Below are 144,179 nucleotides of genomic sequence, written 5' to 3'. Positions count from 1 at the left end.
TACAAAAAAGGAGTTAAAAGGTAAAACAACGATGTCGGACGATTTTGAACTTGGAGAAGATGCGATTCATTTGTTCGCCCTGCCCTACCAACGTCAAGCATCACCTTCACAAACACGTATTACATTAGCATTTGTGTTTATAAAGCATATACATTTTTAAAAAAAATAATGACTGACACTTTTTCTAGATAAGACACGTATTCATCGTCTGGTATTGTTTGAAGCTTTTGAAGCTGCACGGACACTGTAATTTGGACCTTCAACCGTTTGGAGTCCATTGAAGTCCACTACATGGAGAATAATCCTGGAATCTTTTCATCAAAAGCCTTAATTTCTTCTCGCCTCAAAAAAAATCCATAAACATCTTGCATGACAACAGGGGTGAGTAAATTATCATGAAAATGTATGTTGAATGCGAAAAATTCCTTTAAAAAGCGCTTTGACAAAGTTTTGGAAGATATTTCGATTTTCATGTGCGGTGTGAAACGAGTGTAACAAAACAAAACATGATTTTTTTTTAAATTAGAAAAACCGAATAATCAGTATTTAAACATAAACTCTCTTTTTAAGTATTAACTCTCACAAGAAAACATGAATTAAACATCACCTGTGGACACCATGAAACATTTCACACATGCAAAAACACATGAACACATGTGAAACATGGTCTTGGAACAATTAAGCTTTATTCCCATGCCAAAACCCAGGAGGTCACACATGAAACCCCTGGGCAACATGTGGTGATGTGTTATTCATATGTGATGACATGTTTTTCATCTCACCACATGTTACACATGTGATCACCTGAATTTTTACATGAGAAAATGTCATGGGATTCTAAGTGTTCCAAAACCACACGTATTACATGGGATCATGTGTTTTTAGATGTGAAAATCATATTGGGGAAATGTTAATTTCACAATCGTACAAACAACAGAAAAATGATATTAGGTGAAACAAATGCTAAATATTGTCAAAGTATTAGTCAAATTCTAACATAACACACAATCGGACACAAAGCGTTTAAAATCAATAAAATAACATTTTATTCTTTGAATTTTTTATGTCCTTTTCTATAACATGCAGAATTTGTCATGAGCTGTCTCTCTGCCTGGTAACACATGCTGATTGAAGTCTGATGACCTCCACCTGTTCCTGCTCTGCTCTGCCTCACCCTCGTTTACCTACCAGCTGCACTGCATTCACCACTCATCATGCCCTGTATTTAAAGCCTTGCTTTTCAGTCCACATTTGTCAGATCGTCTGCAACCAGCACCCGTTACCTGCCTGCTTTGGAAAACGCCTCTGACTCTTTGCCTGTGATCCCGGACCCGCTCAACTACTTCTGTGTTCTCCAGCCCCGGTAATCTTGACCTGCCTTCCATCCCTCTTCTACGAATACCGCCTAGTCCTTGACTGTACTGCTGCTTCGTTTCAATTGCTGTTGTGTGTGTGTTTCCCCCAGGACTTCCCGGATCATCCAGCTCCTGCCATCGCTGTTCGGCTACTGGGGGAACACACACACGCAGACTCTTGGAACTCCTGTACCCCCCCCGGAACCCCTGAAACCCCCTTAACCCCCAACCCTTAAATAAACGTTTGAACGTGACGCTTTTGTGGTCCTCGTCCTGTTTGGTGTCTGACAGTACGATCTGACCAAACATGGACCCAGCGCACGGTCGAACCAGCATGGAAACCAACGAACCAGAACCACCCACCGCCATGCAACGCCTGGAAGAGACAGAGAGAGAGGTAAACCGCAACACTACTGACATTGCCTCCCTACTTCAAGCCGGCTACCAACAGCGTCAGCAGTTCCAGCAGCAACAGCAACAACTTGCAATGATCATTCAACTTCTCACCAACCTTTCTCCTCTGCCTGGTCCCACCGGCCCAGTCCCAGCCAGCCTGCTCACTGGCCCAGCACCCGAGTCTCCTGCCCAGTCCACTGCTGCCGTGGCTGCCGGAGCCCCAGAACCCAGGATCGGCAATCCAGAGCGGTTCAGCGGCGACCCAACCCAGGTACGGGCGTTCCTGACGAGCTGCCGTGTCCAGTTTACCCTGCAACCCAGGACTTTTGCCACTGAAGGGGCGAGGGTCGGTTACGTGATCACTCACCTGACGGGCCGAGCTCGACTCTGGGGAACGGCGGAGTTCGAGCGCCAGACCCCAGCATGTGCAACCTTCAACCTATTCGCAGAGGAGATGCTCAAGGTATTCGATTTGGAATCCACAACAGCAGAGGCATCTCGGACCCTGATGAGTATTCGCCAAGGCAGAAGGACTGTTGCGGATTACTCCATTGACTTTCGAACTGTGGCAAGTCGGAGCTCCTGGAACATGGAAGCATTGGTGGATGCCTTCCTCCACAGCCTGGCGGACTACATAAAGGACGAGCTGGTTTCCCATGATCAACCCCCCACTCTTGATGAAGCCATTGCTCTGGCTGTCCGCATCGACCGCAGGATCCAGGCCCGCCGCCGTGAGAGAGGGCGCCAGAGTCCATCCACCAGCACACGGAGTGTCCCAACTGCTCTTCTGTCCGCACCTGCCACACCGTCTAGCCAGCCGGATCAGTCTGAACCGATGGAGATCGGCCGCGCCTCCCTAACCCCTGCAGAGCGCCAGCGACGCATCACCTCCAACTTGTGCCTGTACTGTGGTGGTGATGGTCATCGAGTCGCCACCTGTCCAGCAAAAGCCAGAGCTCACCAGATGTAGGAGGAATCCGGATGAGCTCAATGAACATTCAGCCCTCCATCAGCCGTAAACCCCTCATCCAAGTCTGTCTTCACCTGTCTGATTCCACCCACACCCTGGCAGCCCTGGTGGACTCTGGCGCAGAAGCAAACATTATTGACACAGGACTTGCTCGTCAGCTGGGCTTGGAAAGCCATCGCTTGTCCACTCCTGTTCCAGCCCGGGCCCTGGACGGTCACGTAATTGGCACAGTTACCAGCATCACAGCCCCCATCTCAATGATGGTGTCAGGAAACCACAGAGAGATCATCCGCTTCCACCTGCTCAGCTCTCCAGGCCAACCCCTAATCCTGGGCTACCCTTGGCTCCGTCTTCACAATCCTCACCTCGATTGGGCCTCCGGAACTGTGAAAGAGTGGGGAAATGCCTGCCACCTGACCTGTTTGCGTGCTGCCTCGCTGCCCCCCGGCTCAGTACCCCCCAGCACTGCCCCCGACATTTCTAATGTCCCTGAATGTTACCATGGCCTCCGAGAGGTGTTCAACAAGACCAAAGCCACATCTCTGCCCCCACACCGTCCGTACGACTGTGCCATTGATCTCCTCCCTGGGACTGCTCCACCCAAAGGTCACCTCTACTCACTATCCCCTCCTGAAAGAAAAACTATGGAGGATTACATCAGGGACTCCCTGGCAGCTGGACTCATCCGCCCGTCTTCCTCTCCTGCTGGTGCCGGGTTCTTCTTTGTGGGAAAGAAAGATGGGTCTCTTCGCCCCTGCATTGATTATCGAGGTCTGAATGATGTCACAGTGAAGAACAGGTACCCTCTGCCTTTACTCACCTCTGCTTTTGAGTTGCTCCAGGGATCCACTATTTTCACCAAACTGGACCTTAGAAATGCTTACCACCTAGTCCGAGTAAGGGAGGGTGACGAGTGGAAGACTGCATTCAACACCCACACCGGCCATTATGAGTACCTGGTAATGCCATTTGGCCTCACCAACGCCCCAGCGGTATTCCAGGCGCTGGTGAATGATGTGCTGCGGGACATGCTGAATAAATTCGTCTTCGTGTACCTGGACGACATCTTAATTTTCTCCAGAACTCTGTCCGAACACACCTGTCATGTCCAGCTGGTTCTTCGACGGCTCCTGGAGAATTCTCTTTATGTCAAAGCGGAGAAATGCGAGTTCCATGCTCAGACTGTGTCATTCCTGGGATACATCGTCGCTGAAGGCAATATCCAGATGGACCCTGCAAAGGTCTCGGCAGTTACCTCCTGGCCAGTTCCGGGGAATAGGAAGAAGTTGCAGCAATTCCTCGGTTTTGCCAATTTCTACCGGAAATTCATCCGGAACTACAGCTCCGTCGCCGCTCCCCTCACAGCTCTGACCAGCATCAAACACCCCTTTTTCTGGACCCCAGAGGCCAACACAGCCTTTCATACCCTCAAGGCCCGGTTCACCACTGCCCCCATCCTCCAGATGCCGGATTCAGACCGGCAGTTCGTTGTCGAGGTGGATGCCTCGGACGTGGGAGTCGGGGCCATACTCTCTCAACGGGCAGAGGAGGACAACAAGTTGCACCCCTGTGCATTTTTCTCTCGCCGGCTTTCAACTGCAGAGCGCAATTATGATGTTGGAAACCGTGAGCTGTTGGCTGTCAAGCTTGCCCTGGAGGAGTGGCGTCACTGGCTGGAGGGGTCCACCGTTCCGTTCCTGGTCTGGACCGATCACAAAAACCTTGAATACATCCGCAATGCCAAACGTCTTAACCCCAGACAGTCCCGCTGGGCCTTGTTTTTCACCAGATTCAACTTCACCCTGTCTTACCGCCCAGGTTCTCGGAACACCAAGCCGGACGCTCTCTCCCGTCAGTTTCATAAGGATGACGCCCCTTCCCAGGAACCTGCATCAATTCTGCCCGATCCCTGCGTTGTAGCTGCCCTGACCTGGGATATCGAGGAGGAAATTCAAGAGGCCCTCCGTGACCATCCCAGTCCTAGTGCATGCCCAGACGGTCGTCTCTTCGTCCCAGAGAATTTGAGGTCCCGGGTCATACAGTGGGGACACAACTCCCGCCTTGCCTGCCACCCGGGCTCCGCCCGCACCTGCCATCTCCTTGCCCAGCGCTTCTGGTGGTCTTCTTTGAGAAGGGATGTCCGAGAATTCGTCCGTGCCTGCCCCACCTGCAATCAGAACAAGTCCTCCACTCGGCCCCCTGCTGGTTTACTCCAGCCCTTGCCTGTGCCCACACGACCCTGGTCCCACGTCTCCTTGGACTTTGTAACTGGCCTCCCACCATCAGGTGGGATGACGGTCATTCTCACTGTGGTTGACCGGTTCAGCAAGATGGCACACTTCATTCCCCTCCCTAAACTGCCATCTGCCAGAGAGACTGCCCAGGCTGTTCTTGATCATGTCTTTCGTCTACACGGGCTGCCCAGGGATGTTGTCTCTGACCGAGGTCCGCAATTCACCTCTACATTCTGGAAGGAGTTCTGCCGTCTTCTAGGGGCCACAGTGAGTCTCACCTCTGGGTTCCACCCCCAGTCCAATGGTCAATCCGAGCGGGCAAACCAAGAGCTGGAGAAGGCGCTGCGGTGCATGGTTTCTCGCAAACCCCAGGCTTGGGCACAACAACTGATGTGGATAGAGTATGCTCACAACTCCCTCACCTGCTCTGCCACTGGTATGTCACCTTTCCAGTGTGTGTATGGCTACCAGCCCCCCCTGTTCCCCAGCCAGGAAGGAGATGTGTCCTGCCCGTCTGCCCTCGCCTATGCCCGCCGTTGCCGTCGTACCTGGTCACAAGCTCGTGCCACGCTACTCAAGTCAGCTGTCAGCTATGCCACTGGGGCTAACCGCCGAAGATCGCCGGCACCCGCCTACCGTGTTGGCCAGAAGGTGTGGCTGTCAGCCAAGGATCTCCCACTGCGGGTGGAGTCGCGTAAACTGGCACCTCGATTCCTCGGCCCGTTCCCTATCCAGAGGGTCATCAGCCCAACCGCAGTCCGGCTCCAGTTGCCAACCTCCATGAGAGTGCACCCTACTTTCCATGTTTCGAAAGTCAAGCCGACGCATGAAAGCCCGCTGGTCCCCGTGTCGCTTCCTCCTCCTCCTCCTCGCCTCGTTGACGGTGGGCTGGTGTACACCGTTCGACGCCTGCTTCGGTCCAGACGGCGGGGTAGGGGTCTCCAGTATCTCGTCGACTGGGAGGGCTATGGACCTGAGGAGAGAACCTGGGTGCCAGCCAGTCGGATTGTGGACCGGACACTCATCGCCGACTTCCACCGTCTGCATCCTGATCAACCTGCAATCCGTAGGGGCCGCCCCAGAGGGGTCCCTAACCGTCCTGCCCGCCCGGCTTCCTGTCCTGTGCCTGGCCCTGTCTCGGTACCTGTCCCGTCTTCTGTCCACGACCCTCCAGCTCCCTCCGAGATGAGGAGGTTCACTCGGACCGCTCGGAGGAATTCTAGCCCTCCACCGGCTCCCCTCCGCCCTCCCGACATGGTGTCACTCTTGGGGACTTCTGGGGCCGTCCCTTAGGGGGGGGGTTCTGTCATGAGCTGTCTCTCTGCCTGGTAACACATGCTGATTGAAGTCTGATGACCTCCACCTGTTCCTGCTCTGCTCTGCCTCACCCTCGTTTACCTACCAGCTGCACTGCATTCACCACTCATCATGCCCTGTATTTAAAGCCTTGCTTTTCAGTCCACATTTGTCAGATCGTCTGCAACCAGCACCCGTTACCTGCCTGCTTTGGAAAACGCCTCTGACTCTTTGCCTGTGATCCCGGACCCGCTCAACTACTTCTGTGTTCTCCAGCCCCGGTAATCTTGACCTGCCTTCCATCCCTCTTCTACGAATACCGCCTAGTCCTTGACTGTACTGCTGCTTCGTTTCAATTGCTGTTGTGTGTGTGTTTCCCCCAGGACTTCCCGGATCATCCAGCTCCTGCCATCGCTGTTCGGCTACTGGGGGAACACACACACGCAGACTCTTGGAACTCCTGTACCCCCCCCGGAACCCCTGAAACCCCCTTAACCCCCAACCCTTAAATAAACGTTTGAACGTGACGCTTTTGTGGTCCTCGTCCTGTTTGGTGTCTGACAGAATTACTTTGTTTGTCATCAGCACAGATCTGAAATTAGCTGATCTTGATGTTGACCACTGATGTAGTTCAGTAGGCTAGAAGTAATTGATGTTTGTGAACTCCTTTGTGGTTGTGTGCAAACAGAATGAGACACTTTTGAGCTTTGAGCATGATCCTAATCGAGTCCTGCTGGTCTGACTGTTTCTGAGGGCAGAGTATGTAAGACAGGAGGTGTGATGAACATTTCTGACCTTCACAAAAGTCCACACGTGTTATGCTTTTTCAGTCTAAGGTCAACATTGCTGAGACCGAACAACATTCAACTCATCAGTGTCTAGATTAAGCTTATCATTGATGATTCGTGCTCTTTATCATGCAAGACAGAAATCTACCTGTAGATCATTTGTCGGTGTAAAACTTCAGACAAAGAACCGTATAACATTTCTGTCACTGCATGATGGTGTCAGGAAAACAGACGTTCATACACACACACACACACGCACACGCACAACCAGAGCAACGGGGACAAAAAAACAGCTCTGCACTTCTGTATAATTGTGGCAATACATTAATACATTATGTTTTTTATATTATAAAATTAAGTTGAATTAAAAATGTATTATACGCTTAAAAGTTTTGGTAATCAAAGGCGTTTTGAATTTGACGACTCGTTTAAAAGGCATCTTAAGTCGATGCCACTTGATAAAATGCCAAGAAAACAACTCTGAGGCTACTTCGGAGTTGATAAAACGTTTTCCACCTAATTCCCATGGTGTGTCTTATCAAATTATAAAATAAGTAAAAAATATTTAACCTTTGACCCAATCAAAACCTTTGACCAGTACAGTACAACCCAATCAAATGGGAACTGTCATTTTTTATTCATATGAATTTGCACAATGTGAATTGTACAAATACCAACACTTTTAAGAAGAAAGCAATACTTAAGCATTTGTGTAAAGTATTGGAGGGAATTAAAGTAGTTACCGCACTTAAGTATACAGTATTTTTGGCTTCTGTAGTTGTACGGAGTATTAAAGGTGCCATAGAATTGAAACAGTATTTACCAAGCCATAGACGAATAATAAGAGGGCTGTACATGAAAATATGGTAAGCCTCAAACATTATTGTTTCCTCCTTGTGTAAATTTTGTCCATGAAAAGACCAATGAAAAAGAGGCCAATCCCAACATATCACCGACTGTGACGTTACAGTCGGGATGTACGCCCCCAACGTTGCATATACCCGCCCATGTTCTAGGCCAGCCAGACACGCACAGCCGAATCATCTGAAGTTCTACAGGTATTGTGAATTGGGTTGGCCGATGTCTACCAAATTGGCGCGTGTCATCTGTACAGTGCAAGCTTCTCGGTTATAAACTCATTCGCGTCTTTATACAACGAAAGCTGCTCCAACACACATTTTCTTTATACAGTTATAAAGTCAGACGGGTCTGCGCAAGCTGAGCGTCGTCTTAAAACAGCGCTAGCTTCACTGTTATAAAGTCTGACGCGTCTGATCTGTATCATGCACGTTTATATGCCCCTTTAGCCTTGATTATATTCATTTACAATGCAATTTGAAGCACAGAGCAGCGAGTCACGTGAGGAAAGTGAAAGGGACAGTTTTTGGTACCTGGGACAATATCAAGCCGACTTCGCTCAGCGTAATGAAGCAATGCCTTGATAGATATTGGTTTACTTATGAGCACTTGAGCTTAACTGAGAGTGGGGGTTTGTAAAAGACGTTGCAATTTTGAGGTGTACAGTTTGATGCAATTGCTCTCCGCACGAATCCCCTGTTTCTTGTTTTTCACTGACATGTCTCTTAAGTGTTGAGGACTAGTGCTGCTTTGGGCCTACGTTCAGTATGAGTAAAATACACAAGTATTGTTAAAGTCAGATACTCGAAGACTTTTACCAAAGTCATTTTGGAATTTGTGACTTGTAACTTGTAATAGAGTAATTTACACTGCAAGGTATCTGTACTTTTACTCAAGAATGGTTTTCGTGTACTCTTTACACCTCTGTACAGACCCTCCCATATCCCCAGCCTTAACCTAACCGTCACTGGTGCAAAAGCAAATTGTAAAATGTACAAATAAGATTGAACGAGTTCATACAAATGAACCCCCTCGTAATGTCGTTACAAATTCTCGTGAGATTGTATTTTTACAAATGTAATCAAATAAAGTTCCTGGGAGAAATTTGCATTGACAATCCAAACACAATGTGGTTACATTCACTACACAGCTACCACTAAGTGTGGTTTGACTGGTTTGACTCATAAAGCCTTGTGATTTGTATGTTAAACAGAGAATAAATAAGGGTTATACTCTTGGTTTATTAGCAAAAGGGAAATGTGTCGCATTTTAAAGTAGAAAACTGCTAGAATTTTCATAGTACCTGTCTAGGCCATGAGCAGAGGGCCGGTTCACCTGCAAACTTCATTAACTGCTTTGTGCACATGCTTGTGTGTGTGCAAGCTGTGTTTGTGTACTTCCGAGCGTATTGATTATTTTTCTTGTCGGTTGAAGTGAGTTTACCTTTTTGCACCGCCAATTTGGTCGACTGTACATGGGCTGTGTGTGTTTGTTTGTCAATTACATTGCGGTATGGGAAGATGGATGTTCTCGGTGTGCTTGGAAAGCACCTCACTTTTCTTCCTCTGGCATTTACAGGTAATCTGACAGTTCGGGTAATCTCCAGCAAATTCACTTGCTTCTAACTGCTCCTTAGGGAGCAATGTGGCCGTGGGTGAGGAAAGGAAATGTCGTCTGGAACGACAGACCTGGGCGGGGCTAATTTACAACAAAGGTGACCTGGAGAGGGAGACCCGTAGCTGAGGAGGCCAGAAGGTCCAGGGTGGTGCGGTCTGTTATTACCACAGCATCAAGGGGCAGTTTTAGAGCAATTACACCACAAGCCCATAACTCTCCTCCTGACCCCCCCCCCTCACTACCCCCCCCCCCCCACCAAAAGCTGTAATGGAGGACCTTTCAACCTACACAAAATGGCCTTCTAGCCGTTTCCATGAAAACAGAAATAAATCAGATGAAGGCATACTACTCCAATGCTAGCATGAGGCGTGTGCATGTGTGTATTTGTGATTGCAGTGGGGTAAGTGGACTATGTTGGATGAATTGATAGATTTGACTGGCCACATATTGATTAAGGTGGAGAAAACCATTGGCGCAGGGGGGTATTGCGATTCATTTTACTTGCAGTGTTGCCTGTTGAGTGTGTGATTTGGGATGTATTGGTCCTAAGCTGCAAAGAGAACTAAATCAAAGCCATGAAACATGTTGCGATTACAAGTTGACAGGCTGAAAGATTGCTTGCCTTAGCTGACACTCAAGCTAAAATCTGGACTCTGATAAAGGCAATTACTGGAGAATTGTACTCCATTTCAAGCAGCAATTTCCAAAGGTGTTTCAAACACTTAAGTGGGCATTTAAAAATGGTTCACGACTCCTGAAAAAGAATGCGCATTTGAGAAACACTCAAAAACGTTTATCAAAAGAGCTTCTGTGCTTTCTTACACAATCCCTGTGCAATTCGTAACTATTATATGACTCTGCTAATTCGCTCAAATTCCTTTGATCTCACTTGTACGTTTTGCACCAGTGATGGTTGGGTGTGGGGCTTTAATACCTTCATTTTAGCCGGACAGTAGAGAGATTTTGATAGAAAAGCACAGAGAGGGCTGCATGATCGGCACAGGACCTTGAGCTTGGATTCAAACTTGGCAGTCTTTGCACATGTCGGCACGCTGCCCACGAGGCTATGAACCTTACTTTTTCTAATAATTTAACATTAATGTACGATTCACTTCATACTAATTCGTAGGTCATAGCCAGATCAGTCGTGACAATCTCTTGCTCATTTTGTGTTTATGTTTCATTTTATATTTCAGTGTATGATCTACTTCCACCCCAGCGATATTGGGTTCTGGAGTGAAACTTTTCATGTTTTCGTACAATTCGCATCTTCCTGTGATATCAGGTTGATGCCTTCTGAAGATCTACATGAGGTTCAAGAACTACTACAAAAAATGCGTGCTGGGAATCTCACTGCAAAAGCATGAAACAAAAAGTCAAAAAGTAATATTCTGACAGAAAATAGGTAAAATAATTTTTTTTTAAGTTTAATAATTTTTTCATGTTATTTACATTCACATTTACATTTAGCAGACGCTTTCATGCAAAGCGACTTACGTGTGTTTATTTTACACACAACTTGTAAACATACAGTGTTTTTCTGTAATTTCACGTTTTTTATATGATCAAAAAGTAAAAATGATGTAAAATAAAAGTGTAAAATTACAGTTTTCCTGTGTATGAAAGGTTGTGAGGTAGAAACTGTTCCTGTTTTTTTAGGTGACAAAAGACCTTAAGCTGCAGGACCTCTGCTCTCCAAACAGGTACATTTTCCACCCATTTTTACCCCTTGTCTCATGTACTAAATCTATGATCCCATGATTTTGAGGGGGTGAGGAATGAAGGTTTTAGCGAGGTTTATGCAGTATAGGAATATATAGCGGTTAGGTATAGGGGAAAGGGTAACCACAGGTCAGTGTGGTATTAGTGGTGGGTTTAACGGTTCCCTGTCTGTACAACGATGACCACACCCAGCTCGCTTTCTGCCTGGGTTTCTAATGGTGGCCTTGAGTGATTTTATTGATTTTCCTCTTCAGGATTTCCTGTTTGTTCAAATCCCTCAAACTCCCCCCATCACCCGTTATGTTTTTCACCCTGTCACAAATGTGCCGTCCATCAAATGCAGCATTCCCTTCATACGGAATGACAATTTTTACCAGGAGTGTGTGGGAGGGACTCATTAAAAACATTACCTGCTTATACATATTAATTAGGTAAGATACTTTTCTGCTAAAAATACACGGCTTTGCATCATTCTTGAACCGTCACTACTCGGTTAAACAACATGCGGCAGCTACACAGGAGCAGCGTGTGATTTCTTTAGTGTCCTGGCAGGAACCTATTCATGCAAGAGTGAATGAGATGCAAGGTCAAACATTATAGAATGTTCTAATGCAAATACTGTGAATAAAGCTATTCAAGTGCTTTATTTTATGCCTTCAATTTTAGTGTCCCTTGATCCAACATTTCTTAATTTCTAAAATAAAACTGTAATAGTTTTTTACTGTACTTATGAAGATGGCATTATGTGGCTTACTTGTATAATGTCTTATCGTATAAAATGCAAATGTGATGTAAATTGCCTCGTATTAGTCTTTGGAGTTGAATATTCAAATAAGGAGATCAATGTCCAATAGCCAATGTCCAAATGTTTCTACCTACCAGCTGAACTCTCAAAAGGTCTGCAGCTGAGACCGGCATGAAAAGAATAGGTACATAATACACCATCAAGCACATAATGTGTTAAAAAACTAAACGCAGAAAGAAGCCAATAAATTGCATTACGCTACATGGGTTAAGAATGCAAAATACAAAATTAAACTGGTATTCGATAGCATTCTTATGTCTAACCCAAACCAGAATCACAAGTAAACATTTTAGGAGCCAAACTGATTCGCCCAAAGCAAACCCAACAGAATGTGTTGTCATGTGTTTGCTATGGTTACATATCCTATAAAATAATATATCCTAAACGCAATACACTGGAAAAACTCCACAAATCGACAGATCATGGGATCTTTTATATGGCCGGTATGAGGTTGTTTCGGGCTATGCCATTTAAGGTAGCCTGTATAGAGGGTCTGGCAATCCCCCAGAGGAAATCCAGAGACACTTGTAAATAGATGAGGCCACACAGCAGCTGGGATCCCTAATTGCTGCTGTGACTCGGGAGACTTTGGACCAGCAGGAAGATGTTTAGATAAGAAATAAAAATTGCCAGAACAGGTGAATGGAGCACATGCTCGGGCCCCTGTTATCTCTTTTATACTGCCGGCAGTCGGTCGCACATGCATGCACGCGCACATACACACAGTGTTGTGTACAAAGAGAATGGATTAAGTGTAAGAGCACAGTGGCGTGGCTTCGGTACTGCTAGTATTGTGGAGTATACGAACACTTTCTGTGAACCAGATGTCTGTCTGGGGCTAGAAAACAAGCAACAAACAGAATGGAGAATGCACTCTCCCTGCATTTACAGAGTCTGTCTTGCATTCTCATTCAAATATTTTATTGCCTTGGTTTAAATAGGACAATGCCAATAAGTTCCAAGACATCGTAAATGGTTCCAAGTTGTTTGCCATGTGGTTGCTGAATGATGCTTGCTGCTCGACTCAATAACGCTATGCAGGACAAAAATCCTCAGCAAGTCACTCAACAAACCACACAATATGAGCCATCATCCATTTCTATAACGCAAACGTTGGAACACAAAAGACAAATTATGCTTTATAGAGGTTTGCTCACTTTTTTCCACGATATCTTAAAATCTTTACAAAGAATTCTTCACAAAGTACTTTACAGTCATAACTGTTTTTGGTTTCCCATGACATCATCGTGTTCCCGAGAGTCAAGCGTAATCTTCTCATCGAAGAAACTCGCTTGTTAACATTGTTCGTGAGCTTTACATTTAGCTAGTTAAAACGCAAATCATCCCAGCGCTTTGTTCCTGTGAATTACGTGGAAACCCAAGAACAGCTTTCTGAGCTGTGGAAAGAACAAGGAAATACCTGTGAGAGCAAGATCAAAGGTGTGAACCTGTCAGACCCAACACCTCACGCGCTGTGGAAATTAAACTGGCAAAGATAAGGATGACATCACGCTGCTGAGGGACAGTTTTTTGTGGAGAGAGACATGGGATTGTTTGCTTTAGCGTGTCATGTGGTCTCTCAGGTGTGGTCTTGACCCCTCCCCCTCGTTTCCTCATTTGCTTCCCCCTCAGTGTTTGATATCCCCGTCACCTGCCCTATGTAATTTGCCCTTGGTAGTGTTCCCTTCATATGCCCCTTGTAGTCATGGGCTGGTTCGTCACACGTACTACTACTCATTTGAGTACCCTACTGTCGTGTCTTGGATTATTCCCTTCTCTGGATTCCCTTGTTCCTGTTTCACTGTGCCCCGTCTTTTATGTGTGGTCTATTTGTCATATTTCCTGGAACTCGTTTGTTTTGCCCCCTTGCAGGAAGTTAAGTTTGAAGTCTTATTTTGTTTATCGCGTTTCCCCATCGTGGGTTTTTGTTTATTAAGTTTCACTGCCTGCACTTGGGTTCGGTCCACTTATCCCGACAGAAAAATGAAAATTCTGTCATTGTTCACTTTCCCTCTTGTCATTTCAAAGATTGTATTTTCCTACCCGGAACACAAAATAAAATATTTTCAAGGATGTTGGTACCCATTAACTTTTATTGGTTTTGTGTCCGTAGAAGTGAATAGGTACCATCGATGTATTTTATTGCGTACTGCAGAAGCAAGAAAGTCATACAGGTTTGAAACAAGAGGATGAGTAAATTATGACATCATTTAAATTTTTTGGTGAACTGCAGTATATCTAATATATTTGACCTTTTTTGCCTTTTTCTAAATCGTTTTTCGGTTCAGTGTCTTTTTAAGTCTCTAGCGTTAACAATGGGTTCATATTGCTAAGAAGTCTATAAGGTCAACTTCCCCAAAATACTGTAGTAGTAGTAGAAGAAATACTACAGCTCTTACAAAAATGGATCATTACTACAGTAGCCATATTTAAACAACGTATTAAATATAGTAAAACCATAGTAGCCACATGTATTTTCTGGTAAAAATGGTGATAAATATACAAATGGTAATCAATCTGTAAAAATGTGAATAAATAATAAACCTCTATAAAAAATTATAGTAAACAATATATCATGCTTAAAGGAACAGTTCACCCCAAATTGGAAATTCTGTCATGAATTACTTAAGTTGTTCCAAATGAATTTGTTCTGATGAACACAAAGAATTTGTTTCAACGAATGCTTGTAACCAAACAGTTCTTTGCCGTTATTGACTACCATAGTAGGAAAATTTGCTTTATAAACAAAGACCAAAAACGCTGTTTTACACGGAAAGGATATTATCACACGGTTAGGACACTATGTGATCCGTGCGAATCACAAATAAACACTTGATTCGACTTGCTTAAATGGGTCAGTCTGTTCATTTGAATGATAGATTGTTACTTTGTAAGGTAAAGCTTTGCAGCTGTTCCTTTATCACCAAAATGAACAGGTCGAATAAAAGGGTGTGGAGTTGTTTTACAGCAGTGTTGCCTGAAGTAATGACTTTCACTTTCATTCTTTCAGTTATAACAAACAAAGGGAAAAGCACCTAAGACATAACAGAACTTTTAGTCAAATTTCACTCACGGCCATGGAAATCTCCCACAATTCCTTTAGATGTACAACAACAAAATGCTTTCCACAAGTTATCGCTTGCAGCTTGCTTTGCATCCACTTCATTGTCAGACGTTAAATGTCACCTTGTCCACTGCTGGGGTCCTCACAGTAAGTCACATGCTCTACCTAATGCCCTTTAACGGCATTCAAAGGTCACAGCACCATCTTCAGAGATAATGTACAGCAGATAATGTCCGTGTGTGTTGTGCTAAAGCGTGTTAAGAAAACAATATGAAAATACAAGCATTTAGTCATATCTGACCGGCCCATCTTGTACATGCTGCAGTTTGCCACAAGAAATGTAGATTTTAATCTGAGCTCCAATTGAAATATGACATAATTAAACATTAAAACAGCAGCTTCAAAAGGTTATTCGATGCCATATAAGAACCCTTTGGTTCCATAAAGAACCTTTAACATCTGAAGAACCTTTCTGTTTGACAAAAGGTTCTTTGAAGGACCTTTGACTGAATGTTTCTTTGTGGAACCAAAAATGGTTCTTCTATGGCATCGCTGTGAATAACCTTCAAAGCACCATTATTTTTAAGAGTGTACTGTTAACTAATAATAACTTTTATGATCACGTAATCTTATTCTTTCAGTGGGCACACAAGCCAACCAAACCTGTATTGACCAAGGTTTTATCCAAGAATAAACCTAAAAGAGGTTGTTTGTTGCTTTGTATTTTGCAGTGACAGCCGTCCGGTTTATCTCAAGGAAACATGCAGCTTATTATACAACCCTGTAAATAAATTTAATGAGAAAAACAAGGAATCAAAAGTCGCATGGCATCACGGTTTCTTTTTTTTGTTGCCTTCAGTTTTGGCAGCCACCAATTCCTCAACGTCTTATGATGATCAGCTGTTCCCTTGTTCTTGAAGGTGTTTTAAGTGCTAATCCAATTTGTAAAAGCGTATTCTGTATCTTGATATCTAACTAATCCAACTGCGAAGATAAAACAGAATGGAAAAAATGCGTTAGATGGATTGAAACAAGAAAATCAAAGGATAAGCATCTGAGGCTAAGTACGGTTATCACAAAACAGAGCTGAAGCTTCACGGTATGCTGGTTAGTGATGCTTGAAAGTAATAACTTTCAGTCAGCATTGTCGTCGACTGTTAACCCACGCAATAACAAATACAAGGTGGTTTAATGAAATTCTAAATCTGGACATTTATTGAAACTGGTGGCGTTGTGTTTTCATGCATGAGACGGACATTTATTGAACTAATGGCAATATAAATGCCTCAACTTGACAGAGGGTATACATGACATGATACAGAAGATTGTATGCTGCTTTTTTTTTGCGTATTTTTTTTAGGTTTGCGTATACATGATCCTTCACGGGCCTCCGAACAGCCAAATGTGAAGTACAATGAAAAGAGGCGCGTTAAGAATGCTCACTGCTGTGTGTGTTAGTGGTCATAAATGTTCTATATTTAGACAAATCAACTTCACATGACTTTAAACTGGACCATGTGTTTATTGTTCAGTTCATTCAAACATTTTCCTATATCATAAGGTAGCATTTGTAAACTCAAAGCAAGCAAGCGCCATGAGTGCGGATGATGCGTTTCGGCCGCGTTTCCGGAGTCACGGCTCTCTGTCGCGTCCTGCATTTTGCACAAGTTTTAAATGTTAAACACCTCCCGCAACCGGAGAAGTTTAGATGAAGATTTGCAGTTATCAGTGAGGTAAATACAGTGGTTTTAGCAGAAAAAGATCAAATGTGTGGGATACAAAGTGCAGATCATCTATAGGGTATAAGATGTTGAACAAAAAAGGCTAAATAAACATAACCTTGTACAAAACGATTACGCTCTTTACAATCCTGTAGGCCTACAGTATGAATAATAATGGGAGTTTACATTTTTTTACAGCAAATATTGGGAAATTTAGTGTTAAGGAAGTGACATTTATTACGCAAGATGTGGCCAGAGAAAATAAAAAATGATGGCTATATGTATTTTAGACAATAAATTAATGCATCAATTAATTCATTCGTTTTGTCCATCTCTATAACCCCATCTTTCTGCTTTACCTTACAAAGGCAAAAATCACATCCAGCTGTTCCTCGCCGGAATGACAATGTTTCTTATAATTAGCATTACAAACCTTATCTAATGGGCTCTTAGACAGGGATCCCTGAAGGTGGAAGTTGAATGTTTTTTGCATAATGTCAAACGCATTCATTTTGCATAATCATACACAAAATACAGACAAATCTTATTTCTTGCTTTATCTTGTTAAAAATGACATTTCATAACCTTCTAACTAAACCACAGGGCTTGCTTTTATAACATCCGAGTCCATCCCATCTCAAGAGGGTTCGTCCACAAAGGCCATGCATTGTCCAAGCAATCAGCATTTGTGATTGAGATCTAAAAGCTCTGGACTGGAATGTGTGACCGAAGCCTCGGTGTAAATCTGGTTGTCCTTGATATATAAACAAAATCCATAAAATAAACACCAGGCTATTCTCTCTTGATCTCTCAGAAGCACAGAGCTTGAAGAATATGGGTCCTGTAACAAACACCACCCCAACACGTACGCATCTACACATTGATCTATTTACACCACCACAACCGAATTGAAAAACAACAACCGTAACACAGAAGAAAAATTCGTCCAATTTCTCCATACATGTAGTAATCTCACCCTTCAAGCATTTGTAACCTCTGTTTTTTCTTAACGCCTGAATACTTAGAAGTCAATACATGAGGATGGGTTTTCACCCATGTTGCCCGGAGTCTGAGCTGCAGAGCATATTTCTGGGAACATGTTATCACTGTTGTCTGGGGAATGAATGTTTTTTCCGATCTGATGTAGTCTTGCATCAGCACCGAGCTGCTTCTCTTCTCATGAGTTTTGTTGCTCTTTAGAGCTTTATATCCCGACGAAATGTTTATTGCAGTATTGCCTTTGTGGCCACGGCCATTAGAGACCAAGCACCCGAATGATGAAAACGTTTGTGTTCTCCAGGGTATTTTTAGCCATTCTGTTTTTTATGCTGCAATTAACATTTCACCGTTCCTGCCTGTGATTTGATTTATGCTCGCGTACATTTTTGTATTGATCACGAGAGCAGTTTCTTCAAATCGTGATCGAATGAGAAAGAGATACGTCATTCAGGTGTCTAAACGGAGCCGTGCTGTACAGCATGCTGTTCTCTAACTGAACTGGTCTCCAAAAGAAACAATTGCAATGTGCACATTGTGTTCAGTAGTAATTTTAGGGAATATCTAGACTGTCTAAATCTAGATCTGATGTGTTTCTAAGTGGGTCATTCTCATGAAACCACTGAAACACGGTAAATATTTTAAATGATAAAACATATAATTTGGTCAAACAAATTCATCATAGTACACATAACGGTGTTCTCTTTCTTGGACAAATCATAATTTAACTGACTTATCAACATGTTCTACTAGATGTTTCCAAATGACAAAAAAATCATTGACAGAATATTCATGTATTATAAAGAATTTGTAGTGGAAAAAGTGTCCATGAGTGATATTTTCATCCTCCATAACATTTTAAATGATTGTTTACACACACAAATATATTTGTATTTAATACAATTTTATTTAAAGAAACGTATCGGCCAGTACTTTATATTTTTCTACTTAAAAGTTTCTTATTCTCATTAGCAATACAGGTAGTTTTCCACATAAAAAAAAATGTCGCTTCTGTTTTTTATTAAAATACATTGTTCATAAATGTCTTATATGATTAATAAAACGTTGGTTAGGCATTGTGGTTTAGCTTTTTTATAGCAAAACATGCTATGGGATTGACAGTTATAAATGGTTACGGTAATGAGAATTTTTAATGCCTTTTTAAAAATGTTCAAATTTGTATTCAAATATCAGTAAAAGTTTAAAAAAAATGCATTTAAACATGGCATACCTGTAACGAATAAAAGGAAAATTGGTCGGCGCATGTATTTTCTGGATTTCGTGAGAATTACGAAGTATCGTACAGAACATCTTAAAGCGCATTTCGAGTGCATGTAAAAATAAACATATCATCATAGGCGATTCATTCCCTCTTTGTGGTTAAATATTTACTACGCATCATATAATCACATAACATTTGACTCTTGACATGGCGAGCTAAATCGACTCACTCGGTTCGAAATTAAATCAAACCGAAGCAACAAAGATCAAGCAAAGACAACAAAGAACAGACACAGCTTGGCAGACGCAGAATGAAAGCTTTATCACTGAAAGAGTGTTCAGAAACCTTCCAGACGAAACCCCCCTCGCACAACCGTATAAATTGATCTGGCATTCATTGAAGCCTAGCTGGCATGAAACAAAAGGAGCGCAACACAACGACAGTCTGCTTCGCCAAAACAACGCCGTCTGCCCAACAAACGCCTCTGATTCCATTAGGATTAAATGAATCCACTGCGCCGTCTTTACAGTGAACTGATTGAATTTCAAACTCTAAACATTGAAAGCGTCACTTCCTGTACAGTAATTTAATCGTCTGATGAATGCGTCCTATAAAATCAGATTTTATGGCAGATGGGGGAAGATTGCGTCCTTTTCCACATGAAAAGGTCAAGCATGATAAAGACATTTAGATGCTGCTTTAGAAACGCCTAATGTAATGTTGAAAAGTACGCACAGGCCCGTGATTAACAAAGAACATTTCAGCACGTATTCGACGGGAGACGAAACGTTCTTCACGTCTTCACATTCCCTAATGGCACTGAAAATAGTAGTGACTGTTTATTTCCATGTACGTGAGGTATGTACCGAAGTACAGTTTATGCTGTCTGCCTGAGGTCTTGGCTTGGCAGCACGAGTTGTGGTTGCTTACGGTCACGTCATTATTTACTCGCCCTTTAGTTTCAAACTAGTGTTTTGAAACATGTTTTTATGAAACAAAATCTAATTTACATCATTTAAAATGACAGTATTGTGATTCTGTTCCAGGTTCGACGTAATTGAAACGTGTTCGTCGTAAACGAATACGGGAAAGCAAACCTAAATATGCGAAACGGAAAATTGGGAACGTTCTGGTAGGGCGTTAATGTTGAGCGAATGATTTATGTATTATGTTCCAAACACAAAGAAAACAAAACTTTGGTGATTTTACATTTTTTCGAGCTAGACAGACAAGCGTTTGTATGCGAAAGAACAGCATTAAGAATATAAAAACATTTTGTAATGGCATGATATTCAGTACGTAATGACAAAATGTGCTTTTTTTGGTGAATTGTGGCTTCAAGAGCTAGAGTTGACAGATTTTGCATCAGTCATTTCATCCAATTTAAGATCGAGTTGTTCTCGGCACATTCCCATTCTCTCCTGCTTTATTCATGGTCTCAATTTCATTCATTCAGTCCATTTGCCTCTTAAGCTCGTCTCTTTTCTGCTCCGAGAGGATAAAAATCCATTGAAGGGTTGCCTAATGTCTCCTAGTGAAACCAATTCAGAATCCGCAGAGTTTAGGTGTCAGACAATGGTATTCAGAATCATTACAGGAATACTATTAAGACGTTGTAATTTTACTGTATGTTAACCAATTATAATGACTTAACCGAATTAGGACGTTAGTGAATTTTTTGGCAACAATACAGTAAATATGTTTAACCTCTTTTGCTTGTGACTTAAAGACTCTCACGTAAGTGCTATCTTTGCATGTGAAATGAGAAACTGTCAATAGGTTTCGGTACACTGGAAATGTGTCATTGATGTGTAAATGTTGGCTATCATATGTTATATTTGGGTTTTCTAAAACATTTTGAGTTTAAGTAACAGTATACTTGTACAGTACAATCTTGAATATTTAAAAAAACTGTACAATTCACTTTAGAAAAATCTGTAAAATGGGGCACAATAAACTGTATTAATATGAAGGAATTTTCCATATTCACCTGTATTTTATAGCCTTTATTAAATTACATTTTAGCATAAACAGAAATGTCTGTAAAATAAAGGGAAAAATGTACTGGCAATTTTTTGGAGGATGTTTTTTTACAGTGTTGAATTATCATATGAAGCATTTAATATAATTTGTTTATGTTAACTTTATGATTATTTTAACATAAAACTGGGTGTTGGCTCACAAGTTTAATATAGTCAGGTACATAAGCCAAAAGAATTTCGGAGATACAAAGTATTCCTGATCATATTTTAAAGTAAACCCGTGACAGTGAAGTATTTAATCTCAAACACAAAACCACATGAATGGCCCGGTAAATCAATAACATGCTGAACTACAATATTCTAGATATTTTAAGCTACAACCTCTTTACCAAGCTGTAGTAGACTAGACCTTTAAGGACACAATGGTAGTCAATAATGCCCCTGTTTAAATTTTCAGACATTCTTTGAAATATCTTCTTTTCCCACCGTAGACAACTTGAGTGAGTAAATGCAGACGGATTCTTTATTTTTGGGTGAACAGTTCTTTTGACATGTTTGTTTTAAAAGAAGTAGGTCTTCGTTTCATATTGAAGATATGCCAAACAACATCTTTCAGCCTAAGAGTAGAGCGGTCACAATATTCATTTGGAAAAAAGTGTTTTTGCAGGGATGTCATCTTTTAGTTCCCCCAAAATCTTTAAGTCACAGGTTATTGCCATTAAACACTCTGTAAAACCCTTTTCTTCTACAAAGCACCTAATACGCAACACAAACGTTCGGTGGACATCAAAGGTTCTTTAATAAACAATAGTCGGACATAGAACATTTCCGAAACCCTTATTTTTAAGAGCGTATGCTCATTTGATCCACTCTTTCCGTAGGCTGTAACATTACACAAATGTTTTGAACGACATTATACCCACACTGCTGGACCAAAGGACAATACGTTTCACACTTCATGCATGCTGTCTTTCTAATGAGGCTTTCTGTACTTCCTGTGCCCTCCGTCCTTTTTTTAACTGTCTCGCGGCCTGTAACTGTTACGGTCATTAAACAGCACAGACACACCGCTCATTAACACCACAGAAAAACACTGTCAAGACACAGGGTGAAATCACCAGCATGCTTTATTTCTGCCTTTATCTCTGATGACCCTTGACCTGTGGACCGCATGCCTCTTAGAGAAGCCCACTGGCACATGGATAATGACTGGATGTAAGGACGGGTGAGGGGTTAACTGTCTTCATCCAGCTGTTACCTAAATCTAAGGACTAAAACACATTAAGAACAGCTAAGCCCGCATCTAAAGCCACCCACAATACGTCAGTTTTAGTGGATTTAAGCAAGCAAAAGATATTCGCTTTGTTCCTGCATGTCAGTTTTGTCAGCATCTTGACCAATGTATGCTTTCTGCTGTGAAAGATGATCAGTTCATGTTATGTGTCATAATTTACTTACTCTCATGCCATCCCTGATGCTTGAGACTTCTTTCCTTCGGTCAAACCCACATGAAGATTTTTGTTGTCATCGTGTTGTCACTTTATATCCATATTTAGGTTCCAACTTGGTGAAACATGCGCAAACAAGTGCTAAATTCAAACATGGAAACAGATCAAATCTCATTGGCTCGAATGTGTATTGTGACTTTATATCACATGACAAATAGTCACAAGACACACAAGAACCAATGAGATTTTAAATGTATAACGCGTTTCCATATTTTATTTCAACTCACAAGTAAAAATAGTAGCAGTTTTTAGCTCAAGCTATTACTCACACACATTGTTTCGATTTGGCATACATTTAATGTAACCAAGTTTAACGGTGGCTTTTATGATGGATGTAAGAGCTTTTGGAGATTCAACAAGTTGAAATGTATATGAATATGTTGTTATGACCATCTATGTTTATTTTTTGGTCTTATTATTATGATCCAAACAGCAACTAGAAGAATATGTTCTCACAAGGAATCATAGCTCAATTTTAATAAATCATTTTAATGGATTGATCGTATTTTCTGATTGTTTTCTACGTGGTCTCTATATGATCATTCTACCATTGCACAGTACTGTATAAATATAATAAAGTGTTTTTTAATATAAAAGATCAACATTTGCGTTCATCTGATGAAAGGAAGTCATCTGTGATGGCATGACGGTGAGTAAATAATGAGGGAATTCTTATGTTTGGAGAAATGATTCTTTTAAGCAATTTTGAAATTCAGCATAACAACACTTTTGTTGTGAAACATTGTTTTATCCAACAGTTCTATAAACAAGACATTATTAAAGAGTAAATTCTTAATAGTAATAAAACCCTGTAAAACCGTCCAACCGACCAACCAGTGTAGATCCGAATGAACGGTTTTAGACATGCATGCGCAAACATGCATTCTTTGAGTTTGAGATTGTTATACTATAACAATATGTGTCTACTGGTGAGTGTTCTTGTATCACCCCAAGCACACATCTGACGGAGAAATATTCATGGTTACAAAGTAATCTCTAGCGCGCAGTATTTTTTCATTTAAACCATTTTCCAATGGGAACTAGCTGGACAGCTCCTAGTCATCACGCAGACTTTCCTGCCCAGTTGGATAGAGCCCATTCTCCTCATATGTTCTACAAAACACCCCTTCTAATTGACTTAAGTGCTTTCTTACTCTAATGTGGGCATGTTACAATACGAAATGCATTTCTGAGGCCACTTTATAGAAATGTTAAACGAATAATGTTGCAGAAGACAAAAGAGATCAGTTTTAATGGATTGTTGTGCTGGTTAACGGAAGTTAGAGTCCTATAGCTGTGGCAATATCCTTACTATAAATTTGAATATATTGTACGTCTTTCTACATACATGTTACTAATAACCAATCCTAACTGATCGTTTTAAGACTTAATAGGCGGAGGAGGCTTTTCCTGAAGTTTGAATGAAACGGTCACTTGTAGTGAGGGTCATCAACACCCATGATAGCTCTTACCATCTGCCTTGTTCTTTTCAGCCCTGAGCTCCAACTGATTGGAGGAAAATCCTAGGAAATCCAGCTCTTAGAATGAAAGAGACGTTCCTCCTAAACCTGCTAAATGTGTCAACACGGGCAGATGGCTGGATAAGATGAGAGGAAGTCATCTTCTTACCCTCATAATAGGTGCTTTGCTATCGAGGAGCACTGTGTGAAGCCCAAACAAACATATATCAGTGGCTGATAAAGATGATCACATTGTAATCTAAAGTCATGGTTTCATTACAGATCCAACTACGCCGATCTACCGCTGGGCTGCATGGCAGGAATAATCCTGTGTCTGAATGTGTAATCAATACAGTCGGATTTCCATTTAAATGAAGAGCCTATAGAGATCTTCTAACCCCGCCCTCCATTATTGGCAAAACGCAGATGAACAGCATTGATATGTATCGATGTATTTGATGTAACCAAATGACTGCAAACACACGCTGTGTCATAGTCAAAGGCCTTCGTACCTGGAGTTTTCAGATGTGGTGCATGTGCGAATTTGTCTGTGTATTGATTGTAACTCGTGTTGTTTCGAAGACGTACTGTACATCGCAAGGGTGTCTTCGTCGTAGCAGATTCTGTTTACAGTTGGAGAGCATGCTGCGTTGTTTTGAGCATGCGACTCGGCTGGCGTGTGCGTGCGCTCTACTGTGTGGTCTGATTTACGACTCTTTGCTTGTCTTTATGGCGCAGTGAGCGATAAGAGTGTAATCATCTTACACAAGCGCTATACCCGGCCAAGCACCATCTAACAGTAAACACACACACACAGCCACCTCCCATTCAAATCTCTTATGCAATATTTTACACAACACACACACACAAGTGCTTACTCTGTGTGCCGGGTAACCGCTCCGGATGCTTGATGTTTTAGTCAGAAGGAAAAGCCTCTATTATGGCCTGTCTGTGAGATTTTAATTTACCGTTTGTTGCTCAAGATGCAGAACCTCGTGATGTTGAAATATACAATAACAGGTTAAAGGTCATTGCAAAACTCACATTTTTAGATATACATGTTTATGTTTTTGAACGGCTTCGAAGGTTGATTTCAACTACAGTATATAGCCACTGCCAAATAAAGGTAACATGCACATCTAACATGTGCACAGTTTTTTACTAAATAATTACAAGCAAGAGCGAATCATTTCATTCATCAATTTAATGGCCCAGAAAACCCCATTAAAATGCCATAATCTATTAATTTTATGTCGCCAGCAAGATTATGGTAAATATATATTGTAAATATTCCTAGTGTCCTTCTGAAACCTTGTATATTCATTCATTTTTCACTGGGTTTTGCAAATATCGAGCCAATAAAATGCAGTTAAAAGTGCATGTTAACATTTTCAGTTTTAAATAGTTTTTAATTAAATCAAGGTTATTTTAGTTTACTATAATTAAAACATTAAACACATTCCCGTCATATATTGGCCTTAAATGATTGGAAAAACAAACTAATGAATCTAAATGCAACATAAAAAACAAATAAATAATAAAATGTCAAGAGCATAAAACAAAACTGCTTAAACATGTAAGAAAGATTAACATAAATAAAAAATAACAAAAATATGTATCTGACTAAGAAACGATGATTTCTTTTACTTCAGTAGACCGACACTGTTGTGCTTTATTGCTGTACAGGAATTTTATAAAACATTTCGAAACAAAATATGTACCAAGACATACATTTTTTTTCTTTGCCCACAAACACATGTATTGAAGTAAAAGGCATATTTATAATTTACAATATGATCAGAAAAAAATGTAACAAAAACAAACACATTGACTACAAAAGACAGCAACAGCAAAGTTAATTTAACATTTTGTCAAGCTCCATGTATCTGGGCAAGCGCATGATGAGTTCATTTTCATTTCTTAGATAAATGTTCTCTGCAATCTCTATAAATTGTGCTCGGCGGAACCGTTTCGGTTCTTTCTGTTTTGCCACCAAAACAAGAAAAATAAAACAGCCTATTAATATGGGACTGAGCTGGGGCTTGGGAGGAAGTTCACGTCACTTGAACATAAATTGTTTAGCGAGGGAGCTCGGATGGTTCCGAGGTATGACTGAACGATGTCTATATCTCCACAACAAAGCAGACTAAGCACAAAAACCCGACAGACGCCACGGGCGTGGAGCTAAGAGAGTTCTCATGCGTTAACATACGTTCCCTTTTTTCAATAATAAGGTAAAAAAGTGAGCTCATACTATACAATCTTTTCAGTCTCTTTCTGCTTATAGTATTGACGGCGAGCCAATACTAAACATTACAAAATAATGTTTTTTCTTTAAATAAACAAACATGATAGATACTAGCATTGTTAACCCTGTTAAGCAATGGTGATATCAAGCAGACTGAAATACCTAAAACTGTGAATTGAACCTAAAAACTGTTTCCCGGTGTCCATCAGCACTGGCCTGAATGAGATAAAACAGCACAGTGATTTTGAGTCTCTGATCTGCAGGACTACACAGCAGTAAATGATACATCCAATGGAATGGCTGAAGAGAAAATATTCACATTACCAGGGCAACATAGTAGTAGTAGTAATGTTAAATGACAGCTTGGAAGCATAAGCCATAAAAGCCTAAATACTACTACAGTGATTTGGAAATTGTGTGAAATGGTTTATAACGGCAAAATTAACTCCGGGGTTGAATGATGGATTCTGTGCCAGTGACGTTAGGATTTCAGGATTTTTTTTCTGGTAATCGCACATTTTTCTACAATTCACAATGTATGAATTCATACGAATAAGCCACCTGGTAAAACAGTTATTAATTCTCATGAGATGAGGTTGGAATATCCCAACTAGCCAATAGCGTTGAGTTTGGGTCGGGACTACCTGTTCAACCAATAAACGACAGTGAAAAACCTGAAGGAAATGCTTGACCTTTTTTTAACTTTTGACATTTCTTTTGATAAGGCTAGAGGTGCAATATATTACACACTTCAGCTTTAAACATGATATGTCCTACATTTGAATGACACACTGTTTCACATTGAAAACAAATGACTTGGATGAGTAAACTGCATCAATACAATCAATAAACAAACCTGGCATTATTCGTTGTCAATGTTTTTCCAAATTTGAAGAAGTAATATCTATATATCAGGTACGTATGTACATTCAAATTTTGAAAGAAACATGACATGGATTGGGAGTCTCGGAACGTGTATTGGGTCGGTCATTATATCAGAATGGGCTCTTTTAAGAAGCTGTAACACTTCTATAAAATTTAAGATCATATGTTTTTCTAGACAGGACCCAACCTTCAGAATGGGCACAGGCTCAGCTTCATGAAGCTAAAACAAAAGACACAAAAGTGCAACTCAAACATACTTGCACAAACACAAACATTCTGTACATTTTAGATCTTTGAACATATTGAATGTTGACCACAGTCTAGTGGGGATGGAGAATGGGTATAGAGTTCATCATGAAAAGAAAACAATCAACCGGTACTAAAGTTATTTTCATACTATAAAACTAACCCTCTTAGTATTTCTGTCACTGCAGTCATCCTCGAGCATCTCTTTCCATAATATAGACAATAATATGTCAATTCACTCAACCTGTATATTACCAGGTCAATCATACTTAAGATAACCTGTAAATGTGAAGCACCAAGCACTGTTCATTCTCAAAGAAAAAGATGCATATCAGGTGCGATGCTTTATGTTGGTTCGTCAAAATAAGTCCAAAAATATTTATTCTCCAGTCATTTCAGGTAATAAATCTGCACGTGCCCACTGTATGTATAAACCAAATCTCCCAGGACTCTCGAGAATTCGGTTTGGAGGCGTCTGTGTACTTTCACATATGGGAAAAATTGAGAAAGATGGATTGTCTGAATCTTCTATGAGGTGTGTGTTCATGTTACCCATATATGCCAGCATTCTTACACGAGCACCTTTGAAGAAAAGTCCCAAAATCCCTAATGCGGGAGATGCTGTAGAGTTTTCTGTATCAAATTGGCAGTAACACCCATGAGTAAGGACTGTTCGGTTTCCCGGTGTATTTGGAGAATTGTGCTCCTTAACCATTAGCTAAATTCAGCGGTCTTCATTCCAAGGTTGTCAACAGAACGAGAAGTTGAACATGTTGTAGTCCCGTGTCTGTATTGGCCTACAGTGTGCAAAGTTTACCACGCATGGATGTATTCCAGAAGCTGGTGGAAATGCCATGAACCTGGGATGTTACTGGTTATTTCCCTGAACCCTGACCTCTTCTTAAGGTCATAACCTGTGTTAATGGTTGCCATCTCTGATGGAGGATAACCAAAGCACCTGAAAAAGCATGAGGTGTAGCTGCTTCTCTGAACCTGAAGCACACAAAGCTAGACCTCTGAGGTCAACACACAAAGTCTTGTAAACTTTAAGGCTGTCTGTCACAACCATGTGCCTTGCAGTGCATGAGTTGAGAGGTCACTGGCACTTTTTTCCCAACCCAGGCTACGGCAATCACAACTTAAATATGGCCAATGATGTAGACTTAGACTAGCACACGGTAGCACAGTACAGGAAATAGATGTCCGGACAGCCCTAAGATTAGCATCGATAAAAGCTACGAGATCAGATCTTACAAACATAGCAACATTTAGGACATTGTAACTGCCCATTGATGATCTTGGTTATAGACTTAGGGCCTCTTGGTTTTGTTCCAGTTGGCCATTAGTTTGAGCGGAAAGTGTGTAGCAATTGTGTTTCCATGGATCTCTTCATTCTCTCAAAAGAATTGAAGAGAGGACAATGGGTAGAGGAAAAGTCCTTCTCATTAGGATGCCCTTCTTACCTGAGTTCAGAATCTGGCCCTTCATACACAAGGACAAGTGTTTAACGTAAAAAGGGCCATCGGGCCAGAAGGAGTTGGGTCAAGATACTTGATGTTTGACTCAGGAACACCACATCTTTAGGATGATGCTTTCTTGGTCATGGACGTCTTGTTCTTCAACGTTAGGGAGGGTGAGGTGTTTGTTTGGATCCAAGCGTTCTGCCAGTCTGGTCGGCCATCACAAACACTTCTCCGCCAACGTAATAAATCCTGCAGAGTGGCCCGATGATCCCCACCCGCGCGTGTCCGCTGAATCACCTGGAAAACACAGTAAGGGTGTTTAGAATAGTGCAGAGATGGATGCATCTACATTACTTACCATTTTAGGACATGCACATAATACCAATGACTCAAATTATCATTCCAAAATAATTTGGATCTCAAAAACAGCTAAATGATACAAACGGACATGGCAAAAAGCATCAAAGCAGGGAATGAAATGTATCCAGCATTGAGTGGAAAGGTGAATGAGCAACAAAACTGGTGCTCATTTGGAAATTTAAACTATGAACATCTGTCCAATCCACAACTTACAAATGTTACTCATAGTACCCAAGAGAACTGAATGTGACTATCTGGACGAGCAGAACCTAACCCTCTCGTGACAGCTGCTGCCTAATGGAACACAACCCACAGCTCCAGCGCATGCACATACACCAAACCCACCCGCGAGCCTCGCATCCATCACACAAAAGCAATCAATACCCAGATTCCAATCAATCCGTCCCAATCATCTGCAGCTGGTAAATGCCACCAATTGATCAGGACCTCCGGCTGTGCCTCTGATTCATTCATGACGGATATTGAGGTTGAGAGGAAGTCACATGGCTTTGGTGTGGTCAATGAGAAAACCCCCTATCTATTTGTTCTCTTTGTTTAAAACATGGGTCTCAAACTCAGTTCCTGGAGGGCCACAGCTCTGCACAGTTTAGCTCCAACCAGCTCTAAACCACACCTGCTTGGAAGTTTCTTGTAATCCTGAAGATGTTGATTAGCTGAATCAGGTGTGTTTGATTAGGGTTGGAGCTAAACTGTGCAGAGCTGTGGCCCTCCAGGAACTGAGTTTGAGACCCATGGTTTAAAAGGACTCCTAACTGAGTCTGACAGCACAGAGTGAGTATATTCAGAATTGTGGCGCTTAAGTTAAAAATTATTCGTATTATAGACGGTTACAAAGCAACAACATGTTACTGCGTATACGCTTTTGTGTCCCAAATTTTACTTTCCGGTACACATCCGCAAAGAATAGAGTCCCTGGAGATTATTTCTGAAAACAAGCAAAAGAAATAACAAGTAAATTACATTAGCTAGCAAGTTAAAAGTATGTCCCCACCAAACTTAAATGCGTGTACATGACATATAAATGTATTAGGTCTTGGCGGAATAGATCTGCTACGCTGCTGCGGTGGAGCAAGTGTGGAGACTTGCTACTGCCAACACATCCACAGCATGCTGCTGTGTGCATATAAGGAATGCTGCTGCTGCACATATAACAAATGATTAAACCCCCATAGCTTACGTGATCACCTTGTAGCAGATCTATACAGGTGGAGCTGGGGAAGGAGGAGGGTTTCTGAAACGCAGAGTTGATACAACAAACACTGGCAACAATAAAGTTATTATCCAATCAGCTTTTTATGTAATCTAATATTAATATAAATCGCTTAAAATATAAATAGCTATATTATAAGCCACTAGCCAGACCGATCAAAAAACACAGACCGGCACTTAACTTTCGGTCAGGCGTGTGTATCCGATGAAACCATCTATAATAAGCGTATAGCATCAGTTCTGCTAGCATAAATTCGGCTTCGATGTCAACAGATATGGATACGACACATAGGCTACTATTGTCTATTTAAAGGGATAGTTCACCCAAACATGACATCTGTCATCGTTTACTAACCCTTGTGTCATTTTAAACCTGTATGTCTTTCTTCTGCAGAACACAAAAGAAGATATTTTGAAGAATGCTGGTAACTTTCAGTGCTTTATAATGGTTACTTACTGGACCGGGTCTAAAGAGACGATTAAAATGATAATCCAAAGCAATGGCTTGATTTCTTTATGCCCAATCAATATGACCTTTTCTTTTATTGTCTTACAAACTATAACTATGCTAGCTTGGAAAAGTACACGTGCAGTTTAATATTACGGCTTTAATGGTCTATTCAAAGAAACAAAAGGGGAAGTCCAAATCCTAGTCTCTGATGACACTTCTCCAAACCCCTCATGTCATGAAATCTATGCAATGGCTTTAGGATCTCTACAGTAGCTAATCGTAAAACAACTGCTTTAACCTTGAGGATTAAGTCTGATTAAAGCTGCTTATCTTCCTGTTCTCTTCATGACAACGATTTAGAAAGCTACGGTTGGGGCATCACACAGCAGAAACTGCTCTGGGATCATCACATGATGTAATGGGATGCCCCTGATCTGTTTTACCGCTTTTTGCTCGCAGTGAGAAGGAACTCATGCATAAACTTTTCAGGGATGTTACAGTACAGCAGACGCGCATGGAATTCAGGCCATTTAGAAAGAGAACCAGGAAGACACACGGCCCTTGAAAGCCTAATCCATAATTAACACCTCCTGTGTCTATTGGTCTCTCCAACAACTTGGCTCTAAGCACAAACCCTAAAACGGCACAGTGTGTACGGAACAGCACTGATCAGACAGACAGTCACTCGCATGGACACTCCAATCACATGCGCTCTTTGAGACCATGCATGATGTTCGAATTAATCAGTGCATTCACACCCGTAACGCTATCCGGACGTTACACAAAGAGACACACAAAGCATCTGGATCACATGCAGCTAGTCATTTTCAGAGGAAAGGCCATTATGTTTAACCTTGCATTATTTATGGACATCATCAAGGGGGACACGCATGCACGCTTAGAGCTGTGGATACAGACGGCCTGACTGAACACTTAGTGTCTAAATTTAGACCACCCTTCATCGGGGACATCCAGAGGAGATTCACAGCGAAAGAACTGCGCCTGCTGATAGCATTGTTTATTTGCACGTGCTGCCTTAATCACGTATCTTGCAGGCCGGTTATGAGTGAAAGGCTTTGGTTCTTTAAAATGCAGAACGCTTGCTTGACTTACGTGTGTCTGAACGTATGCCCAATTATATTGATGTTTCATCACTTGATTATCCTTTCATAAACAGCCGGTTTGAATAATAAAAGTGTAAATAAACATCTCTTAAATAACATTTATTATATCGTTTCTGTCCAAATTCGCTTTTTTCAGGAAATGGAAAAAACGGTTTACTTTTTAAATTAGTAAACACTGTATTATCGAAGTTGACATGCACTTCTTTCTATGTTTTATTGGTTAGATATTTGAAAATCAAGAGACAAACATAAAGGGTGACAAGTAACAACGGTTTATGACAAAAATAAAAATCTTTGATTTAAAATTGGAGATGCAGGGTTTCAGAAAAACAGCAGCGATATGCTTTTTGTAATTGGGCAAATTTCGTGAATTAGCTGCTATCGCAAAAAAAATTCCATAAAATTGGTGTGTTTGCGTTAAGAAATGACTATTTATGGGGCTGCATAACGATTAATTGCGACTAATCGTTTGCAGAATAACCGTTTCTGTTTACATAATATATGTTGCGGGTACTGTCTATAATAATTATGTATATATAAACACACACACATAAATAATTTATATTATATATTATAAATATTTGATATATATAAATATACTTTTTTCTTAAAATTATGCATGCATGTGTATTTATATATACTTAACTATCATACACAGTACACCAATTTTTTATTTATTTATAAGACTGTAATCTTCTCCGCAGGTGAACTTTGCTCGCATGCTTGAAATTTCAAACACTATTTATACTACAAATTGGCATAGAATAGTGCATATGTGTGCGATTTCGGACACACCTTCAGTGATCGCGCCCTTAATGAGGGTTCTTAATGCATTGAGAAAATAAGATTAGATAAGAACCACATCTCTGTTTTCAAGTCCATGTAAAACACCTTACCTCATCTCAGAGCAAAATGAAACCGTTAGCTCTGCAGACCAGTTAAAAAACGAATAACAACACACTAACAGCGTTCACAGAACAAAAGGGATGTCACCACTAAACCTAAAGGGGTCCTATTTTGAAAGCATGCATGCAAATAAGATCATCTGGTCAGCAGGATCAGAGGAGGTCCCTGGGGAAAGGGTCGGCCCGTGGCCTGACATTCAGCCCGGCTCATCCCATCACGGATATGTTGGTCTGGAACTCAATACAGGTCATGCCTGAATGTCACCTCAGCACGGGGTCACTGGGGACATCAGGCTCATCGCTGTCTTATCAAGCATTAGGCTTCTACAGAGAAGACTAGACTGCATTAACCCCCAGAACCAACTCAAGCAATCTTGATAGAAAGGGCAAAGGGCGAGCGAATCCTTATTAACAGGCGTTTTATGAGATAGCAAGTCACATTTTCACTCCGCTGGGGCAATTGGCGCAATCTCTCCCTGTAATGTTCTCTCCTTTAGTTGTCGGAGAATAAGTTCTCTCACTTATCTATGCTTTTTACAGCACTGTATGTATAACAATGACAGCACGAATGGCTTTTTAACGCTTGCAACTGCCTTTGGTATTAACTAGCATATTCGTAACAGTGATTGTCAACTGGTGGGTCACGACCCCAAGAAAAGTGCTTGATAGGATCACAGCAAAGAGAAAAAAACAGCTAAATGGAAATAATACAATGGAACCAAGCATACAATCACCACCTTAAACATGATATCTAAATAAATAGACATATCTGTATTTGTTGTTATATGGCATATGTCAATGTGGGCAGGATGTGACACCCTTATCCTCGAAAACCATAAACATAACTGCACGAGGTAAAGTATAATATGAGCAAGAGTACAATACAGGGATACTTCAACCAAAAATAAACACAGAGAAAGACATTTGGAAGAATGCTTATAACTAGACAGATCTTGCCCTCCATTGACTCCCACAGTAGGACAAATTACTTTACATTTGACTACAATTGCATTTTTTCCTACTATGGTAGTCAATGGGGGGAAACATCTGTCTGGTTATAAGCATCTTCAAAATACCTTTCTCTGTGTTCATCAGAACAAAGAGCTGTACACAGATTTGGAACAACTCGAAGGTGAGGAAATGATGACAGAATTCTCATTTTTGGGTGAAGTATCCCTTTAAATAGGGGTTCACTGAAAACCAACATATACAGGGTTTGTGGCAGGGACATCATAGGCTGAAAGCAATGCAAATGTAAATGTTTTCTATTAAGCCCAAGCCATGTTAGTAATTTTGTTGGTATACAGTAGATGATATATCTTAATGTTTGATTGAAATGGTTGGCCACTTCATGTCCAATGTAAAGTTTGGATCTTAAAGCAAAACCAGTTGAGGGCAACCAGAAAAAAAATACACACATTTCGATCAACTATTGTGTTGACCACCCTTCTAGTTCCAACGGGTAGATCTCTATATCCTAAAATGTTTTGAAAAAATGCTGATATTTGTACTTATTTTGCCTTACCAATACGTGTACACAATAAAGCTAAATCTATAAATAATTAAAATAAAGAATGATTACAATTTTAGTTAACTTTTTGTCTCATCTTGTCTAAATAACACACTATTCTTTGTCCTCTTTCACTAGCAATCTCTCGCATTCCCTTGGTTTTCTATTCACATTTTGTGATTTGGAAAAGCTGTGTTTCAGGGGCACATGAGCATCATAAGCCACGCTGGGAATACAGCTGTCGACTCTTTCGAGGAATGCCGAGTCTCATTATGTCTTAATGAGATGAAAGTCTGAATGTTTTCCTTTAAATTAAATCGCAAGCTGTGTTTATTGAAGATTAGCCCATCCGCAAGCGGTGGAACTTGCAGACAAAAAAGTGCTACAGAGAAGTCAGTGAATGGGACAGCGTTGTTGATCACTGAGAGGGGAAAACACGAACCCTCATCCGCTAGTTTGTTTTGATCGGAAGCCACAGAACCCAATTGTGTGGACACACAAAAGGCGTGGAAAGGGGATTAGGGCCTGTTTGTAAAATGTGTGTGTGTGTCTTGTGTAGCCTTTACTGTATAATGTGTTTATATTTGAAACGAGGCTTGGAAGTCACCTAACAAAAGAAATCACGTGATTGCGTCTGTTGCGTTCAATGGCAAAGAGGGTGTCCCCAAATGCATTCTGGGATGTAAGGAGACACTGCTAAACCTCTTGAGAGACATCTCACTCTTTATGTCCCACATGCAGGCTTGGTAAATCAAGTACATGCCCTTTAAAGTAACTGAATTCCTGTGACTAGACTCACTGCTGACAATAATCTCCTAACAAACGTTCCTCAGCTGCTTTCCTTCACGTTCCTGAAAAGCCTCCAGACCGAGCATGCGAGGACGTCTAAACCGGACCCTGAAACCTTGAGAGACACTTCAAACCGGGTTGGGGCAGGACAAACCTCGAGTTTAACAAGCTCATCGGACACCCGGGTGACTTTTAAAACTATATCAGCCTAAAGCCACGAGGTAAAGGACCCTTGGGGTAAGATGTGTCGCAACGCTCAAGGATAACAGCGAACGCCTCCGGTTACCAGCCCTGTGATATCAACACACGTTTTAGTTCGCATCATTTACACAGTTCCCTCCGGCTGTATGTGTGGCACATGTGAACATTTGTTTGTGGTCGAAACATTAGAGCGTGAGTCATTGATTCAGTGCAGAGCCGTGGCTCTGCTCCATACACCCTATAAGGCACGAATCAGCAGGCAACAATGAGCATCTCGCCGTGAGGACAAACTCCATAAAGAGCCTCTGTCTCAGAGGAAAATCAATGAGCAAAACTTAGGAAAGGGGAGAACACAAAAAGGAAAGAGACTGAATTAGGGTTCAACAGGAGAAAGCAAGAAAAGAATCACCGGCGGTGAGGAATGGAGGGATTTCAGCAAAAACTGCAGCTCATTTTCAAGTGAACAGATACACAGTCGTAAAACTGTGACCGTGCCAAACACATTCTTTAAAAAACTAGATCCTAGATATCCTAGATACTTGATATCGCATATTATCCTGGATTATAATGTCAACGGCCTCCATTGAGAGGGAGTGTCATTACTTTCCAATTGCCGCTGCTATGACTTTTGCAGTGAGCTGCAGTTTCCATCCAACGCATGGAAGGCAAAAAAGAGTAAAGTGCGAGGTGAAGGGCAGCCAGTGCGGTACTGTGCTATAGACCAGACTCACCCCATCCCTACACAAGCCGGGGGATCATTCAGCCCCCCCAGCCTACAGCGCCGCCCCTGCACCGAAGGGCGAGAAGTTGAGGTGACTCCTCTGGAAGAGAGGAAAGAGAGAGACAGGCAGAGAGAGAATTCAAAACACACATACGGCATTTCATACATTGCTTTCACAACATGAAATGATAAGCTGTGTTGACATTATCAGTAGCCGAGGAAAGGTTTTGTCAATGCGAGGCTGGTCTGGTAATTTGGCAAGCAAATGTCAGATAGGTCAGATGATAATATTTGGTGGTTGAAATGCCCATGTAAAGTCATTAAAACACTTTTTAAGTTTCCATAGGTAAGTGAAATGTCATCCATAACCGATTTGTCACATCCATAACTGTCCATATTTTTCGTAAATGGGCACATGAAGATGAAATAAAATCACTATTTCTATGAAGAGCCACCCCTTCTCCGTTTGTTGGGTATTATTGCTTCTGTTTGGTCATTATAATTAGCAAAAACCGTGCATCCTTTTTGTCACATCCGTAACGCATTCGTTTTTCTCTTGTGCTTAGACTGATATTCTTCGACGTCGGGACTCTTTTAACAGGGGTTTAGTAACATTTAAAAAGATTATTAAATATAATGGTAATTGATACATTATCTGAGAATTAGTAAGCACACTTTTGACTGAAAATGTCACATCCATAACCCTGGAATAGTCCAACTGCTTTAAATGAAATGAGATTTGCTGTTAAGAGGTGTGTAAAGTTAAAGGGACAGTTCATCCAAAAATGAATAATCTGTCATCATTTACTCACCCTCAGGTTGATTCAAACCTTTATAAATGTATTTGTTCCAATGAACACAGAGAAAGATGTGCATGTGCCATTTTTATATTTTGTTGTGATGCAATGACATACATTTTATCTACATATGTGGATCACACAATCGTGCAGATGTGTAGAACCCAAGGACGGCCTCCCGTGTGACCTCTTCCACCTTATCGGACACAGACCCAAAGCAAGAGCGCTCCATCACCGACGGCCAGTGCGGGAACACTTCTGCTGTCATTTTCTAAGCAATCTTTACCACCTGCTGGATCGGAATACCGATAAGACCGGAGCGTGTCCGTCACATTCTCGCTCTCAATCGCAATCTCCGGCGAAACCAAGCTGATCAATAATTAAACATCATGATCTTCCGCGTGTTATGGGACATGGCGATGGGGATCAATAAAGACCGGATGGACCAGACGAGAGGAGAACTGAGATACAGAGAGCGGAGACATGGAAATATGAAGCAGACGTGCGCTAATACATGTTAGGGGGCATTAAAAGGCTGCTTCCTGTTTCCCAGCGCCATAAGGACATTAAGAGGTAGAGTGTCCGTCTGAGGATGACCCTGGTGGGGTTACATCTGAGTGATGGGAGCACATAGTCAATGCCATCTGTTTAAAGTCAGGTCTTCAGATAAAAGGATGCCTGTTACTGGAACAGATAAAACCTCGTTGCAGACCCGGGCTGTGTTCTTTGATGGCATATGGATAATAAGTTAAGACTGTCATGAACTCTGGCTAGGATCATGGTGTGGGCCTAATATTATCAGTAAAGGATGTATACAGGTTTGGAAAAACTAGAGAGCCAGTCATTCATGACAGAATCGTTATTTTTACATTTTTGTTTAAAGGAACTATCTATCCCTTTAAACAACGTCTACTATTGAAATGACATTAGTGGATCATTAACACGATTAACATTTCATGGTGCACGTGAGGTTTTGGCCTTGTTTTGTGTATATCTGGCACGGTGCAGTGAATGTAAAACGTCTGTGTAAAGTTACCAGAGGGCCGAGTATTAGCAGTGAGTGAGTATATACTCTATCTGATGTGGTTTAAAAGGTTAGTGTCCAGTTTCAGAGAGCACTAGCATGTCGCTCTATTTCCTCTGCAGGGGGCAATTCTGTACATGTGAATTTTTCATTATCCATTAAATAATTAAAGCTTTATTTATGGTGTACGGGATGGAACCTTGTATACTACAACAAGCATTGTTAGACGAAAAATTCCACAATGTTTCCATCCGTTAACTGATGGGGAACAATGCATACTTGTAACTAACTAAAGTATACAGTATACACCAGACGGTATACAGTAAGCTACTATATCCACGCTGAACACAGTCTAAATCTCTTTTTCCAGACACTTCCACATCGTTTCAATGCAGCCCCTGTGACCTTGACCCCTATCATGTGACACGTGCAGGAAACAGAGGATAGGATGAGATCCGATAACCAGAGGGACTGTGGCATTCAGTGCTACATGAGGTACCAGTATCTCGGGTATCGCCAAGTGAAACACAGAGTGCACCTACCCTGCCTCCCGAAATAAAAAAAACATTGCATTTCAATTGTATTAACACAAGGACTTCTAAACCATTGGGAAAAAGAACACTGCAGCTGTTTTAAATAATGTGCTCTGACAGAAGATTATATAAGGTACAGGACTAAGTGGTTTGTGTGTTCATTTGGATAATGACAAGTTTCTTTCATTTTCAGCTTGGATTAGAACACACTGGATTGGAAACACAGGATGCCCGGGCTATTACAGAGGAAATAGGACACATATTGCTTCCTCATTTTAGATATAGATAAACAATCTGCAGCACTGGATAGAATGACAATGCCTGTTAGTCAAAGCCAGAAAGGACTTTGGTTCTCCAGTAAGGAAACACACACTTCTAGATCTGATGACAACGGCTTGTTTCGCATTCAATAACATGTGACGGATATGAACGCTTGCATTTTACGGAAGAGCACCTCAGGGTCAAAGTATATACATAGTATACTCATAAATCATTACGGTGCTGCACAAGTCACATAATGTGTCGGCCTCTATGGGGGGGGGGGGATGACGGCGTGGGGTGCAAATCACGTATTGAGACTGACAGGTGCACCGTGGTACAAGACGCACATGAACATACATCCTCTCCTGCACTTCCAATTATGATGAAAGCACATTTCCATTACTGTAACACACATGTGAGTCGTGAGCAAAGCAGAGGGATTATTCAGGCATGGAACAATTACGAGGCAGATAAGAATTACAAGCTCTGTCCGAAAACCTCAAACGGAATCTCTTTGATCGACCCTTTACAGAGGTGTTCAAATAACGAAGTAAAGAAAGACACGCCTCACAATTGACCGTAGCTGAGTTTGCTATTAGCACGTTGCTAAGCTATTAGCATTGAGGCGTGTCGGATTTAAAATGGGCACTTGTAAACTGGACAGCTCTCCCGGAAACGCTCAAAATGTAGTTATGTTGTTGTCTCGTAATATTTCAGTTAATAATTTAGATAACTGACTTGACTTAAAGGGTGGGAAATATATTGTATCCTTTTTTGGTTCTGTTGAACACCATATTTAGGAAAGCAAACAGTTCTGGGGCACCTTTGACTACTATTTGATTGACTACTATTGCAATGGCAGTCAATGATGCCCCAGAATTGACAACTGCTTACATTCTTACAAATATCTTTCTCTGTGGTCAACCGAACATAGAAATGTATTCAGGTTTGGAAAAACTAGAGGGTGAGTAAATTTCGAAATTGAGAGATAATCATGGGGGCCAATGTTGTTCTTCAAAATATTAATAAAAAAAAAAGTCATATAGGTTTGGAATGACACGAGTAGGTTTTTTATTATTGTTTGAACTATCCCTTTAAGTCTGCCCTGTATCGTTTCACTGAGCTTTTTACGGTACTTTCTGCCTTCAGTGTGATAACATTTATACAATATATGAAACAACTTCAGATTCTTATCAAATGGAGGTATTTTTGGTGGCAGCATAAAAAGCTATTGCCCCAGAAGCATGCCTAAAAATGCTGTCTGGGTAGGCAGCACGCTAGGTTTTGGATCAGATCCACAGTCATTCAGTGCTGATGATACAGTTATGCGGGAAAGTACAATCACAGCTGAAGGTATCGGATCTCGCCACAAAGCATACAAGTTTATAAAACAAGCATTTGACTGCCATAAATCAAAGAATGACCTCTTTGCTGTCAGCATGTGACATTCCCATATATCTGTACCCAATCCCATCAAGCTAACAGATGGTGTCTGCTCTAGCTATGGCTGTATGTGCGCATATGCCCGCACGCATACGTATTGTCTTTTTCGACGCAACTACCTCAAATCCTGTGCGTTTGGCCAAGGCTTTCGAATTCCTATTATGGTCTTCCTGTTGGTGACTGACAGTAACGTACATTCCATTGTGCCCATGACATGCCAGGAATGCCACAGTCATAGCTATCTATAAAACAGACGTTTCAGAAGATTCAGCCTTGATTCAGTTTTTGACAATCACAGCCAGCGTCATGTATTTCTTTCATTCAATTGGACGTTTTGAATTTCAAGAAAAGAGCTTTTATATTTATCACATATTTATTCATCTGTTGAAAAAGGACTTGTGACGCACCCTTCAGTACATCCTTCGTTCTTCAGAACTATTACTGGTCTCTATAGTGTTTCACTTCTCGAAGTTAAACTTGAACACACTAGGTAGTGAAGAAATGTGGACAGACGTCAGTAGAGATTGGAGTCGTAGGGTATTTCATGTTTTTTCATGAATTTAGGGTCCTGAATCAATATTCTGAACGATTCATACTAAGCTAATTTCTAACAAAGAACCGCTTGTTGATCCCCAACCCCACGGGCCGGAAAGAGATACAGATAATGTTAGTAATGCAGAAGCTCTCGGAGTACCCACATTAAGTTTTTATGAGTGGTGAGGGTAACCCTGCTTTCAGGACACACGGGTGAGATGTTGAGAAGCACACAGTGATCCCCCTGACCTCTTCCTGCGGTGAATCGACAGCCGAGGAGAGGGCCGGAGCACCACGGCACTCTCTAATGCAACTCTGAATACGATCTCCAGATAAGCCTCTGCTCATTTCATTTGGCAGAGTGCTGAGTCTGGAATGACATGGGACCCGCTCTCGCTTTCATTACCCATGATTACATCTGCCATTTGGGGTCACGCGAGACCTCCTCCCCGTGGAGCAGCGGATGACAGATGCCTCAAGAGAGCGCGTGCGTATACAGTATGTGTATCGGAGTGTACGTTTGTATACGTGCTTCACCTGAGTGTGATGGCTGTCCATGTGTCGGTGTATCACAGAGGTACTGGATGCGTTTGACTTTGGATCTTCCAACATCCCTGTTCAAAGAGAAAAAAATACAGATCTGAAATGTAAAACGTGTTTCAGAAAATGTTATTTGCAAAATCCGTAAGCCTAACTGACCTATGCCTTATACTGTACTCTTTCCATGCTTTAAAGGATCAATGTGGAGATTTTAGCGACATCTAGCGACCTTTCCAAGGACTACGGTGGCTGCACAGAACTAAGATGGTGTCTTCTTTGCAGAAGGAGAAAACGTATTTGCGAAATGCTCCGTAGCGTGTATACTACAAACAACATGGTGAATTCCATGCAAGGGGTCCCGCGGTGTATGTAGATAGAAATGGTTCATTCTAATCAAAACATAATGCTTCATTGTGTAACTCTTTATACACATCTGAAGACATAGTTATGCATATTATATTGCATTTCTGTCGATAGATCCTCCAAAAAATTCCTTTAGTAAATGTAAGTCATCATCAATGGCTGAATGTATACAGGTCACCATTTTTAAACCAAGCTGAGTTCCACTCACACTATGCTATATCCTTTATGTTATATTAGCCTCACTGAAACTAAAGACAAAAGGCTGAGCGAGAATGAGTGTAGGTGTTTTAATGTGACGGTGGCAGACCGGCTGATGGCTCTTCGGATGAGCACTTTATCAACTCCAGGGTCTTTGACTTTAATCCCAGACCGTTTCAGTGATAGCTTCTGGGTCAACTCACTTCGTCCATTTCTCTATGGATCGCGTGCAATAGTTGCTTAATCTTGTACTCTGTAATTTTCTCGGTTTCCTGTATTTTCTCACGCATTTAAATCTCCGTCTCTCTGGGTTTTCTGTCTGTGGTGCTTGTCAAACTCAGATGGGCCAAGGTTACGCAGTTGTTGGAGCTGCGAAACAAACCTTGGGGCTAGACTGGGCCAGCCAATGACACGCGAATGACCTTTGAAGAATTGGATGGATGTATATCCATGTATATGCTTTGGCAGTCTCTTCATTTCTTTAAGGAAATTAATCTGAACTATTCCTTTAATTTTAACCAGATTTTTTGGCAATTCATAATTTTTTTATAAAGTAAAGATTTTGTATTCCTTTGTACGATTTTAAATGGAATTGTGTAATATCAGAAAAAAATAGGGCTGCTAGACAACTATTTTTTTACAAATAGATACACATTTCTTCAATTTAACACTGGATTCAACGTAATAAAAATAAATATATAAATGTATTATATGTACATTTATGTAAATACAAGTATAAACACATCAAATTCAAATAATAAATATTAAAAATATTAAAATAATAAAATGAAATGGTTATTTTGATTTAATAATTGTTGGAAGACAAAATTGAAGTTGAAAATTACAATTATTTGCACTGCCATAATATAAAATGACATCGTACAAATTCATACAAATTAGTCACGTCCTAAAATAGTTAAGAATTGCCATGAGATCGTGTTTGTCCGAGGTAAAACCTTTGAGGCACGACACAATCCAGTCTTTTATCAATTCTAACCTTGTGCGCCATTACCATAAGAGATCTGGTTGCCGTTCTCAACGGGAGCAGGGTTTGAAGAGGTGTGGTTGTTGGCATTTTTGTCCTGTAACTGCGGCGACGGAGAGGTGGGTCCCTGATCCTCTCGACCCGGTAGGTTTATGTTGGAATTTGAGAGTCCTGTGGCCCAAAAATGAACATAACATTCCATAAATACACAGATTCATTTCAACATCATGTATAATGCATGCTGCAGCACGGTGCAATGCCCTACAGGTTTCCGACTGAAAGCGTGACCCTTAACCTGCGCGTTCCAAGTTCATGAAAAATAAGGGTGATGATGTGGCATGTGAGTTAACACCTGCCACCTTGAGTCACTAACATCTCTGCTGGGGCCTCTGCAGCTGCCCCAGTCGGGCATTGTGGGAACGATGAGGTCCTGTGATGACGTTAACGGGCGAGAGAACGGAAGCACGAGGGGCTGTTTAAGCCTCACGGCATGCGGGTCGGCTTGGATCTGACCGCCACAGGGATGGATATAGCACAAGGGTCAGCTGTCCCTTAAAAACTCTATTACCAGCCCTGTTTCCATTACAGCATGAGTTCACTCTTATTATAAACGTCTGACTATACAACGCCAGCTTCTGGGGTTATAAGACATTCGTTAGAGGCAGCTTTGCGTCTGAGACCCCTGCTGACATAATGTGTCGATATGAGCAAAGCAGTGACACTACATTACATTATACAGTACAATGGCTCTTATGGTGTTATATTTCTGATATAGGATATACGATAAGTATATATGTTCATAAGTATGAAAATATTAATATTATAATATGTAATATGAATAATATTCAGTTTTTTATATTAAATATAAGGAAGACAAAATGATGTTGTGATCTCATTTTTACACCCCACTGTTGGAAATAACTCAACTGTAATGTCATCGCTAAAACTAGGGGGACCAAACATGCAAATGAAAATGACACCCCGCGTGACACACATGTCAATCAAGATGTCTGACAAAGTGACAGCGCATATCATTAATGCCACAACAGTTGGCTTCACCTTGTCCTGCATTGTAACTCTGTTCTATAAGGACTGACAGACGACCAGTTACAGTTTAATCCCATAAAAGAGCAAGACTGTGAACACTGTTCACATTCTGAAGAATATCTAGGAAGGTTGAGAAGATCATTCAGCAGATTAAGGGAATTCAATTTTGGACAATGTCACAACAAAGCTGCTGCTGAGATGAATGTCTAATGTCAGAAGTACAAGAGCATGTGGGAAACATGAGATCTGTTTTTAAATATCTCTCAAAGTCCTACACAAACCTTATGACAGATAATGTTTGTTCACCACACATACACACATCTAAGAAGTAACGGCGTGCATGATGACACACACTTTTAATGCTCTCATATTAGGCACATTATACGTTTCACCCCTTAACCTTCCCAAACAAACATAATTATAGCAAATGCTTTGGCCAATCCAATGTGATATTCTCAAATTTAAAGAATTGGCACTCGTAAGAATAATCAAACCTGTACACACACTGGAGATTCATGCAGTACTCATCACAATGATTCACACTCGTCTGCAGACCTGGAGACTTTGATTTTTAATATTTCATGGCTACATCATCTTTAGTCCATGTAATATTTATGTGACTGAAGCTAATACCCCCTGAACCGATAGAGAGAGAGCGAGAGAGAGAAGGAGTGAGAGAGAGCGAGAGAGAGAGAGAGAGAGAGAGCGAGAGCGAGAGAGAAGGAGCGAGAGCGAGAAGGAGCGAGAGCGAGAGAGCGAGAGCGAGAGCGAGAGCGAGAGCGAGAGAGAGAGAGAGAGAGAGAGAGAGAGAGAGAGAGAGAGCGAGAGCGAGAGCGAGAGCGAGAGCGAGAGCGAGAGCGAAAGCGAGAGCGAGAGCGAGAGCGAGAGCGAGAGCGAGAGCGAGAGCGAGAGCGAGAGAGAGAGAGAGAGAGAGATTATGAAGATGGGGAAATAACTCCATTGAGTTTTGTGCACTGTATGAATGTTTTGTTCATTTACGGTATTTGGTAGATAGCATATGTCGTGTATTGTAAGCATGTGTGAAAATAAAATAAAAAATAGCGCATTTAATTAAATGAAATGAAAAATAAGAAAGTGTGATCGTATCTAGTTATTGTTTCTTATCTGGTTTGATATGTGTTAGTTGTTTACTTGCTTTGTATCTTTGTTGTGTTGTTACTGATTAGATTAAATGTTTCTAAATTGTAATTTTCATTTGTTAATATTTATGCTAATATTACTTTTTAAATAAACAAGCACATTTACTAGCAGTTTTAACTTTGTATTAACAATGTGGTCTAAAATGTAGTACTACAGTTGTACCAACTATGCTATATACTTTTGTATACGCATGTCATTATCTAAATTTCACACCTCAACAGCATTGAACACCTTCCGTGTTAACTTCATCAAAAGACATCTGTAATCAAGTTTACAGCAGTTCTGAATAGCCCGCTGCCAATATGCATGTCGGAATGTCTGCCTGTCACTCGCTTTATTTTCTGTATAGATCTGCAACACAAACACCGTCAGTGTAAAGGCTCAACGGTTGCCTGCTGCTGCTACATTTCCATGCTGTAGATGCAACAAAACTCATTTTACAAGGAGTGTCCTGGACTAAGAACAGTCAGAACCGGTGAATAATGATAAAAGTAGCACAGGATGACTAATGTTATCGAAGATCAACAGCCAGACATACAATTTTCAAAAATGCAAATAGATCTGTGCATGTAAATATGGCTCTTTCCCAAGGAGGTAACCCAGGCATCAACATCAACAATTTCCTTACACGTGCACCCCGTAATTAAAGCTCATTGATCGTGTCTTTGTAACACAGCAAGTTCAACACACCACACATCTCAATCCTTCAAGACACTCAAAGGAGAGTTCTTGTTGTTGAAATGAGTAGTTCTGACACTTTCTGCCTCTGATTGATGCAATTAGCAGTTAGCGATGTGGATGGGTGGATGGGTCACGGAGTTCCAATAAAAATATATAAATTTTACTAACAAATTGGCTAAATAGTTCAACCGGAATGAATGACAATAAAATTATTGAAATACATTTAAATAGAATCATACGGAAGCCGTAAAGTGCCAAACAAAACAACAAATCGCAAAACGCAACACCAAATCTGAAAACACATTAACAAACCATAAAGCACAACAACAAATCCGGAAACAAAATAACAAATCAGAAAACACAACGACAAGTCAGAAAACACAACGACAAGTCAGAAAACACAACGACAAATCAGAAAACACAACGACAAGTCAGAAAACACAACGACAAATCCGGAAACAAAATAACAAATCAGAAAACACAACGACAAGTCAGAAAACACAACGACAATTCGGTCAAACTGGAAAAGGTAGGTCTTTTGTGTGACCGGGGTAGTTACTGCTGATTGGAAGGAACCCCTGTTAAATAATATTGCATCCAATCAGCAGTAACTACCCGGTCACACAAAAGACCTACCTTTTCCGGTTTGACCGAATTGTCGTTGTGTTTTCTGACTTGTCGTTGTGTTTTCTGATTTGTTATTTTGTTTCCGGATTTGTTGTTGTGCTTTATGGTTTGTTAATGTGTTTTCAGATTTGGTGTTGCGTTTTGCGATTTGTTGTTTTGTTTGGCACTTTACGGCTTCCGTAGAATCAAATTTAAAGGGGAAGTTCACCCAAAAATCGACTTTGTATGATTTACTCACCCACGTGACGTTAAATGTGTTTAGAGAACTAGCGGCGTCTTCGGAGCGCAAATGAATATATGAAGGTGACATCCGAGATATTTCCAGGCCTCCTCATAGACATCATCGCGTCCAATAGGGGCACGTCCCATGCGGGGCACATACCTAATACGCATGCATCAAAGGGCTCACGTCCAAGAAGACGACGAAGAATAACCATTTCTCTAGTGAACTCCGGAAGTTCTCTAAACATGTTTAACGTCATGTGGGTAAATAAAAAAATCACACAAAGTAGATTTTTGGGCGAACTTCCCCTTTAAGTTACATTTAAATGGTAATCGTAAAAATCTATGTTGGAGATTAAAACTGTATACACATATATTCATTTCTTTGTGATAAGTCATTTCACTTATAATTAATAATCATTATATTTTGATATATAAAATATAATTCTTCAAAATGAATGATGTATTTATGGTTGGATGCAAATCTTGGAATGGACTAATGAAAGTGTTTAATGTCGAATTCATTTTTAACGCTAATGTAACAAATTCCATTCACTTTCATTCCAATTCTAATTGAACATCCGTTGGGCGTGACTAATAATATTCAACATCTTGCGCATGAATGAAAAGACAGGCAATTCTTCAATTCTGCATTTGGTCCGACTTTGAGCATTTGCGGAACACGCAATGCATGAGAGATCCACGTTCATAAATCCATGTAATGAGAACTATCCAAAATCACTTTTAATTAAATGTTATCGTGACAAAACCGCAGACTGTGTAACGTCGAATTTCTACAATTGTAACAGCATTTTTTTTAACCAAAGTACCATCAGCTAAAAGTTTAAAAACGTTTAAGAAGAAGTCTGTTAACTTTGACTTTACGTCCAAACATAATTAAAGAAAAATAACGTCACTAAAAACTCATCAAAGCACTTTGACTAGCCGAGTTCCAGGTCCGGAATTTCATTGCACAAGTAATATCACAGAGCAAAACAAAACACATTTGTCGTAGGTTTAAGGCAAATTAGAAGAAGACTAGTCCCTCAATACGTACAAATTTGTATCTTTGTGCATAACATGTGAGCTCAGTCATGCACACTAAACCTTAGTCCCGGCGTCCCTGTGGGTTTCTGTCCCACCAGGAGACAAATGACTCTGTTTTGATATGCCATTAAATACTAGTCTCTACGTGGATATGCACCTCATGTGCCTGATATATTTGTGTCTTCATGGGCGAATGAGCGCTCTTTTGGCCCGTGATCAATGACACAAGCAGGCCCATTGTGCAGCTGCAAATAAAGGGATTCATTCTGCCAAAAATGAAAATTGGGTTATCATTTGGGTGAACTGTCTTTAAAGCCAGCTGTCGGATAAGGTTGCTGTGGTGTAGTAAGAAAACTCGCATCAAAACCTGCAACCCTACATAAACACACTGCTCTCATTGGAATGGCTTTCTGAGAGAGCGTTGTGGCTTTTATGATAAATCTTTGGTTTATCGGCACCGGCCTCACTGCTTTTAACAAACACAAGGCCTGGCACAGGATGAGTCAAGAAAAACCACCCTAAACAGGACGTGCCTTTCAATAACCACACAGATGACAACCAAAAGAGTGCTGGGAAAGTTTCTATAATTCGACCAGACTATTTTAACCCTCTGGCAGTAAATTAAACATAGCCACATGTGCTGGTAAGTGCACTTTTCTGATGGGCTATAAATATGAGAACAAATCTTATAAAATGTGATTCAAGTAGCAGTATGTAATACTTTGTAAAACTTTTGCTACACAACACCTTGTGGTTTCATGGTTTGATCGATTTGAACATCAAGGCAAAACGTAGGCATTTTGAGTCCAATGGAGAAAATCACTTGCTGCCCTCCATCTGCATTTTGCAGAGTGCCGTGACGTCATGAGCAAACAACCTATTATTGAGGTTATGCTTATTTCAAGAAAGAAAAGCAGTAATCCTTTATTGTTACTATTAATATTTTTGCTGTTTTAAGATGTTTAGATGCTTTAACTGGAAAACAAGACAAAAGTATATTTACCTGAATTCATTAAGCAGACACTTTTATCCAAAGCAACTATCAAATCAAAGGGCATTTACTGTAACAATTTATCAATGTGCTAACAATAAATAAAAAAGCATGTTAGGATACATATGAAGTACTATTTATTTATTAACGCCATTTCAGCATTTATGGCTATATTTATGAATTTGTAGTTGTGGGTGGGGCCATTTCATATCTACATATAAAGTACTAAGTAAAGCAATAGTTCACCCAAAAATAAAAATTCTGACATCATTTATTCACCCTTTATTTGAAACCTGTACATGACTTTCCTCTGTGGAACACAAAAGAAGATATTTTGAGGAAAGTGTTTTGTGCCAATACAATGGACGTTAATGGGGGCCAATGGCCCCATTGTTTGGATCCCAACATTCTTCAAAATATATATTTTTTGTGTACTGCAGAGGAAAGAAAGTCATACAAGTTTGGTTTGACATGGGGGTGAGTAAATGATGAAAGATATTCATTTTGTGGTGAACTATGCCGTTATGTGTCACAAGCGTGAGGTGGGACTACCTTTTTGCACTTAAACAAACATGACGCGCTTCACTTTTAAACACACACATCACCTGTGCAAGTTTTTACTCACCGCTGTCTCTGATTTTTCTTCCTGTGTTGGATTTACGGAGCAGGCTGCGGCCTGTGCTGAAGAGGGTGTTGAGCTCATCTAGGGGGCTGGTGAGGGATCGCCCATTGGCCGGGTTAAACAGCAGAGGAGAGGAGGAACATGAGTGAGCTCTGCGGGGTTCTGGACGTGAGGTCTTCGCTGGGGAGTAGGGAGGCTTTGCGCTACTCGGGGGAGTCTCTGTTAGACCGTGCCCGGTTTTATGAAGAACTTTGGGAGAATCTGTGCTTGCTACAGATGCTGCACGGGTGTGGGCCAGGAATCCTGGCTCAGGGGGGAAAGGAAAATGAGAAGGGGGCCGATAGGGAGGTGGGAGTGCTGCGGTGGGAGGTGGCGGAGGGGCAGGAGGAGTCAGGGGCGGCGTTGATTTGTCCGGCATCAAGATGGACAGACTCGGGGACGAGTCGGCCCTTTGGCGGCCGTACTGGGGTGAGAGTGGGCTGCCTCCATCTTGGCTGGTGTAATTGAGGTTGGTCTCAAACACCGGGAGCTTCTTCACCTCCAGAGGGGTGAGGGGAGACTCATCCGAGGCAGGTGAGCAGGTTACAGGGGACGGGGGAAAGACCAACAGCGGGGGTCGGTGTGGAAGGAGATTGGGGAATGGAGCTGGAATGTCACACGTTCCATCTTTGGCGGGTTGCTTTCCCATGAGTGTGCTGGGAGGCTCCATTAGGGTCACGGGCCTCTTGGCTTCCATTACCGGGGCAGTTGGGGGAGCGAGATTGACTTCGGGCATGACGACCGGAGCTGTGCCCACATCGTCGGGTGGGAAGTACTTCATTTCCTCATAAACGGCCTCACTCAGGTCTGGGGTCTGGGAGTCAGCCAAGCTGAGGGCCCGCGATGCCCCCACCATCTCAATGTACACGTCCTCCTCATCCTGACAGGGGTAGAGGCTTAGCACAGAAGAGTGAGGGCCATCCACAGACGCTGCTCGCTGGATGAGGCCCAAGCAGTGGCCCCCTCGTGCCAAACTAAAAAGCTTCATGTCCGTGGGGCGTGCAGGGGAGGGTACCGAAATCTCCTCATAGGAACCAGTCAGTTTGGTGTTGGGGCTGCGTTTGGGTTTTGGGGGAGGGATTTTCTTCATGGTGCTATAATCATCGCTGTGAGGGCGTGGCTTGGACAGAGCTAGATGAAGGTTGGTTTTGGAGAGGAGGGAAAATGCCATAAGTGGGAGCAAGGTTTTTCAATTTACAATAACATTTTTACATTTTTCGTTTTAAAAGCTAAAACAGGGAACATGAAGTTCTTCTGGACCAGTGTTGTTTTCTGTCTTACAAAGTGTTTTTTGGCTTAATTTATCAATAGAGGGAGTGTCCACATATTGTAAGTCACAAAATGTATGTAAATAGACATTTAGACATGGTTAAACTGATACAGCATCAATACGTACGATCAGAAGGAGAAAGCTGAGTTTTAGGTGGGCTTCCAGACGGAGAGGCCTGGCCGTCAGCAGGGCTGTCTTTAGGTGCTATACTCAGCCCTGCGCTCACCACCTCATACGAAGCGCTGAGACGTGTATTAGGGTCTCGTTTCGGTTTGGGAGGAGGTTGTTTTCGTGGCGAGGACATGTTTCCCCCACTCCCCTCTTCAATGGAGTGTGGCGCAGGTTGAAGGGCCGCTTTGATTGATGTCCCAATGATGGAATGTACCAAGCTGTCCATTACCAGGGGGAGCGGTACAGAGCTGGAGCGGAAATGTCGGAGTGGTCGGCCTCCCCCTCGGCCCGCAACATCATTAACCCTTCCGCTTTTTTCGACGACCCTAAACAAAAGAATGAACGAATTAATAATTCAATGGAGTTAAAGGATAAAACTGTTTGGGTAAAGTGCTGATTCCCTCGATTGGCATATCTGGCACCCCTTTGCCCTTCCCCTCTCAAGCAAGTCATTATTCATGCATTCATACATTTATTCTTTCAGTCATTCTCTCACCATCACGCTAGAAGCAAACATATGTCCCGTCTCTGTGTATGATGGATAGTGAAGGTGCTAAGCATCTGCCAAATGTGAGAGGATCAGTCTCAACCTTCATAAAATCAATACATCGGTGTCAAGCTGTCCGAGCAGATCTGTGCAAGAACATTTCATTGCACTACACTAACTGGAATGGGTGTTGTCCTGTTTCCTAACAACAGGGTTATTTTTTTGGCTGGCCGGGTAACAGTAGTTTACATTTTGGCCTACCGGTTTAATGGCTTTTAATTATAAAATGTCAGAAGATTGAATTATAACTCAAACCTATTACAACTAATGCTTAAATTTGTACTTATAATTGTATGTAATTTTGTCATTTCAAAGTGTTTTTTCGTGACAAAAGAAAAGGCTCAACAAATTAGCATTACATTATCAATCTTAATGGGATAATACATAAATCTAGGCCAGAAAAGATTATTAACATTGTTGATATTCTAAGCAGACTGTAATACCGTAATGTGACATCCACACTCTTGTTTGATATTTCCCCTTTAATCTGGATCTACCATCTGTTGTTCTTTCACGATAGGCGTTTGGGTGGTTGATGTTGAGCAAACAGGGGGTGGCGGGGGTTACAGTGACTTACCCTAAGGAGATTTCACCAGCCCGGAGTGGGGGTGGGTCTTATCTCTCTGTGATTAGCAGAATGGCAGCTCAGATTCACAGGGTTTGACAAATCTAGATTAGCTACGAAACCCCCATCCTTCAATCACGTCAACTCAACCCCATTTGTGAAGCGAATAGAACCGAATGTATGAGATGAATGCTTGTTTTGAGGAACAATAAGCCCACCTCCTTCATAACAGCGGAAAGCATGAGACCCATGTTACCCAAATACACCTTTTTAATTGTGTGTATTTATGTAAATACAGTTTACAATTAGTACAGTATATATGCAGTTAGTATAGTATATAGTACATTTAATACTGTACATGCATGACTACTGTTCAAATGTTTATGAAATTTGCCTTCAGTCAACACTTTAACATTTAACACGGCCATTCCATTCAAGAGTTTGCTGAATTCCAACAGAAACAAACCTCAGGAGAGGCATAAAGTCACCCAAAAGCAAAGTCAATAAGACAGAGATCATGTCAAGGTGCATGATCAGGGTTGTTTCGTCAAGTATATTTTTCCTAATTTTAATTAAATAGATTGAAAACATTAGTTTCGTGTTGTTATAAAACTTTTATTTGGAATTAAACGCAAAATTACTGTCAGAAATAATAGTCAGAAATGTACCAAGGCTGTCGATGGGACCTTAGCCTTTAAAAAGGTCCTATATACCATTTACGAACATACATACATTTTGTACCAATATGTACCCTAATGGTTTCCCCTTAAAAGGGTGCAACCCCAGTGACAGTATGGGCACATTTTTGACAGTCAGTACAAAACTGAAACAAAAAAAAAGATTTATGTACGGTACCCATATAAATACATTTTTTTTATTTACTATTTATAGGTATGTGTTTAGGTAAATTTATATATTTTTGTTTAATTCTGTTAACTCCTTACAATATTTACAATAAAAATAAAAATATTGTTTCTGTGAAAACGGGTCAAAACAACAGAAAAGACACTCTGTATGCTGCAAAGAAATCAAGTTTATACTCACTTTCAAGCAATACAACATTGATATTTGTACACGTATTTAGGAAAGTTTCACAATTATCTTTTTACACGATAACCTCGATTTATATCACAGTTTTCACGTGTCTTGTTATGCTGTCAGTCTTTCACGTCGCTGTTGGATGACTTCGGGCGGTTTCCCGGACAAATCCAAGACTAAAATAAACAAGAGCTTGCACTGACATTTCTTAAAATACATCAGTACCTTTGTGCTGTCTCAAAATGCACACAAGTAATGTTTTTTATAAGGCATGTTTGGTAAAACTATTTACATTTTCAAAATAAACTAAGGCCTGTCCTGTTTTAAATGAATCCCAGTCCGGGAAACCGCCCCTTTATGTCACTCATGAGGTTTAATTTGCTGAAATTTAACAGACACTGGACTGAAATGGCTGAATAAATAAAACCTAGAATGATCTCTTAATTTGTTAAAACACTGCTTTTTTGGATGACGGCAACATTATTCATTGGACAAAGCTTTAAAAAGTGCACATAAACCGTGTCAAAATCTAACTTTTTGGTTTCCATCAACTCAATTCACATGCATGCATGTACCACTAAAATGATCTACAACTGACTTCAGATCAGTCTTCCTATCGGCTAAGTTCTTACAACGCTAACATCATCTCGTAAAGTGCAATTGCTTCTGACATCAGTGACAAACGGAGACATTGTGTTCCCATTTTGTTAGCACTGCAAAGAACAAGGGGAACTAATAAAAGCCATGAATTTTTATAGCTTCTCTGAACCCAAGTGGAAAGTCTACTATAATCAGACACTCCAACATCATTCAGACTGCTAGAGTGTCTGATATAATCCGTCAAGAGGACATATAGTATGTAGTGTAGACCGATCTGTGCTGACCCGTCTGATTGAATTTCAGCAAGAAACAAGATTTCCTAATAATGAACCTCTAAAGGAAACAAAAATGATCTTGTTATTCACATCATTTCAGAATTCAATAAAAAGAAATGCATTACCTCACATATAGAAGCCAGATTTGATTAAAAACATCTTTGTTATTTACATACTCATTCATGTATATGTGTATTATACTGTATATATGCTTTCTTATTTACATAATTATTCAGCTAACATTTTTAGAAATTCCTGTGCAGTGTTTATTTGCTGTAAAAACATTTATATTCCGTCATGTATAATCTGAGTTTTACCTCTTGGGTGAGTCTTCCTCTTTCCCAACGGGTTCGGGGCGCTCGCCCAGCGGCGGTACGCTGATGTGACCCCGCAGGCGATCGTTCTCCCGAGCAATATCAGCTGCGTTCTGGATGACCAGGCTGTCGTAAACACGCATGCCCAAGTCTTCCGCTCCCTGCAGGAACCGTTGCACGCTGCACTTCTCCTGTTGCCGAGAGGTGAGCCTGTGACGGGCATGCTGCCTGGCCAACCAGCCACGAACCACTAAATCACACACATGCGTTAGCACAATAAAATAGTGACAAGACTGTGACATTCGGTGTGATGGTCAACTTACCTTTCTGACACATGATGATCTTCCTTTGGAGTTGATGGCAGCGGTCATTTAGGTGATCGGCCTCCCAGTATCTCAAGAAAACCTTACTGCTGCCCATCTGAACCAATGAGACAGATAATAAGAGGGACAGAGAAAATGGCAAGATGTAACAGGCTAACGTTGACAGCCCTAATAAATATATATATTTTTTTTTGTGTGTGTGTAATATTAACTGTGCCTGTCAAAATTATTTGCAGCATCCGGATTACCGTGTGTTATTAGATTTGAGTGGTTGTTATCTGGAAATATCAGACCTTGGAATGTCGCGATAGGCCTATCAAAATGAAGTATTTCAGATGTAATAAATGCTAAGCCAATGCCGTAATACTTGAAAGGTGCAATCAGTATATTTTGCTTCTACATCGCCATGTTTAAAAGGATTTCACCTCAAATAATCCTAAAAACAGACTGGAATACGTCAATGAATACTCATATTACATCTAACAGATACTTGTCAGTGTTACATAAACGTACATCATTGTCGTGGAAACTTTTTGAAATCATACTGCAAAGGACACACATCATTCCTCTTCAGAAGGGAGTTAAAGAACGACAACTTAAAAAACACAACTGAAATCGTTGAACAAGCTGTTTTTGGGGTATTTTCAAGTGAAAGGGGAAAATGTGGTACACACCAAATGGCCCTCCCTGTTTGTAATCCTCTTTTATGTTGTTTGTGTTGTAGAGAGCATTTTATTAGACAATATTAGCAATGTTTTGAATAATTTTCCCCAAAGGAAAATTAGAACTGTGTTTTTTGTTAACCGTTACTTGGACACCAGTATATAGATTTAGACAGACATGGACGAATGCCACAAAACTCCAATTTTGATTTTACGCGGTCTTTAAAATTCTGCTTCCGCAGTCAGTTTACTTTGTTTTGCAACCGGGCAATCTGTCCCTTTATGATGTTTCCTAAAGCTTTGAAGATGCCAGCTCACCTGCCAGCCCTGGAGTTTACAATGTTGCAGAATGTGCCGGCACTTCTCCTCTGCGCACATCTTCTTTTTTTCCGTGAGGATGGTGTCCACCAGCTCTCTGTATCTACAACACACACCCACAGAACAGCAATGTCATACACATCTTAATGCGTTATAGCTTGATGGCCACAAATTACTGTTTGGGAATGTTGCTTGCCTGAACCGAAGACAAGCCACCTACGCCGAACTACTTGTTCAAGTCGTGTGATTTTTCAATACAATAACCATGTGAGGCAGCCGAACTGAATAACGCATGCACGACTCTACAAAGAAAACTTACAGAGTGACAATACACAAGTAAATGCCCGTGCGTCCATTGGTGGGAAAACCCAATGAGAGGGTCAAAGGGTTTGAAGAATCTGTGTGACTTCTCAGCATCTGCTGGTGTGGGTTGGCAAGGCAACCATTCACAGAGAAAGGTCAAACTTGGAGAACTTTGCAGCATTGTTCTGGATTGGAGGGATCAAGCATCTGTGGCACGCAGGGTAAGCCGCATACACGCCCATTAAACAAGTGTGTTGGTGTTTTCGCATTTGGATTATGCATTATGAACATCTGGCGCGAGTGACTTCTATTTAACAGCAAACGATTAACGAGTTAACAGAAACACGTGCGTGCATGATGCATTCGAATGTCTGCGACTAATATTTAAATGCAAGCATTGGTGCTTTCTGACCTCATAACGGTATTGACAATTGTGCTCTTTGGTTCTTTACATATAGTCGGGTACATTCATTCATGAAAATCACAGCGTACGCCATAACGAAAGCAGACAGGCTTGTTTTGTGGATGAATGGAAAGGCCAGCACGCATTAACTGACCCCTGCATGGTAAATTTGTTCAAGTATGCATGAGCCGACTCTTCACTTGTTAAGTGTGCTGCTTCGCTTCAGAGATGTTTGGGATGCAGTGTATAAGAGTGGAGTGTCAGCATTTCACAAAGACCTTTGTGTTTTGTATAGTTTGTGTTTAAGTGGAGGAACAAGGCAACAGAAGAATAGCAAATGTTGCAAATAAAGCTTGACATCGTCAGGTTTTTGTTTGTAAATGTTAATGCATAGGTCCCTTCACCTGTACCGCTTTCTGTGAGTGTTGGAAGAAATGTTTGAGCATGGTACGTTGTTTCGCGCAATTGTGGTGTGTGTAAATGTTACTATGACATCTCTGTGCTGTATTATGCATCTGTGTAAATAACCCTTTTCATAAACACACCTCGGATTATTCTTCTTAAATGTAAAGATAAAAAGTCTGCTTATTTTCTAAATCTATCAAGTGTTCACTGAAATCCCCCTTGGCGTTTTGCATGCGTTCTGTAATTGTTTTGATATAATATGCAAATATTTCTATTGATTAATTCTATGCATTATTGACATATGAATGCATATACAGACCTATGATGAAATTCTTGAATAAACTAACTTCGTTTATTTTAACAAGATTATAACTATATGTAGATTGAAAAACCTGGATTTTCATGCAAAATTGTAATTATTCCCACAAGCTGAGTTTATGGACGTTTCATCGGACACACATACCTGGTCCGAAGATAACTTCCTGTCTGTGTTTGGTTTTAATAAAACAATTCGTTTTAAATGTATTAATATTTGATTGTATTGTACGTTTGGGCCACATCATGTTTATATTGCTGTAAATTCCTGAACACATGTATTCATTAAAACACGAATTTGGGATTTTGTAAACGAATAAGTAAACGAAATGATCTTTTAACTGAACAGGAGTTTTTGAGAGAGGGGTTTTTCACTTATGCCCTAAACAGCAATATTATAATTTAGAAACACTTCTCAGATTGTGACGTCTATGTAGTCAATAAGTATATGATGCGCACAACATTTTATTGTACCCTATAAATAGACATTGATAATACAAATAAATGTCATGAGAGATGCAAAGATAATAAAACAATTATAATAATAACAATTATAAAGTTAAAAATACCCCAGAAATCCCTTTTAGTGGGAAATTACCATGAACTGTATCTGTTGTTGTATCTGTATATCTATATAATCTGACAATTATAATGAACAATTTTTATTATCTAATAAAAATGAATAATAAATGCTATTTTGTGTATTGGCATCTCAAGTTAAATAATAGATTACCTACTGTTAACAAATGGAACTTTATTACAAAGTGTATACCATTTAAAGCCGTGCCGCCATTACATCTCCTGTTTTCTTGCATTGTTTGTCGTAAATTCTATTCTCTTAAACATGCAGACACCTTGAACAAAAAGCTCCTCGCTGCAGGCAACAATAACATGACTCCACTAACATACTCTGGTGGACCAAAACAGATGCAGAAGCACATGGTGAACAGATGGATGGGTGGATCCAGGGAAGGTCTTATGCAGTGGGGGATCTCCTCCGTGTGCTGGGTGAAACACTGGCTTAAACCTGAAGCCAAATGAACTCGGAATCTAATTTTCAACGTGATTTACAGCAGCCCAGCGGTTCTGAACTTCCCCTAAACCCCCCCTTCTGTATGGTAATGTCCGCTGACCAAGACCTACAGCATCCCACAGGAGTAGTAAACCATAAAGGGAGCCAGGGGAGACCCAGGACCTCTTGTATATGAATATGAAAATTATCGATGCCCTCAGAGTTTGTGGGGCCTTTGGGGATTGAGTCGTATGAACTCTAAAGGGCCGAACTGCCTGGCAGTTAAGCTCCAAATTGGGGTTATGTAAGGGGGAAAATCAGCCAACGTCGCTCCAGAAAATAGCCACAATAAAACAGCAAGATGACAACAGACCATCATGTCTTATCTTGAGTATCATTATAGCATTAAAGAACCAATGACGGCATTTCTGCTGTCAACAAACAGGCAGAGGAAGAAGAGCGAAGACCGTGCTAGTGTGTATGAGCATGCATATTAATATAGCGCAAGTCAAACTGCTTTGGCTTTCACAAAAGCAAAGATGTAGCGCCTCCCCTTGAAATTAGAAATGTATGTGTGTGTGTGTGTGTGTGTGTAAGAGAGAGAAAGCAGAGATGTGGTCTTATGTAAATCAGTTTATTATTGCAGGGTTTCCTGTTCTCAGCTGTTATCCATTAAGCCTCTCACTAGGTGAAAGTAAATAAATATCACATGATATGAGAGTTCGAAGTGTTTATACAGTACAAATAAACTGGGTGGAATGAGCAGTGGCAAATGGCACTCCATGAATAGAGTAGCAAAAAAGAGCTTGAAACTGCAAGGTAGCTGGGATACAAATTTAGCAAATATCATGGTTCTCTAAACATAACGCATGGGAAATGTCCAATGTGTAATTTTTGGGAGGCTCTATCGAGAGAAATGCAATATAATATACAAAGCTTTGTGTTTAGAGGTTTATAAAAATACACAATGAAGCGTTATGTTTGTATTATATTAGAACGAGCTATTTCTATCTACATACACCGCGGGTCCTCTTACACGGAATTCGCCATGTTGTTTCTACAGTAGCCCTAAACGGACAAACTAATGTACGGAGCGCATTTCGTAAATACGTGATCTTCATCGGCAAAAAAGTTAAAATGTGACGACATCTTAATCCTGTGTTAGCCACCGTAGTGTTTCAAAAGAGAGGGATGGAGTGAGCCGTTGAATGAACCTTTAAACTACATTTGTACATGTATAAACAGCAATAAAAGAAATGGTCAACTACGGTCTACGGTGCTGGGTTATTTCAACCACACGTAGGGTTGAAACGTACTTGTATTTAGGTGTACGGCATTTGTGTCTCTGTAAGTGAGGGAGTTGTGTATAAATGTGGATGAGTAGTTTGTCCTCAGGACTTGAGCTTAACCGTGATAAAAAAGCCTGTCATATTCATTAGTGCTGGGCCAGAGAGTACCGGACACCTCGGGCAATACACCACGCTTCCCCTTAGACAGACAGACAGAGAAGTATATCATGATGATAGAGAAGTGAAAGAAGAAAAAAAACTTCTCGTTCGCAATTCCATAACCGACATCCATTCAAAAAAAATGACTTTCTCCTCGGCCTCACACACGATCATGAATGGTTTGTCAGAGGCGCGAGAGGCTGTGAATGGGTTCTTTGTGACTGCGAGCTCCAATCCGCCTTGGGAAGTCAAGGCATCCTTGGAAGAGACGTGCTCAATGGTGGGTACACGTGACTCCACATCATAAGCAAACACAAAGCTGCATTTATGCAAGGACTTCACTTCTTTATTTATCCACATGTCAATGGAACTCAAACACATGCGTGTCCTCGAACAAAGCATGCATGCGGCATCGGGGGAAATGCAACAAAAAATTGTTTGTAGTGATTTTAGTTCCCTCTAGTTAGTGTTAATGTGATAGAAGGGCTAATCTTTTTCAGATATATGCTGGTGATGTAGAATTTAAACAAGCAAAATGTTGTGATGATAGTTAAAGGTCCATTGTATGAAATTTTGTGGCATCTGACCTACAGCTCACTCCCCTTCTTCCCCCCTCCCTTTCGAAGCACTATGGTCACGTTTTCGCTTCTTTGCCAAAGAAGATAACGTATTTAAGAAACACGCTCCGTTTGTCCATTTAGAAACAACATGGCCAATTCCGCGTAAGAGGACCCACGGTGTATGAGTAGAGAAATAGCTCATTCTAAGGAAATAAACATAATGCTTCGTAATGTGAGTCTTTTATACACATCTGAAGACATACTTATGTATATTCTATAGCATTTCTGTCATTAGAGCCTCCAAGAAAGTACACATTGGGCTTTAAGGAGTTGCAATTGAATGCACTTTTTTACTCTCAAATGTTATACAAAGACTGCGGTCCCATCCTGTGACGGTATGTACCGTAATGTATTACATGAAGTACATCCTGACTGTTAAAATCAGTATATTGTAAAACGTATGTATAAGTCTAGAATGCATATTGGAAACAAACATTCACCAGGTTTGCACACTTGTCATTTATATATCATTATATCATTCTATATAATAAGGAAATAAGTACAGTTGGATGCGGGTGGTGGCTGTTCCTGGTCACATGACTATAAACTATTTAGGATGTTTTGAGTGCTTATAATTTAAACTTTAAAAAGAATAAAAATGCTAGAAAAATTGCTGGAAGAATTGATTAATATTGTTATGTTTTCATATTGTAATAATTGTGCAGTTTTTACTGGATTGAATTGGTATTATCACAAATTTGGTTGAAATAAAACAAAAAAACGATTATTGACTATTATCAAATTCCAAAAAAGAATTATCTATAAAACTTTCTTGTGACATCTTGGCAATCTTGAAATGAAAATATCTAGTTTTTACTAAAGGTTTTCACCATACGGATAGGTCAGATGTCAATATTTGGTGGTTTAAATAGTCTACAGAAGTCTCTGTTCAGCACTTTTGCAAAGTGATTTGTCACATCCATAATGTTCCTTATTCCTCGTAATATATATAAAAATTAATATTATGTGGCCTATGAAGAGTCATCCTTTCTCCATTTTTTAGGCTATTTTTGCTTCTTTAACATTTAATTTACATAAATCGTACAAAGTATGTTGTCTCTCAAAACGCTTGTCCTTTTCTGTCACATCCATAATTGTTACGTCTTTTAAAACAGAAAAATATCCCTTTGTATATCTTATATTATAATATATCTTATACTGTATTATCTATGATATCACTCTTATTTCGGGACGTTTAGGAAAATATAAATGGATGATTCAATATATTGGTTATAAATACATCCTCTGAGAATTTATATTTCATGTTTTGATTGAAAATGTCACATCCATATGCTGGAATTGCTCATCACAGCGTATACTGTAACCAGTGTTGGGTGTAACTAGTTACTAAGTAATTTGTTTCTGTAATTTAATTACTTTTCCCTTAAAAAAGTAAAGTATGGGATTTTTCTATAATTTAATTACAGTTACTTCTGATGTAATTGAACTAAATACTGTGTAATATCTACAATAGTGAAATGTAGTTATTAATAACTTTTTCAGAGTAACTTACCCAACACTGACTGTAACTAAGTATTTAAGAGAAGGTGAACAACGCTGGAATTTTGAAAACCAGAATGATCTGGGACATGAAATTCTAACATCCCAAATACAACAGGATTTGCAATGCGCATTCTTATAGAGACAGAGATTAAGATGCAAAAGCTCACGCGCAGACATATGTGAGCAGCTTGACTTTCATTAAGAGCACGCACGCATGTCTTGGCGATGCGTCGCCCATGAAAATTGACCTCTGTATCAGCCAACCTCCTGCTCGAAAAGCCTCAAATTTCCATCACAATCGACTGGCCTCTCTGCCGCCGCTCCGCAGCCCTGTCTGGCCCGCCGCAGTCTCATTGTGATGTTAGCACGTTGTACACACTGGAACGAAAACAAACCCTGCACATGGCACCACGTCACCCAGCGAGGCGCTCGCAGGGAAACACAACACATCACGAGAAGGCCTCTCTGCTGCTATACGTTCTGTAAATAAAGGGAAGGCGTATTTCATAACCTGAAAGGTTCTATGTCAGCAGAACAAATGACTCTTTCCTGAGGCCATGTAATATAATGTTAGCTAACTTTTTTGTTAGCTGACACGCTCAATAAACATCCATTGTCTTTTTGTGAGACATGTATATACACAGTTGGACATAGACAAATAGAAACATTTAAGCGGGTGGAACATATCTACAGTTAAAGAATTAAAGTCTCTGTATATTCAGAAAAATATGATGTATTTAAATGACACGTATGGCTTTATAACTAATTGTCGATTCCAGGTCATGCTAAATGTCATCTCTACATTTATTAAAGAACGGCTCAATCGTGAGGCTACTTACTCATTTTACATAGTCAAAACATGATTCAGATCACAAGAGAATCTGGGCTATTTTATCCCCCGGACTAAACACACAAATGTCACAAACCAGCCTGGGCCATTTAATCCCACATCAACACGAGATGCGGTCTAGAAGCTAAAATGTTTTATGAGGATTAAGTGTCCAGTAGTCCTTTTCTCTCTTCTCTCTTCTCTCTCTCTCTCTCTCTCTCTCTCTCTCTCTCTCTCTCTCTCGCTCTCTCTCTCTTTCTGAAAGATTCATGATGTTTACAGCAGAGTAGTGGAAACTTTAAGTGTCATGTGACCAGCAGTGTCCTGATTCATTATCACGCTGGAATGTTACCGTAATCCTTTTATCCCGTACACAGAAACATAAACGGTGTGCTCTAATGAAAGCACGCTGAATTACATCGCTTAGAAGAACAGCGGGGAGGAGATTATATGATCAGACACCGGAGTAAATCTAAAAGAAGAAAAACAGACGAAAAGACAACTGACAGCAGAGCTAGAAAAAGCAAAGACGACTATGAAGCGTAAACAAGAGCTGTTGTTGTACGCTACAAATAAACATCTTTTAAACAGCATTTCGGTTGAAAACATCGCATCTTAGAGACAAATGTCCTTGAAGTGAGAACATTTTAATTTAAAAACATTTTTTGAATCAAAAGCGAGGTCATCAGTTATTCACCCTTCAAAACCTGTAAATGTGTCTTTCATCCGTGGCACAAAGAAGCAGGATGTTCAAGTCACTGTGGTCCATTGGTTGTTTTGTTATCAACATTCTTCAAAAATCTTTTGTGTTCAACAGAAGAAAGAAAGTCATACAGGTTTGAAATGACAAGACGTTGAGTAAATGATGACAGAATTTTCACTTTGGGGTGAGCTACTACTCATTTTTATCTGTGAATTGTATAAATGTAATATAAATTGCATTAATATAACTGAATTCATATTTGCTGAAATATTGTACGTTGACTGAACATGCCTTAAAGGGACTTTGGAGAGAAATTTAAAACAAACATTCCTTTCCAATGCCTAGGAAATACAAATGAAAAGTAATTTCCGAATCTGACTAAATCACCTCAAATCAAATAACAGAAAGAGAAATGCGTAAAAGTGGCGAAGCTGCAATGTTCCCCAGGTTTAAATATCAGACAGAAATGAAGTTTGAAAGGGATTATAGAAGAGAAGGTGTCAGAGATAGAGTGAGGACTTTATAAGCCTCTCCGGGCACTGTGTGAAATGAGCAGGAACACTACGCCGAGGACCCGTTCTCTTCTGGGAGTGTCAGTGTGACATGAAGAAGAGGCGCCGTGATCCAGTGGAAGATGAACCCAAAGTCGCGCTGAACTTCTCTGTCTGACAGAAGGAACAGCCTGCTCCCCTTTCGTTCTGCCTCACGCTTTTATCTCCCACTTTCACATTCTGAGAAGCACAGGCAAGATTTATTGAAATTACATCCTGCCCCCTTTCTCAATCCAATTTCCAATCTTTCCCGCCGCACCGTCTCCTCGATGCGTTATCCCATTTCTCTTTATTCCAGTCATGAGAAGTTGAGCTAAGATCAGAGTGACCTATCCGAGAGCACTTCATGCTCTCCAAAACCGCTCATTATCCCCCGATCAGAAAAATAGGTGTGCAAAAATACAGTTCTCACAATGGCCATTAAAGAGATACTTCAGCCAAGAAACAAAATTGACTTTAGTTTTACTCATTCTCAAGGCATCCTAACGGTATCTGACTTTATTCTTGAAGAATAACGCAGTCGGAGTTATACCGTGTATCTTTTTACTTCCAAGTGGTGTAATTTTTGAAGCTCCAAAAAGTGCATCCATCGATCAAAAATTGGCTTATCACGGCTCCGTGGTCTTAACAAAGGTCTTCTGAAGCAAATCGATGAGTTTGTTTAAGAGAAATATCCATATTGACAGCGCTATTAACAGTAATGTCTAGCTTCCGTTATCCCTCGGCTGCACATGAACCTGAGGCTTGTTTTTCCCGGCAAATGATGGTGACGAAAGCTCCGGCACGGAGGAGACAGCATCCTATTGGAACAAAACGGAGAATGCTGTGTTCGTCACCAGAATTTATGACACTCCTGCGTCATTAGCCGAAAAACAAGCCTCTGGTTCACGCACGGCAGAGTGATAACGGAAGCCAGGGGCGGACTGACCAGTAGGACATTCTGTCAAAGTCCAGAAAGGCTGTCCCATGGGGCGGACGAATTATAAACGCGAATGTACGCTACGCGAAAGCATGAGCGAGTCGGACACGCAATGCAAACGTTACATGCAGGAACCCCCGCACCCCCATCTACAGTATTGGTGGAGGGGCGATCAAACACACCTTCACCCCCCCTCGACAGACTGAATAATCCAGGGCCGATTTTGCTTCTCAGTTCTCCCCTGACGGAAGCTAGACATTAAAGTTAATCGCTTTAAACAAACGCATTTTTGTTGAGACCACGGATCCGTGTCGATCCGTACTTTGATTGAAGGTTATACTTTTTGGAGCTTCAAAAAATTGTCCCCCATTCTCTCCCATTCTACCACTTGGAAGTAAAAGGATACTTGGTAATATAATGCAGTATTCCTTAAGAAGAAAGTCATATTCAGTTAGGATGCTTTGAGGGCGAGTAAAACATGACTAAAATATCCCTTCAAGTCACACCCGGAGATGCAGTTTTCAACACCTGCGCCCACACGCCATATACAGTAAAGAGTTGTGTATCACCTCGGCTGAACCGAAAGCCCATCTCCAACTCGTAGTGCAGACTAGAGTCAGCTGACACACATCAGCATCTGAGAAAGTGCACTTACGATATATTTCCCCCGGAAAGCCACTTTACCTTATTTGACCGGGCTGCTGAAATGGATTGAAACATTGAGGCAAACACCTTGCGCTCCTCAGCAGAAAGAAACATAATCCTGTATACAACCGCATTGAGTTTAACAGCTGCCTAACCTCAGTCTCAGTCACATATTTGGTGTTCTCTCAAAGAAACTTATATTTGTTTATATATTGACAGTTGTAACCCATTTTTGGAACGTGCCATACAATCTGTTTACCCACGGAGGGGTTTATATAAGATCTCACCTGCTCAGGAAGTTCGTGAAAGATAGCCGGACAGGGTATCCATAGCGGATCATGCGGACCATCTCCAGAACCCCCACATACTGCAGCTGAGATGAGACGTGGAAGCTGTCAAAGACATCAGGCTTTCCGATGCTGTTAGGCCTCACGCACTGAACGAAATGGGGTGTGCAGGCTTGCAGTTTACTGGTGATCTCAGATAGAGAGTTCTGGAAAGACAAAGGCAGGAAGATAATAGACGGTGAGGGCTGTTTGTATAATGTTATGTTTAAGTACTTCAGTTGGTCTCGATGACTTTGTTTGCGTCCTTTTTTGAAGCAACATGAGTCACTGAGTGATTATTCACTCTTTCTATCTATATCTACCAATATGTTATTTGAAATAACATGGAAAAAAGCCCTTTTCAGCCTTAGTTAGAATAATTGTTCCTTTCAGTAGAGACCAAAAGACTTGCTTTTGAGACACAGAACAAAATAAACAAAAGGCTGGCACTTTACTGATGATGTCATAGACCCATGAGTCTCTGCTCTTTCGGTGCTGAGTCAGCACGGACTCCAATGTGCCCATCATCGTCATGTGACATTTCTCCTGATGCCAGCCAATAAAAGAGAGATGCGGAGACACGGCGTCGGGCCATTACACGCACAATCAGCTATTCAAAGGACTAAAGTAAAAAAGCTGCCAATTACGACAGTTTGTTCCGTCTTTCCGTGAGGGCAAGAGCTAATGAAAAACACATTAGACCTGATGTTATTTATTATTGTGTGGAAGGATTTCTGTTCTCTTCTGCTGCTCCCTTCGGGGAGCTATTTAGTTGCGGATAAAAATGTGTGTGTTTGTGTTTGTGCGGACGGTGTGCATTGAACGTACTTTATGATGTAATCAGCTTCATGCCCAGCACAGAGGGGACAGATTAGAGAGGAACACGGTGTGCTTTCCCCCATAAACCCTAGCAGTAGTCTTTCCATCTTCTCGCACAAACACAGAAACGGGGTCTGAAATCAGGTCGTGGTGTAGGCGCGTGCACATATGGTACTGGTCATACGTGAAGCTGCATGCCTCTGCAATGAGAACGAGGTGATGCACGTCTGCGACGCACGTCTGCATTTAAGAATGTGACGCTATTTGATGAGGTGGGCGTGTTGCAAGGGGCTCTTGGCATTGGTGGACGGAGAGCTGTGTGTGTGCTTTATGTTGACATCAGTGGGGATGGCATATGAGAACCGGTTCTCCTTCATAGCAGATTATGATTAAATACCAAACAGAATTTTGGTTTCGAAACATGGATGCAAAACCAGTTTTTATAATTTAATAAAAAACATGCACAAAACTGGTGTATCTATTGATAAATGTTACATTAATAAATGTGAAATTATTATTATTAGTAGACATTAAAGACTTGTAGCCTACACACCGGGACGATAATCGCATGTGCTTATCACCAGCGTTTTTCGACAGTCATACCCAAGCGACTTTCACTTGCTATGATCCGAGTGAACATGCGAATTCACTTCCTGACACACATGGCACTTAATGAAAAACCCCGGTAAACAAGGTGGCGCTGCGCACCCTGATACTCGCTTGTCACACGGAAGAAGAATTCATCTTTCTTCCTCTTCATCCATGTGTGCTAGGCAAGACAGTTTTTTGTTTCTGAGCGCCACAAAGTCATGTTTTACTGAAACTTCAGCAGCTCCCGGCACATGAATAAAAGTGCCAATGTCATAGGTCGGACAGTTTCTAACGCGGCATGTCAAACAAACAAAATGAGCCTGAGGCGTTTTTTATGATGCTTTTACGCCTGCCGTTTTGCGCGTCTCACATTGGCGCCCTCTGTTTAAGTCACGAGGCGTTAAAAGTCGACAATAAACGCACGGGATTATCCTCCCGGTGTGGATAAACCTTATGGAGTAGTTCACACAAAAGTGTTATTTACAATCCTCTTGTTGATTCAAAACCCACATAAAAAATTGTCCATGATACTTTATTTCAGCAAAATACTAAGCATTAAGAAAGGCATATTGCTGGGTCGGGATGTGAAGAAACAAATAGAACAGCGTTCACACAGACGCAGTTTTAAAAATCTTCAAGGAAACCATTACTATGCAAAACCATGCCCTTATTGTTCATCCACCCTAATCACCAAGACATCAGCAGTCCAAAATCTTTTCTGCCCACAAACCACACTGGGCCAAAGAGGCCAGCAGAACAAAAGAGCACTTCTTCTGAAGCCTGTTCTTTAAACCATAAACACATGGGCTTAGAAGGGAAAAGCTAGCAAAAATACCGTCATAATTTACTCTCCAGTTCGCTTCTTGTTTATTGTTTCTTCTGTAGTGACGCTTGGTTAAAAGACCCACGGAAATCAATCAAATGTAATGGTATTGACATGATCATTGATTTCAGAGTGAATAATAACATGAATTATGGTTTTATCATCATACAAAGTAACTCTGAGGACACAAGTTCAGAAGACCTAGTTTAAACCACTAAAGGCATAACACTGAATCCATACGTTTTGGTTTAATAACAACTAAAATATTAGATTTCTTTTTTACAGTGGAACACCATAAGAGCAAGTAAATGGTCAATATTTTGGGAAAACTCTTTAAGACGCATGCTAACACGATGCTGGGCAACTTTTTGGTGCTGTAAATCAAGAGCGTTTTTTTAAGCCAAAGCTAACGGAGAAGCTCTGTGACATCACAACATCTAAAAAGGTCAGGTGACGTCAGGTCAGGTTTTAAAGCAGGGCTGGTTTTCATGTGTCCGTGTACTCACCCTCAGCTGAACTGCCACAGTGACCGGTCCACAGCGCTCCAGCTTCTGGAGGAAGGACGTCGCTCCCTTCTTCTTCAGGAGCTACACGGAACCAAAAAAAAAAACGGCACACTGTTAGAGCATTTCCATAAATTTAATGCGCTGCAAGGATGCTCGATGTGCTTGTGCGTTTACCGTACGGTGACACCAAAAAAAATTTGACTTGGAATTTTGTACGATTCTGTTCAAAACTTTCAAACCCACGTGCATTTTATAAACTTCACCTGTAAAGCCTGTAAGCTGTTGTTGTGATCGGCCAGTGGCGTTTCAGGACGGGGCTTAGCAAAGGGTCAATTAAGCCACAATGAACAAAGTATGAATGTCATCGCATAGATAAGGAAACATTGCTAAGAGCAGGATCCCTGCGACGTAAAGCTATCCATTTTTTGTGTGGCTTAAGTGTCCCAAAACACTTTGTGCCAACAGCATGAATAAAGCAGAGAATGAAAAGGATGTGCTGTGCTGTACATGTGCCTATTCATATCCCAACGCCTTTAAAAGATGATGTTGGCATAGCAACCGAGTTGTAGAAGAGCTTTGAATGAATCATTCAAAATACACACCCACACACACTTTTGATTTAACATAAAGACAGTTTTCTGTACTCTCTGTAGATTCTGCTATTTCTATTCATGGTCGACGTGTGTGTGCGATTCTTTTTTTTTTAAATCAGAACCTCACTGGTTATCTTCATGTGCTCTCTATACTTCAGAATCATGTCATTTGGGGGAAATTGAGTTTAGATAATGGATGTAGGTCAACATAAAGGCAGCCGATTTAATTTCACCTAAAGGTGACTCAGGATCTGGAAAGTTTCTGAGATCATCGATCTACTATATCATCAACGTCATGATTTTAAGCACTGAATAGAGTTGATTCTGGGAACTGGAGTCATTCTGGATTACAGTAACAGAACAATATCACAGGACGTATGTCTGTTTTGCATTTGATTATACGATGCATACAGTAACCAGTGTGAACTCAAGCTTAAAGCAGCAGTTTATTGGGACGTATGTTGAATAGACTGTTTAACTCTTCAGTGTACGACCGCAACATATAGAGCTTGAGGTTGGCTGAGAGCTGATATACGTTATGGTCTATCCTCTTTTGATTCAAATTTAGATTCAATAAACTGAAGATATCGTTTCGGGATGCTGCTTTTACAACTTTCAAATAGTTTGGGGCCACACACACATTTGCAGCGACGCTTCATTCAGAACTTCCGTACCTCTTTATTGCTCGGTGAAAATAAAAAACTGTTCTTTTCTCTCTCATGTTTGTATGTTTATGGGCAAACGAGAAAAAATATGTGAGATTGCAATACATCTTTAATCTTTGTCTTTCAATTAAACGTATTTGACAAAATATAAACAAAAAAGCACTGTGATGGTGGTAATATTATGTAAATAAATTATTCATATTTATAGACCATTGCTGTCACACGAGTCTTCAAAGTACTTCATAACATTGGTATCGCCAGGGTCCAAAAGGTTAATTCTATGTTATATTTTTAGACCTCTTAGCATATTTACACAATACTGATATGCTGTTCTGATGACCATTTCTTTAAAAAAAAAATTAACAGTGGTGATGTCAATATACAAATAAATAAATAAGCAATATTCTTTTCTCAAGGCAAACAGATGTTCTGATGGAAGACGCTGATGACACGGCTTAGTCATTTAGCAACTCGGTAGGAAAGAAAACTATGTCTTTTCGCAGTAAAGGCCTGTTTTACATCAAAATATCTTTGGGATGCCCCAATTCGCAGAAAATCCTTGCGCCGTGACCACAGAATGTGGTCCGAACCTTCTCATTTTCAGGACACCATAAAAAGAAGATGCCCGAATAAACCAAAATAATTTTTATCTCCTTCTCTCATAAAAGGTCAAACCGAACTGACCAAACCGCTCATCTGTGTTTGTTTTCCTTCCGACCGCAGCCGAATCTCATAATATTATGTTGTTATAATTGCTTCCAATGTTTCCTCATCTGTGTGTCGCTTTGGATAAAAGCGTCTGCTAAATGACTAAATGTAAATATTACTTCATATTACTGTCTCAGTCACTCAAGGGGAATCAAACTAGCGCTTATGTAAGCAGGGAACTGTGGGCCTGGTCCTCATGATGTGGGTAACCAGGGGTGCCAGCGGCTCATGTTCTGTGGCGCTTACATAAGACAGAGCCTGTTAGACAGCTCGCACACACACACACACACACACATGTCTGGTTTACTATCTCTGTGGGGACAGTCCATAGGCGTAATGTTTTTTATACTGTACAAACTGTACATTTTATGCACTAAACCTAAATATCATCGAAAAGATTTTTAGATTTCTAAAAAATATTGTTCTGTACGATTTAAAAGGTTTTTTGCTCAATTTTGGTCCCCGCAGTGACACGAGTCCCCATGTGTTGGTGTGCGGTCAGGGTTTACGTCCCCACCGGGATATAAAAACAAGGCAACGCACACACACAATTCATCCCTGACCTAGATATACAGAGGAGATGGACGATGAGAAATAAGGCAAAGACAGGCAGTGCAGGGGGAAAGATGCAGTGCTCAAAGTTCACTGATAAAAATGAATCATTGTGTGAATAAAAAAAAGGAAAATTATAATCTATTTAAGCAACACATTCATTATTGCCTCAAGAAAATGAAGTGTATTTCTCAAACCAGTACTGTCGAGCACATTTTTTTATTCAGTATTAAAGTAAATTATTAATAAAGTGATAATTCACCCAAACATTAAAAATCTGTCACAACCTACTCAACCCTTTTGTCATTTCAAACCTGCATGGCTTTCTTTCCTCCCCAGGACACAAGAGGATTTTTTAAAGAATCATACAGTCATACAGGTTTAAAATGACAAAAGCGGGAGTACATGATGAAAAAATTTTCATTTTTAAGTGAACTATCACTTTAAGGTTTAGAGAAAGGAAAAGAACGTTTCACTAATACAGAAACCAAATAAGGAAATAGAAATAAAAACATAAAAGAAATAAGAAATAAAACATAAGAGATTTGAAGTACAAAGGAGAAAGGGGTAAATGGGAGACGCAGGAGATGGAGCTGGGTGTTTGTGACCGGTGTGACGCGGGCGATCGGTTAAAGCTCTGTGTTTTCTCTGCAGAGTTTAGCTAGCTGTGGAAAGCGGATCAATTGAAAGAAGGTATTTGGGGTAACAGTGTAATTCAGGTCACTTCCCAGCACAAGTTCGATAAGCTAAAAATACAGTTTGTTCTGGCGTGTTTGCTTCTGCTGGCCTGTTTGTGGACGAGTCATGTGGTGTACGATCGCTGTAACATCTACGTCATAGCGAAAGGGAACCACATGTTTACAAATCACACAGTCATTCACCACAACAGCACACAACGTTGTGAAATTGAAAGGCCTTTTCACACCATGTCTGATGTGAACAAACAAGCATCGCACATTCAAAATGTAAGTTGTTTTGCAATTGGGCACCTTATTAAGCTCCACATATTTCTTGGCGTCTCTGGCAGGGGTAAGCGTAGCACTCTTGTTAAGCATCGTGCCTTTGGGCCCACGAAGCCTCAGTCCCTGGTGCTGGGGAACCAAGGAGCCCGTCTGAGTCAGCTTAGACTGGAACATTTGACGGACGAGCACGTTCTCACTAGCTGCTCGAGGGGAAAGAAAGAGAAAATAAACACACATTAAGAGCTTAATGACGACGGGCGCCGGAGCTAGTTGTCTTCTCTCATTTACACGGACCCGCACACAAACAACGGCACCCCATTCACATCTCGCTGGGTGCACACGCTCCTGCCTCACGTCCACCTCTGACCTCCTCAACGAGGCCGAAGGAGTCACATGAGGTGAGGGGACGATTACAAACGTGTTTCAGCAAGGACGACTGTGAAGGTCGTAACAGACACATGTTAAGATATTGCAGCCCGTCTGATGTCAGATTCAAAGAATTTTGTAGAAAAAGCATGCAAAATATTCAACCACAGAGTTTTTTTTACTACTGTTCAGAATTAGATGTCTATTTATTCATATTCTTGCTACTTTCGGTAAAGGCACACTCTTAAAAATAAAGGTGCTTCACGGTGCCATAGAAGAAGCTTTTTTGTCTAAATGGTTCTATAAAGTAACCTCTGAAGAACCTTTCTGTCACACAAAAGGTAATTTGTGCCAAAAAAATATGTTTTTTTAAGAAATTGACTGAATGGTTCTTTGTGGTACCAAAAATGGTTCTTCTATGGCATCGCTTTAAAGAACCTTTAAAGCACCTTTAGTTTGAAGAGTGCAAGTGCACATACTGTATAGTGAACTAAAATGCTCCCTAAATAGATCGATCCCTTATTATTCCTGTAAAATCACTAAGCAACAATGGCATATTGGCTACCGTGGTAAACTTTTGGAAGCAGTGACCATGTACAGATCAGCAGAAAACGTGATTCTTACATTTCATAACGAACAGAATGTTTTGTGACAGAACATCCCTGTTCCTCTCCAGCGAGCCGGTCAGGTCGTAGGTCATCTGCAATAAGGAGGAGACACAAACACATGTGAGCCGAGCTCTATTAATAACCTTCTCTCTCAGCATGACATAGCGTGTTGACTCTCAGGAGAGTTTCTCGGAAGGCTCTGACTATGCATTGGTGTTTGCGTGTGAAATGAGGTACCCCGGCCATGCGCATGACCGAGAACTCTGCGTGTGCACATCCGAGCATGTCGCATCCCGAAACCCACCTTGCCAGCGTAATGAGTGACGGTAAACGATGGCCCCTGGTCTTTGGGTGGGGGGTTCCCGTTGCCATCTTTGGTTGTGAGGGAAATACAGTCAGTGCTGGAGGAATCCAGCTGCATCTGCAGACGCTTATAAAGGTTGATTTCACACGGTCGGAGGGATTGACTCTCCTCATCAATGATGCACAGCACACCCTGAGGCTTCTGCAACACAAACAGTTACGTTGGAGAATGTTCTAAATAAATAAATAAATAGACGTGATAATATTATGTGAAATGAGAATGCCAAGTCATGCAAGAGGAAATCTTTTGGCCTATTAAGAGATCATTCTATATAATATCAGGACGCAAAATGCTGCAACGGACCAATCAGTATCAAGCATTTCCAAAAATTCTATATAGCGTTGAAGCCACATTGAGAAACTAAGGCTGCAATCTGTAAGTCTTATGGAAAAAAATATGTTATCCAGAAACTGTCTCATTACCTTCCCCTAATTTAATACGTTCATTTTATAATAACGGATTTACAATTTAGCTGTGGGGTTAGATTTTGCAAGTAGGTACAATACCTGCAATTTCATATTTCAAACAGAGATGGCGACAGAGAGGCAAACGTTACGGACTGTTGCTTTAATAGTGACGTAACTTTGAAATGTATTTTATTTGTTCTTTAATGAAAATTTTTTATAAGGTTAAAATGAACAAATTATACACATTTTTAAGGAATAAATCAATAAACAACAACCTTTTAAATGTTTAAAGATATACATCAGAGTTACTGTAGTTTTATTGAAAGTTTTATTGTAGTTTTAAAAATTGCTTTTATTTTTAGATTTTTTGTTGTTATATGTATGTTCATTTTAGTTACATTTTTTTATTTACATTTTACATTATATTATTTATTTGTCTGTTTTCAATGTTGCTATATAAGACTAATTCATTTTTTATTTGAGTTTTTGTTCAGGCAACATTTCAATTAGAATTTAGTTGAACTAAATGTTTTGGGACAAAATTTGATTTGATTTCAATAAACAGTAATGTTTTCAGTTTTAATTTAGTCAACTAAAACAACCATAATACATCCGGCTGCTTGACAGTTATAAACATATGTAAAACATCCCAAAAGTGTTTTCATGAAAACTCTCAACTGTGTCCTTGGTAAGAAATGTTTTTGTTTTTGTGTCTAAAATGCTGTGTCACTCTGTTTTGCCAAAGGCCGGAATCGTTTGATGACTCATAAAATGGTCACATCTGACAAATGGCTAATAGTCATGGTCTAAAAAAACAGACTTCGTCACATCGAGGGGAATTCATCATGTCTTTGTGAAGGTGTTTATCAACTTGTCTTTATAAAAGAGTCAGCAGGCACATTTATTATTTAGTCACTAAATGAAGAGACTAATCCTAGCAGTTAAAGAGGAGACAGCGGGGGTCTTCACAAAAGATCAACAGCCTCAGGGTGGGAAAAAGCTGTGTTTTGCCATTCCCCTCTCTCGTCTCCTCGCCTCTCAGAAAATCTCCATTACTCTGTACCTGGAAGAAGAAGTCCAGTACCGCTGGCTGGTTGCCGAGGGAGCGTATCGTCTCCATGGCAACCCCCTCCTGCAGACATTCCTGTTGCTCATACTGGAAGAGGACCTCTGTGGTGTGCTGCTTAATCCGCTCATTCACCATGTTAATGCACAACTACAGAGAGACAAACACCAAGAAGGCTTTGTTAAACCTGCCAGTTTATGTACATTATGCTCATCAATACAATGATACAACGAAGCTGGGAATTAGCTTGATCTGTACCTTTTAAACAAAACCAGAGGGCAATGATAGTCTTAGAAGAACACTGTAAGAATATGAGAAATGTTCAAGATTCAACTGAAATCTCACTCTCACATAAAACAATGAGTTTCATCCCGTACAACTCTGTAATAAAGCTCACACGTGTTCAAGATGTACAGTATATATTTAGTGTTCCACATACAGGTGTCGTGTCCCACTGTAACTTTTATCGGCACCTACAGGCATTTATATTATTATATGGATTTCGATTCACTGTTTTTAGTTAGTTGTTATTCTTTGTATGAACGGGCCTTTAGAACTCAACTTAGCCATGACGGTGTCTAAAGCCCAGAGATTCTGATGGAAAGAGTAGAGGGTAGCTATCTTCAAACGAAACGATTCTTCAATTTCAAGACCATTTTTGATCTTAGTTCCACTAACAGAGCTTAGATCATCTATGATTGATATGTTTTGATACAACTGAGCAAAAGTTAAGCCTGTCAGAGGGAAGTATACGGCTGTATCAACATTGGCAACGTCCAAGTTTTATGTGGCAACACACATTGGATCAAGTACAAAGAAGACGGTGGACGCGAGAGAGAAGACAAATAATCATCTTAGGGGAGCGGGTGAGCCTCATCAACCTCTCATCATGAACTTTCACAGCACCACAGGATGTCTTAGGATTGCCTGACCGTGTTTAGCAAACATCATAAAAGGAGAAAGCTCTGAGCTGAGATGAGGAACTTGAAAAAAGAGGCAATCAAAGTTGGGCGCACGGACCAAAAATGTCAATCCGTTGAAAAATGAGTAAGCGAATTTTCATCATGGTTTATCTTTAATTAACTTAACATATCTGTCTCTCCTTCATCACTGTCAATCAATATCATTCAGTCACAATTCTTGTGACCTTAAAAGAAGGTCAAGACTGTAAATCTCTCCACGCGCGGATTAAAGCCACATAGCATTTAGGAGACGGGCCATCGACATCCGTTTCATAAGCATTCCCAAACCCGTCGCGCACATAGACATCACAAGGTGAACTCCCAGGGGATTGTGGGTAAGAATTTATCTCTCACAGCACCGGTAGTGATTTACACCTCCTTGTCCAACACTGTCAAGATAGATTCAAGATGACATACACGCTCACCAGCTGCCAAGATGGATATCTGGCACTACGCAGGTCCACCCAAACCATGACCCTTGGCCAGACCAAACCATTTTGACCTGTAGGCTCTAAACCCTTATATGGAGATGGTTTGGGTGTATATCACGTTCATCTGGATGCATTTGAGTAAAAACACTTTTTGCAAATGAGACTCATTGTGAGCGGAACGCTTCTGAGCTCAACTGTATATGGAGAAATCAGTCAACTGGTTTAACAGCTGGAAGGAGACAAGCAGCTCAGGCAGAGGCTGATATATATTTACCATTACATCACAAACCCCCCTAATTTACCTCATACACAATCCCTATAGAGTCTGAATCAACAATGACATTGCCCGGTGCCAAATCCAGGCCAAGTCCAAATGTGCACAAAGTCTTCTTTGTGTCTGATGCCAAGGGTTCAGCTAAGGAGAAAACACTCCCTCTGTCTCACACATCAACCTCGGTACAAAAACAGCTCACAAAGTAGACAAGGCTACTGAAAATTCTGGGTAGGGGGTGGCGATGTGCACATGTGGCGTCTTAGCCCTCAGACAAACATTCATCTCTCTTCAAAGCACAAAACACAACGCGGGGTTTTGATGGCGGTTGCTTTATGTCACACAACACTTTGGGGGATTTGGGAAATTTGAACATAACGTATGCGTCAAGGTCCAAAATAACATGGGGGTGTGAAATACACATGCCTTAAAGTGATAGTTGACTCAAAAATAAAAGTTCTGTCATCATTTACTCACCCTCTTGTCATTTCAACCTTTACGACTCTCTTTCTTCTGCAGAACACAAAAGAAGATATTTAGAAGAATGTCGGTAACCGGCTCCCATTTACTTGGATGGGATGCCGTTCGGTCACCAACTTTCTTCAAAATATCTTCTTTGTGTTCTGCGGAAGAAAGAAAGTCCGGTTTGAAATGACAGGGGGAACCTCACCCAGCCCGGACACGGAAAGATTGACAGATCGATAGCTCATTCTTCAACAAGGTGAGTAAATGAGGATGCGTAAATGATGACAGAATTAAAAAAATTTGGGTGAACTGTCACTTTAAATGCACTTTTGCAAAATGGTGTCCTTACAGACAAATCAGCCTGTTGTGGAATTTCGAGTAACAGTTTATATCTGAGGTTCAACTTTAAAGTTTACTTTAAGCGATATCCTGTATAAAGTCATCAAAGAGAGAGACTGAACATACAGTACACCAGTCTGGAACATAGTGAAATACCTTTATGGTGGGGAAAGCTGACAGAAGTACAATCAGTCCAATGATAAGTAAAAAAAAGCCATAGCTGAAAGAGCACCATCCCAACAGACACCGGTGGGATAGATCAGTGTGTTCCGTTGTATGGGAAACCGGGACCACAGACACAATGCCTGTGATCCCAGTGGCCTGCTCCAAGTAGACAGCATTTATGGCAGCAGTCAATGAATATTGTGTCATCATTTACTCAACTTCTTGTTATTCCAAACCAGTGTGACTTTCATTCTTCTGCAGAACACGAAAGAAGATATTTTGAGGAAAGTTGGTAACCGAACAGCAACTTCTATAGTATGGCCAGAAAACCAATTCAAAATATCCTCTTCTATTTTCTGCAGACGAAAGAAAGTGATGCAGGTTGGAAATGACAAGATTTTCATTTTGAAGGTGAACTATCCCTTTAAAGACTGGGGCGCGCACAGTGTCTCATATACAGAGCACATTCTATCTGTATGTCAGACTGTACGGTCTCTTACCTGTTCGTATGCATTCCTCTGGAATTCCTCAAAGCCAAAGATGTCTAGGATGCTTATCTCAAGCGCAGGATCTCTGCCAAAACAGACAAGAACACAATTCAGAACTGCTGTTTCGACTGCTGATCTGAGGTCGGCAATATGTCTATGGTTAAAAAACACATTTGGACTGAAGATTTAATGCATAAACCTGCTGTTATACTGTTAAAAACAGATACAAAGGCCCCACACGCATACATGGTACATATATAATGTATATAATGTAATTATATTGCATTTCATTACATCATATATCGTGTTATGTTTTATTTTATTTTATATTATGTGTGTGTGACCTTTTACTGTGAAGTCAAAAGCAAATAATCGTGTCTGAAAATATGTTTTGCTAAACAAAAGGTGATGAAAATAAATAATGACCACCTGCATTCGCTCAGATTCTAAAGTGTATTCAATGCATGCCCCTATACATACTCAATCGATCTGAAGTACATACAACAATTGCAGTACAAGCAGTAGAGTAACGGTAAAAAGCTTCTTGTGCATAAGTGGAGTATGTTTGCATAAAAAGGATCAAAGGTGTGTTTTATTCAGCTGTGAGTTTGAGGCTACATCTGGCATAGGTTGCAAGAGCAAATGAAAATGTATAAATAATCGTAGCATTCCATAGTGTACATATGGGACATAAGCTACTGTACATACTGTATGGCTGGAAACGAAAGCTTTGAAACGAATAGTCCAGAGACCAAAAGCACAGCTGAATGTCATTTACCAGGTTTAGATTGTTTTTATTCTATAATTAAAATGTATCTATCTATATGAGTACATTTTATTTTGTTTGTAAACAAAACGAAGCATGTCAAAAATAAATATTCATTGATAATGGAAATCATCTGTGCCAAGACGCTGGTAACATTTTGAAGGTAATGTACCGCCGTTTCTGTCTTTACATACACAAACAACAAATGTCAAAGTTCAGCTTTAAGTCACAGTAGGTGTGTTTTGGTAATATACGCTGTTACAGTATCGTGCCCTCGCTGACCCGTAATGAACATTCTCATGTACACATCGATAATCATTAGCCTCATCCAAAGCTGTTCCCACTGAAACGCTGACCAGGACAAGCCAGGTCCAGCCTGCATTGCTTATTTATCGATCACGCATCAGAATGTCCTCATCGGAAGCCGTTTACGCGTGACCCCTTCATTTCCTTACAATGCTAAACCCTTTGTAAATAGATTTTAAACAGATGTTTGACTGTGGGTGAGGAGTAATTTCATCTTAACAAATGAATGCATCAAGACTAGTGAACGCAAGTGGATTTGGCAAGTAAATAAGAACAAGTTACTGTTAACTACTACACAAAAAATGTTTTATTTCCCAAACTGTATGCGGTGACATGTGAAAAATGTCTTGCATCAAGCCACCAAAATCAATCACGATGTGTTTTTATACTGTATTGTGGCCTGTGTTGTTTCTGACACTGTCAGAAAAACATTCTTTACACTAGTTTATCTACTACTGTGCTTATAAAATATTGTAGAGCTTGGTATAGCTCAAAAGATGTCTATAAGTTCAAAATATTACGTATAAGAAATGTCTTATTTTGAGGTTTGTTTGCTACTTTTAATGGTTGTCTGAATTTGAAAGTAAAACACTGACAGAGCGTGCAAATAAAAATGGTAAACAAGTTTGAAGTTTCTAAACGGTGACAATATGTTCACTATGTGTTCATGGATCTTTTAGCGGAAAACAAGTCGTGAGAAAGCGTGCAGAATGGTGACTCACTCTGACTTGGAAATACACACATGCTACACGAGTTCCATGAAAATTTCACTTATTTGTGCCAAACGCCTTTTTCATAACGTAATGACAGAGCCCTAGGCGTGTTTGTCACTCACCCTTCAAATGCATCAATACGCTATGTAAACTATTTCAATACTTTTGTTTTGACCGATGTTATCGTAGAAGGTCTTTGAGAAGGACTTGTTGTGTGTGTTACTACTAGTCCAAGGCTGAGCAAGTTCAGTGAACTGTTGAGATGCAAAGTAATGTACTGTAATGACAATAACAAGTTCAAATAAACACATAATTCATTTCCCCCAAACGCTTTCAGCAACGTAATGTCCTTTATTCAGTTCTTTCATTCATGCAGAGACACTTCATTTGCATAAAAGACACGGTGTATATGTGATCTTACCCAATGTTTTCTTCTTGACCTTGGAGGTAAAAGTTAATGTTATTGACCAAGAAGCTGAAGAGTCGTCCATACAGAGCTTTGGCCAGGAGGTCTCTGTGACAGTTGGACATTTCCAACGTGTAGCGCCTTGTTATGACATCACCTGGACAAGAAGGTAAAGTGATCTTTCACTTGATCCTAGATTCTCTCGCGTCTTTAAAATACCAGTCACTGCCAGGTCAACATATTTTAAATAATGAAAGTGAATGGGAGAGCTGTCAAACTTCAAAGACAACATTAAAGCAGCTTAAAATGAACTCGAAAGTCATAAACATGTGAAGAAAAGATTAAAGTTTTTTCTTCTGGAGAAAACAAAAAATATATATTAAGAAAAGTTGGCAACCAAACAACATTGGTTACGACTTCCACAGTTTGGGCATTTATCAAAATATATATTTTTGGAGCGTTTCACAGGTTTGGAATGACATATATAAATGTGAATAAATGTTGACAGAGTTCCAATATTTGGCTAAACTATCCCTTTAACTACTATAGAGCAATGGATAAGCTTAAAAAGTCATGTTGGTCTCAGCTACTCTTTTCGACAGGGTTGGCAGCACATGAAAAGTAGCGACAGGACAGAAAAACATCCAAACAGACAATGTCTGCGCCAAACAACAGGGGAACAGAGCAAAGAGGAAAACAAACTGGAGGCAGTGTGTCACATTCTGACTGATATACAAGCGTATGTGGGTGGCAGAAAAACAAGCACCCTATTGTTGGACGCGCCGAATGGGGGACATCGAATATGCTGATGGGGAGGACGTGCAGAACCCGAGCTCTGGCAATGTGACCTTTGATGATATCAGACTCTGAATCACTGCATTCGCTATCTCATTCACGTCGGGCCACAGAACGTCAACTTCCAGATGCCCACGTTGCCAGCGTTACGCAGGGCACTAAAGAACATCAGAGATGAATTCATTCGCTGTGTATATCAGACTACACAAATGCGGATGCGCACAAGCGCGGCATTGTAATTGTTTGTTTACTCGCCTGAGAGAGACAATACACAAAAAAAAGAACAATCGAGATGGCAAATACGTGTGAGGAGGGGAAAACGAGCAATGTCAAGCGTGCTTGAAATTTTGGGCAGCAGGTCAGTGGCTGAATTGGGTTAACGTCCAGACACCGTATCATGTGATTCACACACACTCCGTGCTTGTTGTATAATGCTGCACACGCGCAAACGTTCGCCCGGTCTAGACCCTCAGAAATGTGTGTTTCTGTCTGTGTTTTCTGAATGAGGCAGTTGTCCAGTTGAGCTCAAATTGAGCCAAATTGGGATCGTTGGTAATATAATTACCACGTTCATTGATGAGATTGTGAATGGGTAAAGGCCAGTAGAGATGAATGAACAGTGTCGTCAGGTCGCAGGTAGTGAGATTTCACTCCATACACTATTAAACGGTTAAGGTGCTAAAGGTTATTCACAGCGATGTCCTAGAAGAACCATTTTTGGTTCCACAAAGAACCATTCGGGCAAAGGTTCTTTAAAGAACAGTCTCTTGCTTTCCTTCTTATAATGTGTGTTTTTAGCCACAAAGAACCTTTTGTGAAACAGAAAGGTTCTTCGGATGTTGAAGGTTCTTTATGGAACCATTTAGACAAAAAGGGTTCTTCAATGGCATCGTCAAGCGCCTTTGTTTTTAAGAGTGTATATAGCGCAATGCAACACAATGCTCACTTTAATTCACAGTATTTAGTCCGCGTGAGTGAATGAGTGGAAATCGAAGGTCATACCTTTGAAATACTGTACGTCAGAGGTGAGGGCGGAGCCTAGATCTTCAGAGTTCACCTGTAACATCCCAGCAACTACAGAAAGGGTCAAAAACAATCAAGTACTCAAGATTCAACAGAAATGTAGAGTTCAGACATTAAAATGTGATTGGATAAGCCCTGGTAAGCTTACAAGACTGACTTAAAGTGGAACATTCCGGGAAATGTGAGTTTGACATCAATAGACTTTGACCCACAGAAAGATAAACATGTAAAGCAAACCTGCGATTTTATGTTTCAAACGAAGACTGCGATACAGAGGCTTTCCAAATGTAAAAACAACTTTTAAATCCGACTGAAATGTGGCATGTAAGATGTAAGCACCAGCTAAAAATCACATTAAAGGGATAGTTCACCCAAAAAACGGTCATAATTTACCCATCATTCAAACCTATATGACTTTCTTTGTTCTGCCGGTAACCGAACAGCGCTGGCATTCATTCGCTTATATTGTATGGACACAAACCAATGCAAATGAATGGATGCCGGTTACCGACCTTCTTCAAAATATCTTCTTTTGTGTTCTGCGGCAGAAACTTGTTTGAAATGACAATTTTCATTTTACGGGTGAACTATCACTTTAGCAGAAACTTGCTTCACGGCCTGACGCTTTCATGAGCTCGTAACTTATGACAGGCTTACCACCCTTCACTTCCCTTTACCTCAAAGCTATATCTCAGTTCGTATTTGCATACAGTTCAGCTATTTCAAACATGCAAAAGCAAGTTTGTCTCCCACCTGCCATTGAGAACGATTTAGAAATGCCAGACCATTACACGCTAGTGAATAGGCTGTGATTCAGCGAGGGGACTCTTGTTGGAGATATTTTTTTATATTTTTATAAAATGCGCAGAAAATGTAAAAACACTTTATGCAAGTACGTATGAAATGTGCATAGTGGAGGCTATTTCATAAAAGGTGGAAATGCTCTGCATTTTGAAGTGGAACTTAGAAATACACTCCCTGGACCCCGTCCCCCTGCATTCCCCCCGTTTCCAGCCCTGTACGTGACATAAAATTGTGTTTTGTAAATGTTTGGCAAAGAACCAAATATTTCATTAATAACCACAATAAATCTATTAATACATTAAAGATTTGTATAGGACTTCAACTCCAATCAGATTTCAGAGGCAGTGTCAGTTTTATAATATATATATATATATATATATAATATTCACAGCCCTATTTCCTATCCAACCCTTCTATTTATTCTCTCTTACGTGCTTCCAAATGAGAGAAAACAGCAAACACGAACCGCAAAGCGTGTGTGCATTAGTATGTTTGGTTAAGTTGGGGGCATTAGCGTATAATGGGTCATGTTTATCCGTGCCGTCACAAGGCCCACTTTGAACTGTGATCACATGTATCCATAACAACAGAAACCTCACACGGCGCGAGCATGTATCTGCGCTCCTGTATTTGTGCATGCTGACATCACTTGTTTACCCGGACTCTGTATTATACGTGTCGTTATGTAACTGCGAGGTCAGCGAGTGACCGTTCTGTTTCCCCCTCCACACTGCAAAGCTTGAAGAAACAGGTGACACTGTGTTTGTGTAAGGCCGGAGAGTGCTCGGCACAAAAGCGTCTGAGAGAGAGTGTATGTGCTCCAGTGTGTTGTGTATCAGAGAGGCCGAGAGAGTTTTCCATTGCGTGGTGAGCGATTCTGCTATTAGCCCACGGTAGAACTGATGTAAACAACCCAAGAGGATGTGTGACACAATTCTAACTGCGTAGCTACCCGCCCACTTTCTCTCTGTCTTTCCCTCCCTCCCCTTATCTGAGGTTTCCCGATGGAGTAGACCGCCCCCCGGTGGCCTCAACGCGCATTGGCATGACTGACCTCTATCCAGCAGCTGTAAGTCGGACACAAACGCAGTTTCAGCGTCTGTAAGGGCGGTGAAGCGCAGATCTCCCAAATGCAGCAGCGCGGAGAGGACCACAAACAAATTCTCCACCTCCTAACGGAGACACAAAGCTCTGCGTCAGACTGCATCGAGGACTTTTGTACAGGTCTTAGAAGAAGAAACAGGAAAGATTCCAAAATAGCAGTAGTAAAATTGACATTTGTGATTTGAGGTTTTTGATAACATTAAAGGGATAGTTCATCCCCCCCCAAAGAAATTCTGTCATCATTTGCTCCTCCTCTTGCGATTTCAAACCCGTATGAATCTCTTTCTTCTGCAGAACACCAAATAAGATATTTTGAAGAATGTCAGTACAACAACAGTGGCACCCACTGACTTTTTGAACATACACGGAGAAGTCAATAGGTTCCACGTTTTTTGGGTTACCAACATTGTGCAAACCATCTTTTTTGTGTTCTGCGGAAGAAAGAAACAAGTGGGAACGTAAACACTGACAGAATTTTTGTTTACGGGAGAACTATTCCTGTAATGTGTGTGTTTTAGTGAGGGTTGTGGTGCACTTAGGGATAGAAAGAACAATCCTTCTGTAATGAAGGAGATTAGCAGGTTCCTTGTAGGATTAAAACACAATGGGTGTGTGAGTAAACTATGTGTGTGTTCAAGATTGTAAACTTCTATTATATACATTCTGTTATAACAACATATCCATGCAAAACACATTAAAGGTCCAGTGTATGAAATTGTGCGGCATCTAGGGGCGAGGTTGCGAATTGCAACCAACGGCACACTCCACTCCTCCCTCTCTGTCAAAGCACTACGGCGGATGACACATCTCCGGAAATGTGTCGACGTCTTCGTTCTAACGTATTTGCGAAACACGCTCTGTAGAGCAGTTTGTCCGTTTAGGGCTACTGTAGAAGCAACATGGCGGATTCCAAGTAAGTGGACCCGCGGTGTGTGTACATAGAAATAGCTCGTTCTAAGGTAATACAAACACGACGCTTCATTATGTAAGGACACATCTTAAGACATGGCTATGTTAATTATATTGCATTTCTGTCAATAGATCCTCCAAAAAATGAAACACTGGACCTTTAAGTTTTCGAATACGTGTGCAATAGATACACATCCTAAAGTAAACAGTAGGCAGCAAATACTATGCAATACGCTAGGACTCGTCTTTACACAACTTTAATAACATACTGTAACACGCAGATTGACTGAGGTACGCCTCGGGGTGAATGGAGGTCTGTGTTGTGTGTTATTATAGTCTGCAGACATGCTGTAATAAATTTTACTGTAAATACTGAATGTTTTTACCGTGCAACTAATGTAAACCTACATCAGTCAGAACAAAACGTCTTGTGACAGAGTCTACTGTACAGACTGTCTACATGCGAGTCACGTAAATGGTGATTTACTTTGCTTACGTTAGAGTAGACAGTTTAGAACGAAGTCTATTGAGGCTATCAAGTAACGTTGTGATTCAGGCCAAGCAATCCAAAAGCACAGTTAATATTCAATTGGCTCCATTCAAATGTTTTATATTACAACTTTTACTAAATAGTATGTGTATTCACGTGTGTCCTCTGCACAGACCGTATTTTAATTACATGTGCAATGTATGTAAATAATAACTCATGGACTTAATGTGCATCTTTGCATGTGTACGCACGCATAAGTGCGCATGAGGACGCATGTGTTATTAAACGTGTGTGTACCAGTCTGTTGAAGCCGAAGGCACGAAGAGCCTGCTTAAGAGCCAAGAGCTTCTCTCTGCTCTGAGGACACGACGTAGCGACTGCAGGAGTTTCATTTGGAGCCGCTGTGCTCAGACACCTGCAGAAACACACAACGATGGCAAAAACATCATTAAAGAAACATGATTTAGGTAGTAGTTTGCCACCCTGATGCAAGAAGGCATTTTGGACATGTACAAACTCTCAGCAGCATACTCAAAAATTCTGTCAAACAGAGGTGAACTTTCAATTTTTAACTATAACCTTCCATTGACGCCCATGTGAGACCAGCTGGATTTATGAGATGCTTTTGAATGAATCCTGATGGAAATTTGCAACGTATTTTCGTGACAATTAAAGTTCCATATATACTTGACAATGCCCTTACAACGTTCTTACCTAAAATCCGACCCTTTGCATGGGAGGGTGTGGGTAACTGGTGTGTTCTAGCAAAGATATCATATTCAGATCTATACTGCATTGTGCGTGTTACCTATGGGCCAGGACGTTGTTGAGATACAGATTACTCTTCTCCTCAGCTGAAAGTCCTTCAGCCATCAGGTAGAAGATGTTAAAGTTCTGCTGATGTGGCCGTGTGCAGATGACCCTCGACTTTTCCAGCATATATGTGTAGAGACGAGCTAAAGCACAGAGAAACGGAGACGTCAGGCATCTTAGTCAATTTCCGTGGAGCATCAGCACCCTCTCCAGGTGATGAATGCTAAAGCACCGCAACACATGACTGACAAACCTCGGAGTAGAGTTCTCCTTCTCTCGCAGTACTGTAATGAGATTAACTTTATAAACCGGCTTGCAGAGGAGTTCATCGGAGTCTTAGCATGGCCAAAAGCTTCCAAGATGGCGGTTACCTGGAAATATATAGAGAAACAATCACTCCGTGCATTATCATAGATGCTCATACCGCAAAGACTATTCTGATTATTAGGAAGTGCCTACTATTCATTTGGTCAAAATCAATGGCGACAATGATTTACGATAAGCTCAGTGCTCGGTGCTAGATCTGAAGTTACTAAAATCCCCTTCAAAAATGTCCATCTGACAATAACAAAAATCAAACATTGCATATTTGTCTTATGTATTATCTATTAAATAATGATGTCAAACTAATGATTAAAGTTATGCATGCAATGAACTACGAGTATATTACTAGAAAAATGTTGTCCAACCCAAATATGTGATTGTGATGTCATTAATTATAATCCATTAATGTTTACAATAATTTTGTCCCGGTTTCACAGACAAGGCTAAGCTTAAACCTTAAATAAAGCCTTAAATAAAATACTTTTGTTAAAATGCCTTCTTTTATATTACTGATGTGCATTATGAGAGAAAACCAATGCAAAACTGATTCTCAAAAACACCCAAATACAATATGCCAGTGTATTCATGTTTCATGTTATTTGTGCAGTTGAAACGTTTCCCCAGCAGGTGGCGATAAGCTACCACTGTTCAAACGTACTCTTCATCCCCAGTGTTAAACTACTAACTAACTAACGCAAATGTATCTGTGTGTACTAATGTCGGCCGTTGCTCCCGGTCATAAAACTGCTGCGGTCATTTCTTTATGCGGATATAAAGTCATTGGCTAACAACACTTGCACTGGCTGCCTGCCTCGGGCTTTCAGATAATCATTTAAAGCATTTAATAAAATATAACAGCAGTTTGAGGCTATTTTGATGTAGGTCTCAACTGAATCACAAAACTACCTCCAGAGGTCCAGATTACAGAGCTAACCAAACAAACGACTGAAAGTTGAATACCTCAAACACTGCATAAAAACAATGTAAGAGCTACTAAACCAATGGGAATTGAAAATGATACACCTGATATGTTCTGTTTGGCCGGTTCTGTGTAGCATTTTATTGTGTTTGTGTGAGCATATCTGCATGTGAAGGACAGACTGACTTACATGCTTCATCCGTGGTTCTAAAGCGAAGCCTTTGGAACTTGAGCGTGCGGACAGGTGCTTCAGGATGTGTTTACTGGCCACAGATTTCCCAGAACCACTCTCTCCACTAGACACAATGAAAAGAAAACCAATTGTATTTCTCATAAAGAACATTATTTTTGAATACTATTAACCTTGATGGTCTTGACAGGTTTCATAAGCCACAAAGATTTCAACTGAACGTATATTCTCTTCTTTCTTCTGACATTATTATTGTATCGATTGTATTCATTATTGTACATAATTAACTCGCCAAATTTACTCTATCTTAACTATGTAAATGTGACCAGATTTGAGATGGTAACCTTTAATAGATATCTGGGGAACCCCAAGTACATTCTTTTACTTCTTAAGGGGGTCACCTATAACGTTTGGGGTGGCCCTGATCCCCTGCCCCCCTCGATTCGAGCACTGATTCAAATGCAGTCTACAGAAGCGGCTCATTAGGTTTTGCGACACAGCTACAGTAGTGAGTTTTTAAAACTGTGACTGAAACGCTGTGACTTGTTAATTTATTTTTCCCCACATTATTGACAGGGTGTTAATCCACATCCCAGCTGAACGACAAACAGGGGCTTTTGTAGACTTGCCGAATAATGAGGTCCCACTTCATTTCCATGATGATGTACGCTAACTTTATTAATTGCCCCACTGTTCGATGTTACGACCTATTAAAATGAGCCATAAAGCACAGTCGAACACCTCACAGCGATAACTAACATCTCCATGGGCAGCGCGGAGAGCCTGGTTCCTTACTTAGACCCGCAAGCGAAGAGATGAAAACCGGCCTGAGCAGATGGTTTTTAAAGGTCATTTGGCCTCCCACTAATTTTCTGGAGGGTGCGATGCTTTTCTCCCGATTTGCCATTTCTTTTTGGAAGTCTATTCTGGGTTGTATTTGAACTCAAGGGCACAATGCATTCCCGAGCCAGCAGCGAGTGAGTGTTTGTGGGTGTGTGTGTGTATACTTGAGCCCCTTGAACCTGCATTCCACCACTTTGTTTCCATGGTTTTATAGTCAGTGGACTGTGTCCGCAGCGATCTGCTTTCACCTGCGGGATGTGCACGCGTGTGATGGATAGCCCATGCAGAGAGGGCATTAAAGTAGCTGCCAGATCCTTTCTGGCTCAGCGAAACATGGGGACCGGGCCAATGGAAGAGCATCAGAATGTGAAACTGGATTTAATTGCAATCAGAGATGACCGGGGCAGAGCAGGACATCGAGCATCTACACCCCAGACCCACAATCCATTAATCTCCCTAAGAGCGTTTAACAGGTTTGGATTTACAACGTCCCCAGCACATTTGTCTCGGTGACAGCGTTTAACAGGGGCTGCTATGGTGATACAGGAGTCTGTGTAGCCCAGTACTGGGGTGGGACTCTCGACCTCATTTGCACCTCTCCACTGACACAAGATCACTTACAGAGCTGTGGACGGATATTACGAACTGCAGGCTGGTGAATAAATGAGAGGTAGAATCTCCCGTGTAGAAGAACATCTGGACTAACATCTGGCTTAAAACATGTTTTATTCTGTTTATTTACACATTTTAACCAATACATTTCTTCCAGTTGTTTGGCGTAACGGGAAAAAAACTGCAAGGAGATTATTCACAGACCACGATTCCTTGGTTGCAAAATCTTTTAAAGATCAACATTACTAGATTTATATTCAGCAAAGAGAAATTTCTATTAGTTTAAGACTTTGCTTGGTATTATGACTTGAAAAAGCTTGTTTTGATATGTTTCACCATCCATTTTGTTCAGATTTAAAACCCAACACTAACATGTTAAGAACCGCCACCCTGATGTGTCAATCTAAATACAAAACAGTCAGGGTGAAATGTTAAAGTTTTGACTTTGTTGATAGTAAACATAAACCGTTTGAGAGCAAAAATAGAAATGTGTTTTAAAACTGTCCTTTTTGCCTTTACAGGTATACAAAAAATTATATAATGTTATTCTTTTTTTGGGTACACTATTATAGCTTAAGGATCCGTCGTTGACCTTTAAAGGTACGGTGTAATGTTTTGTACCCCTAATATTTAACTGGTACACAATAGGTCCTTTATGTACACAAAAGGCCCTAAAGGTACACTAATGTAACCAAAACAGTATTTAATATGTTCCCATAAAGGTACAAAAAGGAACCTTTAAAGGAAGAACGTGGAGATGGTAGCAGCATCTAGCGGTGAGGTTGCGAATTGCAACCAGCGGCTCACTCCACCCCTCTCCCTCCCTTTCCAACCCAAAATCTCACAGGACTAAGATGTTGTTGTGTTTTTTCTTCTGTGTCGAAGGAGATACGTCTTTATAAACATCTGAAGACATAGTTATTGTGTATATACTATTGCATTTCTGTCGATAGATCCTCAAAAGAATTATACACTGGACGTACAGTTTGAAACCTTTTTTATGACAGTGTTTTATCACAGCAGATTTGAGAAAATGTAACGTTTTAGTCATTGCTTCAAAAAAAATGTGAATATAAAAAATATTGTATAGTATTGTATTACTTATTAAAACAGACGCTGATTGTAAACACAGGAAAATGATTAGGAATGACTGACAGGTGTGGTAATGACAATTACAGCAATATTATGTATAATGCGTGTCAGTTGGCAGTACCTCATGATGAAACACTGTGGGCGTCTCTCCTGAAGCATCATGTGATAAGCACGTTCAGCTGAGGAGAAGATATGAGGCGGAAGAGAGGAACAGAGACGACCACTGGAGCTCAGATACAACTGACTGACCTGAGAAAGAGAGAAAAGTGGAAATGTATAACATGTGCATAACAATCCTAATTTAACATGATCTGTGCACCTTATAACATGCAACTGTATTGACAAGTCCCAAACAATTTGGTTAGGGTTTGTTCTTAACATATACAGTCGTAGAAAAAATAAAGAGACCATTTCAAAATTATTTTTCTGACTATTTATAGGTGTGTGTTTAGGTAAAATGATCATTTTTGTTGAATTCTGTGAACTACTAGCAACATTTCTCCCAAATGTCAAATACAAATATTGCTTCTGTTTGCAATTATTTACAGAAAATGAAAACTGGAGAAACGGGTCAAAATAACAGGAAAGATGTTCTGCATTTTTTCAGACCTTCAATACTGCAAAGAAAACAAGTTCATATTCACTTCTAAGCATTACAACAGTAATGTTTGGACAAATATAAAAAATAATATTTTTTGTTGTCATGCTGTCTGTCTTTCAGATTGCTGTTGGATGGCTTTGTCACTCCTGAGGTTTGATTTTGTTGAAATTCAACAAACACTGGTCCGGAATGGGCACAATACATCAATAAATGGTGGTTTATTGACATTTTGGAATGGTCTTATAATCCTTTCCGCAGCTGTATATACAAATTCAAATTAATGATTTCTGAACCGTTTAATGTACATGCTTAAACTTTGTTTTGTAAACAATCTTACCCTTAGCTGTGTACTTTAATCAAACAAATAGCCTACAATTTGGTAAATCTCCCATTGACGTACATTACACTGATAAATATTCAGCATTCAAAATCTTCCAATCCAACTGGTGATCGGTCATCAGTCGTCTATTAATATACTGGATTGAGTCTGGTTTTCTATCTTCCATCTATCTAAATACTGAATGTGATGCAGTATCTTTTATACAGAACTAAACACTAAAACCTGTTCATTTGTCGCCTTCCCAGCGCCCATACAGAAACTCAAATTGTACCATTTCTTTACTCAAGACCAGCTGCGGTGTGTTCAACCCAAAAATGGAGTTGACCAAAGAATGTTGTATATTGTGTAATAAGGGAGAAAGACACTTGTACAGTATCTGCATCTTCACAAAAAAAAACTTGTGCCATCTCTGCATCCTCACAACGTGAAATATAGCGTGCCCTCACACAGAGCTGGAAGGTTGTTATAGCATGCAAATGTGTGTGCAAAGTAAGCTAAATTTTAGACCATTCGGGAAAAGGCTAATGCAGAGATCTCACTACCCTTCACCAGTGAGACACAACATACACACACACTTAATACAAGCTGTATGACAGAGGACACGGAAAGGTCAGTGAGAGTCTGTTACACAGAAATGTCTCCTGTCAGTTGGAAAAACAATTACAATTTACAACACGATAGTTAACAAACCAAGAATTGACAACAGTACAAATGATTGCTAATGCATGAAATAATGCTATCATACAAAACCCTAGTGAAAACTATTACACTGACGTTTGTAAAAAAAGGGGGTTAGATTATGTAACTCCGGCAGGTGGGTGGTCTGGGGCCATCACAGATGATGGGACATATGTCTCTCTCTCTCTCTTTCTCTCTGCGTCATTCTACTCTCGAGCCCCACTGTGGTGGACACACAGGAGTACCCATGCCTGAAATGAGTCTTTGATACAGGGGGCCGGCACGGGACAGGCGGTCCACCAGATCCACAGAGCACCGGTTTTATAAAGTGTGTGCGCTTAATCTACTCCTCTGATCTCCTTCACGTGCCAATAAAGCGTTACGGCAGACAGATGGTCGTATGTCATGTTTAATTTTTGCTAGTGGCCGGCAGCACGAGCTGCGATTCCCAGAGGAGTGCGTTCACATTCAACTCTGATCTTCTGTGGACAACCAGCAGAATCAGTGAGGACACAAGACAGGGCCTTCGAAGCGCTCTCCTCCTTTACACACGTTATACATGTCCAAGTCCCTCTTTTACGTACAACTAAAGTGTATGGAAACTACAGCTACCAGACAACTTCTCACGAGACCACCGTTACATCATTACATAAGCAGTAAAGATTTTAATTATAAAACATGTAATTCGCTAACATAAAAAAATAATCATAATAAACATAGTTGTGTGTACACCTTACACAAAGCATCATTCTAAGATAAGAATGAATTATTTATATATATCAAATATATTTTATAGCTTTTTCTGCCGAAATTGTCATTAACGTAATGCGTCACGTTGTTTGAGTGCATTATGAAATTAAGTAAAAACAATATTCTGAAAAACAATTGGATGTTCTACTTGACGTTCCCAAACGACAAAATTATATTTGAAAGAATGTTCATGCATAATGAAAATGAAGAAATAGTGGAAAAAAGAAGTGACCATGGCTGATATTCTCACCCTCCATAACATTTTTCAAGGACTACACACACACACAAGCAATTCTGAAACAAGAAACACATCTGCCAGTACATTTCAAATGGCGACCAGGTTGACGGACTTTCTATTTTTTCTAGTTATTAAAAGCTTAATATTCTCTTGTCATGCTGTGTACACACATTTTTCATTCTCATTGCAGAAACAGGTAGATTTCTGCATTTAAAAAATGTGACGTATCGTTTTCTATTAAGATATTATTCATTAATATCTTATCATGTACGATAAATAAAAACTTGCTTAGTCATCATGGCTTCACATTTTGTTTAAGCAAAACATGCTATGGGATTGTCCGTTTTGAGTCCTTTGTGGTCAAAATGTTCAAAATGTTGTTAAACTGTCAGTTAAGTCTTTTAAGTCAATAATATTATTCGTATGATAGCGTCAGTCTCCATTCACTTTCGACTTAAGGAAAAATGCTGCTTGAAAGTCAACTCAATTTGTCTTCTACGGACAAAAAATAGATCATGTTTGAAAAAGCAGAGGGTGAATAAATGCATTATTTGGGGGTAAGCTACCTCTTTAAACTTGACAAGAATTTACAACACAGAAAAAGAGGAAACGGATGAGAAGATACAGAGATAAGGAGAGGAGGGAGGGGGCGGGCAAATGAAGAGGGCGCTGTATGTTGAGTAGGCTATCACTGTCAGGAAGCCCATGAATTATTTATCCAGATCAAGTCCTGCTACAACTAAATGTGCTGCGCTGTGCTTACCAAAGAACATTTTGCCAGATAGACAGGCTTGAAATCACAATGATGATGAATTAAACATTTATAAGCACATTAGACCAACAATACAGAAATCGTGTATTTGTACTTACGAGATTAGAATAGACAGGCAGGTCCTTGTAAGGGTTGATGAGGAGAAGCATGTGTCCAATGTAGGTCTGGAAAGAGGAGAAAAAAGGTTACTCCTAACCCAGTCTAGCATAGCCAGACCTTCAGAATAAATGTCTGGACTCAATCGTTGATTTCATTTGTGTGCCATATGCATCAGACGTTCAGCCAACGGTCTTTCATCCCCTAAACAGACACATTCGTCCTGGAGCAGCCTGAGGTTAAGTGTATTGCTCAGGGGCACCACAAGGGGTTTACACTTCCAACCTTTAACCGTAGTTACCAGCCCAGACCTTTAACCGTGATGCCAGCCAATTATGTTATTTTCTCCGGCTTCGATAAGTCAGCTGTGCCCTAAGGGTTTGGCACAGGTCGGCTGTTAGCTTCTCCCATAGGGGTCAACTGGAGAAGGATCTGTAGTGTTGGGTCAGGCCCAACGTTCCTTCTGGTCAGAATACAGATAATCCCCTATAACAGGCTAGGATAATAGAAAGTGGCCCTGTTATCACTGAGACGACAGCAGTGTCCACTGGGAATATAGGGCCAGGGGCTTTATGTAACAGCTTGTGTTACATTAGTGTAGTGTGATCTCAATGGCAACCTGAAGGTCAGTAACCATTCAGTCTCATAGACCATATACAGACTATCTAATGCTGTCGCACATTCAATCTATGCAACACAACACATCTTAAATATACTTAAATATACAGATGGCAGACTTTGGTATTAGCATGGAGGAAACCCTTGATTCTTTGCGACACAAGTTGACTTTCAAGGTCGAGTCTACGGTTGGCATTTCTGACCCATCTGACTCACAATGATGTAAAACAGTACATCTTCTGAGGCATTTTGTTATAACTTGGAGGTGAACTAAATGAGTGATAAATGGAGCATTGGTCGCTTATAAAAGTGCCGTTCAGCATCTCTCTTTAAATGATCAGTAACCATCAGCCTGACAGACATCATTAGGTCCCATTACAACATAACACAAAAGAACCACATCTCTGGCCTCTACTGCCATATCAGTCACAGCAGGAAGACTTCATTGTGGCCCATTGTAAAGTGTGTGAACAGCGGCAGCCATTAGGCATAGATTTGACTTCAGTCATGAAATGGCACAGTGTGTCGCCAACTACCGGACATGAAGGCCCGCCTGCTCGAATCTTTTCACGTCAGGTAGGAGACGAACAGAAACATTGATTTTTTCCTTTAACTAGACTTCGATTCAAAAGATTCAAGCTCTATTATTCAGTATGACATAGATGTTTGCCGGAATAGATGTGTTTAACTGAACGGAGTACACTTTTTAAATGATTACATCATTTTTTGTATGTCGTCATTGTCTATCCAAAGCCTGGAGGTCCAAATTCACTGCTTTTCAAGAAATGGAATAAAACACTGTAGCCTACTTTTCTTAATGACTTAACACGTAGTTGTCACTTTTTTATTGGTTAGTTATTTGCCAAACCCAGTGACGAACAAAAAAGGTAACTAATAATATTTTTTGCGGCAAATAATAAAAATCACGAAATATGGAGAACGATATTTAATAAATATTATTATTTTTAATAGAAGTAATACTTGCAGGCCGGGTTTTACAGACAAAACAAATCTTGAGACAAAACAATGGCACTGATTTATGTTAAGATATTTCTCGGCAAGTTATATTGAGTTAAGACCGGTTCATTTTAGTCTGGGACTAGCCTTAAGCCTGGTCTGTGAAACCGGGACATAATATCTCTTATCCCGTATGTTCACCAAAAATAACGAATACAAAACTTTAAATTAATAACATTTAAATTATTAACAGTATTATAATTATAATATTATAATAGTTTTATTATGATTATTATTCATTTTTGCTTACATTTACATTAAGTCATTTAGCAGACGCTTTTATCCAAAGCGACTTACAGAGAGTTCAGGGAGCAATAAGCGATACAATACAATAGGTGCTAATACAAAGTTACTAGTTTCAACAATTTTTTATACATTCTCCACAAGATTTATTTCCATTGAGTGATGATGTAATTAACAACTTTGATTATGAATGTTTGACTATTTGTTAGAAAAAGCTCAAATTTACCAACAGTTTAGAATAAAATTTAAATAAGAGACACAACATGTTTTATCTCTGAACGGTCCTACATTGTTTTCACGATATTCTTAGTGATCTCCAGCCAAGCTTTATAAGAGACTGTTCAGACAACAGAGACTGTTCAGAATTGACGGTAAGCGAAATGGTGGAAAAAAATGATTTATGCTCAAAATATAGCCTTTTGGTGACAGTGAAAGAAAACAAATTGCTTCAGCATTAATGCTGTTACTACCAGAGTTGGTTCACAGTACTATCAAGGCCAAACCTCAAAGACAAAAGCCATGATTTATACCAGCAACGGTCATTGTAGTAACTGTATTAACAGCAGCCGAGTCAATGTAAGAATGTCTTTTCATCTCTCCAGGGTTGGCTCAAGTCTCTGGCCCGAATACAGTGAGACCTAAAGGGCTGCCATCCAGACACCAGACCCTGGCCAGGCTACAAACAGGGTCCTTGGCCAATATCCAAGACCACAGAGAAGAGAGCCAGCAGCGCGTGCGTGCGTGTGTGTGTGCTAGAGACCAGACACACAGTGGACCGGATGGTCATTTCCATTCTGTGACTTCAGGAAATAGTAAATCATTCTGAATGACAAACTGTCAGCATTATAACAGCCCAGCAAGATTATATTTACTGTATTAACAACAACTCAGCAAGAGTTCAGAAAGTGTTTACATACATATATCTGGTCATTGGCAAAGCGTTTCTGCATCTCATACAACAGGCTGCTGTCCGTGAGCTCGCTGAGGGACGCAAGGTCATCATTAGGAGCAGGCGGCATAAGTTTCACCTGAAACACAAAAAAAACATCCCTCATCAACAAAGTCAGAGACAGTCTATTCATATAAGAGGATATGACAACTAAAATGGACTCATATTTCTGTCCGAGCTATTTTTTTGAATAAAAGTTTTTTATAATCATGTTGTTGTAAACCTGTACTGTATGCCACCTTATCTAAAGGAGGAACGCCAATAAAGCATCCCAAAAAAAGTGTCCGTGCCATATGGACTTCTTGCTGATTTCTTTCCCGTTTCGTTTGGTTTCATTGTTTCTGTATAGAAAATACATTTATTTTTCCGTTCAAGATTTTTTAAGTAAATGCCTCTGGTCTTATTCATGTCATTTTACTTAAAGCTGCAATCTTTCATTTCCCCCTCTCTACTGCCATCTATATTTGATATATATATTTTTAAATAGTTTAAATGCGTATAGCCATATTTTACATCATCATATTAGAGTACAAGGTTCAGAGTACAGTAAGATTTGGAACACTGAAGTGTCATGTACTTGCTAAACAGATTTATTTATATTATTTTTATAGGCAAGACGTTAAAAATATATTAACCAATAATGTCACATTCAAATCTCCCGTTTCGCTTAGGAATGAACAGAGTTTGAAATCCATCCAAATGCACAGTTTTCAACATGCTTAGCACTATTGCTGGCATAAGTGTAATGGGATTCATTTTCACAGTTTCTTCAGAGGTTGAGCTTAGGCTGTGTAGCAGGACAGATGATCAAGTCCTGTCTCTCTATATTTAAACAATGACTGATTCAACAATAGCAGGGCTGGACTTTCCCAAGGGCCTTCGTCTAAAATCTGCCGTATGAAGACGGGATCTAAGTACATTAGATGTAACTCGTTTCTCATTACTACACTTTGTGAACAAGATAGATCACTTCAAACAAATCTGAATCAACTACAGTACAATTGATTTGTTTTATGGACAGGATCAGTTCATTTTGTAATAACTGTAATATGTAATCATTTCTCTGTATATTCCCAGTACAAAACATTTGAAGCCTAACATATAAAAAATATACAGGGTTCACTAATATTGCGTACCAAATTCTAGCAATTGTATAAAGCAAGTGTAAAGTAAATTAAATATAAATGTTTTTGCATACTGTAATGGTCTATATTAAACTGCATCATGCATATAGAAACACTCAAATTCCTAGACATCATTATGAGCAACGGTACAAAATAAAGGTGCTTTACCATACCAATGGTTCCATAAAGAACCTTAAACATCCGAAGACATCCGACATTATAAAAGGTAAGAAAGACAATTTTTGTCTGAATGGTTCTTTGTGGAACCAAAAAAGGTTCTTCTACGGCTTCTTAGTGAAGAACCTTTTAAGCATGTTTATTTTCAAGAGTGTTTCCGCACAAGAACACTTTAGACATTTTTCACTTCACCGTAGGATTTAATAGTGAAGCTAGACACGCTTAAGGTGCAGTTTTTCCCAGATAGATTCCACCTGTCCTCTGACCTGCTCCAGTTTTCCTGCCGCGCTGGGAAACGCTCCATCCAGCCCATTATCAAGTGAAGGTTGTCTGGCCAATGCTCCTCCTGTATCCCTGAACATCGCCTCCTTCTCCAACAGACTGTCCCTCCTGGAGATGGGTAGAGCCATAGTGGCCCTGAAAGAAAAACCTTCATCACTATCAATATCGTCCATGATCGATAAACGCATTAACGCGATTCCAAATGTTTCATCTTTACAATAGTGTTTATATTTTATCAGCATGTGTATCGTTTTTTCATGGTGGTTGATAAAAAGTAAATTTTACATGGTCATAAAAAGAAATACACACGAGTATATACGTACAGTTTCTTGACAGGCAGGCTGCAGTCCTGGTTGGCTTCCGTGTAGCTCTCGTCCGATGGAGGCGGGGCTGAGGGGTCTGTCTGTCTCTGTACCCAGAATTCCTCTGCTCTCAACAGCATCTCTGCAATCTGCTCTGTGGCAGCTATATCTGTAAGAATGGGTCACAGTGGGAGGAAATTGAAATCATCTTAACTCAGATGGCTGTCAACGTAGGTCTGGTTTAGCTGTTTGCCTTCCTTTTGGTTAACTCTATGTATTACCACTTAAACAAACTGAGCACCTGGGACAATTTTTTAGAAACTGAATATGCCCACATATCACTTGTTGGGAATTACTGAGCTTGAATTTTCCCTAGGGTCCAATCGTTTAAGTCCTTTCCTTCTGTCGCTCACCCCTGCTGGCTTTCACATGGATGCGCCTGCACTGTGATGGGCATTGAGCCCTGCTGCAGACCGATCCATCTGTGCTGGGATCGGGGCGTAAGCAGAAGGTGCCAGCTTTTTCTTTCTTTATTGAAAATTATACTGAAAGATCCTTCTCTCAGGACTCACACACATTACACAAACACACATCTCCGTTGAGACTTTAGGAAAAAGAAAGGATTTACTTTGGCTTCCTGTTTCATCTCAGACATCCTTGAGTTAAGCTGGTGAGTTAGAATGAGCTATTGATTAGAGTCTGAGAGCTGGGGAACGATGGCCTGGAGAATCGGGAGACTGATCTAACATCTTACTGGAGCTTTAGAATGAGGAGCACGGCTGTCTGTGGTGCTCCTGAAGGCCATGTAACACACTGACTCTCTAAATGACTGACTGAATGACTTAATAACTTACCGGTCTACTCAACATTGACTGTTAAATAAACATCACAAAGTAAATACATGCATGAAGATTTCGCCAATAATTATTATTACATTCATTCCTTAAAGGGGTCATATGACACTGCTAAAACAAATATTATCGTTTGTTTTAGGTGTAATGCAATGTGTTTACACGATTTAAGGTTCAAAAACATTATATTTTCCACATACTATGCAGGTTTGCATCTCCTCTTTGCCCCGCCTATCTGAAACACGAAATTTGTGATGTGTGCTGTGATTGGCCAGTTCACCAGTGCGTAATGACCTAGATTTGTGGGGGTGTGGTGACACGAGGCGTTTCAGGCAGGTCTCCGTGAGCATTCGCTTTTAGATAGAACGCATCTTTTCTTCCGACACTTGATTTCTTCTTCATCATCATTGCTTGTTTTTTGCATTTTCTTATACTATGCCTGGGCAACTTCGAAAACACAGAAAAACACGTATTCGCGCCATATGACCCCTTTATAGGTGCAATGTGTGAAATCCAGCAGGATCTACAGACAGAAATGCAATATGATGCACATAACTGACATTTGTATTACCTTAGAACGAGCTATTTCTATCTACATACACCGTGGGTCTCCTTACATGGAATTCACCATGTTGCTTCTACAGTAGCACTAAACGGACATTTCATAAATACATTGTTTACCAGAGCAGCCACCGTAGCGCTTCGAAAAAGGAGGGGATGAGTTAGCCGTTCATGTTTTATATGTATCATTTTTGTATGTTGTTCTATGACCCATGCCGAGCCACAGGCTAGAGGAAGCTGTTCAAAAGCCATAAGCACAGCAGCGTATAGAGAAAGATTTTCATATATCTAAGAGCTACAGTAAATGAATTTGCCTGGCTATAAAATATCCACACCCATCCAAAAGCTCTGAAGAGGAAATCTAGTCTAGCACGCATAATGTAGTCTAGAACACATAAGAGGCATTAGCGTGTAACACATCCCCGAGGAAATCACTATGCAGCACAAATCATTTATACATTTACCGTAGTGACATTCAGAAATATGGGCAGCATAGATCGATTTTAGGCTCAAGATTTCTGAATAGTAATATAAAAGAAAGAATTTTAAATCTATTAAGCCAAGGCATGGGTACACTATAACGAAAGATATTTAGTCGTTGTACATGCATCAGTATATGTACAATGTTCAATTCAATTCAACTTTATTTATATAGCGCTTTTCACAATTTGCATTGTTCCAAAGCAGCTTTACAGGGGAAAAATAAAAAATAAAACCCCCAAAAACGGGTTAAACACGCTACATGGTGTTTTATATAGTAAATCCAATTATTCTAGTAAATAATATCTAATGTCAGCATTTCCCGGTGGTTTATTTAGCATATGTTGCATTAAGTGAATGCTTGGCTGAAAAGATGCGTCTTTAGTCTAGATTTAAATTGGGCGAGTGTGTCTGATCCTCGAAGGCCATTCCAGAGTTTAGGTGCTACATATGAGAAAGCTCGACCCCCTTGAGTGAATTTAGTTATTCTAGGTATTATCAAAAGTCCTGCGTTTGTACAATGATATCTCTGTCAAATGTACTGGATGTGTATAAACGTGTCTTCTCTTCATGTGACCCGTTCTCTCACGTTACTGTGTGGTTGATTTACCATAGTAAAGCAGTGTGGGTAATGAGAAGTGTTGGCAGTGAGTGTGTGACTGGATCTTTGCTCTTGTATGTAATTACGTCATCACACTGCATTGACAGAAATGCAGCTACTGAGCAGTTCAGCCCTTCATTTCTACTCTGTTTGCTGAAAACTAGCCTGTTTATACACTGCACATGCACATCTTACTGTTAGACTGAAATATTGGACAAGCTGAATAATACCCTGATAATGATCAATTCAATCAGCATTGGAACATTAGTTCAACCTCCCCGTACACAATCAAAATTACGGTAATAAGATAAATGTTTGGTGACTTAGTATGCTTTTAAAATATTACAATATACAGTTAACAGGTAAATTCCTATTATAGGAATGGGAAACGTGCTTATTTGCTGTGACATCATTTTATTTACGCATTATAAGGCCGTGTTCACACGTGACTTCTATTTTTAAAAGAAAAGTTGACACTGACGTTTTTAGTAAAAACAAACGCTCGCGGCGTTGTGGTTACAAATAGCAGCCGGCTAATGTAAAAAGATAGCATTTGTGCACGAAGGCAGCTTAGAGAGACAGGCTTCACAGGCAGCGTAACGGAAGTCGATTTGAATTATAAACTTTGCAATAACCAAACACATACTTAGAAACTACAATACTAATCGCTCGCTAGATATGCAACGGAAGTTATTGAAAGTGAAAAGAAATACTAAACTATGCTCCAATGGCGTTTCGGCCACCATAAAATTTTTTATTTAATCCTCGACCAATCACATTCCTCGCATGTTGTTACGGAAACGACAGGTCTCCGTCATTGGTTAGCTGTGAAAAAGGTGCTAGACGTCAGGCGTTTTCTCTCAGAAAAGTTGCACTTTTTTCCACCTCAAAAGATGCTCTGAGCTGCAGAAAAAGTTGGTGTTGGCGTTTAAAAAAGCGCTCGGGACTGTATTTGAAAACACGATTTACTCCATAGGATTGTAATGTAAAACAGACGCTAACAGCTTCAAAAAAGAAGTGAAGTGTGAACATGACCTTAGTGTGCATGTGGGTACCTGAGGGCTTGTCCTGGTTGCAGTTCAGAAGAGTGGGATCTGCTTTTTGTTTCAACAGCTGGCTCACAATGTGGGTCTGTTGGGAAGGCACAAACACACAAACAAATCTCGATGACTTCAGAAGAACTCAAAGAGAATAGTAAAAGATGTAGGTCACGCCGAAGACGGCTGATCTCTCCATCAGCTCTGAACTCTACAACATCAGCTGTCACGAGAGAGGCACGGCACTGCCTCACATTCACACCACCATCAGCAGTGTTTTTTAGATGCAGACGCGCACATAGAATGTCTCTTGCTCCTATCAGATTCTTGCTCGAAAGTGTGGCTGGTATGTGTGTGCGATTGTCTATCAATTCCTGTGTGCACATTTCAAACCCATTTTAAGCACAGTTTAACCGTGATAAAGGTATTGAGTTCTGTTTTGCATTGCAAATAATTGACTTGTTGATGTAGTAGTGTAATAGACAAGTCTGTCATGACATGCACATTGCTTGTTCGGAGTAATTGACCATTTCATTAAAATAAGTGTGTTCATAATAATAGCAGTGTGTAGTTTAACTGGAGGATTCATTCATTCTGTGAAATACTGTAAGTGTCATTATTTGTCCTTAAGTAATGAAGAGTGAAATGAAAGAAATGTAAAAACACCTTGTTATAATATATATATATACTGTATATATATATATATATATATATATATATATATATAGGGCTACACTGTATATAAATGAAGAGTTTGGTTCCAAAATGAATATGTTTGTTACTTGGAATCAATAAGAATCAGTATTGATCAAATTCAATTGATACTAAACTATATTTAACTTTTGGTGATTCATGGTTTGTAAATCAAATGTGCAATATTTATATTCAGTGAATGTGTCCACTTTTGCAATACCCTATTGTTGAAGAGTTCATTTTGGACCGTGCACATAAACGGCAGGTTCGGTCACTACTACGGTAGTAAAGAGAGGTCAAAACAGACTGATCCACAAATTCACCATCCGCACACATGACACTTCCAAATCAGGCCTGACTCTTCAATATGCTTCACAACACCTGGAAACTCAAGTATTTACCACATTCACAGAGCACCGTGTTCCCAACTGTTAACATGCTGTATAATGATGCACTGACTGACTTACTGAGCTGGAACTAAAACTCTTAAACTGCATTACGGCAGTTCTGCTGACTCACCCAACCATCTGCAGTGCTAATGACTGAGACTTTACTGTCATAAATTATGAGTTATGAAAAATAAAGCATTTGTCTGTGTTTGTTCTAATGAGAGAGATTAGATGCAGAACATCTCAAATTATGCTACCTACAACATAACACCCTAAACTAACAAACACACTTTTTATACATTGGATTTTGAAGAAGGAACGGTTTTGAAAAAGTGAAGATTTAAAAAAACGTTCTTCGCAGTGATGTGAAAGAAGAACAGTTTTGGTTCCCAAGAGCTTTTCTTCTGTATTACGAATAACATTTAGGAATGCACCATGTCAATTTTGGCCGATAATCGATGATTCTTTAACATTGGAAGCCGACAACCGATATATTGGCCGATACAGTCTCTAGATCATAATATAACATTCCCCAAGACTGAAACAAAAGGGAAAAAGTGGACAACTGCTTTTACATGAAAACATTCACTGCAGAAGACAAGGTAACCGTTAGTTCTCTTTTTCCCCCTGAAAATCATGTACAAGCCTACTTTGCACTGGTTAAAGATTATTAAACCTTCAAACTTTTCTGGTATATCTATTATTTAACAAATCAAATTATGGATGTTCTTCCCGAGCAACCCAGAAATATGTTCTAACAGGGCTCGAGACAGAAAGCGTTCAGACAGCAGTCTGATTCAAACAATATGCTTTTGTTCCTATAATTTACACATTCATAAATACTGTACCTACATCAACAATGTTTTGCTAATGGCAGTGAGTGAATGATCACGATAGAAAGACAGTACTGTACAGTGGTTTAACTGTGAACAGACAAGAAGAAATGAGAAGTCTCTTCATCAGCAGCCAGAAACATTAAAACATATTTTACCCTGTCAGCAAGTTTGTCCTTTTTTCCAAAAAATCAATCTCTGTGAAAGGCTGTTATTCAACTCATATAAACACATTAGTGCATAGAATTCTATATAGAAATCTCAGGGCTCTGGTTCATCTGGCCGGGAACTGGAAAGATCAATGCAATGCAAGTGTCATTAATCAGGAACAAGAGGGGCGGGTGATAATGAACTGGATTTTGTCTACCATTACTCAAATATCGATATACTCCCACCACTATGAACAGCAATCTGAGAGAACGCCAACATGCATGCTTATACAATATAACTTTAAAGGAATAGTTCACCTTTGAACGGAAAATTCTGTCATTATTCACGCATCCTCTTGTCATTTTAAACCTGTATGACTTTTATCAGAACAAAAAAGAAGATATTTTGATAAACGTTGGAAGCAGAAAACCGTTGGTCCCCATTGACTTGCATTGGTTTTGTGTCCATACAATAGAAGTCTATAAGGACCAACAGTTTTTGGTTACCAAAATTTTTTCTAAATCTCTTTTGTGTTTTATAGAGAAAGAAAATCACACAGGTTTGAAATGACAACAGGGTGAGCAAATGATGACAGAATTTTCATTTCGAAGGAAACTATTCCTTTAAGTTCATGAACATGCTTTGCCTCGTGTTAAAGACATTGATCAAATCCCCAAATCCGTGTTTTAAAGGGATAGTTTTGACAAAAATTATCATTCTTTTATCGTTTACTCACCGTCATGTCATTCCCAACTTGTATAACAGTTTTTCTTCCGCAGAACACAAATGAAGCTTTTTTTAACAGTGTTGGTAACCAAACAACACCGGCCTCCATTATCTTCCATTGTTTGGAGACACAACCAGTGAGACATATCTCAAAAAAACTTTCATTTGTCTTCCAACTTTTTGGGTGCACTATCCATTTAAAAGCCAACGGTCAACAAGTACAGGCTGCCCACTGCTTGTCGATTTTGTGGTACTGATATTTACCCGCCCATTTTTGGCGGCCAGATGTAATGGGGTCCAATAGCTGCTGTCAGACACCTGCACATCTGCACCGTTCTCCAGCAACACAGACACCACCTCCTTATAACCGCTGGAACAAGCGATGTGCAGCTGGAAACACAAAGACAAACATACATGTAACATGTAAATGTAACATTTGACCACAGTCATTAAAATCACCGCCTGTGCCTGTTGGATTACATTCTTAGGAGATAAATGACTGTAACAGGTCTGGACTCACCAGCGTCACCCCATTGTCATTGTGCTGATTGACGCTGCCCCCGCTGCTGACCAGCTGCTTCACGTCGGACAGCATGGTGGACGACCGCTGGGTCTTCATCTGATGTATAGAGCTCATGTCCACTCCTGAAAAAACACACACAAACATATGCCGACATGAGCTGACCTCACAGTGCTTTCATCAAAGTAGATTGAGTAAATGTCACTTTGGATCAATGAGCACATTCTTAATAATATTTGGATATTATAATTAATAAACAAACAATTAAAAAGTTTATTTAATTCAAATTTAAAAGTAAGGTTAAAACGTAATATTTCAAATAATTTTCTTGGCTCTGGCTGGGTGGGCCACCAGTAGCTCCGCTCCTGCTTTGAAACAAATTTTCAAATATTTGCGTTTTTCACTGTTTTCCCCAATTTTCAAAGCGATTTCTGTTAGAAAAGAGAAGCATGCACTTCTCTTCCTTTTGACTACTTGTGTACTCCAAAAGTACTCCACTTCACAGCGTTATGTTAAGCTTCCAAAGCATCAGACCGCACATTTTTACAAAATGCCACTGCAACAAATTGAAAACATTATAAATTAGAAAGGAGGCCCTATTTCAGCATGTTTGTGAGTACACTTAAAAATAAAGGTGCTTAAATGTTTCTTCACAGTGATGCCATAAAAGAAACATTTTTGGTTCCACAAAGAAACATTCAGCCAATGGTTATTTAAAGACCCATGGCTTTCTTAAATTTTTATAATCTGAAGAACCTTTTATCCTATGGGATTGAAGAACGTTTTGAAGCACCTTTTGTGAAGTGTAAATGGACACAATATGTGTCCAAAAAATGCGACGGGCAAAAATGTAGAAGACAATCTTCGTTATTTTATATTACACATATTAATAATAATAAATTATAAATTATTAACAGTTTGTTTTCTAAATTTGTGCAATGTCACACCGTAGGAGACATGTACCCATGTGTAGTTGTTCCTGGCCTTAAAAGAGTGAAGATTTGTTTTTAAAAAGGTTTTCAATAAATCTATAAAACCTTTTAATAGCTATTAGTGAACAATGTAACAATACCTGCCAAAGAAATTTGAGTTAGTATTTATTGATCATGTTGTCAGAGAAGGTCCGTGCTACAGAGCTTTGTGTGGGTCAGTGTTTGTGAGAACAATGTTTGGCCCTGTTTAGTACATCCGGATGTAACATTAGCAAATAATTCAATAAAAAAGGTGAATGGAGAAACAATTGCTGCGCATCCAAAATTTGTAGGTGTGTTATCACATGTTAAAAATTGTATTCTGCTCCTCCCAATATATACTTGTACATTTTAATGTTTCAAGCAAAAATGCTTACTTGAGCAGCTGTATGAACTGAAATAAACACGTACAGATGTACATTTAACACATTTGAGTTTCACACATTTTCTTTAAAGGGATAGTTCACCCCAAAAAGAATGTATTCAGTCAAATATTGTTCCAAATCTATGTACGTTATATAACTAAATATAATATTTTGAGAAATGTCTCTGTGTTTTTGTGTCCATTCAATTAAAGTCAATGGGGGTCATTGCTGTTTTGTTAGCAACAATTTTCAAAATATTTTGTGCTATTGCAAAAGAAAGTTATGCAGGTCTACAATGACATTAAGGAGGGTACATAATGAAAGAATGTTCATTTTATCTATTGCACACAAAACAGCCAAGTTTAAAACTCTTGTTTTAGTGTAACGTTTGATTGACAGGCAGGTAGGCAGTCCTTTGCTATTTTTCAGGATGCACCAGAAAGCCTTCACGATAACAACAGTAATACAATGTGGTCACATGCGTTTCCCAATAACTTTTATCTAATTTGAGCGATCAAATCCCAACGTTTACACCCGAAACGGATGTTAAAAGCAGGCGCAAACGAGTCCTCTGTCTTCAGCATCCGATGGGATGTGATCAGGTGCTGATATTCTCGTGTGATGGGGTGAGGAGGAGGAGATCTGAACAGATGTCACATGACAAGAGTTGTTCTTCATCAAACAGTCCTACGGGATCAGATCTCTCGCTCTGTTAAAAAATCCCATTCTTATCAAGTGTAATCTGGAGGAGACATTGTTCAGTTTCATATGTCTGATTCCCACATGCACAAGGTTTCCATTCGACACAAAGCATACCGATCTGCAGTAATGGAGGGCGTTGAGATGGCCTTCCACCTACAAAAAAAACAGATGCTGCCATCTTGAGAAAGTAAGAGTGTAGACGGTAATGATGAATTTCCTGTCTGACAGCGGCTCTAGAGAAATGTGTCTCTCTGGATCTGGCTGATTGATTAGCAGCCTGAAGAAACTCTTACTCCAGCCAGCATGTGTCCTGACTGAATGGATGACTGTGAACAGCTGGCCATGGGTGGCCTGTATGGTATATACTGTACCATTTATAACAGTATAAATATGGCAAAGGGTGAAGACCCAAAGAAATGCAAAATAACAAAGCGGGATGTATCCCAAATAATTCACGATAATAAATCTTCTGTCAAGCTTTCACACTTAAACATACAGAGGTCCAGTTGATGCCATCACACCGTGACGGATGCCTGACAGCGAGGTGAACGGTGTTGGTAGGCCACCTCTAATACGGTGTTCACTATTTGCGTGTAGTTGGACGCTTAAACATTTTGAGTTTACTCGCATCATTCGCGCGTGAAATTCGCTTCATAACAGATGCGAATTTGTGCCATGGGAGGGGTTCTGCCAGGCGGCTCCAGTCTCGTTGCGAAACGGCAGATATGGATTTTGTTGAGAGGGTAGCTGCGGATTATGTGCTATGAAAGGCCGAAGTACGACTTAGACCCGTTCGGCGCCGTGTCTGGGTCCATCAGATCCTTCGGAGGCGCAGTCTATCATTGTTGTTTCGGATTTCTGCCTCCGCTCGCTATGTCATAATCACGGCCTTACTAGACCAAGCTCCTGATTGGTTAATGCGGCACGAATTTTCGACAATGTTCCGATTTTTCATTTTGAGCGATTCGTGTCGTTCGCGCCGCCTCATTCGCAGGAATCGCACCGCAAGTAGGTCTATCGCGTCTTTACATTCACTTAACATGTAAATCACTCGCGCTTAATGCTCCATTCGCATTTGGTGTGAACGCAGCATTAGAAAATAAATAATAAACTTCCGATGGCTGACAAATGTAATGGTAATTACATACAGTCCAGTGGCACCAGGTTTCATTTGAAAGAAAATGGCTATATGTTTAATTATGAGCTGTCATAAGATGCAGATACTGTAGTTACTCAGTTATTGATTTAATGTTTAGTCTGTTTATTCATTTCAGAAACCTTGCACTTATCCATTATTTATGCTTTCATGAGCAGTAATGAAAAGTTTATCATCACCTGCATGACTCTATAATTTGATTTCTGTTGCAGTCAGTGCATAATTTACCTTAAATGCATCTTGATCTAAATTATGTTTAAATTATATAATATAATAATATAATATTTTGTTTGGTAAGTTAAGTTATTAATTCATTTATTAATAATGCCATAATTCCTTTTTAGGGATGCACCGAAATGACAATTGTTAAAATAAAAATGAAACACTTGGTATGCCGAATACATAACATGGTTCGTATTTCTTGAGCATTTTTTTTCATTATTGCATAAACCGAATGTTCAAAATGCCTTTTATATTTTGTCTTGCTTTTCAATCTAATACAATATATAGGCCTATAACTGACGGCTGAAAGATTTTAGTGTACCCCTGCAAAAAAAACACTTCATTAAACAAATTTCTGAAAATACGAATAAACGAAAACAGTTGGATTATTATAGGCTACACTGCAAAATTATTTGAAGAACAAAAATATATGTAGCAATTCTGACTGACAACGATTTTAATTCACGTCTCTCCTCCAAACTCCGCCCACAAAAGCTGAGTGTTCTCTCAGAAGGTGCATTCGTGGCCAGGAAGGCACAGAACATACTTTGACAAGTTGTTTAGTACAGGGAACAGTGTGCTTGCAAACTCTGCGTTTGTTGGTGCTTGATACCACACATCATCAAACATGCTTTTCGTTGCTATTTTCAGTTGCTGAACATCGGTGCATCCCTATTATTTAAATTTGCATTAGTTATTTGTGATAATATAACAAAATGGCAGTAAAACAATCAATAAATGGCAATGATGGAACATCAACTGTATATATAAATACTCTCTTGGATAGATTCACAGATATATTTTACTGCAAACTGCTTCGAATGTATAATACACTGTAACAACTAATAGAATTTACATATTTTTTCAGTTATTTGCAAAATCTTGACAAAATATTTTAAATAAAATTTCCTTAAAACAACTGAAACGTGCACAACTTAAAGATAAAAAAATTAAGTGAATCCTATTTGTTGATCTTTTTCAATGTACCAGTTACTCATAAATGTTAAATTCCGTCTAATCTGCTACATAAAATTACATTTGTTATCACTGTGGCAAAAAAATGGCCAATGTATGTACCCAAACTGTGACTGCTGTGCCGTTTCAAGTACACCTTTGAACGTAAAGATTGCACATTAGTACCTCAGAGGTACATATTGGGACCACACGAATACATATTTGTACATATTAGGAACTTTTTATTAGCCACTGTCCCAGTAACAGCTTGAGTACATTTTTTGACCATTTTGATTCCATAAAACATGAATGTATATAAAGGGACCTACCATTTTCCTCCAGGTGTCTGATGAGGATGTAGCTGGTTTCCGTCCCCTCAGTGGCATAATCAAGTGGAATGTTCCCGTTTATGTCTTGAAGGAGCACATTGACCCCGGCCTTCAGAAAAGGTGTGATGGAGAGGATTGGGGGAAGGGGGATGGCAGGACGATAAAGCCAAACAAGACGTAAACAAATTGAGTCCCTTTTGCCTCATTCATCAGTCTACAATCGATGATAAACTAGGGCCAATTATCACACTTTCCCAGCATTCCCCAGGCACATGAGCTCAGGGATGAGCTGCATGAACAGAAACTAGTGTGTTAACTAACTCATTACGATAGGGGCAGGTTAATAGGGTCTATGGTGCACAGTCGGGCGTTTGGGTGGCGAGGGCTGATTTGATTTATGAGCGTTCAGTCTCTGGAGACTCCAGACTGTGATAAGGCTCTATACGGGTGGGAAGCAGGACGCATGATTACAAATGAAAGCTAATTATTTTCATGCATGTAGGAATCAGGAATACATTTAAACTAGATGAGTGAATATCACAAAGACGGGAAAGAAATTTGACAAGAGACAGTACTTTAACAGTGATTATATTACTAATATGTGAAATTGAGATTTTTATTAAGTCAAATAATTAAGCTTTCCATTGATGTATGGGTTGTTCTGATATGACAATGTCTGACATAGATACAACCGTTTAAAACTCTGGAATCTAAGGGTGCAAAAAACTTCCTTTTGAAGTTGTTAATAAGAGGCACTTTTTATTTATTAAGGCTGGGAAATCTACAAAGTATCATCATGGAACCTGATTTTTGTCATAAAAGAAAAATCGATACTTTTGACCGGTACAATGTATTTTGGGCTTTTACTTTGTAATAGCACTAAATCTAACAAATAAATGTCCCCTTTACATTTCATTCCCAAAATACCCTAAAAGACGACGGCTGAATAGTTGAACCATGCAAGGGATTGTTTTAAATCTGTTTGAGGTCATCCACAACTCAACTATTGTCCCCAACTCAACAAAAATAAAACAGACCAAAAATATTGATGATTCATCGTGCCCTCACAGGTGTATCCAAAATTGAATAGACTTCTCATAAATCTGTATTTGTACACTCCTTTATTCTAGAAATGTTAAAATTGTTAGTCCCAATAAATGAAAGCAGAATCTGAATGTATGGGATAACCATGAGTCCTGTCCTATCGCAGGTAAGAGCTGCTTTACTAGCCCCATCGATAGCGATGTACAGTGCACATATTAGCGATGCACTCATTTGCCGAGACTGAGAGAAAGAGAATTGCTTGACATTTAAATCACAAAACAAACCTTAGCCAATCATTGCACAAGATTTACAACAATCTCATATAATCGTCTGTCTCTAATTAAAGATGCAAATGGCATTTCTCTGACAGTCTGGGACACAAATAAAAGCGTGTGACACATTTCTGGCGTATTGTCTCCTTTAGTATTTCAGTTCCAGCACATTCGGACCGGGGAAGGCTGTGTCATTCACAGTGAGGTCAGCACCAGGTTAACCGTTGTATTAATTAACATTAACTATCAGCGGCTTCTTTGTCCGCATTTATGAGCAGTTGCCACACGCATAAACTCAAAGCTCCAGAGACCCCTGACGGGTCTGACAGGGATCCACAGGAGCGCGTCACTGCAGTGCTTGACCTTCTCCCTTAATAACCGAGCTCTCACACCACACAACTCACATCAGTAATGACCCACTACACCTCAGTGTCACAACTCACAGGGGACAGATGAGGACATGGACTGCTCTGCTTTCTCTCTCTCTGTGTGTCGGTGATCATCCATTGATCCGCCTTGCACGGGACTATTATTGAAAAGAATGTGAATGTGAGAGTGTGCGTGTGTATTGATCAGGTGGGGTCAATGTGAAGGAGAGGGTGGAGGCGATTAGGATGTGTGTGTTTTACCATCAAAAACCAGAAGAGCGCTGATGAAGCGGTTGGGTTCACCTCCAGCCCCCTGCTTAGATCGACAAACTGTACGGTGTCCTCTTTGACACTTCGAGAGATCAGAATACTAAACTACTACACCAGCACTGACTTGCAGTACAAACGTAAGCTTCAGAAGCAAATGTACCAATTCAATGTTTGAGGTTTTCATTAATATGATAAAGGTCCATGGCTATATACAAAATGAGATGAACCACTTCAAGCTATAAAGCAAAAATAAGACTTTAAATGGTTGGATAGACACCAATATACAGTTGTGGCCAAAAGTACACTGTAAAAAAATGGAATTGTACAGACTTTTTCTGTTATTTGTTTATTTAAATTACAGAATTTTACCGTTTTTTACAGATTTTGTTTTACAAATTTACAAGAAAACAGGGGTTTAATGTAATTTTACAGGAAAAACCTGTTATTTTACAGTTCACTTTTGGCGCCCCAATCTGGAAAAGCAAACAGCTACATCATATTAGGTTAAAGTTTTTTTTTAAACACAAAGAAAAACTAAAACCTTGCAGGAATTAATAATACATAGACTACTATTTGGCATTAAGCATTTTTTACCCTTCCTTGTAGTAACATTCTGTCATTATCACTTGCCATTCTCCCATATGCACTTGTTAGATGTTATTTTCTGCCCGTGCTTCCTTAACGTTTTCTTAATACATCCTATTTGAATTAAAAACGAAAAACGTCAGTTTTTGTCATCTGTAATCTATAGGTGTATATGTAGTATATAGGACAGAGTATTAATCGCAAGCAGACTAGAGAGTTTTATCAGCAAAGCAATTGTTTATTCTGATTATTAGTACAGAATGAAAAAATGTAACTTTTTATCGAACAATGGTTTCCTACCATAATGTGAATTTACAATTTCATTCATCACGTTGTGACCAAGACCCCCGTGACTGGTCTACACGCCCAGACTGAACAAAACGGTGTCCAGCACTAGGTGAGAGCTCCTAATAAATTACCTCCATTGATCTAAGGTGATGTGAAGGAAGGTCATATTTCCTGAAACATTAATAGTGTCCTGCCTCTGTTGTTTGGATGTTTCAGGCCAGCACATGGGGTTAACAAGCCAAGGGCTGACCTTTGGGACATTCACAAAACATCTCATATTGTGATTGATAACAATAGTAATTCATTTATCCTAGCGGAAATGCTTTCAATTCACCTGGACTGATGTAAGGACAAACACGCAGAGCAGCGGACATAGCAGACAGATTATGGCCATAACATCCAATAATAAACATTACATTTCACCAAGATCAATAAAAACATTATACTAAATAAGGTATGTCAAATATCTACATCATGTTGACGGTTGAATGTACAAAGTTATGATGTACGTGAAGATAAAAGTTACTGTGGACGGTTTTAGCGGCCACAACACAAACAAATGTTATGGTCCAAACAAAAATTGTGGTAGACTTCTAAAAATTATTAATAACCGTTGAGTAGATTTAAGTAGTCATTCTGTACAATCAATATACAATAAAATATCAATACAAATTGAAATTACTATAAATTCAAAATAAAAAAACGTTAACCAAACACAAACCAGAACAGAAGTTAACTTCGGTCCAGGCGTGTGCGTCCGATGAAACCGTCTAGATGCTTTTACAGTGTTAAGATGTTTGTATTCAGAGTGTGATTTTATTTCAATATGTTAAAAATAACATTTATTTTATACCAATATATATCAGGTTGAAATGCTTAATTGAAGAATTGTTGTTGTTTCTTTCTTTGGAGAAAATTATTGGGCCCAATACTTCTGGATCCAAAGAAGCCTTTAAGGTGTTTTCAACAATTCAAGAAAAAGATGTAAAATACTGAGATATTATAAATTATAAATAGTTGTTTGGGGACACGACCTGTGCATCCGTGCAGCTCATCCAGAACATTCACGTTTAATGTACCCTATCGATCCTTCTCTGCCCCGTCTCCGCATCATTTCCTTTCATCTAAATATATTTTGATGAGCAAAGCGTGACACACACACTTACTGAAGCTGAACTGAGTTGTGTTTCAGAGGCCACAGTAACTGAACCTGACAGCCGGGGGAATGACTTCAGACCTCCAAATCATTCCAACAAGAGTAGAAAATGAAACAGCCTCCCCGAGAGGAGGACAAAACAACATCCCACGTCTTCCTCTGACTGCATCAGGAAACATAGAGGACAAATGAGTCATTTAATCGAATCTGCATGATGAAGGCCGCCCGTGTCCCATTACTGAGATATGAGCTCAGGCTAGATTGCCTTTGTTTTATGTAATATCAAGCGAACAGTGATGAAAGTTAAGAGGGCATTGTTTATTTGTATATAAGATGTCACGTTCATGAAGATCAGATCCCATTAAACCAGAAATCCAGGTATCTCACAAACATTCCTCTCCAACCCTTATCATCTTATGAAGTATAAGAGGGAGTGAGAGATTCAGACATAAAAAACTGCATATTGCACTACTGAGATAAGAGTATTAGCACCAGAGAACCACAAACAAAAACAAAATTAGGAGACAGACAGACTAAGAGAGTGAGTGAGAGAGAGAGAGAGAGAGAGAGAGAGAGAGAGAGAGAGGGGAAGAAAGTGTTAATTTACTCTCACAATTATGCCACAATCATACAAGACATCCAGCTGCAAACTTCTATGCGGCCCCTGGGTATATGGGGTGTGCGATGCCGCTATTATACTGTCCAAGAATAAATTAAAGCAAGAACTAATAACTTGCATTGTATTTCCAGGTTAAGTGTAAGTTATAGTAAGATCAAACGAGCGCATTGCATTGTGGGATGCAGAATGTTTTGCAAAGTGGTGCAAACATACTCAATTTAATTGTAGCTTTTGGTTTAAAGTTTATTTATTTATATTCCCACTTGAAAATGTTTGGCTTGTTTTAATGGGATAGTTCACCCAAATATTTTTATTCTGTCATGAATTACTCACTCTCTAGATGTTCCAAACCTGTATAAATGTCTTTGTTTGGTTGACCAGAGAGAAAGATATTTGGACGAATGCGTGTAACCAAACAATTCTAGGACCCCATTGACTACCATAGTAGGAAAAAGAGTCTAGATTTATAGTGGATTTTTTATAAAAACAGTTGAGTGTCTATTTGACAAGTTTATCAGTATTCACGAAATGTATATACTTGTTTTCTTCTCCACAGAACCAGAGTGTGCGAGTAATTTCTTAATAGAGACACAGTCATCAAATAGCAAAGATAGGGAAGTGTAATATGAAAGGTCTGTTTATAAATAAAATATTTAGGGGCAGCTTTAGAGTAAGTGAGAGAGGATCATGTCTCCATGCAGTAAATTAACTCATTCAATTCATTTAATCTCTGCGCACGAGAGCTCAATGCACCCAGACTTGCGTACTCTCATGCAAATGTGGCCTACTTACAGGAATATTCATTCATACAGCGCTGAGGAGCAGTTCACACACATGTATATTTGAAGATGTTGTGAGTACCATCAAAGAGAATCCTTCACAGTGTCATGGCACAGTTCACAGATGCTATAAAACCATACACAAAAACGTCTTGATTACGGATGTAACCTCAGTTCCCTGACGGCGGGGGAGAAACGTTGTGTCGAACCAACAGATGGGTTTTGATCTTGAAATCTCAACTCTAATTCTACTTTTTAAAGGCCAATGAAATTGGTGAATGTTCCCATTCATTCACCTTTTGGCCTGAGGAACCTGGGAAGGATACCCTGGATGCTTCAGCGGGCAAAGCGTTACGGCATAAAGGACACAACGTCTTGTTCCCTCCATCAGGGAACTGAGGTTACATCCGTAACAAAGACAAATGGGGTTCCTATACGAAACACCACTGAGCTTCGCCGTATCACAACCTCAAGTGGCAGGACCCTGACAGGCCAAAGCGAGTCATGGGTGAGCACGCGAATCATGATCTCTCAGTGAAAAAAGTAAGGCAGCACTTGAATAAGGGCAAGGGCTCTTACCAACTGTCATCACATGAGGGGCCGTCCTACTCTAGATACAAGATGGCTGCCTGGCACCGTGAGGGACACCGGGAGTGCAGGAACCTCGAGAGAGAGGAGCCTATGCTACGGAGGTCACATCCTACCGACAGGGAGGTGATATGTGGAAATTACACACATGGTCTCACCAAATGGGGAGAACTCATGAGAGAATGGTGCATGGAAGTGCATGGAAGTGCATGGAACGGTGGAGTCCACCGTGGGGCGGTCACAGGTTCACCAGCGGGCAATTTAGGCTTATCTAACTGGCTCCTTTTTACTCTAGCAGTCTTACTGACACATGTTGGTGTAAAGCAAGTATATTTACTATTTTTGGTTTTATTCATGGTTCCTGGTCACGGGATGTTAACATGGGTGATGCCCCCTATGTGAAAGAAAACTGAGCATTTGATATGTGGCTTTCTATTTTCTTATAATATGCTTAGTTGGCAAGAGCACAAGAGTCCAACCCACCAGCTGAAAGCGAAATACAATATCAAACATGTTGGATGTTGTCAGAGAGTCAAGCAGGTCCATTAACTCAGCGGTGAGTTGAGTCAGCGCTCACGGTCGTGTGCTCCATCTGATTCTTCAACGACTATGTAAATGAAGCTTGAGACTTAAAATGGGCTGAAAAATCTGCTAATGAAACGCAGACCGTAGATGCATCACCACAGTCAGTTTTGGATTTTAAGTCATCGCTCTGAGAAGCAGAGAAAAATAAAAACATTTATACTATAAATTTGTCATTGAACAGCACGTCCCGCACAAATTATGCGCAGTGGGGTGTCATCAGACTAGGATGAGTATGTTTATCTCTACAGAAAACCTAAAGGGAACATCCCACGGAACAAACCAACAAACATCACGACATAAGCCATCCCTCACCCAGAAAACTCTTTCATCCTCCTCATTGCAAGCCTACAAACGAACTATATATCTGGCTACGGCTTGTGGATCCCGCCACATTTCCTGCTTTAACATCCATGTACTGAAAACAAATCTAAAGTATGTAGTTAAAAAACACACAAGACCTCTAAATCAATTTGATCGTTATTGTTATTCTGAAGGTGTGTCATACACCAGTTATGCCTGCTCTACTTCTTATAGCATGTGTGTGCGTGTGTGTGTGTAAAACTGAAGACCACTACTGACCTGATTTTCACTGGAGCATGAAGCATCAAAACCATGTGGCTTGCCAGTTCACTTCAATCACAGAACCCTTCAGGAATACTGGCCAAAAATACACTTTACTACTACGACCGATCATCCTCTGTCCCCTAAATATGAGTGCACACTGGATGATCTCAGACATCCCTTCTGGGAAAAAAACTATAGAAACCATCGCACAAATTCTAATGGATTAAATGGGAATGATAACAGAAACTGTAATGGTCTCTGTGAGTCTCTAGTGGTAATGTATTGGGTGCTATTGGTGTAATATTTTTCTGGCAAATGGGAACAACATTAATCCATACTGGATTTACCAGCGCAAAATACATTATTTTAATGGATTTAATGGTTCATAGTGTTTGGCTGAAGGCTGATGGTTCATTTTCGTATTGGAAGCCACTGAAGTTTGTAGGAAAAGGGGTTTAGAGGATTTATTTGGTGTAAAATAATTGTTGTAGTCTTAAATGTCTTAATCTCATACAAAGCATATTTGGTTGTGACAGAACTGACGAATGACAGGGAATTCCGTCTGCCTGGTCAAAAAAATCTAAGTTTGAAGATAAAAATATTACATGTCAACCCTATTTGTCCAAACAATTTGTAAACAAACATACTGCAAGTCTGATTTAGCAAGTGACTGAATAATTTTTGAGTATATATATTATTTCATCCATATGTACATACCGTGCACTGCAAACTATTCATGTCGAATACTTGGTAACAGGAGTATTATGGTACAATGTCACTCCAACAAAGTGCTTGAATGAACACTTCACCCAAAAATCGAAACTGTCATGATTTACTCAGCCTTGAGTTGCTCAAAATCTGCATTTCTTTGTTGTGATGAACACAGAGAAAGATATTTGGAAAAATGCTTGAAACCAAATAGTTCTGTCAGGACCACTGTCGTCAAATATTTAAACAATAGGCAGTTTCTAACATTGGCAGAATGAAACTCTTCTGGGCAAACTCTCCATGTTGCCTTGCATGGACAGAGCGGGAGCACAGCAATACATGTCCCCATACCTGGGGAACTAGAACAGTTCATGAAGCGTTACAATATTTAAATGATCCGCCAGATAAAGGCAGCTATGGAGGAGATGGGGATGGAGGTGGGTTTTTAGTGCGGCATGATAAGGCAGCTGATAAGGAGCAGAGAAAGGCAACTTAAATAGTATGTGTCTCGTATGTGTAGTATGAGTATAGGTTAACATTGGTAAGCAGCACCTTGATGTGATCGGCTGATGCAAGCTAGACTCACATGATCTGCCAAAACCGATGCCACCATTGACTACCACAGTAGGAAAAATTGCTGTATACATTTCTTGGTTCTGTTGAACACAAAATAATATGTTTAGAAGAATGTAGGAAAGCAAACCGCTCTGGGGCACTTTTGACAAATTTTTCCAGGATTAAAATTTTTGGGTGAACATTCCCTTTAACTCTGTAACATATTCCACAGTCAAATGTATGACTTTGTTTTTTTAGTCAAAGAACTGACATGAACTGTGGCCTGATTGGAAATTGCAATGCATTAAAAATGTTAAATGCTGCTCATTGATGTACATATAGAACATGGTGAGGATATACACCATATCATAAACTATTACGAAAACAAACATCAAATGCCAACAATATCATATACCACAGACCCAAACACGCACATATATCAATGCCTAGAGCAAACAGGCTACATCTGCGTGCTGTGCTGCAGTGGAGCCAATAAGCAGAAATAATCTTGAGCGTCTTCTATCCACTTTAACATTTGGAGTAGAAATTCTCCCCAGGAAAAGGCACTCTTTGAAGTCACATATCTAAAAATAACCCGGATTTAACTCTTAGTGTGTGTCAGTAAGAGCTTCTGGAAAACAAAAGACATGACACACTTATGAATTAATGGTTTGGGAGTACACAGGTGAGTCATGAATGTTCTAGTGCATGAGATATGAACCATAAAATATAATGGCTCAAATCCAACCCTATGATCCATGAACCAACCCTATGAAGCCTCTCTTTCCCACCTTCGCATTTGAAATCCTCCTACATTTATCTTATACATTTATGCATTGCTTCAAAAAAGGTTCTATTTTAGGTTCGGCTATGTTTGTCTGTAGTAAATGATGGCACTGATCTGATCTTATCCATCTGTCTGAAGACACGGGGAGATCCTTAACACCATTGTATCTGTCAGCGCTGGTAAGAATGACACTCATCTGATCAAACACTTCCGACGTATGCCAGAACTTGACTCTAAGCTGCCTTTTTCAGACAGTTCTTCTGCAGGAGAGAATCCATCTATGTCTTGTGTATTTCTGTGTAACAAAAACCTCTCACCATCACGTCATGAAAGCTTTTACTTTACCGAAGAACACAGGGGACTTTCTGAAGAATGTCTGCGGCTAAAAGTGAATGGGGACTGGGGCTGTCACAGTGACAAAATGTGCAAAAAAAGTAGTTAACTTTTCCAGCAAATATAATGTACATTTCGGCCTGTCTGTCACAAAATGTATCAGATGGCTGCCCCAGTCTCTATTTACTTTCGTTATATGGACAAGATCTCCCAGGAAAAAGCATATTTTTACACAATGACTTACGGCAACCGTTTTCGGTCACAAGGGTAGGTAAAGAATAAATAGAAAGTAAATTGTTGGGAGGATTGCTCCTTTAAAAGACGAAACTACAGTTTCACATCTTCCTTTCTACACATTTTGTGTCAAATACACTCACAGACATACACACACTAAACCACTCACTAATGTAACAAGGTTATTCAGGGGGGTGTTGGTGTGTCTACTGAAGGAGTTCATTAAATTCACAAAACCCTGGTGAGCGTGTAGGGAGGCAACCAGTGATGCCTTTCATCTCTGCCATCTTATTTTCACTTTCATCCTTCAGTACACAAACCATTTAATCACATTAAGGAGAAGTGCCACAGACGATCCATCCAAAGAGAAACACCAAGAATGCTTTCGAAGAGCACAATGTGTGTTTGGTTTCTTACAGAAAGTTCGGCGGGACATATTAAGGGCTTTCTCCTTCTCCGTTTTGGTTGCATCACAGCTACGAAGCACGACTTGCTAGTCAGGTGCCACTCAAGAAATAGGTTTTTTGATTAGACAAATCTCAATACACCCCCGCAAACAATCATCAATATTTTGGGTTTGTTTTCTCATAAAAGAAAAACTAAATATTAGATATGAAAGAAAAAGGAAGTCAATTTGGTCATATTTGAGAGTAAACTGTCCTCACCAGCAACAGCAGTAACACCATATCAGCATGATCACAGGCACAGGCCACGTGCAGGGCGGTCCAGAGGTCTTCATCCTGCAGGTTCACGTTCAGTCCTTTCTCTATCAGAACCTCTGCTGCAAACACATTGTCATGGCGTGCACACTGAAGAAACAAAAGCATGAGGAAGATAATCACATGAAATAATCCCAGTCAATAAAGAACACAGCAGAAACACTCCAACATTTGACTTCATTACAAATCCAGTGGAAATCTTTGAAAATGTCAAGGTTTCAGAGATGTGTGTAAATTTTATGAGAACTGTAAAACACAGCTGACATAGCACAGCATAGATAGATGGCTGATAAAAGAACCACTTTTGGATGATGTAATCAATGCTGGTCCAGAAGAACTTACTGCTTCAGTTTTTAAAGGGATAGTTCACCCAAAAATGAAAATTCCGTCTTCACTCAACCTCAGGTTGCTCCAAGACTGTGTAAATGTCGTTGTTCTACTAAACACTAGCAAACATATTTGGAAGAATGTCAGTGACCAGACAGAGCTCATCCCCCATTTACTGCCATAGTAGGGAAAAGAAATACTATGGGAGTCAATGAGGGATGAGATTTCTTTAGTTTGATTAAAGACATTCTTCCAAATATCTTCCATTGTGTTTAGCAGATTTGGACAACCTAAAGGTAGGGTAAATGATAACAGAATTTTCATTTTTGGATGAACCATCCCTTTAAAGCTACACAAAATTTTGAACAAAATACAACCAACAGAACATTTATAACCGAAACAAAATGCTAAACCAATATATTTAAGATGGATCCAAATGTGCCTCTGGACCAGTGTTTACATCTGGCGTAGTGCATTGGGAATAAATGGTTAGTTTTACATCTTGTATTGGGTTGAATATCACTGACTCAAGCCGAAGCTTAATTAAACTGAAGCTGAAATTGGATTTGTTCTGTTTAGATGTACTAGACACTGGCGAACCCTACAAATGTATTCACCTCTCTTAGGGCATAAATTTAACCAACAGAAAATCGAGTCATCTATCTTGCTTGAGAACACCGCTTGCATGCTGCAGCGGTCTATTCAAGTCAATGTCATTGAATGGTATCAAATGTTTTCCAGAGTTATACAACACCCACTGGTGGGAGTGTAATAGACACCAACTATTAAATCGAGAAACTTCATTATGCTCATACTGTATACAGACACTGTAATAAAATGTTATCTTAAAAGCAACATGATAATATGTAATAAGAGCAATGCCAGAAGTGTTAATGCCATAGCTTATATCAATCATCCCTAAGTGAAAATCCCACTGTACAGAAAGGGAAATCCAGCACATTTTACAATGTGTAACTATTTTCCTTTTCATGTGAACTGTTTTTTTAACACTGAGGGTAGACACAAACAAAAGAGAAATATGGAGTGAAAACAGTATCTAAACCTCCCAAAAATACACGTAAAAGATCCACATTCACACACTTTAATTCACAAATGCACGCTAGAGATCCAGACCCCCGGACTGTAATTAAATAAAATATAATGTTTTAGAAAGAGGATTCAACCTCATTTTTTTTTGTTGATTAACAACTATTTAAAGTAACAACAAAGATGCAATTCTAGTTTTTGTTACTAGTTTGAACTGTATATCTCAGTTGAGAAATACAAAATTTTGCATTTTCAGTTATCTGTGTGTGCATTTTCCTTGATATCAACCAAATTGACTCACTATACTCAGTTTATCGTAAGCGCCATCGCACATTTATTTTTACATGTCGTCATTTAGCGGACGCTTTTATCCAAAGCGACTTACAAAGAGTTCGGGGAGCAATAAGCGATATGTCATACAAAGAGCAATAGTACAATAATTGCACATCGCAATTTTTACCTCAATAATCGCAATGTGACATTTTCCTCAAATCGTGCAGCCCTAGTCCGAATGCAAAGCACGTGTGATTTTTGTGCATGAAATCACAGTTACAGTACAAATAAGTATATTTGTCGATTGTACAGGTATGCATTGGGATGAGTGCATTTTCAAATAGAGTGCGTGTGGATCGCTGTGTACAGTATGTGTGGATCTCTCGCACGCATTTCTGAATTACAGTGCGCGAGTCTGAATCGCTCGCGTGCATTTGTGAATTACAGTGTGTGAATGTGGATCTTTTACGTGCATTTGTGGGAGGTTTAGATACTGTTTTCACTCCTTAGAGAAAGGATAATTTACCACTTGCGCAGTGAGATGTTGTTATGAAAAGTGGGCAGTTACAGTAGATGTTCTGGTGAGGACAGATCAGTGTGTGAAATCTCAAGAGGCATAGCGTGTGTGTATCTGAATTTGTCAGAGCTTGTCCTCATGTTCTTACCAGATGGAGCAGAGATCCTCCTGAGGAAATAACCGTGTTTAGGTCAACTCCATCCTTCAGCAGCCGTAACACTGAAATAAAACAAACGCAAAGAGAGATGAGCTTATCTGCCAACAGAACATGGCCACAAATCTCTCTATGACCTTCTCTGCACACAAACACAAGGCCAGAAAAAATAATCTTCGTTTCTGTGAAGACAATGGTCTCAGACACTGGCTCCGTTCCAAAACCTACAACTACATGCACCTTCTAGGGTGGCGTACTTACTGAAATAGAGCATTCTATGTAGACAGCATTTCTTTTTGAGCTGTATTAATATTTATTCCTTGCTTTGTTTTATCACATTGCAATATTTGTACAAGTATTATGGGATTGCTCTGTCCAGGAAGGATACACGTGATAGAAAGCACTAATATGAGTTCAATCTCAAAAAAAAAAAGCAGGATCTCAGTATTTTGTCAACTAACCATTAAGGTTCCCGCCACTTTGACGGTATCGACGGCGGTGTGAACGCACAGTTATGGGACAGGTATTTGATGTTACTCCAGACACATGATACATGAAAGAATGTGCAAAAAGACTGTCAAACATTTGCAGGTTCTTCAGGGATTTTCAGCTGCAACGGCATGATGTCTTTACCAGTCTGGCATTGTGTCTCACACCTGCTCAGTGGGACATGAATATGCTTATGTGGAAAAATGAATAAGGCGTGGTGGAGACCCATATGATCTCAGCTGCGGTTTAAATCACCCAAGAAAGAAGAGAAAACAGATTCCACACTAGCCGACTGATGCAGTGTGTCATCCATCAGGAATATATAAGAAATACTTTCCTTCAACGTACCAAGGGAAATTTCTTTTTTTTTAAATGTAGACTCTCTATTGCATCGAAATCTGATGACATATTATGTATAACATATATATTTATGCAAAAGCTCTTGTTACTCCTTTCACATACAAAAGAGCCTACAACAAATTCTTGTTTTTTTACTGAAAGATTTGTATACACTACATGATTTATATGGACTACATTTACAGTAGTTTGTCCATTTCTTCAACTTTCAAATAAACAGAATTAACATTCATTTTAAAGTACTGTTCACAGTTTTGCATTGTTAGAAGCTAACAGTAAACAATAAAAAGGTTTGAGAACCACTGGTTTATACCATACATAGGCCTAGTATTTTGTGCAAAACATTATACATTATACAAATTTCATAATATTAGTATTCATTTTTTAATTTTACATATAAAACTTAAAAGATCTGTTTTGTACAGTATAACTTTTGTAATAAGAAATTGAAGTGGAAAAACGTGCTAGCATAGTCTCAGCCTCAGACGTCACGCCCATGGACCGTTGGCTAAACGTCTGAAGCATAAAGTGGCCGGGTATACTTGACTTTCCGCATCCTTCTCGCACACAAACTATAGATGATAGATGAGTTCGACACATGTGCAATGGACGCAATGGACGACACCGAATGGACTCGGCAGATTCGGAAAAAATTTGTGCTGATGTATGCGTTCACGCACTGTATGACTGCGGACCGTCCTGATGACAGAAATTAAGTAAAGTGGGCGACGCAGTCGGACTATACTTTGGCACTTTTCTGGAAATACTTCAGCACGTTCAAAGTCATCTTCTAATTGGGTGAATTTCCGGAAGACGTGCGTGTCATGTTTTTTAACGGTCTGCCTCGAAACAACAAGCAAGCTAGCTGTCGCGTTTACAGCGGTTGCAATAAGAATTCATCACGATCGACTATAAACACTCAATTCTTACAAAGTAAGCAAGGTTCAAGGCAAAAACTTTGAATAATTCTTGTTGATGTTAACTTCACACGTTCGTGAATGTACACCGGTCTGTTACTGCGTGGATATTTCCACGCCTCTAAACATGACGTGCCACAAAACTAATTGGTCTGTTTACCTGTCAGTCATATGGCCTCTTGGGTGGGCCTTGGCCACGCGAGACTACTGCTAGCATGACATATTGAGCACACCATGTTTTGTAGTGTAAGACGTACATTTGTGATACAGTCTGCATAAATAATTGTTTGTGGCATATTTTAGTGTTGTACAGGAGAAAACTAAAGCGGTGGCATCTGTGTTTCCAAACGTCACTCTGATTGATAGTTTGGAGACTGAATGGGCGAATCTGGAAGATTGCTCCCCAATCCCCATACGGAAATTGAACACTGGTGTAGATTACACCGAATTGACAACACAGGAAAATAAAAATGAATGAAGATCCTTTTAAGGAAATGAGGCAGGGTGAGACGCTTGTAACACTTTGAGATATATGCCAAAGCAATCAAGGGCTATTCAGTGATAAAAGGCTGGCTATGCAATGTGCCAGATTAACTCCGCATTCATATTCTGATGGCCGTGTATCTTAATCACATGAAACAAAACATGTAATCGATGCTAATCTCATAGTGTATGCCTGCTGGCCAGAAGTCTTCTTTTCTTTGCAAGACACGCCGGTGGAAAAAGGCTCCAACAGATCAATAGGTCTCAAACTAGGTAATAAATCCAAAGTGGACATGATTCTGCACATGACACACGTATGGCCTTGAATCACCACCCACCAAGACAGAGCAAAGGTTAGTTACGGTGGTAATCCCTATATGATCAGGCTGGTTATACGCAGCGTAATATTATGACCCTCATGGGAGAGCTCACCTCCTCTAGCAGATGTGCTATTGACAGCCTTGTAGCGGTGTCAGCACGGCTGGAAATAAATGTTGTCTGCTTGGCTCTGTCTTACATCGTGTTTATTCAGTTTGTATACCTATTTATGCATGACAACATGCCGCTTTGAGTAGCCGTGGTGTTGTGAAGGGTAGTCGTTCATGCAAATAACGCAGTCTGCCCTCATTCATATTCATAAGGCGTTGTTATGGCGATCTGACTCAGCGATATGCGTGGCTGGCTCGTTTGTTAGACCCGATAACACAGAATGTCTATGTGACCCCTATTATTCCTTGTACACAAAAATCCAATAACGGACAAACACCAGTTTTGGCAAGGTGTACGAACATCACAGCATTGTAACAAAAAAAAGTAAAGGCGGGCAACAAACAAATGTGCTACAAACTACAATCTGCATGTACAATCACAGCTAAAACGGACACTTAAGTGTGCAACAATCTGATTTACTTCTAATTCAGAAACATCAGTCCAATCAACTTCAATGAATGCTGTTCACATGGAATTCGAGCCAGACGCTCAAACCGCATTACAAATCCGCAGTCATTAGCAGTCGGGGAGCTTGATTAATTTCCCTAGTCTCTTTGCTGTAATGAGTACCAGATAAATCTGCCTTAAACCCACGGCAAACTCTCCAACTTTCTTCTGGTTTTATGGAGGGGATGTTCTCGCATTTACTGGATTCAGTGCTGTTTGGGTTGCTCATGGAAGGGAACCCAATCAACGTATTAGCATACCAATCTTCATTATTAAAACAAAAGTTTTAATAATTTAGGCTATTTTCTAACCTGTTTTGGACCATCTCTTTTAGACTATGATCACAGTGATATTTCATTTTGAAAACGCAGTATTGAAACATAATGAAAACACTTACATTTATGTACTGCGCATGAGTTAAACGTAAAACACTGCGACCGAAGTCATTTCTGTCAGGCGGTTATGGACTATCTGCCCTTTTATGTCGCTGCGATATGGAGCAAACACATATGCTGCGTTCCAATTCTCCTATTTATACTATGCTCTTAATGTATGTATTGTTCTTGTTATGGAAAAGTATGTATAGTTTAGTGCCTAGCAAAACTGTATGCACGCACTGGGACATACTAATGCAAAACGGAAGTGGCTGTGTCTGAAATCACACACTGTGACGTACGTAATGAATTTAAATAAGTACCTTATTAAAACAGTACGTTCTATATAATTGGACCATTGCTCAGCTCCTATGGCATCATGGGATAGGAAAGTGTCCATACGATCCACCCTCACAAATTTCGACTGAAGTAATAAACCATACAGGAAGTTCGCCTACTGTTTTTTGCAGACTGAGACTCCGGACAAACTATTCATGACTCATACTCATTTCCCCCTACTATATAGTATGGAAGTAGGCGATTTTGGATGCAGATGATGTTTTATTAACAAGGTTGGGTAGGAGTAAGTGCAGATAAAATTCACTATAAATAGTCAAGCCGCCTTACCTCCATTCTCGCAAACATTTTGCAACATCTCGACTCAGCACCACTAGCCCGTTTTCACCTCAGCACCGTGTCCGGGGGCCGGTGCTCCGAGTCCAGGGAGATTCATAAAGCTCTGAGCCCTCGCCCCTGGACAGCGCGCCAATACGCATTCTCTCCGTCCCACGCATATTATCTGCGAGTCGAACTCGTGAAGATCCTTAGCGGTCACAAACATAAAAATACTGCCCTTCCTTGCATTTAAGCATTTATTCATTCATTATTTCGTATGTAATGTTTACTGTATACTTACAATTAGTAATTAAGTGAGGTATCTTTTATTTTATTTTATTAATGCAGTATATAGCTTCACTAAACTCCGCCCTCTCGCGGGGAGTTGTGGGTAATATCAGCCGTTAAGTGTCCATGGATTTCACCTGAACAGTAGACCATCCATGTACTTTGGGAATTCTCCTTTTAGCATACTATGATTTGGGACATTGATTAGTATTCTATTTTGGAATACTATTTGAGACGGAAAGAATGCGAATTGCGATGCAGCTACTGTTTTTGTTTAATGAACAGACAATGGGATGTTGCTGCGGGTAACACAAGACTATAAAGCTGCAAAAGCGATTCTAACCTCACACTCCACTGCCAAACAATAACTGGGAGCAATTAATATTCTCTTAAAAAGCATTTCTTAAGTATTCACAAACTAACATTAACGCTACCAAACTGAAGAGCAGCAAAAACAACTGCATCACATGGTAAAAAAATGAATCATAATTTTTTAAGTGCCTCAGTTTTAGTCATCGACACTAAAACACGAAAACTGCGTTATCAAACGTATCCACTTTGGTCGACAAAAAAGCAGTCTCTTTTCAAATGAAACGTATTACACCGTCTATACCAGACACGACACACAGCTTGTTCAAATCGTCGCATCCAGTGTGGACAACATTTTTAATTATCATGAGTTCTAATGCGTTCTCTTAACCATGATGACAATGGGTTCATTTTGCGTGATCTTTGGGGGACAGAGTAACTGCTTATGGCAGACAAAACAACCAGTGCATGCAAACAGACAGCTATAGAGACTGATAAGCACATCTGTTAGATGGCTCAGCTGCAGGCATTAGAAGAAGCACCAGAGACCACCCGGCAGACCAAGCTGCTTTAGAGCACTACTCAAGAGAGGTCAGCAGATATACTTAGCCTATAAGGCATCTCTTCATCATACTGAATGGAATCAGTACTTTTGTACTGTTGCACCTGCTCTTTACATACGCATCAGCTGAAGTACAAGTATTGCTGCCAGAAACCATTTTGGCTAATTTAGGCCAAACATCGTATAATGTCGGAGGAGAACATTTACAAGGGCTCCTAAGATCTCCAGGACACTGATGGCTTGATCTTAAAATATCAACCCTGGGATGAAAAGGGTTCTGTGTAGCGTTATCTCAACATTTGGACGGCTCACTCAATTTGCTCTGCTGGCGATTCTGTGATAAGGCTAATATGCGCTTCCCTCCAAGCACTTGATAATCTGCTGCATTTCCTGGATGTAGGGCGCAAGAGTGGGCAAAATCCAACTTGTCACGGCAAAATGAGAAAACAGCTGTAGGAACCATCTGTGGCGTTTCCATGGAAACCAGTCATCGGCAAAGGAGAAAGAGAAGAGCAAGATACTAGGAAATGAGAAATTAAAAGAGGGAACGCTGACAAGTTAATGGGAAACGGCAATATCCCTAAATGGGGAACAAAATACAGCCTGAAAGAACTGTTTTTGAATGGCGAAGCAGGAGTAAAGGACTTTTGGAGGAGTACTGGCCACTTTTTTAGCTGGTCAAGCTGGTTATAGCTGGTTAGGCTGGGACCCACCAGCTAAAACCAGTTGACCCCCAGACGAAACCAGTTAAACACCAGCCTGGGTAAACCAGCTGTTGTTTTCCAGTATGAAGAAAGATGTTTGGAGCTTCTATTGCCTTAGCATGGGTGTTGTTTATGGAAAAATTAGGATTCTGTCATCTAGGATCCTGTGCCAGATATGAAACAAACCCTTCCATCTAGCAATGTGCCCAATGGTTTGGAAAATTGGTTTCATTGTGCTTTGAGCTCTTCAGTTTAGATCAAATCCACTGTAATGAAGTGCCTGAGTGTATCTTATGAGTGCATTATATTCATCAGAAAGATACAGGTGTCATCCATTATCTCTCAACATAATAGTCAAGGGGAGCCAGGCGCCTCTAAAATTCAGGCAACGTATTAGATACTGTATACTGCTATTAGAGATGTAGACAACAAAATGATGTCTTCAGAGATTAGAACTCGATCAGTGGCACCACAAACAGACATATTAAATCATTCACGCGGAGTGTAGACAACCATTGGCAACACTTTGTCTGAGTGTGACAGAGACAGCAAGAGTCTGGTCTGGCCTTCTGTATTCCCTTCCAAAACACTTGCATTTTCAGAAACAAAAGTGCTTGCGAGGCAGCAAAAGAATGGTGCTCATCCATCATCCTCCACTTTGCATTTTATCATACTCATTGCTCAAATGGAGTTTTGTGCATCTTTGTGCATTTGAACCACACAACACCTATCAAAAGGGTTTCTGCAATGTAAAGATGCTATAAAATAGGGACAAACACACTGTAAAAAAATCCTGGTAAAAACTGTAATATTCCGAAAGTTGAGCTACCAGGAAAATAATGACATGTATACTGTATGTATAAGAATCAATTTTCATGTTACTTTACTCCCAAATTGCAAATATGCAGTTTATTTCTATAAAATTCTGTAAATATACATGGTTTCCAGTTCTTACACATATGGCTGTTCACTTGCAAGTATTTTTAACCAGTAAATAGTGGATTCAGCAGTTCAGGCATTAGTTTAATTAGTTATATACAGTAAATTACTGGATTGCTCATGACATCATCACACTGAAGCCACTGCACCGCCATGTTGGTACGCCCAAACATTCTATTGAATAAATAGAGTACATATTAACAAAGAAACAGTGCCTTACCAGTCCCCATTTTTTCTAACTGAAGTCTCCTAGTACATTCTTACAACGCAAATGTCTTAGGCACGTAAGGCATGTAAATGTTTATTTATTTAAAGTCAGTGATTTACATTCATCTTCATTACAGTATAGCGTACATAAAAGATCAGCAGATGGACGAGACACCTCAACATATGACAAATGTGCTTATTTCTTAACATTTATACCTGCCAGTACAACTGTATGCAATACACTCCCACCCTAACGATTTCTATACATCGCTATTCTGCCCAAAATAAACATAGGAAAAACAAAGTAATACTTGATTTAAATATGCATATAAACTAAATATGTATCGCCAACATCCTTCTAGTGGCTTCACCTCCTGCCGTTGGTTTAGCAATCTGTGCACAATCCAGTCATTTATCTAGATCAGTGAGTAGAACTAACTCTAACTAGAAACTTAGAAACAGACCGTTAAGTCTATCAATACAGTATTGTCTTATGAACGCAGGGTACCGTGAAGTCACTTTGTCCTCCATCTTGCTAATTTCATCTCCTTCTCTCACCACTGAGCCGAGATGTTCTTTATTGGATTACCCTACCAGTGTAAATCTATTCCCATCTCTCGGTCCGCTCATCACTTTTCTCTCATTTGTTCCCTCACGTTCCTGAGTGTTCCACTGTTATTGACGCAAGACATCAGCCTTCCATCTCTTCAACAAATCGTCTTCTCCCTTAAAAAACAGCACAGCACGTTTCTCTTGGTCTCTGACAGAAATCTGTTGGGAAGTCCAGTCAAGCATACATGCTTCATGTTTTCAAAATGTCCTTTAGTGGCATGGCTATGTTTTTCTGATGAGGAGAGAATACGTTCCTCGAGAGTCAAAGGAGGAAGGGTGTGGGGGAATGTTGAGGTTGAAATGGGATCACTGGGGTTGAAAAAGTGTTAAAATCCATATTATTTACAGCATGCCATCATATCACGTTCAACTTCCAGCAAGACAGTCAGTTACAGTGGACACAGGCTAGTGATCTTGATACCCAAGAACTCCAGGTTTCTGTTTTTTTTTTATTCAATGTTTAAGAATGTTTAGAAGGGTCCTGGATTTCAGCTTTTTCAGTAGTGGGCTACTCTAAACCAAAACTTAATGTTTAGTTTCGAACAAACATGGTCAAAAGTGTCTGTTCAGTATTGAGACTCTACTTCAGTGTTTCCATCTGTGTAATTTCCTGCCAAATTGTGTCCTGTCACACAGTACAGAAACGTGAACATGGCAGGCTGTGCTGGGCTTGTAAACGCTTTCGTTCACTCCGTCCCAGAACTCTGTCATTCCTCAATTATCCTGACAGCCATTTTATGTTTCCTCTGAAAGCCACCTGCCAAAAACTACATGACCATGATATGTTGCATCATTCCGGAGGTTTTCAAAAGTAGGACACAGCATTTCAGCCTCAGTTCCCTTAAAGCATCAACAGGGTCTCTTGAACTTCAAGAAATCTTTCCCATGAGCCATTACTGGGATGTTTTTGACCTTTTGGTCTGTCAGAGTAATGGGCACTTGCGGTCATCTTGATTTTGGGTATCAGAGATAAAACAATAAAACAATGCAGGTTCATTTACCATTACTTGTTTTAACCTTTAACGGATTTGGTATAAAGCTGATAATTATTTCTCAGGCTCAGAGATATTACCTGATCTACCTTTTAGGATTATATGATATCTTTTTAGCAAGTTTATGTCAGTTTAGGTATAAATTCTTCAAACATAACCTTTCCAATAAAAGGCATCTAAAGGACGAAACACAGTGTTCATATAAACATATCATAAAAAGCATATATTCTATTGGTTTTGCCTCCAAACAACATTTCATAAACCAACTAGGTTGAAATGAAACGTGAATTGAAAAACTATATTAACACACTGTGTAAAAATTACCATTATTTGTGCATTCAGATAAATAACCCACAGAAGGTCCAAGACTTTCCCTGGCGTGAGACCGCATTCATATGCGTGCATCTCATAAGATTTATCATACTGACACTAAAAATAACATTCAATACCGGCCCAATGACAGAGTAAGATCTGCGGCACATACAGCTTCCATCAGCATTCAGAAACCGCACATAAAGCAATCCGGCAGGAATTGATTTCATCGTTCTGTATTCTGAGAGCACCATGTGTTTGTGTTCCCGCTCGAGCAGGACCTGATCAAGTTAAAGAAATTAGATTGGAGGACAATAAACGCATACACAGGTGCACAAACATGCATGCGCATGCACACAATCAAAAGTTTTTTTATGCACACACTAAACTGAAGAAACTGATATTGGATCTACTATCATATGCTGGTCACTGTTTTTTAGTCTTTCATTAGATAAAGCTTAGTGATAGAAATGGTATAAGTATTTGACAGTCCAAATTTAAAGTTGGGAATTTGGGCACAATTGCATCCCAAGCGGAGACCCTACCACTACGCTGTGGCTTTAACAATAAAGGGTAATTCTTGACATGGATGTGTAATAAAAATAAGAAATCCACAAACTGTGCTTGTGAACATCTCTGATCAGTAGCTATGTTCGCATGGACACGGTTTGGCGCTTTTTTCACCTGGTATTAAGATGCGCTTTGGTCAAATGGACAAGTTTTGCTAATGTAACAGAGCAATGGTCGAATTAAGCTCACACAATTGAAAAACATGACAAAATGGGAGGAGAGTTTTTTACTATGGATGTGGTCGAAAGTGGACAACCTCACCTGTATTTGGCGTCGTCCACTTGTGATCCGATAAATGGACATGCAATTAAAACTTTACCCAGTTATTTATTTTTTCCATTACACCCATATGCCAGACGAGGAAAGATTGTCAGTCTCCATATGAGATTCATAAAGAATCGAATCCTGAGCTAATGTCACGAAAATGCAACGCTTCAGTTCACCGCTAAGAAGCTGTGTGACCGGACTGGCGATACCTGGCTGAGTGTGTAATGTAATTGTGCCTCGGTATCACAGACGTGTGAACTCAATCTCTCTCACACCTCAACGCTCACCGCTGCATAAATGCGGAATATCACATCTGCAATTGAGGGGGTGCCACTCATCATAGCTGAACCGTGATACGATTTAATTCTTATTTGTGGTGATTTCAGCTAGATGTGATCATTTTAAGAAAGGGTCCCCAGAAGCTTAGATGTGACCGAGTAAACCGTTTAGACACAGTCTATCAAACCCTCATTGGCGTGCAATGCAATTTACGATGATACAGATAATAAATGCATGGAAATAAATGTGCTGTTCTATGAAAGCTTCGGAAACACATCAGAGAAATGGGAAAAATGTGACTGAAAGACTTTATTTAAAACATGAAAGCCTTATTCTCAATTTTTCATTACCACGTTCCAGTATACATTTTAAAAGTCATATTACATTTGCGTAAGTAAATTATGACTGAATTTCCATCTTTCTTTTTTGATTTTTAAAAAAACTAAATAAATATCATCCTTCTACCTTTTCCAAACATGCCCTCAACCTATCTGACCTCTGGAACTTCAGACTGTTCCATTTACGCATTCGGCACCTTACGCTTTTATCCAAAGCGTTCCTGTGGGATATTTATAGCCTAAGGCCAATATCATCTCTGCATTTAATCCACTATGCTAAAACTCTGACTGTGATGTGTTCATACAGAGAACAAACATCAACATGAATTCGCGCATGGTGTGCAGTATGTTCCAGTCCAACATGTTTTGCATACTATTTCAACTTCAAATATGGTTTTAACACCTAGCCTCTGATTTAACAGACAAAAGTCAGACACAAACACAAGCCCGTCTGACAGTCTCTAACACTTACTGTATTCTCTTACTGTATTATCTCCAGTAGCCAAGCAACACTGACGCCTTTAATCAAAACACAGGCATGGAGCCATAAGAAATCAATATTCTTTGAGTCACCCACTGGTCAAAAGGCATTTGCACAGGACGCTGATCATGTTTGGGTGGTATACAGAACAAAAGCAACGCCATGCCAGTTTGGTAATTAGTGTTTAGTAGGTGGGCTAAACTTGTCATTCATCTTCAGCCAAAGGTGCCATGTTTCCAACAGGCGTTGCCACAGGAACACCAGCTGGCGCCGGGGACCAGCTGATCCCGGCTGACAGCCAATAAGGCAGATGCACGATGACCTGCAAAGGCTGCTGGGATATCTGACACAGATTTACCCAGACAGCTGGGTAAATGGTTGGCAGGGACTGAGCGAGGGAGAGCTATAAAGACCGCTGTAACGAAAAGCTGCGCAGATGAAGACAAAAAGAACAGATGGATCCGTTTCAGGAGGTTGTAAAACATCACCTTACTGGACAAGAACTGATCAAAAACGGTAAGTCCTGAAGTAAAATGAAATGGCAGTGAAAAAGCATTTTTATTTTATTCATCTACATTTTATTGTAACTGATGGAGGACGTGTTTTTCCTCACCCAGACATTTACGATTACATCATCAGCGAAGAACGGTTGTTTAAATTTGGTTAAAATGTCTTTTTATCTCTGAAAAATCAAAGCGAACAGTGGGAAATAAAACGTTTTGTGTTCTCCTTAGACGTATGGCACTACATTAAAAGTGAGAGGCTTCTCAGGTTCATCTCTGCATTAGTTGAATGAGAACGGCTCTGCCACTCCCTGCCGCAAAGTCACAGACAGAAGTAGCTCACCTGGGTTGAATTAATTTAGCCTGCGCCATTGCTCATGATGGCAGAAGGTGGCTACTCTGCGATTGTCATCCTGTCTCGCACGAGCCCCTTCCCCGCAAGCTCTTGATTAGATTACTTCTGCCCGTCCCAGGGGTGGCACCACTCTCTGAATATTAGCCCATAATCAGCTTGAAAAATGATCTAATACCCGGCATCTAATGGCAACTTGTGTGACGGCTTGCCTTTCTGGAAATGAATTTGGCCTTTTCACCAGCTCGCCCGAAGACTAAGCCGAACATCTCTAACTCTCTCTCAAATACATTACACAACCTTACAACACACAAATGGCTACCATATGTCTTCATTCTGCCATTGGATCACAGAAAAGTGTTTAAAAGGTTAACTACTAGGTTTGCTGCTAACATTCATGCTTTAAACATTCAAACAAAATAAACAGTGATCGAACTGTTGCAATATACAGTATAAACGGACTAGAATCTGTCGATCAAATGTTTATATGAGCAGTAGTGTACGCAAGTGTACATATTCAAATTACGGGTGCATTACCATTTTCGACTTGATTCAATTCTCTCTAGATGATTTTACCACAAATAGACTACACATCGAGTGTAAAATAGGAGTGGTAACGTAATTGATCCCACCTACCCTCTTTGTCATCGTGTCTTATGATGGCGTCCTGGATGATATCTGGAGGCGTAAAGCTGACCCTCTGTTTTTTGCGATGGACGGACCGGGGCTTGGGGGGGGTCTGCTTCTGCAGCGTCCGCTCTCGTTCATAGTAGAGACGCAGCTGCTCGCACCGCATGCGTCTGACCAGCCTCTGACGCTGGCCCAACGGCAGAGACTCCAGCAGACACTGGTCTATCTCCATGTTCTGCCTGAACACGTTACATAGCTGAAAACAACCTAGAAGGGGCAAACAGAGAAGATGTGAGGATGGATTGAGTGTGTATACTATAGACACACTGTAAAAAGTCACCCCTTTTAAACTCGACAGAATTAGGCAGCTTTTAACTTAATTTTTCAAGTTAAATCAAGTACAAGTCACTTTTAAACTGACTCAAAGGTCCAATGTGTCATTTTTTGGAGGATCTATTGACAGAAATGCAGAAATAACTAGGTGTATAAAGAAGCGTTATGGTTTTGTTACCTTAGAATGGACTATTTCGATCTACATACATTACACCACGGGTCCCCTTGCATGGAATTCGACATGTTTCTACAGTAGCCCTAAAAGAACAAACTGCTCTACAGAGCGCGTTTCGTAAATACGTCATCTCCTTCGGCAAAGAAGCGAAAACATGATGACATCTTAGTGCTTTGAAAAGGAGGCGTGAGCTCTTGGTTGCAGTTCACAACCTCACCACTCGCTAAAGTTCCTACACTGGACCTTTAAAAATCTACTTGGATTTGGTATCATTTAAAAAAAAATAGTTTAAACAATTTCAACTTCATTTTATAAGTCAGTTTAATATAGTTTCAATTCAAGTGACTCAGAAAAGCCAATTTGATTTAACTTAATTTAAGGCAGCCAACTTAAGACAGATAGGTTTGTGAACTCTGCAAAGCTTAGTCCATTTGCACCTTATATGGCAAACTCTGCTGAATAGCATGTCTGTTTAACCTTGAGAGAGCCAAGATTCTCCCTACACACAGCAGTAGAGAGACAGTATTATCATGATTCGGCATTTCTCCTACACTGTCGTGGAACAAAGCCAAATCTCTCTTAATACACACCGTACAGCAAGAGAAGTGCCGGCCAAATGCTTCGGGATCTGCGGGGGGTTGTAAATAAAGGTGCAAATTGCACCCGCTGAGAGAAATACTGTAGGTTATTGTAGGACATCCATTTCAAGTGAATGCAATGCAATAATGGTTAAATTATGAAAATGTGGAGAAATAAACATCACACATTGCTAAAAAGACAGTCCTTTCTCGGTTTACAAACAAGCATGAGTGCCTATGAACACACAAAACAAACATGACCATTAGTGAATCTTCACGAAAACACCTGAAACCAAAATTTAATAAAGGTACGTATGGACGTATCACCATTTACATTTAAAAAGGAAATATTTACGCTGATAAATAATTGAACGTTTGAGTCAATTTAGACGCCCTTCTCCTTAAGGTTCATTTGCCACAGCTGCTCAGTCATTCCCTCACAGGTTTCATCTCCAGCCTGCCACGGAGCCTGCGCCAGACGCACACATCATACATTATGAACTCATTCACCACCCATCTCACTCAGAGAGAAGAATGAGAAAGACACACATAAGAGTGGAGCTCGCATTAGGAAGAGATTCAGAGCCCTTAAGTTCCAGCTAAAAAGTTTGTATGGATTACAAAGAGTTTGCTTGACCTTGCTACTGTGACCACTTCTATCGCCGCAAATCACGGGCGCATCAATCCACTTCCCCAGGCCGAGTTTAAGAACGCCAGCGGAAAGGATGACTCGCCCTCTTTCTCCCAGACTAAGCTTTAATTGCTCAGATAATTCAGGTCACCAAACCCTTCGGCCAGGGAAATAGAAGTCTGAAGGTCTCTCTTTGTAGAGACACTAAAGAGGAAGTTATTTTTCGTTTTTTTCTCTGGATACATTTTTAATGCTCTAACATTAATTTGCCATGCCATAATACCCAAGATACAACCCACTGACAATATGCTGCACCTTTCCCAGTCTCATATTCTAGTTAAGTCATGAGTATTTTAATAAACAGAAGTGATGAGATATCATTTGATTCTATCCAGTAGAACTGATAGTTATGAAATCAAAAGTCCTTTTCTATTCTATTCTATTCTATGAACATAATCTATTGGGCAGTGTTCACGCCATGTGTAGTTACAATGGATTTCTAGTCTAAGCTGTTCACATAGTAAGAATTATCTGTTTCTATGGCAACACCGAATTGTATGTTATTATTAATGTACACATTCATTTTGTATTAAGACATAAGCCTACATCTAAAATGGGTAATTTAATGAATTATTTACCAACATATTACAAGCCAACCACATTTACTCAAAGTTGGTGCCATTTTGTCAGAAAATTCTGAGTTTAAAAGTAGTAATTTTGGAGTTCTGAATTATTTTTTACAGATTATGGAAATTCCGACAAACCAAAACTGTAAATATATGAAGACACCAAAAATATATCCGTGACACAATCAACAGGGGATATAATAGATAAATAGAATATGTTCACATTTAATGTGAATAAGAAAGTTAAGATCAATTTAATAATATTCCAACTTCCAAATTGTCACTGTAACCATCGCTCTGCTCCTCTAACCTCAAGTTCTTGTCTCTAAAGAGATAAGAGGTCAGACCCATAACACTTAAAAAGGCAATATAATGTTATAGACTATTGGGACCCTTTATAGCTGTGAGTGGAATGTTTCAATAATATAATTTGCTCTCTAACACATCAAATGGAACACCGCTGGAATAGCACATCTGAGCTTGGGTTTCCATAGAAGTGTGAACATTTTTGGAAGAATCCATAAACTTCAAAGACAATGACTATAATTTTTCAGAGCCATGGCTTACATTGGAGCGGCCCAAAACACCAAACAACTCCATCAAAAAAAGTTCAGCAAAGACATTTATTTACAAAGAAAACATTTCAATAAATTCAACAGTGTAATGAAGACCCCCAAAGAGAACCATCCTTCCATTGGCAATATTATAATATAACAAACTATAGTGAGAAACATTTTGTTTTGCATTGTAATGAACACAAACAGTTTCAAGTCCTTTTTCTTTCCATGGACATTAAAAGAAACTGCAGTCTGTGTTTTGCGAGCTCTACAGCTAATCAGATCCAGACTGTGGAGTGAAAGAGAGCATGACGGATGCTTTCAATCTGCTCGGAGAGAGATAACTATCTGCTTACATCGCACCTGTTGAAACGGACACCGAAGAACAGAATTTGCATATGAACTGGTGGGAGGAGGGGTTAGGCTGTTATCACACCAAACAATCTAAGAATGGTAAATGAAGTGACATATGGAATATATGAACTTGGGAAAAAAGTCAAAAGTTGAAAACAGCCTCAAGATAAAGACAAAAAAAGACACAGGCAAACAGACAAAAGCTGATGCCAAACCACAAGTGACTAAAAGCAGCAAAGACTTTCATTGTTTCATTATTGAATGTTTCTGTGAAAGGTAAAACACACATTAATATTAAAATATCAAAAGGGCGGTATTAAGGTTACAGACAGCATTGGAGAATATAATTTGTTTTTATCTTCATCTGAGGGGTTTTCTCAATAAATATTGAAATGTCCTTATATAGATTTGTGTGATGCTCATAGGATGATTAATCATATGGCCATGCATAAAAAAAAGACTTTGTTCACAGAGTTTCCACATATGCCCCAAAACTGTTACATTTCGGTCAAAAACCCAAAAGACTGCTAATTTACAAGAAAAACATGTAAATGTGACTTTACGTACATTTCTGTCACCACAGCTGCAGGAATTTCCCGTTCAAAAATCGGAGTTAAAAAAAGCACTGAAAATTTACAAACCATGGAAAACATACATTTACAGGAAATAACTATATTTTATGGTATATTTCTGATGCCCCAGCTGCCGTTTCTTTTACATTATGCATTACTATGGATGGCCTAGTTTTATAAAATCAGTTTCTCTCAGTCTCTTTCTCCCTTTACTCTAATTCTATCATCTTTCAGTTGTATCTGCAATAGAACCGGATGCAGAAAATAATTATTCATCCTTCCAATCTCCTTTCTCTCCTTTCTAAACTGACTTTTTTGAGGACAGCTCAGATAGGCTTTCTCTCTCTCTCTCTCTCTCTCTCGCTGACTCAGGCTCACTTCTCTGATGAAACTGAAGATTAAAGACATTTCAGAGTAAGCTGCTGCAGTTAAAAACCCTTTTGTCCTAAAAGAATCCAATTACCCAAAAAACAATTCCTTAGTTCCTCTTCTTTGTCTCTTCCCAGAAACGCTAGAAGGAGGAGCCACAACACGAGCCCCAGCAGAACCGGATTACATCTTTACACATAAATGCAGATACAACGGAGTTCCGATATAACTGCAGCATCATGTGCGTTCTATTGATTTGAATGGATTAGACCTTTTGAAAACCCTTTTTTCTGACTCTAGATTGCACATTAGATATTTGGTATTTGATGCTTTCTTAATTTGTTTGTCATTTTTGAGCTCCCACTTATCATGTGAGCCTGTCACCTCATGAACACCTTTTTAAATCTGGTTTTATCACTGGTTTTTATCAACAACCAACGAAACATACAACAATTACCGTTGCATCTTCTTGCCAGATACAATTCAGCTTCTGTCATTGTTCTTTAATCGTCACCCCCTCCAACTCGGATTACGGCAGCACAAAGAAATTCAGAGATTCACACCGATAATTAAGAAAGCGGGGTGCCACTTCTGCACATGTCATGAATGCATTCAAAGATAACTTGAAGACTCCATAAATGCAATCATTGCTACAGCTCCAAAGCTTTTAGACTTAAACGTCTGTGCTTCAACTGTTGCCCTTCAAGCGCATGGCAATGTCAAACCCTGTAGGTTTCCCCAATGCTCGGTTTCAATGCTACGGAGGCAAAATCCTTGTAACGCACACAACACACTCAATGAATGCAGTAACATTGACATGCAATGAGCTTTCATGTCCCCCTCAGCCTGCTATCAGCGAGCTACAGATATGTGGGACAGTAGAATGGCACAACATACAGTATAATCTCAGGACCCAGCTCATATTTCTGAGAGATGGTCTTTCACCAGCTACAAAATCAAATAATCACTATGCAAACTAATCCATTTGATCTTCATTCTTGGCTGAAAGAGACAGAAAGGAATTACTTTTTGCAAATGCAGGAATGTAGGAATATATTTTAATTTAGAGAAATGGAAGCCCGAGATTAATAAGAACTGATCATTCTTTTACATATGGATAATAAACAATCGAGAATGTCTGGAGACATCTGGATGCTAATAAGAAACAAAAACAACTATAATAATAATAGTGTATTTGCAAGTTTCAGAAAATATAAATATCCAGCAGTAAGACGGAAAGCAGTTTGGCTTCAGATGTTAGTAAAACAGCAGTATAAGACAACAGGCAGAAATGGGATGTTCCAGTACTGTTGGTCCCAGCGTGACACTGGATGAACCATAAATCAACTACTGCATTTCTCAGTTTTACCTTTTTGCTCAGCTCCCCTCCACTGCTGGCTTTCTTTCAACGCCCTCTCGGTCTAATAAAGCCATCAGCTTTCATTCTTTTCTATTTTACAGCCCCTTTACAGTCACATCCGCCTGCTGTTCTCTCCATTCCTGATTCTACCATTGATTGAACGGTAGAATCACCTTTTCCAGCAGTTTTTGCCTCCATTTTTCTTGACTTCATCATTGAGTCGCAGTAGATTTTTTATGGCCAATGCTGAGAAAATCCATAACTGCTTCATAGATAAATGTATATTAAGTCAAACATTACCGCCCACCCTCAGCCGCATGCTGAAATGTGTAACAGAACAATCCTCTTTCAGGTTAACATGGCAGTCGCAAACTATTTTGTGCCATGATGTGACAAGGGAAATGAGAAACGAACAGACCTAAATGTACGTTTTAGAGGGCTGTACAGGATTAAAGCGAAACCAGCACACAGTTCAAGGTCAAGTTCAACATTGAGAGAGCATCTCAACATGTCACAAAAGTATAGAGTATACAAAACATTGGGACACAAATTAGTTTACTGTTATATTTAACCTAAATGATACTGTATTGATAGTCACACCTACAGTGTATCATGGATTCTGGAGTTGTTGACATTGAAATTGTAAATATGCCACTCATGTGTGACTGAATGACGCAGGAAGTGTGCGGTACAGAGAGGAAGTGAATGACAGGAATCATGGGATAGGGAGAGAGAGGTGGGTGAGGTTTCCTCCAGTCAGCTATCGATTTACACTGTAATGTCTCCTGAGCTTCTGTTAATATAAGAGGCAGGGGAATAAGAGGGCATAAATTAAACAGACAGCACTCTCACTTTATCTTTCAAACACAAACATACGCAAAACTCTGAACACAGTCCAACCAAGGATGCGCTGACTGCAAAAATCCCTTCTTTTTCCACTGATGGGATCAGACATGTTTGGATGTGCAAAACTTTCATAAGCCTGCACTTGTCTCCTTTCCTACATATCAAAACCGAACAGCACAAGTCACACATACGCTGAATGGTAACACAGACAGGATTCTGCTGGCTCTGCACCCGAGTGTACGACCTTGCGCGTTCTCTCACTGTTTGCCTCTGGCACGGGCCACCGTGAATGTCCCTCTACCCAAACACGCACAGAGGAAGAGTACAAACTAGGATGTCCAGCACTATGCAAAGTCAATTCTTATCCATGTTTTTAAGGAACATATAAACAAAAGGTCCAACATATTGGTAGTAAATACTAGTGGTGGTGACCCCAAGTAGTTGAAGATTCGATGTTTGAGCGTGATTCAACTACCAATCTCACAGTTGTTGTGCAATGGTGATCATGCCATTTTGGTTATATGGGCAGTGGCGTAGCAGACTGGCACACACTGCACCGGGAAAAATATTATTTATGTAAAGAAATGGGACATTTTTTAGGTTTGTAATGTTTGGGCATATAAATATGAATTAACACTTTGTCTGTAGATGCACGTGATTCGTTACTTAGATTGAACTTTGCCCTGCACGATACAATTTTTTTTAATAGAACTAAAACCACAGCATGTAGCAAGCGAGGCGTAGACTTTCGGAACTTGTCATTCTCTGCACTGAAAGAAAGTGTGAGTGTCAGGAGGACGGAGAAAGAGTGCGCAGGAAAAAAGGTGAAATTGACTTTTTGACTTTTTAAATGGTAAGAGGATAAATACATTCTCTAGTCTCTAGAGAGCTTATTTTTCTAGTTTTGCCTGAGAAGGTCATATCCATATTTGAAATTTCCCACTTCCATTTTGGTGATGCTAGTGGCACACAGCTAATTGATAAATGTTCAGCACCACATTGCATTACAATTCTTGGACCCCATTGACTAGGGAAAATTAAAAAAAAATTATATTTTGTTGAACACAAAATGTGATATTTTGAAGAATGTAGGACAGCAAACAGTTCTTGGGCACTATTGACGTTCATTGTCATTTTTCCTATTATGACCAATGGGGCCCAATAACTGTTTGGTTACAAGCATTAGTCCAAAAATCTTCCTGTGTGTTCTACCAAACAAAGAAAGGTTCGGAACGACTACAGAGTGAGTAATTCATGACAGTATCTTCATTTTGGGTGAACTATCCTTTTAACATGTAAATGGTTAAATATGAAATGTTACGATAAACTAGTGTTACAAATAGCATTTTGGATTATGATCTGGTTTAAAAATCGGGACTGTGTGTGAATCGGTCGATTTCACTCATTTTGAGAGCAGCTATTCAAATGTTGGTCATGACAACCCTAGGCTAAATAAATCAAATATAAAAACCTAAATATTACAGACCACAAGCAAAATATGATCTAACGAATGCACCAGAGGGCTGTGTGGGTGTATGTTCAAATCACTAAAACATACAAAGAAGAAAGCAATGCAGATGAAGGGTGAATAAAGATGAAAAGAAAGGGGTGGCAAACAGATGAGTGTAACAACTGCCTTTTATCTGCAGCTGGCTACAAAACACTTCCTGATTATCCCCTTCTCCCACATCAGCATCTCCATCCTCCCATCCACCGTTCCCCCATCTTCAATCCGCTTTTTTTCGGAAAAACGCTTCCCTCTCGCCATCCTTCTCCATTATCTATCCTGACACATTCTCTTTTTAAGCCGTGCACAACCACACACACCGCAAATACACATAAAGAGGAATTCTGCAGAGGCTTGCAGGCTTTGACACGCAGCCTGGCTGTCTGTCTGCATGCAAGCAGGCAGACTCCCGCAGGAGAACTCTACACACCGGCAGCAGTCACCGGTCAACTTTTACATCCCTGCCGCATCCTGCTAGAACTTTACACGTATGCACATGCACGGTCACCTGAATCATTTCTAAAAATCTTAATGCTCTGCCTCTGATGCATAGGAAGCTTTGAATTTTGTCATATGGTGAACCTGCATTGAACATGCACATGCATTTTCTATATTCCTTGCATTTGAATAAATAATTTGCTCACTGGAACGCACTGCCATGACCTGCAGCTGTATGGATACACTTCCAATAAATACACATTCCCTCCCTTCTAGATCACGCTCTCAAGCTACAGTTCCAACAAATTGACATCGCCGATCAATGACATCATTGCTAAAATGACACCATGCATGTCAGATGCATGCAACGAAAGATGCCGCTCTCGCTGCTCGTTACTCACAGCATTTGATGAAATGATAGTGTGACATTTTCTCCGCCGATCAGACAGCTACAGGTTCCTGCTCTCCGGTACGGTGATGTAGTAACCGGTAAGATACATTATTCAGTGACCGGGCGCTGATATTCGGTTTACCTCCCCGTGCATTATTAAAGGCTGATCAGGTTGCAGACAGACGGCTGTGCTTGTAGTAAAAGACGAGCTGTAGGTGAGCGGTGAGGTGACTGTACCGGTCTCTCCGCTCCACTCCGCTCCACTCCACTCTTTCTCTCCCTCCTATCAGCTGCTGTAGCGTCTCCTCCACTGACACCGAGTCGCTCTGCGACCATAAGCGCCACACGTGCTATTGTAGCACCGCTGATTGACGCGCCCGTAGCCCCGCCCACCGCTCCACACACCCCTCAGACGGACGCGCGCAATGACTGAAGACTCAAGGAGAGCGGGAGAGGGAGAGAGAGACGGGTGGTGAGAAATAAACGGGATGGCGATTAGAGGAAGTAAGAGATTTGGGCAGAGAGAGAGAGAGAGAGAGAGTGATGAGAGAAAGAGAGAGAGAGAGAGAGAGAGAGAGAGAGAGGAGGGGAGTAGGAAAATGTGGTTTCGGAGAGTCTGAGGTAAGTTGCTGCAGTGCGGCTATCCGACCGTGTCTACACTGCAAACGCACGACGGCGATTCCGACGTTACCCTTGCGGTTTTATATTTCTAGAAGCATCTGCTTAAGAAAGAAAGAAAGAATGTCGGGCGTATGGATGAGCACGGACGGTAATGACGTCATTGTACATGCGTGCGTGCGTGCGTTTGTGTAACTACTGTGAGATAGACAATAATTAGAAAATTTACATGTTATGACTTT

General features: G+C 40.1%; 1 protein-coding gene across 1 annotated transcript; it reads right to left on the bottom strand.

The window, feature by feature from the left end:
- Positions 1 to 36,179: 36,179 nt before the first annotated feature.
- On the bottom strand, positions 36,180 to 143,357 carry myo16 (myosin XVI; the record flags this gene model as incomplete). The annotated part of the gene is made up of 35 exons (XM_079464779.1): positions 36,180 to 36,227; positions 41,257 to 41,333; positions 42,818 to 42,976; positions 49,207 to 50,373; positions 50,639 to 51,009; positions 54,026 to 54,272; positions 54,346 to 54,442; positions 55,326 to 55,428; positions 65,269 to 65,474; positions 68,047 to 68,127; positions 71,554 to 71,726; positions 72,517 to 72,592; positions 72,805 to 73,005; positions 74,335 to 74,487; positions 77,471 to 77,543; positions 79,665 to 79,806; positions 81,447 to 81,518; positions 83,326 to 83,443; positions 85,072 to 85,189; positions 85,583 to 85,730; positions 85,841 to 85,958; positions 87,021 to 87,126; positions 89,689 to 89,816; positions 93,045 to 93,110; positions 95,838 to 95,948; positions 97,437 to 97,587; positions 97,776 to 97,923; positions 101,303 to 101,378; positions 104,340 to 104,465; positions 104,596 to 104,720; positions 109,295 to 109,403; positions 119,695 to 119,838; positions 122,061 to 122,131; positions 134,589 to 134,849; positions 143,330 to 143,357. The coding sequence occupies 35 exons, from the start codon at positions 143,355 to 143,357 to the stop codon at positions 36,180 to 36,182; spliced, it is 5,598 nt and encodes a 1,865-aa protein (XP_079320905.1).
- Positions 143,358 to 144,179: the final 822 nt, after the last annotated feature.

The sequence above is a fragment of the Barbatula barbatula genome, assembly GCF_947034865.1.
Source record: "Barbatula barbatula genome assembly, chromosome: 9".
Taxonomy (NCBI): Eukaryota; Metazoa; Chordata; class Actinopteri; order Cypriniformes; family Nemacheilidae; genus Barbatula; species Barbatula barbatula.
This window is presented reverse-complemented; position numbering and strand designations above follow the sequence as displayed.